This window comes from Chlorocebus sabaeus, chromosome 24 (assembly GCF_047675955.1).
Source record: "Chlorocebus sabaeus isolate Y175 chromosome 24, mChlSab1.0.hap1, whole genome shotgun sequence".
NCBI lineage: Eukaryota > Metazoa > Chordata > Mammalia > Primates > Cercopithecidae > Chlorocebus > Chlorocebus sabaeus.
In genome coordinates, this window is record NC_132927.1 from 81,117,617 (window position 1) to 81,254,636 (window position 137,020).

The following is a 137,020-nucleotide window of genomic DNA, read 5'->3' on the forward strand; positions in this document are numbered from 1 at the left end:
GTCAGAGATCATCTCAGGGCACCCCAGTAGGATGCAAAATAAAATATCAAAAGAGAAAAAAAGATAAAAAGCATTCTGGGTGCTGAACTGATGAAGGAAATGAACCCATGGCCAGCCTGCTACTCAGGTGGACCCCAGGCGGCCCTTCTGGGCCTGCAAGTGGCCGCCTGCTACATACAAGGCTGTCCTGACTGCACGGCGGCGCCAACATCAGGCTGGGAGGATTTCTCTCAGAACGCCCACGCCTGCCTGCCTGTTTCTAGCAGAACTCAAGCTGCCGGTGCCAAGGTCTGCTCTCCCCACATCCCAATCCCCCAGTAAGAGGTAGAGGCAAGCTCTCCGCAGGCCTGCGGTGGCAGGGCCACTCTTGCACTCTGTGCCAGTGACCAGGCATGTGCGGCTCTGCCTGGGTGTGTCACAGTGCCAGCCTGTACCTGCACGACCCTGTTCTCAGGCACCTGGGCACCCGCAGCTGTGGGCCAGCACGTGCGTACGGGCTCCGAGGAAGGACCAACGCCCAGGAGGGGAGGCTCCAGGCAGGCCATGGCTTCCAGGAAGCAGCTCCGGAAGCCGCAGGCAGTGGCTGCAGGTGGTGTGTTTCTGAGGCCAAATTGGTCCTCCCTTCAACGCCAGGGCCAGGAAGCAAGCTCAGAATAGGGCCAGGATGGAGTCTGGGAGCACTGGAGGTGCAGTGTCGAGAGTGAGCCACTGAAGGAAAAGAGGATGGGGCCTCTGTATGTCTCAGAAAATCAGTGCGCAAGGCGGGATGAACCCTGCTGTCCTGGGCACGGTGGGTTCAAGCCTGATGGAAAGTCCCCTCTCAGTGTCCACACTTCCACCCTCCCAGACCTCTGGCCTCGGCCTCCACTCCACACACACACACTCTTAATCAGGGCCCAAAGCCCTCCTCTGCACTCCCTGCCAATCCAAGGACTTCTCCAACCTCTCTCCAACTAAATCACATACACCCCACCTTTTTTTTTTTGAGACGGAGTCTTGCTGTCGCCCAGGCTGGAGTGCAGTGGCACCATCTCGGCTCACTGCAAGCTCCGCCTCCCAAGTTCATGCCATTCTCCTGCCTCAGCCTCCGCCCACCACCTCGCCCGGCTAATTTTTTGTATTTTTAGTAGAGACGGGGTTTCACCATGTTAGCCAGGATGGTCTTGATCTCCTGACCTCATGATCCGCCCGCCTCGGCCTCCCAAAGTGCTGGGATTACAGGCATGAGCCACCGTGTCCAGCCCACCCCACCTTCTTCACCCTGCTCCGGCCTGTGCTGGCCTCTCTGGACCAGGTGTGCAGCTCGGAAGCATGACTGGGCGCAAGGGAGACAGCCCCAGGCAGAAGTGGCCCTGGGGGTGCTGGGCCCCCCTCCCCCATCAAGGCAGGAAAGGTGGACCCCTCACCCACACTCTGCCTCCTGCTCCAGCCTCTGAGTGAGGCTCAGGACTGTGCCTTTCCCCCAGGCAGGTGGACAGGGGAGGGGGCTGCAGATCAAAGCTCACTCCCCAGCGACATTCCCACATTCCTCCATTCACTGGATCAACAAACACACCCACTGGCAAGCACCGCTGCCAGGCGCCAGCTCCCAATGCAGATGAGTCAGCCCCACCCGTGCCCTCTCCCCACCCTCAGGTGGTGCCAGCGCAGGCACCAAGGCTCGGGTCCAGGAGTGCACCAGGAGACCCAAAACCCAGCTTGAGGGAGGGCAGGAAGGCCTCCTGCTCTGGAAGGGGCCCTGGAGCCCCGTGTGGAGGGCTGGCGGCGAGGCTTCCAGGTGCATTCCAAGAACTGCAGAGTGCCTGTCTAGGAGCAGCCGCCGCCCAGGTTGGAGGGTGTCCAGTGAGCGCCTGCCTTGGCTGGCTCCTCAGGCACACCCGGCACTCAGGAGCGCTCATACGGGGCTGTTGCCAGCAGCTGCTCCTGCACTGGGGCTGAGCCAGCAAACTTCCAGGGCTGGGGCTGCTGCGCAGGGCAGGGTCTGCACAGGGAGCAGACGGACTTATCCCCACCAGAGGGGAAGCACACCAGGGTCAAAGGACACGCAGCTGGCCTCAAAGCAGAAACTGCTTCGGGGCTGGGAAGTCATTCAGGAGCACTTCTCTCTCCCCTTGCCCTCACCCTGAGCCCTGGCTGCCATGGCCCACACAGCAGGCCCTCTGGAGAAAGATGTCAGGATTCCGAGTGGAGACACTTTATCCGCATGTTCTGGACCCTCATACAGCCCTTACGGGTACTTACTCTATTTTACAGATGGGGAAACTGAGGCTCCACAGGGTCATATCAGAGCCTGAGGCCGCACAGGGAGTGCTAGCACCGGTTCTCAGGGCAGGGGTTGTGTCTGCTCTGTCACACGTCACACGGGGGCTCCCCCAGGCCTGCCTTCCTCTGCCCTCCCTCTAGCTGCCAGTGATCCCCAAACCCCAGGCCTGGTGCACTGTTTCCTGCAGCTCTGAGGGTCAGACATCAGAAGGGACTTCCAGAGCTGGGGCCTGGCTCTCATCCAACCAGGCTGGCTTTCAGAGCGGACTATGGGCACGCCCCACGCTGGTCAGTGTCGGCGGTGGGGGGATGGGTGCCCTCCCAATCTAGGAGACAGATGAGGCTGGACAGCAGAGGGGTGGCAGAGAAAACCCACCCCATTGCGACACCTCCGCGGCCCTCATGCAGCTGCCTCCACCAACCGGCGAAGAGCGGCTGCCCAAGACCGCCGAGACCCCAACAAGGGTGGAGGGGGTCAGGCAGGGCTGTGGAGAGGAGGCCACATGGGTGGCCTGGTTGATGAGGAGGCTCTCTGTCCCCGAAGCCTGGGAAGAGCCATCTCTGCCGAGGGATCCCCGGACGCGGGGACTCCGGATCCGGCTGGCTGGAACAGGAGTCCCGGGCCGGGGCAGAGGGAGGTGAGCGGCGCCTGGGAAGCCAGTCCCACCGGGAGGATGGGGGTGTAGGTGGACGGGAGGAGGCAGAGGACAGGGACTGGGCGGACAGTGCGGGCTGAGGCGGGGGACGGCAGCTCTTCGCGTCCCACCCCCATCTCCGCCCACCAGGAGCCAAGCCAGCGGCGACCGCGAGAGGGCGGCCAGGGTATTCACGGGTGTGGGGAGACCCCTTAAAGAGCTCTCAGGGGCCGGCCACAGTGGGCGGGGCCACCCCAGCGACCACCCCCTCAGGCCCCGCCCCCGGCCCGCGCTCGCTCCCCACGTGGCCGCTGACGGGCGGGGCGGCACCTCCTCTTCCTCCCGCCCGCCCCTCGCCCGCCCCTCGCCCGCTTGGAGCCACGGTCCGAGCCTTGCGGAGCGCCGCAGTGGGATCCGGCTGCCCGCAGCCCCTGACCCGGCCCCGGACGGAGCGCCGGCAGCACCACCGCCCTCTGGCCGCTGCCTCACCGGGTAAGTCCTTGGCCTCGGGGTCCGCTAGGAGCCTCAGGGGAAACTGAGTCCGGAAGGAGGCGGGTGCGTGCTTGCGTCCAGGAGTGAGGCTCCGAGCTGCGGCGTGTGTGCCCCAGGTGGCGGCGGGCGGTTCCGTGGCGCAGGGCACAGTTCCCGGGCGGGGACCCCAGGGCACCCCTGGCCCCCCCGGCACCAAGCGCCCCGCTCGGGACTGTGGTCCTCCGCGGCGCGGCACCGCCCGAGCGCGCACTGCCCGCAAAGTGGTGAGCCCAGGGTCGGCCGGGCCTACTCCAGGGGCAGGCGGGATTTCTGCGCCTCGCGGCTGCCACATCCTGACCATGAATCAGCCACAGTTGGGAAAATAAACTTCAACTTCGGGTCCGCAGCCCGGGTGGCACCCCGAGGTGCGCGCTGGCCTGCGGCCCCACCCTGACTGCTTGGCTTCCAGCTGCCCACGCGCAGGTGGGCGCACAGGGGGCTCTCCCCCCCATCCCCACCGCTGGCAGGCTTAGGGGAATCAGCCTCCATCACAGTTCTCTGTTCCTTTTGGGTGGGGTAGGAGCCAATCCCTGTGCGCCCCCAGACCCACCCGTCAACCCTCTAACTGGGGAGTCGCCCCAGGAGTGACCTTGACTAAGGAGGGGAAGCGGGGTGACCAGCTGTGTCCCTGACCGTCCCCAGTCACCCCTGGGGAGCACAGGCCTGGGGGTGGACTGCCTGTCTGGGCTTTCTGGGGCTCAAGCTCCCCACCCAGGGCTCCCGCAGCTTAGCTGTGACCACAGCGTTACTGGCCACTCCAGCTGGACACACCAGGAGGCAGAGAGTCAGACCCTGCCGGGGGCAAGGAACCAGGAACCGGGCCAGAGGTCAGGCACGCCCAGAAGGCGCTGGATGTAGGAAATTCCTTTACTGCCAGCCCTGCCCCTCCCTCTGGCACTGGAATGGAGCAGGATACTTGCCCTCTTCGGGCCTCAGTTTCCACATTTGCACTCTGAAGGGTGGGACAGCAGTTCAGGCTGGGACCTGCTCCCTGCCGCCCTGCACAGGGGAAGGTGGGATCCCAGAGCAGCGCTCCAGACCCCAAGGATGCCACCCAGCCAGGGACTTTTGGTGTGTGGGTGCTCAGCCCCCAGTGCAGCAAATAGCAGCACTGGGTTCCAGGCCTGGGGTCTGAGACCTCACACCGCTCCCATCCCTACCAGGGCAGCAGCAATTTTCTGTTCTAAAAGCCCGGTTGGTGCAGTGAGCCCTCCTGCAACCTGAGGGAGCTGACCCCTGCCCAGGCCCCGCCCTCCTTTCCCTGGACTGTCATGGGCCCTACAACCCAGCAAAGGGGGTGTCACTAGTGGGGACAGACCAAGTGGCCAGGTGCGCCTGTAGCCTCCACAGCCAGGGCTCCTGAGCAGCGAAGAGTTAACCTTCAGGTGAGCGCCCACTTTGTGGAGGAGCTGACGGCTGTCAAGCTAATGACACACCGCACTTGTGGGGACGTGGAGGCTCCTACCTGAAATAGACTCTGTGCGCCTTCCATCAAAGTGCAGTTACTTCCCGGGTTGGAAAAGTTATGGGGTTCGTGCAGGCTGCGGGAGGGGTGGGTGGTGACTGGAAAGTAATTCGGTGCTGCCTGTGGGTGTGGGGCAGGACGCAGCTGGCCCAGCTCTGGACCGAGACAGTGAAGTAAGCTCAAGCCTCTGGCTTTTTGCTGGTGCCTGGAGGTCAAATTTCCCCATAGTCAGGAATGAGACCTGACTCCCTGCTGCCAGCCTCCATCTTGCAAACAGCAGGTGTCTGGTAGGTGTGTGGTTCATGGCCCAGTGGACACAAGATGTTGGAGAAGGCACACCCACCTCTGTTTTCAGGATGGTGGATGGGAAGGCCGGGAGGTGGAGACCACACAGGAGCCACTCTCTGGAGGGCAGTCCCCAGGGGCCACAGCAGAGCCAGGCCTAGTGGACAACTGAAGTCAAAGACAAGGAGGCTGCTACCAACTGTGGGAAGGAGAGAGGGCACGGGCGCAGGCTCCCATCGCTGGAGGGAGAGAGGGCACAGGCGCGGGCTCCCATCGCTGGAGGGAGAGAGGGCACGGGCGCAGGCTCCCATCGCTGGAGGGGTGAGGAGGGTCCAACCACCTGGGCCCCTGTTAGAGAGACTTCCACTCCTGTCAGCCTCATCCTAGGAGAGAGTCCTGCCTGGTCTGCCTCTGAGCACCCAGACAGCCTGAGTCCCGAGCTGGGGTGGGGTCTGTTCAGACAGCTGCCCCCCTGCCCAGCACTGGTATACCCTGTCGACCGCCAGGCCAGGAGAGCAGGGCAGACTGGTGGTGCCTGTCCTCTCCTGAGGGTTTGTCCTCTCTCACAGCCTTTTCTAAGCTGTAATTAAATAAGGAACCACAAGGGCTGCTCAGGGTCACCCCTCTAAGGGCTCATGTCAGTCCCCGAGAGCCAGCCCCAAGCCAGGCCTGTTCCCTCACCATTCACACCGGCCTGGGCCGTGTCCATGTGCTTAGTGAGTGGGTGAGGAGGGAAGGAATGAGCCAGCCTGCTGGATCCCACCGCACGGTCTCCCACCCTCATCCCCCCCGGTGAGGCGTGGGTCCTGCAGGAACATTCATTTCACAGATGAGGCAAGGGACAGTCAGTGCCATTTTATACTCAGTGCCATCCATTCTGCCAGGAGGGGCTGATAAAGCCCCTACTGTGTGCATCTGCCTTTGTGCCCAGAGCCTGGAGCCCAGCCCCGCTCAGCACTGTGCCAGGTAGGCACATGGCACTTATTGGGTGTCAGGGTGCATATGGGCTGGTCCCACAGAGTAGCTGGAGGCCGAGGCCCCCCACCCCTTGTTGCTACCACTGGGGTAGGCTCAGGGTCCTGGCACTGCCACTCTGTGAATAGGACAGGCCTGTCCTGGTCAAGTAGCCGTAACCAGGCCTCCAAACTCGGGAGTTGGTAGGGCAGGAATAGGCCCGCCCTCCAGGCAACCACCTATGTCACTCCAGAGCAGCCCATGCAGACAGAGAACTGCCCAAGGGCCAGCCTGGACCCCGGAGCCCTCCTGGCCAGTCAGGGCCTGGGTCACAGCCTGGGTGGTACGACCAGCGTGGTCACAGCCCAGATGGGATGACTAGCGTGATGGCCCTGAGGACAGAATGGCCAAGGGCAAGGGCCAAGGCTGCCTTCCTCTTTCGCCTGCAGCTTTTCCCAGAGGCAGCAGAGGAGGGAGGGAGAGGGGCCAGGAGAGAAGGGCCAGGCTGGGCCACCCCGAGCCTCTGTGCCCTCAGTTCACTCCTGTTCTCACTTCAGAAGGGTGATTGGCCATGGCTGGGGTACCCTCTGTCTCCCTCAGCCCCAACCTCTGTCTGTTGGAAATGGCATGGAGACCCAGAAGGAGCAGATGGGCACCACTGGAGGCCTGGCCGGGCTCCTGGCGGCTGATCAAGGCCTTTGCAGGGTCAGAGGGACATGGGAAGATGCTGCCAAGGCCCCCGGTCCTGGTGCCCTGGGCAGGGACCCCCTGCTCCCGTGCTATGACAGCTCTCTACCACCCCACCCTCTTCTTGTGACCTGGACTCAATCTGAGCACCCCAAGGTCCAAAGTGGGAGAGGTGGGGTGGGGCGGATTGGAGGGCTGCCCTACCGTTACAGGGCTCTGCCCCAAGCCCACCTCACAGTGAAGACTGAGGCCCCCCAGGCAGCCCTTCGTGGGCCAGAACTCAACCAGGAGCCATACCTGGGGCAGAGGGCAGGCTGTCTGCTTCCCATTTTGCAGAGGAGGGCTAATGTCAAAGCCTAGCTTTGAGGCTAACCCAGGGCACAGTTGAGGAGGGAGGGGGAGGGAACCAGTGGCCCACCGAACACACAGCCCTGGGTAACGGCTTCTCTGTATCATCTCCAAGCCCCCATTCAGCTGCTGTAGGCAGAGACCAGCCCCAGCCCCTCGCTCTGCCCAGCCAGTGGCCAGCCGCCCAACACACATGGAGTCCCAGTGGGCATGGCCAGTGGTGCAGGGATTTGTTCGTGCCTGAGCTGTCCTGGCCCTCGCCGGGTCGGGGGTAGACATGGGCAGCTGTGCAAGGAGGGCCAGCATCCCACTGGCCTCCATCTCCCCATCTGTACCTGGGTCCATGCAAGCCCTGGGACATGGCCTCGGTGTGCAGCCTGCCTGCCCTACCCTTTGTGCTGCTGGGTCCCTGCTCCTGCTCCAGGCACAGCTCAGACTGTCACCTGCACCCAGCCTAGGCCGGGAGGAGGACATAGGGTGGGGGTGAGGGAGTAGCCACCTGTCCCCACCTGCCTTTGCTTCCACCTTGTGCACAGACGTGAGTGGCCTGAGAACAGGAGCCCCTTGGGGACACCCAGGACCCCTGCCTATGCTTCCATGTGCAGAGGACCCCCCTGGCTGCCCCTTTCCTGGGCCAGGCCAGGCTGTGGAGATACAGGCAGAGCAGTGAGGGGCTGCCTGCAGGAGCTGGCAGAGCCATGGGCCGGGCCCAGGAGGGGCCTCACAGGCGGTGCTGGCTCAGCCAACCCAGGTCAGAGCTACGGGGCCCTGGAGAACATCCTGGCCATTTTACAGATGAGAAAACTGAATCCAGAATGGACCTGGCTCTCAGGCCCCTGGCACCTTCGTGTCCCAGCAAGCATTGCCAAGCAGCATGTTGTACCCACGCTGAGGATCTTGTTTGCCCTGTTGGGCCTGACAGGCTGCCTGGCACTGGCTGCCTGGAGCAGAGGTCAAGAGACGCTGAGCAGGGGCTGCAAAGACTCATGCAACGTCCCAGCACCATCCCAGCTCCGTTCCAGCCGCCAAACAGGAGGTGTGGGCTGAGCGGGAAGGCGGGTGGTCAGGGCATGCGCTGTGCGTGGTTATGCACTGGCATTACAGGCGGCGTCTCGTTGATCTGTCAGTAAGCTGTGGGGTTGGCATTGACACGCTCATCCGCATTTGAGGACAGGAACCAGGAGATCCTATGGGTCACAGGCCGGTCAGCGGCAGAGCCCAGTCTCACCCAGAATCAGAGCCACCCCCACCCTGGGCCCTGGCAGCAGCCCCTGGCCGTGCTGGGTGCGCAGGCTCAGCCTCTCCCCCACTCTCAATCTGTCTTTGTTCTCCCTGCTCCTGGGAAGGCAGCTGCTAGTGGGGATGTGGGCCGGGGGCAGGGACCATGGAGCCTGGCTTGTGGGCAGGCAGCGGGCAGCTGTCCTGTCCTGGCACAGGCAGGGTGGGGGCTGGACACCCTGGGGCCTAGCGAGGCACACAGCAATCAGGACCTGAACCCTGAAGCTGGGGCCTGGCTCCAACCAGCTGCTGCCCTTCTGCCTCCCAGGTTGAGAGAGGCCTTTTCTGAGGACAGAGGAGGGACCTGGGTGCCTCGGAGGGAGGCATCTCTGAGTGTGTCTGGTCTCGAGGGAGGAAACCCAGGTGGGACATTTCTGGTGATGACCTCCTGGTCTTCATGCTCCTGGCCACCTGCCCCCATTGCCCAGCAGACCCCCTCCAGGGTACGTCTGGGGTCTGCGATAGGCCACCCCTGGGCTCATGCCACCTGCAGGGCCTGATCAGGCCCTGTGCCCTCCCCAGTCCCTAACCACAGATCTGCACACGTCACTCCCAGCCACAGACATAGTAGGTGCTGGCAGGCCCTCAGACAGACTCAGGAAGTACTTCCAGCGCAGCCACTGGTCCCCCCACGCCTCTCCCTGGGCCCCCAGACTCCAGCCCAGACCCCCGAGAATGCCAGAGGTGACCAGGCCCTCAGGGAGCACCCCGTTGGCCCTGCTCTTTGTGCAGTGGAGACACTGTGGCCTGGAGAAGGTGACTGGCGAGCCGCCCACCCACCCCAGCCCTGCACTCCCTCAGTGCAGGTGGAAGCGAGAGCCTGGCTTCCTGGTGTGGGGCCACCGCCCTTCCTGTCCTCCCTTGCCTGGGCTACGCTTGCCGACCCTACTCCCAGTGAGCCCTCCTTCCAGTGAGCTGGGGCATTTCCTGTTTGCTGCATCCCCCCACCCCCCCACCCCCACAGACAGAGCCACCCTCCTCCCTGTGGCTTCCACAGGGCTCTGTTCCTAACCCAGGAAGACGTACCTCCCCCAGGCCTATTGTCTGCCCCAGATCCTGGGGACACAGAGAGCCCAGCTGTAGCCTGGCTCCCGGACCAGTGGTGTCCCCTGGCATTAGTGCTGGCCAGCCCGGACCCCCAGCCACCTCCACCAACACTTGCCAGAGTGCCATGAAGGACCCCTGGCTCCCAGCTCTCTCCCTGGGTGACCCAAGCAGGGGCTGCCACCGCTCTGAGCCCAGCTTCCCTCTGGGAGATGTTGCGCTGTCTTTTGATCATTTTGCTTGCTTTCTTCCTCAGTAGCAAACAACCGTATTCATCCTAGATGCAGCTTTGGTTAGTGATTGGGCAGGTGTCCTGGTGGCATCGCACACACCACGTGATTGAACTCCGTCACCATGTGGCCTGCTTCCCATCTTTGTCTTCTGATCATGACGCTGCTGAGAGCGCCTTTCTACTTACCCACTCCCAGGGGCCTTCTGTCCTGCTGTGGGTCCCCACAGTGGCCCAGGGCGCCCTCTTTGCACAACAAGCAGAGTTCGAGATCTTGGAGGGCTTTGGAGGCAGGAGCCTCACACTGCATCCCGATCCTGGGGGCTGCAGGCAGCATGAGGGCTAGCGTGCTGCTTGGGTGTGAGATGGGCCAGGGGACAGTGAGGACACAACCAGCCCTCACTGAGGCGCCCCATGCCCCTGGACAGGTGGCAACGGGTGGATGCCCATCCTCGCCTGCCTTGAGGCCCCCTGTGTACAGGCCCTCCCTGGGCCTTGCCGGCAGTCGGTGAGCCACCAGGTCAGTGGAGGTCCCTCCAGGGGCCGTTGGCCGGGTGGGGAAGGTGACACATGCCGGAGGCTCAAAGGAGCTGGTAGTCTGAGTGGGAGGGAGGGGAATGGGGGTCATGGTAGGACAGGCTCAGCTCCAGGTGCCTCCACCGCCCTGCAGGGCCTGGGCTGCCTAGAACCCCGGGGTGCTGCCAGGAACGCGTGCAGTTCTGGAGATCCATGGGTTGCCAAGCAGTGGAAAAATTTGGGCTCTTGGAGGAGCTAAAAATACAGTGTGGCAGCCCCTGCCTCCTAGTTCCGGAATCCTCTCCTGCCGTTCTGCCCGCCCACCCCGTGGAAGACAAGTTCCCTCCCTGAGCCCTCACCACCAACGCTGGCTCAGGGCCCAGAAGCTTCCATCCCTGTGCCAGTGCCAGAAGGGCCACACTGCGGCTGCCTGCCCACTCCCAGGCAGTGGCCCCCACAGGCACTCATGTGCCCAGCCGATGCCTGCCCTACCCCCGCCTCTGCTTCAGGATCCCCAGAGCCCCTTGGTCCCAGGCACAGAAGGCAGTACCTGCCTCCCCAGGGCTGTCCGGCTCACGGCTTGGCCTGTTCCTCGTGGGGAGCCTGGACTCAGGCAGACCTCTCCCTTCCCTACCAGTGGGGCCTTCACACGGGAGGGGGCTGTTCCAGGCAGACTCAGAACATGTCACAGTGGGGCCTCCAGGCCCATTGGTGCTGGCTGAGGGCATAGGACCCCCCACACGGTGCTGTGGAAGGCCCTCCTCACCTGGTTCCTGGGAGGCAAGTGAGGGAGCCGAGACCTGGGGGCTTCAGGGGCTGGCTCAGGTCCCTCAGGTACCCAGGATTCAGGCCTGTGTGCCACTCAGGGTCATGGGCCCATGCAGGAGCCCCCAGCTACTCTCCACAGCTCGGGGCTGGGCCTGCCTCAAGAGCCCACACTCCCCGGCTCTGGTTTTCTGTCTGCACCGCAGGGGCTGGGCACATGGCCTCAGGTCTAGTGAGGGCCAGCGATGTCCCTGTCCCACCCACACCACACTCTCAGCTTGACTGCTGACTGCCAGGCGGGGCAGTGGCCCAGCGGCTTCTCGAGAGTCAGTGCAGCTGCCCTAGCGTGTAGGCATTTGGATGGAGGTGCCGGTGTCACCACACCAGGCTGGCCAGGCCCAGGCCCAGAGGGGGACCCTGCCTGCAGGAGCTGGAGTCTGAGGGGAGAGGCATGGCCCTGTCCTCTGGAAGCCCCACGCTAGTGCTGAAGAACCATGGTGACGTCCCACTAGCATGGGTGGGGTGAGCCCCTCAGACCTCAGAGTCTTCGTTTGCAGAAGACCCTGCCCTGTGCGGTTCCATTGGTGCTGGTGGACTGCTGGGGGTGGGGTGAATGGGACACCCCTTCTTGGCATCCTGACCCTTTTGCTGTCTGAGGCATGGGGCCTGGCCTGAGCCATGGGTACTGGGCCCTGCAGAGCCTGGATGGTCCTGCCCTGCCTCAGCCAGAGTTGGTGTGGGCTGTAAAAAAGATTGCGAAGAACGCAAATTCCTGTGCCTGTGGGGAGGTGGCCACGCCCTACAGCCGGGGCTGGGGAGCTCTGAGGACACATTCCTGTGCTGGTGGCCCCGCCAACCCACTTTCCAGATGGACAACAGAGAAGGGCAGCCTGCCCCGGGGCACACAGCTCAGCAATGAGACTCCCGCCCCCTGCCCTTCTCAGTTGGCACTGGCACCTTCCAGGGTATTGTTCCCCGTAGCCCCGTGCCCCTGAGATCAGTCCACTGTGGATTCCTTCTGGAATCCTTGCAGAAGTGGACACCACCCCCCAGTAAAAACAGGCAAGGCTGTTTGTGCAGAGCTCGCTGTAGCAGGGACTCGGCCACTGCCACCCGCGTTTAGCAGATACTCAGGCGGGCGGGGCAGTGGGAAGCCTCATGGTTTTCTCATATGGATATTTCACTCTATACATAGAAAGCTTTTTATAGACAAAGGGAAGGCTCGGGGATGCCCTGAGAGAGGCTGCTGGCTGGAAGTCGGGCTCCTATGAGATGGTACAAAAATCACAGAAGCTGTCAGTTATTAACGAGGTCCCGACCGTTTGGGGCCAGTGGCCAGATTGCGGGTCAGAGTGCTGCATATATGGTCTGGCCGTGGTGTGTTTGCAGGTTCAGCCTCATGCTGAAAAGCAGTTGGAACATTCCCCATCGTAGAGACCAGGGGACCCGGATGAGATCCGGCAGCCTTGGCGGCATCACAGAAGGAGAAAGGCAGCTCTGGTCTCATCCTCCGGGTCCTCAGCTGGAACCCTGTCTGTGCTGGGCCGTAGTCCAGCAAGGCCCTGCTACACTCACTGCCTCCAGACAGCACCCGGTGGGGCACGGTCAACCGGGGCAGCTCAGACACAGAGCTGAGCACCCAGGCACGGGGGTATGGAAAGCTAATGGGCAGGAGAGCCAGTTTCCTCCCACCGTGGCTCCACTGACCAAGGGGGCTCCTCTTGACTGGGGTCTTTCAGGGACTTGCACAGGGCAAGGAGCACTGGGCAGTGCCAAGAGGGGCAGTACTCAGGTCAGGGAGCACCTTCGAGTCCAGGGACACCCTGGGGCCTGGGGCACGGTGGCTCACGGAGGCACTGCTTGTCTCTAAAAGGTCAGGATTTTTTGCGTGGAGGGACCCCTGGGGCCCTTGGCTGGAGAGGACACTCTGGATGCCAGGGGCCGGGCCTGGGAGAGTTCATAACTCCATCCGCTCAGCCTGTGCCAAGAAGACTCCGGCCAATGGAAGCAGGGGAGGAAAGGAGGGTCAGTTCTGGGGCCTCTTTAGGCAGCAGCAGCCAAGGTGGGTGGGAATATGTGCGGAGGCTCGGCTGCCTGGCTCTTCATGGTGGTGGGAGCAACCCCTACTGCTACCAGGAGGGGCGTTGGGGACCCGGGTGGCTCTGGCAGCTCAGCAGTCCGCAGCGATGAGAAGCCAGGGGAGCGTGAGGAGCAGCCCAGGGCAGGGCCCAGAGTGGGTGGGCAGAGGCGGCCGGAAGGTCCTGCGCATCTGGGTGAGTGGATAGCCACTGGGTGACCAAGAGGGCCGGGCCTGGGCAGGCGGCTTAAAATCACAGTGGGCCGGGGGCTCCGGGCTCTCTGCTGTACAGTGCCCAGACCAGGACCCCCTGCCGGGAGGAGGGGCATCCCAAGGACAGCCTCTCAGGATGCTCCTGGCAGCCTGATGCTGGAGGTGCGGAGGAGGAAACTGAGGCCTAGGCAGGATGAGTGACTGGGCCCAGGTCTGCTGGTGAGGGCCCGAGCTGGGGACACGCAGATCAGAGCTCTGGCTTACACTTGTCAGGCTGCCTCCTGGAAGGAACCCGCTGGCCCCCGGGGCAGTTGAACAGGTGGAGGGCTGAGGGGCAGTGCGGGGAGTAGGGGCGGTGCGGGGAGTAGGGGCTGGAAACACCAGGCTTGGTCGCAGGCCAGGCTGGGGAGTGGGCCTGAGACCTCAAGGGCAGGTGCTCCAGGACACTCTCCCAAGGCAAGAGGGGAGGAATGGGGCCTCCAGGGGTGAGGACAGCAGCGGGGCTGGGGCCAGAGCCGCCTGGGGAGGCAGGCGCTTGGGTTCTCAACCCTGCTTGGCTTCTGTGACCTCAAATGCCCCTCAGCCGGGGGTCCCCTGACTTACCAGGCTGCGCAGCACTTGAAGCAAAGCCATGCGGGACCTCCAATCACAGCCCAGCTGTGCCCAGGTGAGGGACTGTGGGCACAGACCCAGCTTCTCTGGGACCCAGCCGCCTCCAGTTCGCCACCTGTTGCAGGAGGTATAAAGTGCCTGCCTTGGAGGTGGTGGGAAGCCAAGGGCCAGGGTGGAGAGTGCTGGGCCAGGGTGGAGGCTCAGAGCGTGTCCCTGCCAGGCCCGGCCCCCGAGCTCCCTCCCCGAGGCTCCACGCAGCCGTTCTCAGACGCTAAATATAAGATCTGAGCCATACATGGTTGCAGGAGGGCCTGGGATGCCCTGACCTTCGAGGCCAGTTCCCAGGGTCTGTAGCTGGGGACAGCGGCTGGGGAGATGTGGTGGTGTGGAGCTGATGTCAGAGGTGCAGCCGCTTGTCCTGCTGTTCTGTTTTGGGGAAAGGCACGGGTTGGGGCTCTTCTGGGCTGGGCCTGTTACTGGGGTGTTCCCAGGGCTGAAGTCAGACCTGTTGCGACTGAATTCTGGTAAAACCCTGAGTGCCAAGGGTCTCCGTCTTCCTGTTGGTGTGAGCCCCCCACCCACACACAGATGGGCAGACTGAGGGCCAGGGGAGACCGGGGAGCCGCCTCTCCTCCCCAGCCATGCTCTTGACGTGGTGGGCAGCCCAGGCAGTGCCTGAGGTTTGGAATCTCCCCGTCCATATTGTCCACTGGGGCGGGGGAAGTGCCCTGGGGTGAGATAAGGGAGCCTCAGATGCGCCGTTTTGTTGCATCATGACCACGGGTAGTGTTCCAGCCGGTGGAGCCTCCCGCTCCCTCCAGTCCTTCCCAAGCTCATCCGGTCCTGTCAAGTCGCAGGGGCCGTGCTGGCCTCGGAATTGCGGTGCAGGTCTGAGCCGGCTCCTCCCCTCCTAGCCCTGAGCCTGGGGGTCCACATGCGTGCAGTGGGGCCCTTCCTGCCTGCCGCCTCAGTTGCCGAAATTCGGTCAGGGATGGGTACAGGGAAGCCTAAGATATAGTGGGGGACACAGAGCTACTCCTAACCCTCAGCATGACACGTGAGCAGGAATTACAGCAGAGAAACTGAGGCTGAGGGAAGTGGCCCATCTACACTGGTGGCCAGGAGGACAGCCCCCATCCCCTCCCCGCTGACAGCTCCCTGCCCTCTGCCCACAGCTCGGCAAGATGTCGGTGAAGGAGGGCGCACAGCGCAAGTGGGCAGCGCTGAAGGAGAAGCTGGGGCCACAGGACTCGGACCCCACAGAGGCCAACCTGGAGAGCGCGGACCCTGAGCTGTGCATCCGGCTGCTGCAGATGCCCTCTGTGGTCAACTACTCCGGCCTGCGCAAGCGCCTGGAGGGCAGCGACGGCAGCTGGATGGTGCAATTCCTGGAGCAGAGCGGCCTGGACCTGCTGCTCGAGGCGCTGGCACGGCTGTCGGGCCGCGGCGTGGCACGCATCTCAGATGCCCTGCTGCAGCTCACCTGCGTTAGCTGTGTGCGCGCCGTCATGAACTCGCGGCAGGGCATCGAGTACATCCTCAGCAACCAGGGCTACGTGCGCCAGCTCTCCCAGGGTGAGCCGCAGTGTGGGAGGGCCGCCCAGGCAGACACTAGGGACCTGGTATGAGGCTTCAGCCTGGGGACCCACCAGGAGGAAGGCAGCCAGACAGGCAAGGAGGGCTTCCTGGAGGAGGACTGGCTTCCTGGGCTCAGGAAAAACATCCACATTCACTCCTAGTCTGAGGCTTCCAGGTCACTCCAGTCCCCGCACTGCTGCACCAGCGGTCCTCCTGTGCCCCCCTGTGTTCTGTGTCTCTGCTCCATCTTTCCTCCCCATCCTGTGCTGGCTCCCACCCTCTGGCCTCTCTGCCCTTGTCCACACCTCGGCGGCAGGAGTCACCTGAGTTAGAGATGCGAATCCACCCGAGTGGCTCCTACATACACCTGCCTGGCTCCAAACCCTTCAGCCTCAGCCTAGACAGAGCCCTTCAGGTCTGGCCCACATCTACTGATGGTGTCACCCTCCACCTCCCAGCGCCTTCCCCAGCGCCTCCCTCCCTGCCCTGTCCCCTACTCCAGCACCCAAGGACCTCGTCCCCAGCAGGCAGGCCTCTTGTCTCTGCCTTTGCTCATGTTTTCTGCCTTTGTGTCCTCCAAGGTCCTGAACTAAGCCCTTAAGCCCCAGCTCCCTTTCCCCTCATCCAGGAAGTCTCCCCAGCCTGTGCCCAAAGTTAGTCCTGGCCCCTTGAGAGAACCCCTTGCTGTGCCGCTCCATGGCTGCTGCCAGGTCCCACCGATGCTTGGGGATGAGCTAGGGTGGGCAGTGATGGGCAGGGCGGGACCCATGGGGGCAGCAGGTACCTGTGCGGGCAAGCAAGCCAGAGGCATCTCGTTTCTGTTGGACCCAGGGGACAGAGGCAGGTGCAGGGCCAGCCACTCTCAGCCTGTCTCCCCAGCCTGAGCCTGGCAGGGCCCCTCTGTGGAGTCTTTTGTGAATTGTTCTCAGCAGGGTCAGATGAGAGACACCCCCAGAACTTTCACAGCTCCAGGGATGGGGTGGGAGGCAGGGGTTCATAGGAATGAGGTTATGTCTGCCGTAAACACAGTAAGTGCTGCATTGGGAGAAAACCTGGGCCCAGAGCCAGTGACAGGATGGGGCGGCTGCCTCCAAGCCCTTCCCTGCAGGGTCTGGCCCTGTGGTCTAGGAGCAGAGTCAGGACACCGAGGAGTGGGCAGCTCGTTGGGTCCCAGCCCTTTGTTCAGCACTGCGGTGGGCCACGGACAAGTGCCCGGCACTCCCTGGCATCTGCCTGCCAGGCCCAGAGCCACAGCCCTGAGCCCAGCTGCACAGGCATAGGAAAGGGTGCATTGGCCCTGCTGAGCCTGCCCACTCCACCCTGGCAGCCCTGGACACATCCAACGTGATGGTGAAGAAGCAGGTGTTTGAGCTGCTGGCCGCCCTGTGCATCTACTCTCCCGAGGGCCACGCACTGACCCTGGACGCCCTGGACCACTACAAGGTGGGCGGCAGGGCCTGGGCCTGGGCACGTGGGGCTCCCTGCCTGGGTGTGCCCTGACCCCGCCCTCCCCGCAGACGGTGTGCAGCCAGCAGTACCGCTTCAGCATTGTCATGAACGAGCTCTCCGGCAGCGACAACGTGCCTTACGTAGTCACCCTGCTCAGCGTGATCAACGCCGTCATCCTGGGCCCCGAGGACCTGCGCACGCGCACCCAGCTGCGGAATGAGTTTATCGGTAAGCACCTGCCCTGGGCTGCATGCCCGCTCCTGCCCGCCTCTTGGCCAGTGCATCCCATGCTGCATCCACCTGGGGAGGTGGAAGCGCCACAAAACCTGCCCCCGGCCCAGGGCCCCAGAGGAAGGCACCATCTCGGGCCTGCCACCACCTGCCCCTTCGATGGACATGGGCCTCAGAACGCCTGGGGGTCAACCCTGGACTGTTTTCAGTCACGAGGCTGGCCAGGCAGTGGAGCGGGACGGGGGCCTGAGACCTGGTTCCCACCCTGCCTGTTCTGGCAGTGAGCCCTGAGTAAGCATCGCTGTGTGTCCAGCGCGACATCTCCCCTCATGTTTCCCCTCTGGAGCCTCAGGTCTCTGGTGTCCTGTGACTGCAGCAGAGCAGGCTGGGTGCTCTGGGTGGCAGAAGTGAACTGGGGACGGTGGGGTGTGGCCTCCAAATTCTCTGACCCTGTCCGTCCCTTCGCAGGGCTGCAGCTGCTGGATGTCCTAGCTCGCCTGCGGTGAGTCCCCACTGTGGCGGTCCTGCCGGCTGCCCCTTACTGCTCCCAGGGCCAGGCCCACCTGCCCTTTGGATCCCAGCCACCTCACCTAAGCAGCATCTCCAGATGGCAGGGAGGTGGCTCCCCCGGAGTAACCCCAGGGGTTCCAGCCAGAAGCCAGGTCTCAGGCTAGAGTCCAGCTCACTGTCCTGGGCAGCTGCCCACAGAAACTAGGGTTGCAGCAGCCATAGAAAGGACAGAATGAGCTCATATCCTTTGCACACCGTGGATGGAGCTAGAGGCCGTGATCCTAAGTGAACCAACCCAGAAACAGAAAATGAAATGCCAGTAAGAGGGACCTACAGGGTGATTCATGTGGATGCAAGATGGAGACAGGGACACGGGCTTCAGGAGCGAGAGTTGAAAAACTACCTACAGGCACGGTGTTCATTGCTACTTGGTGTCAGGCCCACTAGAACAAGGGTCCCCAGCCCCCCAGCTGTGGACCGGTAGATGGCTTGTTGGAACCGGGCCATGCAGCAGAAAAGGAGTGGTGGGCAGGCATTCCCGCCTGAGCTCCGCCTCCCGTCAGATCAGCACCGCATTAAATTCTCACTGCGCACGCACACGAAGGATCCAGGTTCCTCATGACAATCTAATGCCTGATGATCGGGGGTGGAACAGGTTTATCCCTAAACCATTCCCGTCACCCCAGTCTATGGAAAAATTGTCTTCCACAAAAGCAGTCCCTGGTGCCGGAAAGGCTGGGGACCACTGCCCTAGAAGGCTAATCCCTTACGTTACACAGTGTACCATGTGGCAAACATGCACATGTACCCCCTGAGTCTAAAATAAATTTTTTTAAAAAAAGAAACTAGGGTTGCCAGGTACTGTATGGGGCATGAAGTTCATTCAGGTTTCAATACACAACAGACAATGTTTTCGTGTAAATATATCCCACATGTTGCATGGGATATACTTATGCCAAAAGTTATTCGTTGTTTGTCTGAAATTCAAATTGAACAGGTACTCTGTAGTTTCATTTGCTAAATCTTGCAGCCCTGCTGAGAACCCACATAGCTGGGAAGCTCTATCCCAGGCCTCAGTCAGGACTGTACTCAGGGGAGTCAGCTTGGAGGAGCCCAGGGCTAGAACGCCTTGTGTTGAAATGGCCTCAGCAGCCAGGCGCAGTGGCTCACACCTGTATTCCCAGCACTTTGGGAGGCCAAGATGGGCAGATCACCTGAGGTCAGGGGTTCGAGACCAGCCTGGCCAACGTGGTGAAACCCCATCTCTACTAAAAGTACAAAAATTAGCCAGGCGTGGTGGCATGTGCCTATAATCCCAGCTACTTAAGAGGCTGAGGCAGAATCGGTGGATACCAGGAGGTTGCAGTGGGCCGAGATCATACCACTGCACTCCAGCATGGGTGACAGAGTGAGACTCCATCTCAAAAAAAAAAGAAATGGCCTCAGGGAAAGTTTGCCCGCATGAGTGCCTGTGCCCCGCCAGTGTGGGCTGAAGGGGGCCGGCTCTGCCTGCAGAGGGCTCTGCTCATTGACCAGACTGAGATGACTGGCAAGTCCTAGGCCCAGTGAACACTAAGGTCCCTCCTACTCAGGCCAGAGCCCCGCCCCTCCTGTATCCATGCAGCCCTGTGAACCCACCTCAGGTGTGGTCCTCACTGTGGCCACACAGCTCCCAGAGGAGGGCCTTCCCTCCCCCAAGGTCACGGCCCGGTTCCATTGTGTGCCACCTCCCCAGGCCTTAGTGCATGTTACTCGACGGGAGTGGGAATACTCGCCCTTCCCCTTCCCCGGGGCAGCCTGTCACGGCGCAAGGCACTGACCTGGGAGCTGCCACTCTTAGCCCGCCATCCCTGGCTATGTGGGCCACATGTCAGCCACAGCTGGCCACGAGCTGGCTCAGAGTCCTGGGTGGGCTGAGCAGGGCTGGTACACTGGTGCCGACCCGGGCTGCCCCGTCTACGTGTTGGTGGCAGCAGCAGCAGGCTCAGCCCACCTGGCATCTCCCACACAGAGACCTGGAGGATGCCGACCTGCTGATCCAGCTGGAGGCCTTCGAGGAGGCTAAGGCTGAGGACGAGGAGGAGCTGCTGCGAGTCTCTGGTGGGGTCGACATGAGCAGCCACCAGGAGGTCTTTGCCTCCCTGTTCCACAAGGTGGGCTGGGGGCTGGAGGATCGGAGGGCAACCCTCCATTGCAGGCTGTGGCCCTGAGGTCCCGAGGCTGGGCCTGGAACGGTCCTCCCTGCCCTGGTCAGACCCTGCTGTGGCCTGGCCGTGGCGCCAGCTCTGGGGTGAGACTCCAGGGAGCAGCAAGGGGCCAGGGGTTGGAAAGGGAGCTGGTGCCTAGAGTGGGCAGCCTGGGGGCAAAGCCAGGGCCTCAGGACCCAGAAGGACGGGGCTCCAAAGACCAGTGCGGCCCACAGCCGGCTGTACTGTCCTGGGCCTCAGCTACCCAGTCCCCATCAGGTGGGATTCAGAGGCCTCAGGGCCTGGTGAGGGGCTAAGGCTGAATTCCCGTCAAACTCAGGCCCTCCCTTCGTTCCCTGAACCTGGCAGCTCTCATCTGGGGGGCAGTTGTGTCCCCAGGTGGCATCTGGCAACATCTGAAGACATTTTTGGCTGCCATGACTAGGCAGGGGGTACTATTGGCATTGAGTAAGTTGAGACCAGGGGTTCTGTTTAACATCCCATAATGCACAGGACAGTCCCACATGTCACCAGTACCACAGTCGCTGAGGCTCTCATCTCTAGGGATCTGTGGGAATAGAGGGGGTGATGGGGCTGGATGCCCTGGCAGATGGGCCAACAGTTCTCAGTCCACCGGGGAGGGGCCGGCTGCTGACCCGCACCCCACATTCGCCCGTCCAGGTGAGCTGCTCCCCGGTGTCCGCCCAGCTCCTGTCAGTGCTGCAGGGCCTCCTGCACCTGGAGCCCAGCCTCCGCTCCAGCCAGCTGCTCTGGGAGGCCCTGGAGAGCCTGGTGAACCGGGCCGTGCTCCTGGCCAGCGATGGTGAGGGGGTGGGGCAGGGGTGTAGGCACAGCCTGGTGGGCAGACACTGGGGTCTTAGACCACGGGGGAGGGGGCCTGTCCTTGGCCCCAACCCATCGTCTGCCTAGGGGAGGTGGCCACTTTTTCCTGCCTCCTCCTCAAGCCCCCATCCCTCCCTCCCCCGCTCCCTTCTCCCTTGACCCTGGACATCCCCTACTGCAGCCCAGGAATGCACCCTGGAGGAAGTGGTTGAGCGGCTTCTGTCTGTCAAGGGGCGACCCAGACCGAGCCCCCTGGTCAAGGCCCATAAAAGCGTCCAGGCCAACCTAGGCCAGAACCAGAGGGGCAGCTCCCCGCAAAACACTACAACCCCCAAGCCCAGCGTGGAGGGCCAGCAGCCAGCAGCAGCTGCTGCCTGTGAGCCCGTAGACCACACCCAGAGTGACAGCGTCCTGAAAGTTTCGCAGCCGAGAACCCTGGAGCAGCAGGCGTCCCCTCTTCCCCCACTCACCCCCCTGCTCCCTGGTTCTAGTGCTGAGCCCCCTCCCCCTCCTCCCCCACCCCCACCTCCACCCCTGCCAGACCTGGGGGCCACAGTCCCCCCAGCACCTCCTCTATCACCACCCCTGACAAGCTCCTGTGAGTTCCCACCCCCACCACCTCCACCACTCCCGGGCATGGGATGCCCGCCCCTACCCCCACCCCTGCTGCCTGGTATGGGCTGGGGCCCTCCTCCACCCCCACCTCCACTGCTGCCCTGCACCTGCCGCCCCCCTGTGGCGGGAGGCGTGGAGGAGGTCATCGTGTCCCAGGTGGACCACAGCTTGGGCTCCGCCTGGGTCCCCAGACATCGGCGGGTGAACCCACCCACACTGCGCATGAAGAAACTGAACTGGCAGAAGCTGCCATCCAATGTGGCACGTGGTGAGGGTCCCCAGACCCCCAAGAGAAGCTTCCTCTAGGACAGGGGCTGGTCTCTGCTGGGGAGAGGGGCAGGTGGCACATGGAACTTGTGTGCGTGTCCGGCCCGTGCGAGGCCAGGGCAGCCTGGCCCTTGCTCTGGGCTCGGCGCCTGTGGTTGAGGTGGGGACGGGGGAGGAGCAGGGCGGGGGCTACCTCTGAGGACCCCCTTCCACTTGCTCCCGTGAGCCAGTGCCTCTGGGATGCCATGGTGCCCTGGGGCCCGGCTACAGGTCCTCAGGTAGGGAGGTAGGGTGCCTGCTGGTATGCTGGACCTGCTGGGCCCCAGGCAGGTCATCCTTCAGACCCTCTGGGAGGCTCCAATCCCTGCCTGCTAGATCACCAGGCCCCGGGGCTGCAAGAGCCTCACTGGCCATGTGCCCACCCAACAGAGCACAACTCTATGTGGGCGTCCCTGAGCAGCCCCGATGCTGAGACTGTGGAGCCTGACTTCTCCAGCATCGAGCAGCTCTTCTCCTTCCCTGCGGCCAAGCCCAAGGAGCCCACCACAGCAGCCGCACCAGCCAGGAAGGAGCCCAAGGAGGTGAGGACGGGGAGGGGACTCAGACCAGGGCCACCTGCCAGGTCACCCTCCGGTACCAGCCTGTTGGGTGGGGGGTTTTCCAGATCACTTTCCTTGATGCCAAGAAGAGCCTGAACCTCAACATCTTCCTGAAGCAATTTAAGTGGTGAGTGACAGAGGTGGCCCCCATCCCAGGCGACGGAGCCTCACCTCCACCTGAGCCTCCCAACTTGGGCCCAGCAGTGCCCTCTGCAGGCCACCATGGGAAGTGCATACTGCATCCCCTGGGCAGGATAGTGGGCGGTAATAGCCCCATGCTGCCCCAGCTAGGGGCTGTCCAGCCTCCTGGGGAGAGAGCGCTGGGACCTCCCCACAAGGCCACAGACAAGCAGTGGCTAAACCAGGGCGAAGACCTGGGCCCTGACTCTCAGCCCCCTAGTCCTTTCCTGCTTCGGGTGTCCAGCGCTGGCCCAAGGGAGCTGGCTAGACTGACCCACCCTGCATCTCCTGAGCAGGGCCCATGGAGGGATAGTGAGGGTAGGAGTCAGTCTGGGTCCCCTTCACCGCATGACTGTGGGCAGACAACTCGACCGCCCTGTGTCCCACCTGCCCTGGCCACCCCATGACTGCGTGGGGAGACCCTGCCAGGCGGGGTCCCAAAGAGGCTGGGTGGGGTTGACTCATGGTTCACCCGCCCCTGCCCGGTCCTCTCCCTGCTCCAGCTCCAACGAGGAGGTCGCTGCTATGATCCGGGCCGGCGATACCACCAAGTTCGATGTGGAGGTTCTCAAACAGCTCCTTAAGCTCCTTCCGGAGAAGCACGAGGTGAGAGGACCACCCCCACCCCCTGCCCCCAGTTAGTGCCACCAACCAAGGGAGAGGCTGTCCTCGGGGCTCCTCCCAGGAGGGAGACAGAGAAAGGAGGCATCCCAGCCCCACCTCTGCCGTGAACCGTGAGCCACGGGGAGCTGTGATGGGACTGGGGGGGCTGAGCCCAATGGGCAGTCCGGGAGGGTGGGAAGCTGGTGTGGGGGGATCCCACACGCCGTCCTCCTCCTGGCAGATTGAAAACCTGCGGGCATTCACAGAGGAGCGAGCCAAGCTGGCCAATGCCGACCACTTCTACCTCCTCCTGCTGGCCATTCCCTGGTGAGCACAGCCGCCCTCAGACCCCAGGGCCTGGGCCCTAGGTGGGAGGAGAGCAGGAATAGGGAGCAGGGCCCAACCAAGGTGGAGAAGGGGCTGTGCCAATGGCTGCCCCGGGCTCCAGGAGCGATGTTGCAGCTGTCGGGCTTCTAAACATCACTCGAGCCCTGCCCCCAGTCTTTCCCCTCAAAGTGTGAGGCTCGAGGCCTCTGGAGCAATTGGATCCCGCTCTGCGCAGGCCCAGGAGGGTGCCTGTTGGACGGGGCAGGCAGTGGAAACCCCCTCCCTTTGCCCACCACCCAAGCCAGAGCCCTGTGCTGAGTGCCCCTCTGGCAGGGACGGGGGGGAGATTCAGGCCACTGATCCCTGTCCGTACCATCCCCAGCTACCAGCTGCGCATCGAGTGCATGCTGCTGTGTGAGGGCGCGGCCGCCGTGCTGGACATGGTGCGGCCCAAGGCCCAGCTGGTGCTGGCCGCCTGCGAAAGTGAGTGGGGCCAAGTGGGGCACGTGTGCAGGAGGGACAGGCCTCCGAACTAGAGCTGGAGGGCTGCTTGGGGCCCCTGCTAGTGCCAATATCATAATGGCTGCTAAGAGCACCCAAGGGTGCCAGCCTTCACCACTCCAGAAACCACCCTGCTGCCACCACCTTGGTGCACACACCTGCTGGACGCACAGACACATGCATGCCCACCACCACTCTTGGGCACGTGCACTCATGCGCACACTGCCACTCTCGGATACGTGCACACACATGCACACCGCCACTCTCAGGCACGTGCACACACAGAAGCTCACGAGCACAGTCACACATATGCACACAGGACAGACACATACACGCCCCCACACACACACACTCTCACATACATGTACAGACACAAGTGCACACACACGGATACCATCTCTGAAAGGGGATCCTCGGAGACCTGCCACAGCCACTGGGCAGGGAGAGGGACAGGTACGGACCAGTTCACATCTGTCAGGCACACTGTAGGTGTCCACTCCCATCGGTGGAGGGTTTGCAGTCCCCAGGCCCTGTCATGTGTCCCTTATGGTGCTGGGCTGAGCCTGGGGAGGAGCCAGGGAGTACAGGGGCACTGGCACACCCCACCGCCAGGGCATCTGGGGGCTCCGAACCAAGAGCCCTTCTCCAGCCCTGGCTGCCTCTGCAGGCCTGCTCACCAGCCGCCAGCTGCCCGTCTTCTGCCAGCTGATCCTGAGAATTGGGAACTTCCTCAACTACGTAAGTCAGGGGCAGCTCCCCATCCCACCTGGCCTGCCTGGGGCTTGCAAGACTCACTCCCGGGCTCTCCCAGGGCAGCCACACGGGCGATGCTGACGGCTTCAAGATCAGCACGTTGCTGAAGCTCACGGAGACCAAGTCCCAGCAGAACCGTGTGACGCTGCTGCACCACGTGCTGGAGGTGGGCCGAGGCGGCAGGCACCAGCGGGGGCACGATGGCAGGGCTTCAAGCCCCCCGGGCCTGCAGTGTAGAGGTGTAGAGGCCATACCCCCCTGTGCCCACCACTCAGGCCGCCGGTCTCCCTGTCTCAGGACCCCATCTAGAGCCAGCAGCCTCAGTCAGAGCCGTGCCCCCATCCCTCCCAGCACCCCTTCCTTCCTGCAGCACTGGCTCCCCTGAATGAGCCTTGTCCCTCCCCAGGATACCTACCCCTGGTCTGGGGGGACAGTCCCTAGGAAAAGCAGAAACACCACAAAGTCATAGCCAGGCCCAAGGGAAAGATTTGAGGGTCTAGAGTGCTGGGGGTTTTCTGGACCTTAATTGCTAAGGGTTAGAGCTGGGGGGGTGGGAACAGGGGCGTCCCCAGGCGGAGAGTGTGGCCACGGTGGATCTCACTGGACGTGTCCCATTGCAGGAAGCGGAAAAGAGCCATCCGGACCTCCTGCAGCTGCCCCGGGACCTGGAGCAGCCCTCACAAGCGGCAGGGTAGGCAGCGCCTGCCAACCCACACCCCTCAGCCAGGCGGGGGCCTGACTTCCGTCCCCAGCCAGTGAGGTGGCTGCCCGCCAGGACTGAGTCTCACAGCGGCAGCACAGCCCCGGCGCCCTTAGGAGCCCTGCCCAATAGAACGCTTTCCTTCTGGGATAGGACCGTGTCTGCCATGGCCTATCCCCTTCTGACTTCAGCGAGGAAACAGGCCTAGAGGGGGCAAGGGCTGGCCAGGTCAGGGTCACACCAGGGGCAGGTCTAGTGCAGCCCCTTCACAAGTTGAACCTTCACCACAGCCGCGAGCAGGCTCGGGCCTCCCTCATCGTATAGATGAGGAAAAAGAGGCCCAGGAAAGCAGTGTCACCTCCTGGGTCACACAACCCAGGCAGGAGGGCAGCCTGGGCCACCCCACTACACAGTCCGGGCCCCTAGCACAGGGTCCTTCCCGGGCTCCACCTGCCCTGGAAGGTTCTCTGGCCCAGGAGCTGCTCAGTCTTGGGAGAGCTGAGCAGCTAGGCAAGTAGGACAGGCTGACCATTAGGGTCCCCGCTCAGACGCCCACAGGGGGCTGAGGGCTGGCTGGAACAGGCACTCAACCCCAACACTGCACGTGGGGCCTCAGAGTGCAGCCTGCAGTGTGCACAGTGGGACACCAGGGTGTGTGCAGGGGAGGGGCTCCCCTGTCCCAGCAAGGCTGACGTCAGCTGTTGCTGTCTCTGCCTGGCCCTCCTCACCTTTCAGGATCAACCTGGAGATCATCCGCTCAGAGGCCAGCTCCAACCTGAAGAAGCTTCTGGAGACTGAGCGGAAGGTGTCTGCCTCGGTGGCCGAGGTCCAGGAGCAGTACACTGAGCGCCTCCAGGCAAGTGGGCACCTGGGCCTGGGGCTGGCAGGAGAGGCTGCCCTGATCAAGCGAGCCGGGCGAGTGGCTCTGCTGTCTCCTGGCTCCAGGGTGGATCCTGGGGACCGAGGTTCCCCAGGTGTGCACAGTCAGGGTACAGGCCCCTGCTCCTTCTCAGAGACCACTGTCCTCGGGGCCTGTCCCTGTGGCCACCACCCTCCTGCAACCCAGGGCCTAACCCTAGGTGGTGCCCACGCGGGGCTCTCACAGGACCATCACGTGTCCTTACCCCCAGGCCAGCATCTCGGCCTTCCGGGCACTAGACGAGCTGTTTGAGGCCATTGAGCAGAAGCAGCGGGAGCTGGCCGACTACCTGTGTGAGGACGCCCGGCAGCTGTCCCTGGAGGACACGTTCGGCACCATGAAGGCCTTCCGGGACCTCTTCCTCCGCGCCCTGAAGGTGGGGGCAGCCTGGCAGGGCACAGCCTGTCCGGCTAGAGTGGGGTCCTGAGGCCTCTGACCTTCCTCCAGCAGGAAGGGCAGAGGCACCCTTCGTCGGGTGGACACAGCCATGTGGGCCTTGCGCTGCTGAGGCTCAGGGAGGGTGACGCCCAGGCCCACGGAGCCCCTGAGGGGTGCCACGCTGGGGTGACGGGGCCACATCTGCCAGTGCAGGAGAACAAGGACCGGAAGGAGCAGGCAGCGAAGGCAGAGAGGAGGAAGCAGCAGCTGGCGGAGGAGGAGGCGCGGCGGCCTCGGGGAGAGGACGGGAAGCCTGGTGAGGCTGGGCCGGCCGGCTGGGCAGGGACGGGGCAGCTCCAGGATCCTTGCTCCAGCCTCCCCACGACCCCCAGCCCTCTAGGTGGGCTCCAGGGTCCCCATGCGGCTCTCTGAGTGTCCCACACTCCTCAGTCAGGAAGGGGCCCGGGAAGCAGGAGGAGGTGTGTGTCATCGATGCCCTCCTGGCCGACATCAGGAAGGGCTTCCAGCTGCGGAAGACGGCCCGGGGCCGCGGGGACACCGACGGGGGCAGCAAGGTGGCCTCCATGGACCCCCCAAGAGCCACAGAGCCTGGTAAGACCCTCTCCCACAGCCTCCTCATGGTCCCCTTGCCACTGTCCCTACCCTGTGCCTCTAGGAAGCCCTCCTGACTTCACTGGAAAGCCCCCTCATCTCCCTGGACCACCCTGGAGGCCCCTAAGACTAGGGACAGCCGAGGGGGCAGGTGGTGGCCGCTCAGCTCTCATCCCTCATCCCTCCCTCCACTCACTCCAACTCCTCCACTGTAACAACAGGCCCTGCCCCGAGTGCTGAAGCAGTGGCCCAGCCTGCTGGGCTCCTAAGAGATGAGGCCAGGCCCACTGACAGATGCCCCTGGGCTGAGGGTGCTAGAGGTGGCAGGAAAGGCAGGCGGCAAGGCCCTGGTGGGAGGACCCCATTCCTGGGGTGGCTGCCTCAGGGTGCTGGGGATGGTGTGGCCCAGTGTCCCCCGCCCTGCCACAGTGTAGACCGACCAAGGACGCTGAGGCCAGGCCAGGTCCTGCTCTGAGACATCAGAGGAGGCTTCCTGGGGAGGAGGCTTTGCAGGGCGTTCAGGTAGACAGCGGGATGGAGGAGGCTGCGCTTGGGCTGGCTCGGGGGCAGGGTGCCTGCCCTTCACTGGCATGTCCCTCCATACAGTGGCCACCAGTAACTCTGCAGGAGACCCCGTGGGTGGCACACACTGTCCCGCCTCTAAGCCCGACCTTGATGCTACAATGGCCAGCGAGTCCCGGGGCTGGGACCTTGTAGACGCCGTGACCCCCTGCCCTCAGCCCACGCTGGGGCAGTCGGAGGAGGGTGGTCCCCCGCCCCTGGAGAGGCGTTCTTCCTGGTATGAGGATGCCAGCGACGTCCTAACCACCGAGGATGCCCAGTGCCCCCAACCCTTGGAGGGGGCCTGGCCAGTGACTCTGGGAGATGCTCAGGCCCTGAAGCCCCTCAAGTTCTCCAGCAACAAGCCCCCTGCAGCTGGAAGTTCAAGCCAAGATGCCAAGGATCCCACGTCCTTGCTGGGCGTCCTCCAGGCCGAGGCCGACAGCACAAGCGAGGGGCTGGAGGACGCAGTCCACAGCCGTGGTGCCAGACCCCCTGCGGCAGGCCCGGGTGAGGATGGGGATGAGGACGAGGAGGATACAGCCCCAGAGTCCGCGCTGGACACATCCCTGGACAAGTCCTTCTCCGAGGATGCAGTGACCGACTCCTCGGGGTCGGGCACACTCCCCAGGGCCCAGGGCCGGGCCTCAAAGGGGACTGGCAAGCGACGGAAGAAGCGTCCCTCCAGGAGCCAGGAAGGTAACTCAGGGAGGGGCCCTGGGTACCGTCCCATGCCAGGGCGCTGGCACCCAGCCGGTCCCTCCCCTTCCCCACTGGGCACTGCAAGTTCCAGCAGCACCCAGGACAGGTGACTTGGGCGCAGCGCGGGAGAGGAGGCAGCAGTGCATCCACCGGGGGGTGGCTTTCTGGGCTGCCGTGGCCCATGCAACTGTTTCTCCAACCCGCTAATTCCCACCTTCACGCCACCTCCGTTAGGGAGTAAGGGGCAGACACTGGGCACCAGGTCCCAGGCTAGTGGTTGCCATGCAGCTCAGTGGCCAGAGAACCAGGCAGCCCTCCGAGGGTGTTGGCATGGCTGTCCCGGGCCCCCCAGCCCCACCCACTCTGAGTCAGGGTTGCTCCTGTGTGATAAGCCGTTGAGTGCATTTCTTTTATTTGAAAGCAGAGGTTCCCCCTGATTCTGATGATAATAAAACAAAGAAACTGTGTGTGATCCAGTAAGGTATGTACGCAGCTGGCACTCCGTGGGGGCTAACAGCAGCTAAAGGGCAGCGGGGACAGAGCTTGCTGCCCACACCCCTCCGGGACACTAACCTGGCTTCTCTCCAGCCCTCGTGGTGCATCAGTGTGGCCTCGCCTCTCCTGCAGCCCTGGTGGTGGGCTCCTCCCCTTTGTCCCCTCCCTCTCCGCAGGTTACCTGCTCACCTGGTGCCTTCCGCAGGCAAGACACAACCTCTGCGCTGGCTCCAGGCATGCAGGCCTCGGGAGGGCAGGTGGCAGGGCTAGCTGGGCTCCCTTAGTGAGCAGGATCCGGGGCGTGGGCGGGACCTCCTGGCTGGCAGGACAGGCTGAGGTTGCTCCTGTCTGGTGCCCTGGCCCTAACTGCAGTTCCAGTAACCCTGTGGCTTTCCTGCTCTGTCTGTCAGTGGAGGGATATCTTCACTCTGAGTGTGTCAATGGGGTGGGGCCTCCTGGGGCATGTCCCCAGGAAGTCTGTGAGGAGACAGGGACAGTCCCAAGGGCAGATGCTGCCAGGGACAAGCACACTGCAGCCCCCCTCCTGTTGGACAGTATCCTTCTACCCCGAGGCCATGGGTGGGTCTGTGGAGATGCAGATTACCCCCAGCACACAGCGTCTTCTGGGGGGCCCCCAGCCAAGGGACAGTCAGCCAGGTCCATCCACAGGGCTGGAGAGGCCGATGCATCCAGCTAGGCAGACCACCCTGCGCTGGGTGGAGGAGGAGCTAGAGCAGAGAACCAGAAAGTCCAGCCTGGCCGCTCGTGAGCTCTGTGAGCCCAGGTGGTGGCGTCTTCCAGCACCTCCAGCCTTGCTCAGAGCGAGCCCAGTGTCCGTGCATCGCAGATATGCTGACCGCTGGGCCTAGGGCTTAGGCTTAAGACATGTGAGGTCTGCTGGTGCCCATCAGAGGCAAGAGCGGTCATGAGCCCAGAGAAGCTTCTCCAGACAGTTTGTCCTCACTGTGGGGGCACGGCCTTCACCCTGGGGTCCAGCTTTTGCTTCCAGGGTCATCTTCCGAGTGTGGCTCTGGTGTGAAGCACCCACATGTATTTTTTAGAAAGGTGCTGGCATCTCCCTTAGAGGCTGGAACTTGGACTTGCTGTCCCTGAGTGTGAGGAACAGTGGAGCATGCAGGCTTAGGGCAGGCGGCCAAGTCTGACGGTGGTCCAGTGAAAGATGGATATGCCCAGTGCCAGTTCCACACTCCACCCGGTTCCCTCCTGAACCTTCTGCACGTGCTTAGCCTCCACCCACCCCAGCTCCTGCCATACAGGCGGCTGAGGGCAGGAGGAAAGAATCATCCTCTTCTCTCCCCAACTTTTTATTTTTTATTTATTTTTATTTATTTATTTTTTCAAGACAGTCTCATTCTGTTGCCCAGACTGGAGTACAGTGATGTGATCTCAGCTCACTGCACCCTGTACCTTCCAGGTTCAAGTGATTCTCCTGCCTCAGCCCCCTGAGTAACTGGGACCACAGGCACGCGCCACCACGGCTGGCTAATTTTTTATATTTTTAGCAGAGACGGGGTTTCAGCATGTTGGCCAGACTGGTCTCAAACTCCTGACATCAGGTGATCCACCCGCCTCGGCCTCCCAAAGTGCTGGGATTACAGGCATGAGCCACCATGTCTAGCCCCCAACTTTTTATTTAGAAAATCTTCAACACCACAGGAAATTGCATAGAGATCAGAATGAACAACACCTTCTCCCCAAAATTACAACCATTTGCCAAAAATACCAAAACTGTGACCACGTTGCTACATTGCCCCCCTCCAACTGAGCCATTGGAGAGTTTCTTATAAACATCATGGCACTGGACCCCTAAACTCGCCCATAGACACCTGAGAGCATAGCTGTCTTCCCCAGTCCCCCGCAGGCAGGCGTGCTGCAGGGGCGCTTCCTGTCCACGTGCTGCTAACACTCGGTGCCAGTACGGATGTGCCACTTGTCCCAATGATTCTTTTAATAGCTGTTGCTTTGTTGTTTTCGCAAACAAGATTGTATCCAGAATCACACGCTGTGTTTGGTTGTCATATAGCTTCAGTCTCTTGTTCGAGAACATTCCTGCCCCGTTTTGTCTTGTATGATATTGACGTTCTGGAAGACACCTTCACTTTGGGTTTGCCTGATTGCTCCCCCAAGTAGGTCCAGGTTGAGTTTTGGGGCAGGAGTTCTACCCCAAGGGACGCCATGTCCTCCCCAGCTGGGTGGGGATGTTTGTGGCAGTGGCGCTGACCACGGCTACAGAGGTAGTCTCTGAACCTCCACTGCACGAACACCATGCTCTCTAGTTAATAAGCACCTGTGGTGACGTGTGGAACAAATGGCTGCGGCGCGGTTCTGTGTTTGCCACCCCTCCTCCGAGCGTTCCCTTCTCCCCTCCCTTTTTCCATCACGTGAGTTTTGAATGTGCAGTAATCCATCACTGCCATTATCGTGCATTTGATGGGGACCAGCGGGGGCCCTTGACCCACAGCCCCTGAGCGCTTCCCATCTTTGTCACAAGCCTCTGTTCCCAGCTCACCCCAGACTTGCTGATCCCCCCCATCCCTGCCCAGGCCTTGGTCTTGGCCATTTCTCTGGGTTCCCTGAGTGGGGAATGGTGCTGAGATCCCCCTTTGAGTGATCATTTTGGGCAGTTTTTGTTTTTCTTCCTCTGTCTCTTCAGAGTAGTGGTTCTCAAACCCCGCCTGGGCTGTCCCACTGGGGAGCTGGGACACCACCTGGCACTATGGTGGCAATAGGGGTAGCACTCAGACAAGGGCCACCGAGGGCCCCAGGACCAGAGAGTGAAGAGGGTGTTGGGGGCAGGAGGCCTGTGGGGCCATCTCTGGGGCCATCTGGGTGGCAGGAGCTGTTGGGCCAGGGCTGAGCGCCCTCAGCAGCCTGCTGGAGAAAGCGCTGCTGGGGTCCTCGTGTGGGGCTTGGGGCCCGATGTGGAAGCGATGGAGGGCTGCAGGTGGTGGCAGTGGGGATTAAAGAGTAACGACAGAGTGCAGCCTGGGTCTGAGACATGGGGTGGGGGATAGGCCACAGAGACTCCCCATCTCAGCAGAGAGGACACAGGCTCAGGCTGCCACACCTTGCCAAAACCCAGCCTGGCCAGGCCATCCCGGCATCTTCCACCTAGATAAGTTGTGCTGCTCCAGAGAAAGAGCCTGGGGTCAGAGTGGACCTGAGATGCATGGCACAGCCCGCTGGACAGGGTGATGAGGGGTTCAGGGACCTGGGGACCCAGAAGCGGGCACCTGGTATTGTACCCAGCAAAGCTGCTCCTAATAATGTCATTTCTTCTCTCTCCTTACAGGCCTCAGGCCCAGGCCCAAGGCCAAGTGAGAGAGCCCAGGCCACAGGACATGCTGCCATTCTGCCAACAGAGGCTCTTCTGGGGGCCAGGCTGGGACTGGGCCCCGGAAACCGAAAGTCCGTGCCTTACCCAGCCGGGGCCCTCCCGGAGCCTTCTTTGGGTGTTGTGGCTGGGACCCCGACAGGCACCAGTACCCTGCCAGGCCTAGTGCCCTCCTGGACTGCCTGCACGCGCCAGCCTCCTACCTGCTTCCTAAAGGCGACCCTGGCCCACACCCGCATGCACCCGGTGCAGCCTGCCAAGGGCCAGTCGGGGGGGCTGCGTCCTGCCAGTGTCCACCACAGCTCTGCCTGCCCTTCAGCCCAGCAGGGTTTAATCAAAACGCAATGCTTTGCGAGTCTTTACTGCTCGGAGGTGGCTGAGTTGGGGGCCCTGGGCAGGGGTAGGCCGGCAGGCAGTGCCACGGCAGGCCAGGGTCCCCTCCCGTGGGGTCTGGCCCCCATCCCAGCATGTCCAGCCCCTGAAGCTGGAGTGGGGAGCGGCCGCATTTGCTGCCACCACCAGGCCTCTGCCCTACAGCTGAAACTTGGCCATCACATCAACAGAAACCCTCCCAGTGCCAGCTGCCCAGGATGGCGGGCCCTGGGGACAATACAGGTCCACCTGAGGGGCTGCAGGGTGACACCCAGCAGCCTCTGCCCCTTACTGCCCACCCAGCGAGGGCAGCCTGCCCGAGCCTGCCGCCTGCCAGGTGTGTGCCCTGAGGCTGGCAGCTGGACGTGTGGCCAATAAAAAGCAGACCTAGCCCGGTGTGTGACTGTTGCGTTCAGAGGCTGCGGGAGTGGGTGGATGGGGGCTCCCAAAAATGTGGTGAGCGCCGGACAGGCCCCGTGTGAACACTCACTGTTGAGGGGACCCCAGTCCCCCAGGCCAGGGGCTGTCCCTGAAGCCCTCAGGAGGCAGTGAGAAACATCTAGAAGAGGGCAGACCCCGTGGTGAACAGCACCCAACAGTGGTGAAATGGGTACCGCTCTACAGGGGCGTAATTTACAAACCACCAGACTCGCTGGTTATGTGTGTGCTGTGGTGGTGTTTGCTTTCCAGCAGATCAAGGTTGTGCAATGATGCACTTTGAGAATCTCTCCATCACCCCGAGAAGTCCTCTGGCTCCCATCAGTCTGACCCCTTGCCTGCACTCCTCCCCAGTCCTGGCAGTCATTCACCTGCGCTCCGGACGCTCCAGATGTCGTCATGCATGTCCCCTGGCTTCCTTCGACTGTTTTCAGGCTCCATCCTCGCTGCAGGCTGTATGAGGACGTCACTGCATTTCATGGCTGAAGCACATTCCATTGCATGCATGGACCACATTGTGTTTGCTTTTCTGTCCACGGGCATCTGGGTTGCTTCCAGCTTGGGGCTTCTGCGAATCCTGCTGCTGTGAACATTTGCATAGTCCTCGTGTGGATGCGAGTTTTCATTTCTCTGGGGTAGTTTCCTAGTGGAGGAACAACTGGGCAACATGCTAAGTTTATGTTTAACTTTTTAAGAAACTGCCAAACTGTTTTCCAAAGCAGCTGCACCATTTTTCATTCCCATCTGTGCTATTGTTTTTAAGTTAAATAGCTCAACGCCTCCCCCTCCCCACCCCTCACAGATCTGCCAGTAAAACTGGACTATGGAGTATTGGGCGGGATCACCTACAGGGTGACCTGCAGCAACTGAGGCCATCGCCCCGCCTGCCTGGAGAGGTGGGACTGGGGACCCTGTGACAGGAGGAGGAGCTGCCTCTCCGGAGCCTGGTTTTTCTTTTTCCTCTCTGCTCCATGAGAAGTCAGTTTAGTGGGCTACAGCCAGCAAAGGAACCAAAACGGACAGGAGCTCTGGGGGTGCCTTGCATGGTGAGGCTCCGTGGCTGCAGGTGGGTATCTGTGTGTCCTGGGCCACTGTGTGCAATGTTCCCACAGGGAGGTGTGGCCCCCAAAGAGTGAACCCACAGGTGGACACGCCCATGCACCCTCGTTCCTGCCCAAGGTCACATGTCGAGACAGCAGGGCCCAGATGGATGGCCCTAAGTTCGGTGGCTCCTGTGCTGTCCACCACCTGGGGACAGGCCCACTGTGGGGGGTGGGGGGTGGGGGTGTTATAATTCGGGCTGGGCTGTGTGACTGGCAGGGGCCCCAGCTGTTGGGCGTGGGCAGGGCTGTTTTTAGAAAAGCCCCAATTCCCTGCCCCCACCCGGGCCGGTGGCTATTTATAGTCCAGGCCTGGAGAAGTCAGTGAGTCACTAGCGTTTGCCTCTGCAGGGTCAGTCCAAGCCCCCTTAGTGAGGTGGTCTAGTATGTCCCCCAGTCCCCCAAGCCTCTGTCTGACATCTGCTAGCCCAGAGCTCCAAGTGTCCCCAGGAAGGGCTCAGAGCTGGTGGCCCCTGCCAGGCCTTGGGAGCACCCCCTTGTCTGATGGGGCTTTGTGGTTCCTGGTGGGCATTTAAAACTCAGTTTCTGTCATCTGGAAACAAACCTCCTGTGACCCTCTTGGTTTCTGCTGCTGCAGTCTGCCTCTTCCCTACCTGCACAGCTATCTGCTGTGCCCCACATTCCCTCCTTGACACCCCCAGACCCACTGTCCCACCCTTGGGTGCAGCCCCTTCTCAGAAGGCTCCAGGTTCTGCCAAACCTCAGAGCCCTCCAGCCCTGTTCCAGCCCCTTCCCAAGCTGGGGGCAGTAGTCTGCTTAGTGACACCAGCTGTCACCCCCAGGGTGGCACTGTCACCGCCAGGGTGGCACTGGGAAGTTCATGCATGAAGACTGCCTTTCCACCGAGGCCGCACTGACTGCTTGGAACCCACACAGTGGCATTTTCCCCGCGAGGATGCTGAGGGAGAGGAAGTATCAGTGTGCCCAGTGGAAGAAGAGGGGACTGGGGACATGGCTGCAGGGGGTGGGAGGCCAGGCTTTGAACAGCCCCTCTCCCCCAGGCTGGGGCAGGGTCAGGCGCCCAGAGAGGAGGGGTGGGGAGACTGAAGGCAAGGGTGGGCAGTGGTGTCCTTGGCTGCCCCTGAATCGCTAACTCATTGTGAGCGACCTTTGCTGTGACAGGCCCAAGCTCCACTCCTTCCTCATAGGGAGTGTCTCCATGGGCTCCCTGTCACTAGACTTGGAATTGCCCTGAGCCCAAGGAGCCTCGTGGCTCTAGGCTCTTTGGCAACTGAGAGCCCTCAGGGAGGGAACCAAGGGCCCCGCCTCCCTGCTCTGAAGCAAGAGCCTGATTCTCCTTTCTTCCCCCGGGTGCCCCAGGACCCTTCTCCTGGCCACCAGGGCTGGCTTCCTCCAAGCCTCATCCACTTGGGAGGGGTGGGGCGGGATAGGCGAGACAGGACAACCAGCCGGGAACACGGGAGCCTCGCAGACCATCGCCTCCCTCTGTGGCCTGGTCCCTCCACAGGCTGGGACGGGAAGGTCTGGGGTGAGGCCTCTTGGAAACCTGGGCCCCACGTTGGTATGCATCCCTGGGGGTTGCTCCCATGCCAGCCAGGTGACGCTGACAGCATGGGTCCCTTTACCCCAGACTTGGGTGCTGAGGGCCGGAGCTCCATGCTGGAGCCCGCCTGCTCGCTACAGCCAGGCCCGAGCCACAGCGCTCCCAGGCGGGACGCGGGGTCCCTGCCGTGGGGCCGAGGTGCGGGCAGTTGCTGGGACACACGCGCTGCGCGGCTCTTCGCGGCCGCCAGAGGGCGCGCGCGCGCGCCCCGGGGACTCGGGGTTCCGCGCGGGGCAGGTGCGCTCCCCGAGAGTGCGGACCCTCCAGATGGGGTGCAGGACGCAGATCCCCTTTTGCAAACCGCACTCCTTCCCTGGAGGGGACGACCACCTCCGCAGTTGCTGGAACCCCGAAGTCCTGGGCCCGGCAGGGGCCTGGCGGGGTGAGGTCGCGGTGCACAAGCCCTGGTCCCCGACGGCCTAGCGAGAAACTGCCTCCGTTGGCAAAGTCGTGGGGCGCCCCAGGCCATCTGCCGGCCTGGCCGTCGGTCTACGCGCCCCCTCACCTCTAAAGTGCTCGAGACTCAACTGGGCTTCCCGGGCGGCTGCGAAGGGGCGGGGATTTGGCGGCCGGAGGTCAACGGGGCGTCACTGCGCCCGCCCTGGCCCGCCCCCGGCCCGCCCCCTGCCCCGGCCCCGCTCCATTTAATGGCGCGGACGCCGGCGGCGGCGGGCTCCGGGCCGGGCCAGCGCAGCGGAAGAGCCGAGCCAGCATGTCCGGGACCCGAGCCTCCAACGACCGGCCCCCCGGCGCGGGCGGCGTCAAGCGGGGGCGGCTGCAGCAGGAGGCGGCGGCGACCGGCTCCCGCGTGACGGTGGTGCTGGGCGCGCAGTGGGGGGACGAGGGCAAAGGCAAGGTGGTGGACCTGCTGGCCACGGACGCCGACATCATCAGCCGCTGCCAGGTGCGGGCTGGGGCGCCGGGTCCCTCCCCCACCGCCCAGCGAGCCCCCCTCCCCGGACCCAGACGGCCCCTGTCCTCCCATGCCCTGGCCGGTCACTCACCCGCTTGGATGCCTTCCCTCCGGGAGCACCTTTCCCAGGGCCACCCCACCCATGCACGCACACGCACCACTCACACAACCCCCGACCCACACACACCGCCCTCCCTCCACCCACCCCTCCTCTACCATCTGGGCAGCGGGCCAGGGCACAGCTATAAATACAAGTCGCTGAGTTGGGGACACCCGATCCTCAGGGGGTGGCGCATGCCATCGGCGTGACGCTGGACCCTCCATGGGGTAACCGGAGGACCCAGCCCCAGGGTGGTTTGAGGACCCTCGAGACACCCCCCCTTCCTCATTTGCAGTGATCACCTGGGGCCTGTCTGGGTCTGGGACAGGGCTTAGCTGGCTCCCCGCATGGTCGGCAGGTGGTGGAGGGGGTGAAAGCTGCCTGCTGGGTGGGGTTGACCCCGGTGAGTCAGCCAAGGAGAGGCAGAGGTGGAAGGGGGCCAGGCCGTCCTGGGGGGCAGTTGGGGCCGGGCCTGAGGGAGGGTGCTTGGGATGATCCTAGCCAGACATGGGAGAGGGAGGGCCACAGACTTCTGGCCAGGGTGACCTGGTGGCTGGCAGTGCCACCGAGGAGGCCAGACCCGCTTTGTCCCCCAGGGCCCAGGGCGGGGCCTCTGACAGCCCGCGGCTGCTCTCAGCGCCCCCATCTGTTCTGACTGAGCTGGACACTGGGCACTCTCGGCTGCCACCCTGGAGCTGCCTGCCCCATGCCAGGGCAGCCAAGTCTGCTGCCCATGGGCTGACTTACAGCTCCAGGCACAAAGGGGTCTACTTTGGGACGCATGCGTCTGGGGTTTGGAGTCCGCCTGGGGCTGTTGCCAATAATGGAACAAGGGCCCCTGCACAGCCCCTTCTCCGGGTTCTGTGGCCTCCTTCCTGAGCTCCGGAGAGGAGGGCTGGGGCTCGCGACGATCCCTGTCAGAAAAGGGAGTCAGCCCAGCACCCTGCGTGGCTCAGGTCTGTCTGAGCCCATCCTGCCGGAAGGGACTGTGGCTTCCTAGAAAGTTCTTCCTGGAACGGTGGGGGACCTCCCCAACTCGCTCTCCGTCCTAAGCAGCAGGCAAGCTCGTCTCTCGCTCCGGAGATCCCCCAGGTCCTAGAGGTGGTCCTCCGCTCATGCTCCCTCCACGCTGCCTCTGCCCCGCCACCTCGTCCCCGGCCGCCAGGGGGCGTGTCCAGCGCTCTACCGCTCTTCACCCTCCCGGGCGCCCTCAGCGTGGGGCAGCCGCGGCTCCCCACCCTCCTCAGACCTCTGCTCCCATGAGGCCCAGGCCCCTCCCTATGAGCTGCCGGCTCCGGTGGACGCCGTGCACTTCTGCAGGGCGGGCTGGGGCCGCCACAGCTGCTCTACAAGCGTTCATCCCGCTCCACTGCCAGCTGTGGAGGTGGTTCTGGATCTGGGCCCTCCCTGCTGTGCCCCCGCCCTGTCCCCCCACAGCCCCGCTCACTCGCAGCTGCAGACAGGAGCGCGGAGGGCGCAGCAGGCTGGAGCCCATCCCACACTCGGGCCACCAGGCTGCCCCCGCCAGGCCACCCCACAGCCTGGGAGAGCGCCTGGCTCTCCAAGCCGGTGGGAATAAAAGAGGTTTGTCCCTGGAGCCCACAGCTGTCCCCCTCCAGCCTCCTCAAAAGCCAGTGAGGCAGGAGCATCCTGAAGAGCTCCTTCACAGGGGAACGGAGGCTCAAGTGTGGAGGAATGAGAGTCACTGCCATGTTTGGAGCCCCCACAGGTGCCACGTGCCCACCATGATAGCCAGGGGCCTGGCCCTTTGTCCCCACCCGTGAGTGCGGGGACCGAGCTGGATCTCAGCGGGGTGCTGCTCTGCAAAGGGAAGGTCAGGGACCTGTCTTCTTTGGGGCCCCAGCCCCAGGCTCTCTGCAAATGCTCAGTGATCCCCGACCTCACAGTGCCATCTCTCCTCTTAGCGGTGGGGGCTTTCCCCTGCCACCGGGCTCCCAGCATCTCCCCTGTTCTTATGCATACATGTCTGACCACCCATGTCGTCAGAGGCTGGCAGAGTGAGGATCTGGCTGGATCTCCCCAGGGAAGACTGCCTCTTTTCTTACTTGGAGTGTGGATGCCTGAAGCCAGATGAAGGTACCCGACATGGGGGTTTCCAGGCGCACAGAGGCCAAACCTTGCCCTCTCACTCGAGGGGCTGAGCAGAGGACAGAGCAAGGGCGGAGTGGTCCAGGTGGTAAAAGTGCATGCAGTAGGCAGAGCGGGCTGGGCCGCATCTGGGAGACAGGCTGGCTGCCAGGAAGGCTGAAGCTACCAGCCCTGGCAACCAGCCTGCTCTGCTCCCCAGTCCCCGAAGGGTCGCCTGGGCCTGGGGCCACCCTGAGTGTTGGCTATGCTCCTTCCCTGGCTGCCCAAGCCTCTGCACACCCAGGCTCTGGCTCTGCCCTCTGCACCAGCAGAGCCATCACTTCGAGCCCAGCTCCCAAACCCCCTGGTGGTTCCTGGCACTTGGCAAGAGTCGCTGCTTTGCTCACCCTGGACATGGACTTTCCACCCTGCCCAGAGGTGATCTGGGGCTGCCCAAAGCCCCGCACGGCTCGCCTCATTCTTTTCCCATCCTGGTCGTTTGGGGCCTGTGGTCAGAGTGCACCTGGGGGCCCCTGAGAGTGTCCTCACCTCCCACAGTCTCTCGCCTTGAGTCCACCTTTAGGACCTGTTTCCTGGGCAGCCTCCCTTCTCCAGGCTGAGCCTATATTGTGCATCCCCCACCTCGTGCCCACACCCCCACCTTCACACCTGGGCCGTCCTTCCTCCACTCCAGGGTGGCTCTGGGTCTGTTAGGCTGCACTATGCCCCCTGGCCCCACTGTGCCATCTTCCTCCTTGCCTGCTCCCCTGGCTACTCCCGAGCCTCTCTCCCCTCCAGGCTGAGTCTCCTCTGAGCCAGGTCTGCCCTCTCTGCTCTGCGGCCACATCACGTCACCTGCCTCTCTGTGCTGGGGTCCTGTGTTCCCTCTCTCCTCTCTGGGCACGGACACCCCATCCTACTTCCGAGGGGTCCCCAGGCACCTCCGCCTGTGCTTCCTCCCTCATGTCCATGGCGTTTCCTTCCCCTGTGTGCCCCACCTGCACGTCTGGCTCGTACCCCTCAGATGGGCAGCTGAGGACAGGCACAGCTGGGCCTCCCCTACCCCCGTTCCCAGGCTGGCAGTGCCTGGCCTTTACCCCCTAGTTCCTCCTTCCATCTCCAAGCTACTTCCGCTGGATAACTGGGCTCCCTGCCCAGGACCACAAGGCTCTGGTGAGCCCTGGCCTGGTTTAGAATCCCCGTCCTTCTGCCGCAGTGCAGACCTCAGGGCACTGGGCTGTTTATGTCTGGCCATGCCCAATACATGGGCTGAAGGGGCCTGCCCTGGGTCTCCATAGTGCACTCCCAGCCTCCCATGCCCTCCAGCTCTAGCTAGAGCCCATGTCCAGCTGGCGGACAGGGGTGGAAAGCTGTGGCCATGTATGCAGAGGTGTGAGACCACAGGCTGTTCCCACAGTGTCTTCTGTGGTGTGGCAGCGCCAGGTGGGAGCTGGCATCCTGTGCATTGAGGGCCCCTGTGCTGTGGCTGTCGTGGCTCTGGGCGCTCTCTCCAAGGGGCCATCAGGTAACGCTTTGCCTCAGGCTCCAGGGTGCACCAGAGAACTTCTGGGAGTCAGAGGGGCCGCTGCCTTGGCCGGGGAGTGCCTGGGGTTGCTTCCAGAAAGGGGTCTCCCTCCTACCCCACCTCTGCACTGGTGATGGTGCTGGTCACTGGGCCATGGCTCCAGGACAGAGGGTCCCTGCAGTTAAACACAGCCCTGCCTCATTGCGGGAACACCAGTCCCAGGCAGCCGAGGCCTGCATACCTGTCGGTTCTGTCCCAGGCCTCACCCCACTACCAAAAGGGGCAGAGAACAATTCCTTTGGGTTGAAGGAATGAGTGAATGGTGGGAGCCTGCAAGCAGAGCCCAGAAGGGAGTGAAACAGTGTAAATGGCTGAACCCACCGCACCACACTGGTAGTCACAGGTGCGTGCACACTGGGTGCCAGGGCCCCTTGCTCTGTGCCAGGCATAGTTGTCATACAAACTGCCATTGGGTGCCAGTGCCAAGAGGTTGGGCCCCAGGAGCCTCACAGCCTCTGAGAAGCACCGTCGGCCTCCCCCGGCGCTCGCCACTCTGCTCGCTTCACTGTCTGGCGTGAGCTCGCTGACAGCCAGGCCCTGGGCCAGGGCTGGGGATGGACACAGAGGCAGGAGAGCTGGTTGCTCCCATTCCAGGGGCAGAGGTGCAAACAACCACTCCACTGTCCCCTCCTCCCCAAGCCTGCATGAGAGCTTAACCAGGAGGTGGTATAGCGTGGGCCTGGCACAGCTAGGGCTGAGGGGGAAGCGGGTAGAGTGCAGTGGCGTGGGGCATGGCACCGTCGGAGATGCAGTCCGCTAATGCTGTAGGGAGAAGGTTCTGGAGCATGGGAGGTAGCAGGCCTTGTTCCAGGTGCTGTTGCAGGTAGGGCTGACGATGGGAGCTGCATCGCAGGAGGGAAAGGGGCCTCCTTGGGAACACTGGGCCAAGCAGACGCTGTGGCCAGAGGAGTCATCCATGGCATTAAGGGGCCTGTGGACTGCAGGGCAGTGGCCAAGTGGGCCGGGAGTGGAGGGGGCCCTGGCAGGTCAAAGGTCAATGGACAGCCCCCAAGCCAGGCAGACGGCAGGTGGCATCCCAAGGGTTTAGGGACAGGGTGGACAGGAGCAGGACGATGGCTGGAGGGCAAGGCTGGGACACGTGTGGGTGACAAGCTCAGTGCAGGGGCAGGGCATGCACCATCTGGGCAGTGTGGAGGTGAGGAGCAAGGACAAAGCCTGTGTGTGGAGAGGCCTTGCAGGTGTCAGCAGCGTGGCGTCGGCATGGTGGGGAGGAGCGTGGCGCCGGCGTGGTGGGGAGGAGTGTGGTGCTGGCATGGTGGGGAGGAGCTGCGGGGTGGCAACCCAGAGGCAAGGAGGTGGGCAGAGGCCCCCGGAACTGGCCCTGCCCCTCAGCCCAGCCCCAGGTCACAGCACAGCCCTCCCCTGGCTGCCTCCAAGGAGTCCCCAGCTACTCAGTGGCCACTCCACGCCAGCTCAGCCCACACCTCACCTTCCCAGTGCCTGTGGAGGCCCAACCAGGGTGACGCTGGGAGAGGAGAGGGCTTGGAGGAGCCACAGGTCAAATGCAGGAGGCCACACCTGCCTGCCCAGGAGGACTGCAGGGGCCGGGTCCTTAACACCTGGAGGGGAGCGGGTGGGTGCGGTGGCTCACATCTGTAATTCCAGCACTTTGGGAGGCTGAGGCGGGTGGATCACTTGAGGTCAGGAGTTCAAGACCAGCCTGGCCAAGTGAAACCCAGTCTCTACTAAAAATACAAAAATTAGCCGGGCATGGTGGCAGGTGCCTGTAATCCCAGCTACTGGGGAGGATGAGGTAGGAGAACAGCTTGAACCCAGAAGGCAGAGGTTGCCATGAGCCAAGATCAGGCCATTGCACACCAACCTGGGCGACAGAGTGAGACCCTGTCTCCAAGAAAAAAGAAAAAAAATTCCATTGTTGAAGCTGTCCAGGCTGTGTATTTTGTTTTGGCAGCCCTGGCAGACTATAGATAGTTAGATGATACGGAGAGAGATGTAGAGAGATATTTACTTATAAATATAGGTACATATATAAAATGCCTGGAGGGAGCAGCGATGGTGGGAGGACTGAGGAGCGGCCCCGAGATGTGCTGTGGGTGGTCTGAGGGTGCGCACAGCCTCCTGGAGGGGAGGGTCCTGAGTGGGGCAGTGGGGACAGGGCTGGCCACAGGACCGTGCCTTCCCTGGCCCCCAGAGGGGTGAGTTGGCTAGACCCACAGGGACAAAGCAGGGGTCAGAGCTGTGTCTCGTTGCTGAGTGGGCCTTGTCCCCTCTTCCCTCATCCAGTATGGAGACAGCCTCTTTTCCTGAACTCCCTGCCACCAGGGAGGCAGCTGGCAGGGATGTCCCCTAGGGACTTTGAGTGACCAGCCAGACTAGGCAGAGAGTGGTGGGGAAATTCCAGTGTCCTGACCCACAGCTCCACCACAGAGGGGAAGACCCCAGGAGAAACCTGGAGGCAGGTAGAAAGTGCCAGGGGGCCGCCAGGCTCCCTGGGTACCCCTAACTCTGGGCCCCCAGCCTGATCTGAGCCTTTGGGTACAGGTCACTCAAGGCAGGTGTTCTGCACCGTCCATCTTTGTATCTTCTCTCTCACTTGCACCCTTGCCTCACTGTGCTTCTGAGAGTTGGGGGTGTACCTTAATCTACTGTCCCTGACCTGGCAAACAGTGGAAAGGTGGCATGATGTGTCCCTGCAGCTGCTATACCTCTAGGGGCCACCATTCATGCCATGGCTCTGTGACAGCACCCCCCAGAGTTGTGCAGTGTGCAACATGGGTGACCGCCCATGGCAGCTCACAGCATGTGGCTCAGCCCATTGGCCATGCAGAGGGCTCCTTTCCTAGGAGCAGCAGGCCTGGGCTTCCTCTCCACCTGTAGGGGCAGCAGTGGGCATCTTAGGTAAATGCAGGACTCTGCAGCCCCTAGAGGACCCTGAGTGGTGGCTGAAGGATGGACGTGCCCATGGCCTTCCCTGAGCTCAGGTGCCTCAGCTCTGCTTTTAGAGGAGCAGGGCAGCCGAGGGGTGCCTGGCAGAGAGAGGCCTGCCAGCTGGACATGAGGACCCTGGAGCTTGGCCTGAGGGGCTGTGGTGGGAGCCATGCCTAAGCAGAGCTGTCCTGTGGCACACACTCAACCTTGGCTCTTCTGCCCATCACTTATCTCCATGAGGTAGGAAAGACAGAGTGAGTGCGGCTGCCCGGGGGCTCAGCACTGGGGGGATGGTGACAGGACTTAGGGCTCAGGGCCGGGCTGCCTGGGACAAGCAGACCCTGAGAGGCCCCCTGTGGCAAGATCCATAGACCCATCTACTGGGCCAGCAGGGGCCAGGAAAGGAGAGGAGGGAGACCGGTGGGGCTGGAGGCACCGGTGCGTCTGTGCAAGAGGAGGAAGCCCTGTGAGAGGGCAGCAGCCTCCGGACTGCCCTGCACACCATGCTGAGGGGCCTGGCATCCACCTGCAGCCCGAGGCAGCCCCAAGGGAAGGTCCCAGTCCCTCTCCAGGAAGGGCGGGGCTGGCCCTGATGTTTGGTCCCTCCTCAGCAGCCAGCCTCATGGTCAGCCTTGGCTGGTGGCTCCCATGGCAAGGCAGACCCTGGCCTGGACCTGAAGGCTCTGCCTTTGTGCAGAGCCCCGGCCTGACTGTACCAGCTTCCGTTTGTTCCCCTTTGTCCAGCCTTCCTTGGATGCCTTTGCTGTGGAAATCCCAGGCTGAAGCTGGAGAAAGGGCAGGAGGACTTCTTGTCCCCAACCTCTCACGACGTGCCCATGCAGCCTGACATCCTGAGACTTCAACTGTGATGGGGAGGACAGACTGGGGTCTCTCCGGGGCCATCGTCCTGGGCTCCCCAGAACTGGGAAGGCCTGTGGGTCAGCAGGCCCCAGGCTCAGTGTCCTGGGCTGGCTGCTGCTCCCAGGAGTGGCCTGGCACTAGCCCTGGCCCTGGGGTCATTGGACACCCACTGGCCCACGACAAGCCACGCCTGTTCCTAGGAGCCTGTGTTTGCCCCCAACAGAGCCAGGGTGTGCCCAGCGGGGCGTCCCTGGGCCTGCTGACATGGGCTCTGGGCACTCTGCCGTGGCAGGCAGCACTTGCCCTGACTGCCAGGTCATCCCTCGAGGCCTGCCCACCCCAGGCGGGGCTTTGTAGAAGGGATAGGCTTCCCTTATCTCCGTTTCCCTACCTGTCCTCAGAGACCTCACCCCTGACTGCCCCCAAAAGGCAGCAGATGCAATCGTGGGCATGAACCTACTCTGTGACCCCCGCGGAGAGGAATTACCACACCACGTATGTGCCAAGGCAAGGACAGAGTAAGGGTGGGGGTCTCCAGGAGGGTGTGGTGACCCCCAAACCCAGAGTCTGTTCCAGTCACGCCAGGGCCTGTCCCGTCCCGATGGACTGAACCTGCACGCCCAGGGCTGACTCAGGGTCTGCTGAGCGGCACAGGCTGAGAGCCCCGCCCATCTGCCCAGGCTGCGGAAGTGCCCTGACCTTCCACCTCCACCCTGCCTCGGCGCCTGGCAGCGTTAGCTCCCCCAGGGCCTCCAGGTGCCCTCAGATCACCCTCCCTCCTGCCACCAGGCTTCCTGTATCTCTCCACCTCCCAGGATCCCCACCCAGTTCACCCAGCACCGCCCCGCCCAGAGCCACTGTCCTGAACTGGTTTCCTGCAAGGACTGGGCCCAGCCAGGCAGAGCAGGCAGAAGTCGGGGCATGGGGGTGAGGACTCCTGCCCTGGGAAGGAGCTTCAGGGCTCTGAGTGCTGCCTAATCTCCCGATATGTGACGTTAGGTCCCAGGAGGGCGAGCGCCCTGCCTGGCATCTCCGGATCTGCCCTCCCTCTGTCCCCAGGGTTGCCCTGGCACTAGCCGCCAGGGCTCTTTCCATGTAAATCTTGTCCAGATGCATCATGAGGAGCTAGTGCAGAGGGACGGGGCCGCCATCACTGAGGGTCCTGCCTAGGCAGGCAGGAAAGACTATGTGGGACACCCCACTGCCAGGCATGTGAGGGTGGGAGGGGAGCTGAGACCCCTCTGCTGGGCAGAGAGCAGTGCGGTGTGGCTGGGAGGATCCCTCATGGGCAGACAAGTTGAGGGCTTTTCTGCTGGGAGGTGAGGCAGGAAGGTGGGGCTGGATCTGGGCTCTGGAGTCCTGGGGACAGAGTGGGCCCCAAAAGGGCAGTAGTGAAGGAAAGGCCAGACCAGTCTGTGGGGCAGGGTATCTGTGTGTGTCCCCCAACACCCCACTGGGACCCTGCTCACCTTCCAGGTGGAGCTCAAGGAGAGAGGGCAACAGGGAGGGTCCCCCATGCCATCCCGTGGCTGGCTGGAAGTGGAGCTGGAGACCTGGCCTTCTCTCGTGGGGCAGAGAGCTTCTGGGGCTCCCTCCAGGCTCTGCCACACCTGGCCTACACGGGTGTCTTATGGTGGCATGAAGACCAAAAGGTGCTGGAGGGACACCCCTTGCCATTGGTGGGGGCCTCAGGGGCAATGGGCCATCGTGGGGCATCAGAGATGCTGCCTCTTCCTCAGCTGTGAAGTGGGGACTCCTGCCTACATGTAGGGGAGCCCTATGAGCTGTGCCTTGGGGCTGGAGTGTCCCTGCAATCGTCATGCCACCAGCCCACCTGGCCTGCAGGAGCCAAGGGTGGGGGCAGCAGCGGACACCCACTGGACCTGTGCCCTGCTAAGCAGAGCCAAGCAAAAGGCAGGAGGGCTTTGGTTGTTGCCCCACCTGGAGAGGGTCCCTACTTTATCTCCAGCTTCCACTGGCAGAAGAGGCCCTTTGGGAGCCTAAGGCAGTGGCGTCCAGGGCAGTGGCACAGTCTGCTTGTGTCATGTGGCTATCTCCTGGCAGGAGGGGATTGAGTCTGCACATCCTAGTCCCAGGCCCTCTCCCCACCTGCAGCAGGAGTCCCCCCAGAGAGGGGAGCCTGTGGCTGGGTGTTCCCCAGAACAGGGCTGGCTCAGAACAGCTTTTTCCTTTTCATTTTAGGTGGGAGGTGCCTGCTCAAAGGGAAGGGTCCCTGCTAAAGAGGGTGAGGGCAGGTTGGGCTGTGGCGGGAGCTGAATTCAGCTCTGCGGAAGGGTTGGGCCCTCACTCCTGCATGAAAGGAGCGAGCTCCAGAGGGGGCCTGTGGCTGCAGAGACCTGTACCAGGCCACCTGGAGGTGTTGGCACCAGCCTGGGCCAGACCCTTCTAACATAGGCCCCTGACCAAACGGCTGCACTCCTTGCATGGTGCAGGATGCTCACATCCCAGTCCTGCACAGACGCAGCAGAGCTGGCCACCGAACCAGGCAGCCCAAAATCCAACAGCAGTGCCCTGCAGGGACAGAGGAAGCCGTCTGTGGGTCAGTCCGTGTCCGGGGGGTCCTCAGTACCCAAGTGCCTCCAGCTCAGCCAGGTTTCTGTTCCAGGGGGGCAACAACGCCGGCCACACGGTGGTGGTGGATGGGAAGGAGTATGACTTCCACCTACTGCCCAGTGGCATCATCAACACCAAGGCTGTGTCCTTCATTGGTGAGTACCCTGCCCCCACCTGTGTGTGAGCAGGAAAGGGGGTGTCAGCCAGCCCAGGAGCCCCACTCGCAGGGGTACAGGGTACCAGAGCCTGGTGATGGCGGCTCTAGCAGGAGGCTGGGCCCTGGCCTCCACCTGCCCCACCAGGCACTGGTGCATAGAAACCTGCACAGCCCAGGCCTGGGCTGGGAACACAGCTGAGAGGACACCAGGCTGATGGGAGGAGGGCAGAGTCACATCCACTCGCAGGAGCAGGAGTGCCTGATCCCTGATCTCTCGCGTGCACACACTCTGCGAGACCACACGCCCACGTGCCTGTGACTGCATGTGCATACCTGTGAGTGAGCATGTGCTTGTGACAGGCCTGGCTTCTCGCTGCGTGGCGACCAGGCTATGTGGACAAGGCCATGCCCTTCCTGGCCCTGCTGGGCCATATGGCCGTCCTCTTGCCTGGGCTGCTGTGGCCACCTGGCAGCCCTAGTTCCAGCCCCTTCCCAGTCTGTGCTGCAGAGGGACCTCCTTCTATATCACCTGCCCCCTCCTGGGTCCGGACACAGCCCCTCCCTGTGGACCTCACTGCAGCCACAGGTGACCACTCAGTGCTCCAAGAGGCGAGCCACCTCTGCCCCCAGGGTTCCGTGGCTCTCTTTCCCTCCCTCTCTCGGTCAGAAGCCTGCACTGTGCACCCTGGCCTCAGCTCTCAGCCCAAGACCCCCTTGCTCAGAGAAGCTTTTCCTGATCCCAGTGGCCAAGCCAGCCAGGCCCCTTCTTGTACTTTCCCTTCCAGCTCTTTCCAGACTACAGCAAGGCCATCCTTCTGACGTATCTGACCCCTTCTCAGCCTGTCAGGAAGTGGGGGCTCGGGTGCCTCACGTGTGTGTCCAGCAGATGGCATGGGCCTGAGCCCGTTGAATGTGAGCAGTGGGAGGAAGATAGAGCAGAGGTGGCTGCCACAGGGGCCATGTGTGGTCAGGGGCTGAGCTGGAATGACTCACCCAAGACTGTCCCCTTGGGTGCAGACGCAGTCCCTGGCCCTGCCAGCAGTAGAGTTAGGACAGTGTGGGGGTGGTCCCTAGTTCACAGCAGGGAGGCCCTAAGCAGTGAGGTGGCCTGCCCACCATGTCGCGGGAGCCCCTGGCCCTGGCAGACTGGGCAGTAGCGCTGGCTGGCCACTCCCGGTTGTGCTGCAGGAAGCCTTCTCCAGCTGCCAGCCCTGTCCTGCCCAGCCCTGGGCCCCACATGGTGGGAAACAAGGCCAAGGAGGCACCGCTTAGCAAGTGGCAGGACGTGCCAGGGCTCACACAGACACCCTCAGCTTGCGACACTCCGGGCCTCTGCCACATGTTTATTTTAGGATGCCATGGCATTTGGGTGACCTTTTGTGCTCACCGTGGCTTGCGTAGACTCCAGGTCACTCTTGTCTGGACTGAAGTCCTGCCTCCCTCAGCTGAGCCTGTGCCATGGCCAGCCTCAGCGGGAACTGGCAAAGGGAAAGGGGCTCCTTGGAGAGGCAGCAGGGATTCCTGAAGGGCTTCGTCTTCAAGCAAAGGGTTTAGAGCTCAGGGTATATTTGTGTTTGCTTTTGGTTTTGAGACAGGGTCTTGCTGTGTCACTCAGGCTGGAGTGCAATGGCACAGTCCTAGCTCACTGCAGCCTCAACCCACTGGGCCCAAGGGATCCTCCTGCCTCAGTCTCCCAAGTAGCCAGGACTACAGGCTTGTGCCACCACACTCAGCTAGTACATATATGCATTTTTTTTAAAGAAATGGGAATCTTGCTATGTTGCCCAGGCTGGTCTCCAACTCCTGGCCTCAAGTGATCCTCCTGCCTCAGCATCGCAAAATGTTGGGATTATAGGCAAGAGCCGCCATGCCCCACCAGAGTGGTGCATTTGTTACCATCGATGGACCTGCACTGACACATCAGCATCACCCAGCGTCCACAGTCACCTTAGGGTTCACACTTGGTGCTGTACATTCTGCCAGTTTGGACAAATGTATGCTGTGTCTCTGCCACCAGAGTATCATACAGACTTTTTTCACTGTCCTAAAAGCCTCCGAGCTCACCCCGTTCATCTCTCCCTCCTCAACCCTCGGCAGCCACTCAGCCGTCTCTGTAGTTTTGCCTTTTTCAGAATCTTGGAGTTGGAATTGCACAGTATGTTGCCTTTTCAGATTGGCTTCTTCCACTCAGTAATATGCATTTAACTTTCATCTACTTCTTTTCACGGCTTGATAGCTCATTTGTTTTCAGTGTTGAATAACACTCCACTGTCTGGAGGGACCACCGCTGACTTCTCCTTTTGTTTACTGTTGGGCCTCTTGACTGCTGCCGAGTTCCGGCGATTATGAAGAGAGCTTCTAAACGTCCACGTGCAGGTTTCTGCGGGGACATCCATTTTCAGCTCCTTAAATACCAAAGAATGTGATTGTTTTGCAACCATCACCACCAACCACCTCCAGAACTTTCTTATCTTCACACACGGAAATGCTGAAACATCAAACAACTCCCCAGTCTCCCTCTCCCAGCCCCCGGTGCCACCCATTCTACTTTCTATCTCTGAATTTGACTCTTCCAGGGGCCTCATATAAGCGGAATCATCCTGTCTGTGTCCGTTTGTAACTGCCTTATTTCACTCGGCGTCATGTCTTCCAGGCCCCTCCCCGTTGCAGCCTGTGTTGGAATTTCCTTCCTGTTTTCAGGCTGAATACTTTTCCATCATATGCACAGACAATGTTCTGCTTATCCATTCATCTGTCAGTGGACAGCTCTTGGCTACTGTGAATAATGCTGCTGTGAACATAGGTGTGCCCATTTCATGCTGGGTTGTTTTTGTTTGTTTGCTTGCTTGCTTTTTGAGACAGTCTCACTCTGTCATCCAGAGTTCAGGGGCAGGATCTCAGCTCACTGCAACCTCTGCCTCCCAGGTTCAAGTGATTCTCCTGCCTCAGCCTCCCCAGTAGCTGGGATTACAGGAACGCACTACCATGCCCAGATTTTTTTTTGTATTTTTAGTAGAGACGGGGTTTCACCATGTGGGCCAGGCTGGTTTTGAACTCCTGACCTCAAGGGATCCTCCTGCCTCAGCCTCCCAAAGTGCCAGGATTACAGGCATGAGCCACTGTACCCATTCACTTCATGCTGTTCTTAATGTACGTTTTCCAATGTCTGGGACACAACTCTTGTCTCATGCCTCTGTCTCTCATGCAGGCAACGGGGTGGTCATCCACTTGCCGGGCTTGTTTGAGGAAGCAGAGAAGAATGAAAAGAAAGGTAAGTCCAAGCTCCTGCAGACTTGCCCTGTCCCAGACACGGTGCCCTGAGAGGTTGTGTTGGCTGGAGCCTCTCTGAGGGTTTCTCCCGCGGAGGGGACTCGCGGGGGTGGGTTCCCAACACAGTTGGCTCAGCTCATCACTGGCTCTACCTGTGCAGAAAATGAGTGAGCCAGGCAACCCAGAGGCCTCAGACGCTGGCAGCCTCGGCATCACAGGGCCAGGTAGCACCTGCAGACTCAGGTCAGGAAGTCTGGGAAGGAGCCAGGGACCTGGACCAGACACCCAGTGGGAAGTGGGGACTGCTGGGCTAATTATGCCTGCAGGGAAGGATGTGGCTCCTGGGAGCTCTGAGGAGCATCTGGCCAGGCACACAGAGGCCTACAGGCAGTGAGCGAGACCCACCAGCTGGGGGTGTGGGCCAGGCAGACCTAGTGTGGGTAGGGACAGACAGCAGCCTGAGTGGGTCTGGGAGGACGCTGAGCTCCAGTCTCACACTAAGGGCGGGATGGGTGTGAAAAGAGCAAGGAGAATGTGATTCTGGGGACATGGGCACCAGGGGGTACCCAGACTGAGGCCCTGAGGGGGCAGGTCACCTTCAGAGTGGCTGCAGGTAGGGAGGAAGGCCAGGCACTCACACCAGCTCCGGCTCCCCAGCCCGGAGGGGTGAAGGCTGCAGGCATGAGAGTGGGCATCCCGGCGGGGGGTGGAGTGAGGGTCCGGGAGCCTCAGCTGGGGAGCAGGCAACGAGGGGCGGGCCTGCTGCTTGCTGTGCAACAGAGGTGGCCTTGTCAGCCCCCACATGCCTTACCCGGATGGGAGCCGGGCGAGCTAGCCCAGCTTTGGCCTCTCACGTGTGAGCTGCAGTGAACACTGACCCACCTGCGTGCCGTGTCCCCGCAGGCCTGAAGGACTGGGAGAAGAGGCTCATCATTTCTGACAGAGCCCACCTTGGTACGTTTCCCACTGGGGTACAGGGAACAGCCCCTCCTGCCCCCACCATTGCCAGCCGGCCCTGCTCCTCCACGGCCACCAAGATCAGGGAAGTCCCCAAGGCCTTCTTGTTCCACATGGCTCCGTTAGCTTGTACATTATCCTTTTTAAAGAGCTTCAAGGTGGGAGCTGGGTCAGGGATCCCTAGCCCATTTGCAGATGGGGAAACTGAGCCCCAGACACTCATGGTCACACCCCAGTTTGTCCTCTTTGAAATCTCGACCACCCCCTTCCCAGGAGACTCAGGCCAGCAGGAGGTGAGTTCCATGTGTAAGCATCTGTCCTCTGCTTCTCTCCCGTTCCCTGGTGCCCTCACCTGGCCCACCCGACAGTGTTCGATTTTCACCAGGCTGTCGATGGACTTCAGGAAGTGCAGCGCCAGGCACAAGAGGGGAAGAAGTAAGTCTGCCGGGACACTCTCACCCTCAGGGAGTCTTCTGGGCCTGCAAGCTGGTAGACTGTGGGGTGTGTCTGGTCCTGGGCATGAGGAGGGTACCTCAACCCACTCAAAGCCCCTGGAGAATGGCACCTGTCAGAATTCCACAGTGCATCACCCAACCCCTGGACGAGCCAGCCCGTCTCTCTCTGGGGTTGCACACTGTCCTTGCTGGCTGTCACTGCCACGCAGCCCCCACAGGAGTGCATAAGCCCTACCGTAGCCTGTCACACCCACCACCTTTCCTGACTCCACACAGGCCCCAGGGAGGACAAGAGGAACACTAAAAAAGTTTAGTAGAACCTCAGATGTGCCAAGGACACAGGAGTGAAGCAGATGAGTGTCCTGCCTCAGAGAGGTGATCACACACCCACTTACACTCTCACACAGGCAAGGGCACACACTCGTGCTCTCACATACACACCACACGCCCACGCATGCTCGCACAGGTATGCACATGTGCACGCACCGCACAAGCTCACACACCCACGCAAATGCACAAAAGTACACACAGCCACACCTACATACACACATACACGTGCACACACTCCGTGTGCACACATCCACACACAGGCACACACCATACCAGTACATACATCCATGCGAGTGCGTACACCCACACTGCACACACTCACAGCTCAGCCAGACACAGGCGGCAATGGTGAGCACTGGAGTCATGAGCCGGCGGGGGTCATGGCCTCAGTGGGATGCCTGAGCTCCTTGGGGCTCCTGGGTTCTCATGGGCACCCCCTCCTCATCTTTCAGTATAGGCACCACCAAGAAGGGAATCGGACCCACCTACTCTTCCAAAGCTGCCCGGACGGGCCTCCGCATCTGCGACCTCCTGTCAGATTTCGATGAGTTTTCCTCCAGGTACCTGAGTCATCTGCAGTCCCAGGAGAGGATGGGGAGAGGTTGCCAGAAGGGACTGTGGCTAGTGGGGAGGGCCCTGAGGACCAGCGTGGACCGTGACGGGGTGACAATGACTGTCCCTTGTGCAGATTCAAGAACCTGGCCCACCAGCACCAGTCGATGTTCCCCACCCTGGAAATAGACATTGAAGGCCAACTCAAAAGGCTCAAGGTGAAGCCGGGGCCGCAGTGTGGGGGCTGCGAAGTGCCCCTCCAGGGAGGCTGGCTGTCCTACCTGGTGCTCGTTGAACACCCTTGGGGCACACCCGTTATTAGGCATTGTTATGGGCTGGCCAACCTTCTTGGGGACGCAGGACTCCTCTGCCCCAGGTCACAGGCTCACTCTGCTGCTTGGTCCTTCCTTGCAGGGCTTTGCTGAGCGGATCAGACCCATGGTCCGAGATGGTGTTTACTTTATGTATGAGGCACTCCACGGCCCCCCCAAGAAGATCCTGGTGGAGGGTGCCAACGCCGCCCTCCTCGACATTGACTTCGGTATGTCCGGGAGGATGTGCGTGCCAGCGACCTTTCGTGCCTGCCAGGGAAGACCCAGCTGTGGAGAGCTGTGGGAACAGATGGGGGAGGGAGGGGCAGACCCGCTTTCCAAGGCCACAGTGCCATCCATGCCCATGGAAATGATCCTCATGTCCTTAGTGTTCCTATTGTCAGCAAGGGAGGAGAGAGGAGAAAGGGCTGGGCTAGAGATGAAAGAACAGGGTGACAAGGTGACAAGGTCAGGGGTGGGGCCAGGGAGCCTGGCAAGGTGGGTCAGAGCCAGCCCTTCCGACGGTCTGTATAGACATATCCTCTCCTCACCCCCACGGGCGCACCAGCTTACCCTCACCCCCAAGGTGGCCTGGCCACCTCAGGCCATGCTGTGGGCAACTTTCTCCCTCCCCTCACCCCAGACTCTTATGTGAGCCACACAGCCCAGCACACAGCACCCATTCAGCCACTCCCCCAGGACAGGCCAGGCTAGCGACCCCCACGGAGGGGACCCCCCATGGTCTGAACTGCCCGCTGCCCTTTACTGAGAAGGCCTCTTAGGCTGGGTGGAGTAATCTACAGGGGATGACAGGTAGCCCCCTAACCTGCTCTGTCTTGCAGGGACCTACCCCTTTGTGACTTCATCCAACTGCACTGTGGGCGGCGTGTGCACAGGCCTGGGCATTCCCCCGCAGAACATAGGTGACGTGTATGGTGTGGTGAAGGCCTACACCACACGCGTGGGCATCGGGGCCTTCCCCACTGAACAGATCAACGTGAGTCCCCAGGCCCTCAGCACCCCATGGGAGGACAGGGAGGCCTGGCAGCGGTGCCAGGGGTGGGGTGAGCAGTGCCAGGGTGGGGGCTGTGGGGACCCTGCCTGTACCTCTTCCCCATCTCCTACCAGGGCCCTTCCTGCTGTGCAGGCCAGGGTGGGGCTTAGTAAGAGCCACTGGGGTGGGCCTATTCCCACGGCCGCAGCACAGGAGCTCACACAGGGTGTGCACATGGACACATGGACACATGACTTCACTCCCCTCGGAGTGTGAGGCCCACAGGCAAGTGGGGGCGCCTTGCAGCTCCTCAGGACACCCTCATTTGGGGTAGCTGGTGGACTCACCTTGGCTCAGGGAGGACACTAAGCACCTTCCCTCGGCCTTGTCCCCAGGTTAGGGGCGGTCCTCTGTCACAACCAAGCTAGAATTGGGGCTGAAAGCCAGCCCCCACAACCCCACCCAGCTCTCCAGCCTCAGGAAGGTTTCTGGAAGCTGCTGTGGCCCCAGAATCCTCAGGAGGCCCCAGCCTTCCTCTCTCAGCCTCAACCTGTGACCCTTGGTAGGGCAAGGACATGGCCCTTGTGCCTGAGCAGGAGGAAGGGCAGGTGCTGGGGGAGCCAACACAGGGAGGGGCGGACGCTCTCCAGAAAGGCTTGAGAGGGTGCAGGGATAGGTGTTAGGAGATACACACACCCCTGACCCCCAAAGCCAAGCTGCAGGGCCAGGCCCACCTCCCCCAGCTGCCCAAGGCAGGAGGGGAAGATGGCAAGGCTGCCGGTGCCTTCCCCAGCTCACAAAGCCTAGTGGTCTGGTGTGTTCAGGAAGAGTGTTCACCGGCTCACGCGGCACTGTGGGCCAGGCCCTGCCCGTTGTGAGCCTCACTCAGCTGCCGGACAGGCTTACCATGGACATGGGGATGTGGGGGAGCTGGACGTAAGGACTGTCGGCGGAGGCGGGGCAGCCTAAGGGATTCTGAGATCTGCGTGTGGGAAGGGGGAGGTGGGGGAGCAGCAGGGCCAGGCCGCACAAGGCCCCCACCACAGACCACGTGACATCTGCCCTGTTCTCATGTAGGAGATTGGAGACCTGCTGCAGACCCGCGGCCACGAGTGGGGGGTGACCACAGGCAGGAAGAGGCGCTGTGGCTGGCTCGACCTGATGATTCTGAGATATGCTCACATGGTCAATGGATTCACTGCGTAAGCAACCCATGCTGCTGCCATCCCCACTGGGACCGTCCCTGACTCCCGACACCTGCAGAGGCAAGCAGCACTTGACGCAGGGGCTGAGGGCCACCAAGTCTCCTTGGACAAGGTTTCCCACTGATCTCGACCCTTCCACAAAGCACGGCCCAGGGGTTAGCAGTATGGAGGCCTGTGCAGGGTGTGCTGCAGCCAGCCCTGGGAGCACAAACTCCCACCCCAGGGCTGACGCCGTGAAGGATGAGGGCGTTCCGGCACTTGTAAAAGGTTAAAATGCTTCATGTGGAGACTGGAAGTCCCCAGGACGAAAGGATGCACCGTCATCCTGCCAGGAGGACAGAAGCACTGGTGCCGGCCTGTCGAGGCGTCCACTCTGCAGGCCCCTCTGCTCCTCACAGACTGGCCCAGGCTGCCCAGCTGTTCAGGCTCTCTCCCCGGCTGTTCAGGCTGTCTCCCAGGGATCAGAAAGAGGCTTTGCGTGATGGCTGGGCTCACGGCTTCCTCTCCAGCTCAGTCAGACAGGCCAAGGCTGTGAGTCGCACATCTTCCACCAGGGTTGACAGCATCAGCCAAAATTCCTCAAGAATTAACCAGACCCCTCCTGGGTGGGTAGAGCCAACCTGGCAACAGGAAGCAGAGGAACCTAGTAGCTGACGGTGTGGCATCTGGGGTCCCTGACCCTCACTTTCCTTATGTGCAACGCAGGGTTCATGGCGCCAGCCTCACCGTGTGCTAGGGCTCAGGCTGTAGTGTTAGCTTGCCTGCCACTCATCTGCTCTGCAGCCCAGTTCCTAACAGGCCACCACCAAGTACTGGTCCGCAGCCCAGGGACTGGGGACCCCTGCTATAAATAACAGAAGTGAGAGGTGAAAAGCAAATGGAAGAAACCTCAGCATTGCTGACCACTTCGTGGGTTTGCCTGGCCCCTTGGCTTTCCACAGGCTAGCCCTGACGAAGCTGGACATCCTGGACGTACTGGGTGAGATTAAAGTCGGCATCTCGTACAAGCTGAACGGAAAGAGGATTCCCTATTTCCCAGGTATGTGAAGTGGGGCAGCCGTTCTGCCCGTTGGGCCGTTTCATGGGTATTGGAATAGATGGGACCTGTGACTTCTCAGAGAGGGGAGAGTTCCCACATTCACAGGACACAGGGCAAGCAGCTTGTCTCCAGGGACCAGCCTCCATCATGGCTTTCGCCTCTCATGGGTTTCTCCCCACAATGTTCCCCGGGAGGCCTGGCCGGGCAGGGGTGGCTGCAGGCGCCTTCCAGTGCTGTGGGAATGGCAAGGGGGACAGACTACGCGCCTGGGACCCTGGGGGTCCTTCAGCTGCCTTGGGGAAAAGGCCCACCTGCAGGGAGCCACGGGAGGCACACAGGAGTTAGTGGATGCAGTCGGTTCTGGAAAACCTAAAGCTCTATGCAGATGTACAGGATGACTATTTCATCTGAGAAAATATGCTTTGTGGTGAGATTTTTAAGACCTAACTGGGATCTCTGCTCCTGTGTACCCCTTCTTCTGGAAAGCATGAAGGAGATGCCATTTTCCTGGGTTTCACAGTTTCGTGTGTATCTGGACGTGCCCCCTCAACCTCAGTCCAGGGTCACGTTCTGACCCCCACAATGGCTTCCTCCCCGGTGGCCCTGGGTGAGCTGCCCCTGGCTGGTCTCCATTCAGCAGATCTGTGTAGACCACAGAGGGCCACCTGGCCACAGGAGCCGTGTGTGTCCTTGCAGGCAGTGTCCCTGACCCTCCTGACCCTTGACCTTTGAGAGGATGCACTGCTGAGGCCTGCAAGGTCTCCTCATGGTGGTCCAGGGTCCCAGAAGGACATGCAAACACCGCCTGGCTCCAAGGCTCAAACACATTTGCAGCGAGAACCTGTTTTCCAGCATCTTCCATCTGTAAGGGTGGTCGTCTTCTACCATGAGCCACAGAGTCCTGCACAGAGCGGGGGTCCCTGCCCTCTGGGAGCTGATGTTCTTGGGGTGGGAGGATATAGATGCTTCAGGATCCCTTAGTGCTTCAGGATTCTAGAGTCTTAGAATTTCCAAGCCAAGGCTTGGAGTGCCTCAGCTGATGTCACAGTGGAGGTTCTAGCAGAGTGGGTAGCACATATGTGTCATGTCCCTCTGGTCTGGAAGGCATGTAGTCAGTGTCTGAGCCCCACTGCTGTCCCCTGCTCACCACCCAACACTGAGAAAATCAAACTGGGCCACGTGCCCACTTGCTGCCTTCCTCATTGCTGAGTCCCTGAGCAAGGAGGCCCTGGATGGAGGTGGCCATGTCACCAAATATTTGCTTCCCTGGTGATAAGAGAGAGGTCTGTGGGCCCCACTCATCTCCTGTGTGCTTCCCCCAGCTAACCAGGAGATGCTTCAGAAGGTCGAAGTCGAATATGAAACGCTGCCTGGCTGGAAAGCAGACACCACAGGCGCCAGGAGGTGGGAGGACCTGCCCCCGCAGGCCCAGAACTACATCCGCTTTGTGGAGAATCACGTGGGAGTTGCAGGTGGGTGCCCTGCATCCCCAGCCACCCTCCCTGCACCCTGGATGCCCCAAGGGGCCCACATCCCAGCGCAGGGCTTGGTGAGCAATAAGAAAACCAAGTGTGGTCACCAAGTGAATATATTGGATGGCAGGAGGGGAGGAGGACTCAGAGCTGGGGCAGCGCGGCTCCTGTGGCCAGGGTGTGGGTGTGACCTTGCCAGGAGCCCCTGCCTCTCCACATCCAGAACAACAGATGGGTCACATGCCAGCCATATGAGTGTGTCGTATGTTTACTCTCATAGCCCAGGGGTGTTTGCACCTACAGAGAAAGGGTCTGCAGGGAGAGTCACTAAGTAACTAAGGTTGCCATTTCCAAGGGAGAAGGGAAGAGGCTCCTGTTTTCTGCTGTGGGAGGATCAGTCCCCCAACATGTGCAACCTTCTTTTTTTTTTTTTTTTTTTTTTAATTATAGATAGATAGATTTTTTTTTTTTTCTTTTTGAGATCGAGTCTGGCTCTATCACCCAGGCTGGAGTGGAGTGGCACGGTCTTGGCTCACTGCAACCTCCGCTTCCCAGGTTCAAGCGATTCTCATGCCTGTCTCCCGAGTAGCTGGGACTACAGGCGCCCGTCACACACCCAGCTAATTTTTTTTTTTTTTTTTTTAGTAGAGACAGAGTTTTACCATATTAGCCAGGCTGGTCTCGATCTCCTGACCTCATGATCCACCTGCCTCGGCCTCCCAAAGTGCTGGGATTACAGGCGTGAGCCACTGTGCCCGGCTTGCACTACCTTTATAACTTAAAAATTAGAACTGTCTCCATTTGGAGAGAAAATAGCCCTTTTTACCAGATGAACTACACAGAAAGATACGACGCTAAAGAAAACTTTTTCTGAATTTTCTGCCTCCAGTGTATATCATAACAGTCTTTTCTGCTTTTTCAGTCAAATGGGTTGGTGTTGGCAAGTCAAGAGAGTCGATGATCCAGCTGTTTTAGTCGCAGACTGAGCTGATCCCAACAGACCTGGCAGCGAAACAGCAGCAATCACGTTCCTCGGCAGCCACAACCAACACCAAAGCAGGAAAGCCGTTTTCTGTATTTTTCTATTTCTGTTCAACCTGTTGGTTTCTACAATGATTTTAAACATTGGAAAGCCAGCCTTGTGTATATTTTTAAAAATTCTGCTATTTAAAATGAGCCAAAGTGCTCAAAGCAGAGACCTTCTGTGACACATTAGTGTCACATGGTTGCATGTCCAGCTGAAGCAGTGTCATAATAAACATCTCCAATGGCCACTGAATGGGAGCCGTCATTACATGTTTGATTTGACTTTGTCTTTATTGCTTTTAAACACTGAAAGACAACAATTCACTGTGACAGGTGTCTGGATGATGCAGCTTCCTAAGAGCTGCCCATGTTTTTTGGGTCACAAAGCCAAGCCTTGTGTTTACTCAGAAAATTAAATAGAACAAGCCCATATAAGAGACCAAGTGAATTAAATGTGGTTTTTTTGTTTATTTGTTTTGTTTTGTTTTGAGATGCAGTCTTGCTCTGTCGCCCAGGCTGGAGTGCAGTGGCGCAATCTCAGCTCACCACAACCTCTGCCTCCCAGGTTCAAACGATTATCCTCCCTCAGCCTCCCGAGTAGCTGGGATTATAGGCACCCGCCACCACGCCCAGCTAATTTTTGTATTTTTAATAGGGATGGGGTTTCACCATGTTAGCCAGGCTGGTCTCGAACGCCTGACCTCATGATCCGCCCACCTCAGCCTCCCAAAGTGCTGGGATTACAGGCGGGAGCCACCGCACCAGTGTGTTTAATTTTAAAAAAACATATTTAGGCCAGCTGCGGTGGCTCAGAATTCAGAGTAAGTTTAGAAAAACAACTGCCCTTCCAGTATCCTTTCAAAGACGGAATCCTACAGAAAGGCCAGGCTGGTGGGGTTAGACCCTGACTTTTGAGCACTGTGGCTGTCAGCCGGTCTCACTAGCACAGGAAGTTCAGCAGGCTCTACTCACACGGCAGGGGCCCGGGGGCATAGGCTGGGTTATGAGATTACTGTGACTCCAGGGATTCAAGCAACTTTTCTAGACAGTGCCAAGAACAGCCCTCAGTGACCTGAGCGACAGGAAAGCCATGCAACTGCATGGCCCTGCCCCAGGCCACGGGCACTTGCTTCCTCAGGCCTGAGTCCCTCAGCAGCACAGCCACCTTGGGATGGGGTGGGACACACAGGCAGAAGTCAGCCTTTGAGTGCTCCCAGATGCTCTCCTTTCATAACATAGCAAGAGAGACAAAAAGGGAGCCTCGAGGCAGGGGTAAGCTCCTGGGGAGAGGGGGCTGAGGGCTTTCTCCACTGGGCCCTGGTATCTGCACTGGGCTGTCAAAGTCAAGTCATTTAAATAGAAATTTGAGAGCTGCAAAATAGGTTTTCAAACCTCTGTTTTGTAGTAGGTGCTAAATCTTCCACCAGAACACTAATTGTCATCGTTTTCCTCCTTCTCGGGATGGAATCCCGGCAGGCGTTTCACAGGGTAAAAAGACACCAACGCAGAGGGGAAATACTTCTCCCCCAGCACCAATTCAGTCACTTCCACGCAGACCAGAGCCAACAGGCTCTGGCGACTGAGCAGTGGGTTAGTGCAGACAGCCAGGCCAATCATTCGGGTCTCCACTCCCTTCTTTTCAGTAGCAGGTGTTTGGAGGGTCTGAGTGGTTATAGCAAGGGGCTCTCTCCACTTTGTATCAATAACACAGCCCCAGTGTAGATGGGGTCAGAGTGGTCTCTGTTGAATACATGGGTAAAAGACAAATTAGTGATAATTGTAGTGAATTATTATCGTTTTATGATAAGATTTATTCAGAATGGCATCCATTAGGAAGAAAAGTTGGACTTTCTGGTACAGAAGCAGGGCTCAGTCATTCTTTTTTTTTTTTTTTTTTTGAGTCGGAGTCTCGCTCTGTCACCCAGGATGGAGTGCAGTGGCCGGATCTCAGCTCACTGCAAGTTCCGCCTCCTGGGTTTACGCCATTTTCCTGCCTCGGCCTCCTGAGTAGCTGGGACTATAGGCGCTCGCCACCTCGCCTGGCTAGTTTTTTATATTTTTTTAGTAGAGACGGGGTTTCACCGTGTTAGCCAGGATGGTCTCGATCTCCTGACCTCGTGATCCGCCCATCTCGACCTCCCAAAGTGCTGGGATTACAGGCTTGAGCCACCGCGCCCGGCCTGGCTCAGTCATTCTTGACACAGTTTCTAGCTCCTCACCTCCTCCCAGTTCCCCAGGGTGGTCCACCCAGATCTCTGCTTTATACACCTGCTTGCTGGTGACCAGCTCCCTATAGGACGCCTGGATACAACCTACTGGACTCGGCCCCTGAGCCCCACACCCCTCACGGACTGTGCAGACAGGCCACAGTGACCACCACCCAGTCACAGCAAGATACCATGAAGCTGACGCCTGCCGGCTCGAAACCACACCCCACAGGAAATGCGCTTGGGTAACACCCTGGACCCCAATACAGATTTGGTGCACAGGCCGCTGGCTCGCTCCCCATCCTCTGCCTGGCCTGCCTGTTCCCCAAGGCTCCCCCTTCCCGCTGGCCTGTGAGGAACGCTGCCTCCTCTCCCCAGCCCCGTGAGTCACACACCCGCTCTGCAGTTTCATGTGTTCTGCTGCGCTGCCTCCTCCAGCTCTCACCTGACCCTCGCACCCAAACCTCACTCTCCTCCTGGTCAGGACTCTCCCAGAGAGGCCATCATGATAGCAATGAACTGATCACGGCTCAGACAAAAGCCACAGGCTGCCTGCCAAGGCCTAGAAGCAAGCTGCTGGTGACAGGAATGCCAGCACGGCTGGATATGCAGGCCTGAGGCCATCAGCCAGGGTCAGGAGGCATCCCACGAGGGCACACTAACCCCACGCCCACCGGCCCCAGAGCCCCGTCAGGGCAGGGCCAAAGTTTACAGCCACTCTCCAGAAGAAACCTCAAGACCGATTAGAGGAAAATTATGACAATGATTTTGTTTAATGAATTTTCCTTTTTCCTAGCACTTTGGACAGCTACCAGTTTCTTTACAAGCTAAGTATCCATCTGACGCAGGGCAGGTGAGCCCCAAAATTGGGGCTTAACCCTGGAGGGTTCGTGGCTTCGCCCAGGAAGGCATTCAAGGGTGAGCGGGTGGTGGTAGCCAGGTAAGTTTGTTGAAGCAGCAGAGTCCTGCCCAGCAGCCTCTGAGGAACCGGCATACGGCCCGGGGGACAGCCCCGCTCCACAATCTGCCCGAGGTTCTGTATCTGTCCACGATGGTGATGCGACCCTAGGGTAGTTTGAAGTCTGAACACAGGGAAATCTTTAGAAATCCCCACGATCTATGAGATTGAAAAGAATCCTCCTGAGAATTTCATCTATTTCTGGGATAAACCAAATGTGTGTTTAGTCACACGTGACTCCAACTGAGCAACTTTCAAGTCATTTCCCTAAAGCAGAAGGAATTCTCCATTATGCCGGAGAAGTGGCAAGGAAGAGCCGAGAATGCTGGATCCCGCCCCCCACCGCGGGGAACCCCGCGGCAGGAGAAGGAGAAAGGACATCTGACCTGGAGGCTGGTGGGGCTTCGGCCACCCGTGGCCAGGGAGGAGTGCGCTGCCTCCGAGGGGGTGCGGGCAGCTGCGACGCGGGTGTCACGCGGGATGGGTTTGCAGAGTTCCAGGCGTCAGCTCCTCACACGGGAGGCGGCGCCGACCGAGCCGCGAGGAGAACATAGTCCAAGGTGAAGCCCACGCCACAGGGCGCGTCGGTTCTGCACCTGCCGGGCAGGGGAGAGCCGCCTCTGGTGAGCAGAACCCCGGAGAAGGGACGACGCGGGTGCACCGCGCGGCCTGGGGACCCCAAGTCAGACGACCCCGCTGTGCAAGAACATTTTCCACACACCCCCGCCCGGGGGCGCTCGGCAGCCGCACGCGGCCCTCGGAGCGCAGCCCCCACACACCTTTACTTCCGGAAGGCGGGGACCGCCACAGCGAGGAGCTAGACCACCCGAGGCAACAGAGCGAAACCCCGTTCCTACCCAAAACCAAAAAGCGGAGCGCAAAGGCGCGCGCCTGCGGTCCCAGCTACCCGGGAGGCAGAGAAGGGAGGATCGCCTGAGCCCGGAAGGCGGAGGCTGCAGTGAGCCGAGACTACCACTGCACTCCAGTCTGGGTGACACAGCGAGACCCTGTCTCTAAAAGGAAAAAAGAGCTAGGAAAAAGCGGACTGCCCCTTAACTTCGGAGAAGTAAATGAGGAACTATAACCAGTGTCTACTGTTTAGGCATCAAACAAAAGCTGACAGGAATCCCGCCACCGACCCGGCCGTCCCCTGGCCAATCCCGCGCCATTTCTCAAACTAGACCCGCCCCGACGTCGCCCTGACGCATCCCACGCCGATCCTCAAACGAGGCCCGCCCCCGATGCACAAGCTCCGCCCCTTAAACTCACCGCCCTTGCTGCACCGTCCTGACCCTCGGCTTCACCCGCTGGCTCTTCCCGCGCAGCCGAATGCCGCCCCTGACCTGGTTCCCAGCCTACCTCGCTTCGCACTGCATAGGAACCCCGCCCCTAGACTGTCGTCCCGCCTATCCTGAGCCGTATGCGCACAAATCCCTCCCATAGACCCGCCCACCCTGATCCTCAACCTGGCCCCTGGCCTTTCCCGCGCGGTCGAATCCAGTACACCGGCATATGAGTCCCACCCCCGATCTCGTCCTCCGCCTATCCCGCGCCTCTCCGCGCAGGATCCCCGCCCCCCACTTCACCCGCAGCCTATCACGCGCCGCGTCGCTTCCTCGGCCTCAAACCCGCTCACGCCCGCGGATGGGCGCGCGGCTGTGACGTCACTGCGTCGTTGGTAAGGTGCTGGCGGCCGGGGAGCTGCGTAGCTCCCGGCCCCGAGGCAATGCCCAAGCGGGGCTGCCCTTTCGCGGACGCGGCCCCGCTACAACTTAAAGTCCGCGTGGGCCAGAGGGAGGTGAGCCGCGGCGTGTGTGCCGAGCGCTATTCGCAGGAGGTCTTCGGTGAGTGCCGGGCGGGCTGCCGAGGGTCCACTGCGTCGGGGCCTGGAACGGGCCGGGCCTCAGTGTCCCCTCTGAGGCCTGAGCGGGGGGCTCGAGGGCCCTGCTTTCTGGCCGCGGTTACACAAGCTGGCCACGCCCAGGGCTGGAGTCAGTGAGGGGGATGTGAGGACCCCAGCGTTCACCCACCTTGTCCAACAACCTGAAAGAAGAGGGTCGCTGCCCTTAGTCCCCGCGCCCTCTTCCACGATCCCGGTTAGTCGCCGCCCCGCAATGAGCGGCAGCTGCCTGGTGCTTCTTCAGGACTGTCCCGCGCAGGATGCCCTGGGAGAGGTCGGGGAGCGGGGCGTCCTGCATGGAGTTAACCCGAAGAGTGCCCCTCCTGACCCAAGAGGTAGTCATGGAGCGCGCCGCCCTGCCAGGCACTGCGGCTGTCCTGGGAGACCAAAGGCGGGCAAGACAGATGTGTCCCGTCTCCCGGGAGCTCCCCAATCTAGTTGGGGAGACCAGCAGGAGAAGGAATCGCCCCAGGTGATCCGGGCAGGCACAGGTTTGTGCAGTCGCACCTGCAGGGATGGCATGGAAGGGTTCTCGGAAGAACAGAGTCTGAGCCGAATCCTGTGGGGGAGAGTGGGAGTTAGCCAGGCAGAGGCAGGGAAGGAAGAGGCCGAGGCAGAAGCCAGGCAGCAGGAGAGCGAAGTAGGACTCCGTGTGGCTGGAATGTCCAGTTCTGGGTGGGATGTGAGGGCAGTGAGCTCCCAGGCCTTCTCTGGCTTTCTCCCTTGGATTTCAGGCGTATTGGTCTTATTGATCATCACTCTGACTGGGATGATGAATACCCTGGGGCAGGTACAAAGTGGAGCTTACCTTGCCTAGTGGTTGGGACACAAGGTCTGCACCTGTAGAGCAGTTAGAGGATGACCCGGGGGGTGTGATTTGTCTGGTGCCGCTTGTGCCTTGGGGATGAAGGAAAGACGCTCCCTCCCAAGGTTCCTGTGTGCCCTGTCTCCAGTGTGCTAGGGCTGTGCAAGCGAGTGCTATCCCGGGCCATGCGGAGTTAAGAGGAATGATGCCATGGGAACTGTGGCTGGACTGCTAGCGTCTGCCCTCTCAGGACAGTTGAAAAATTCAAACACTGTGCAGGCAAGAAGAGGAAGATGGAAACGGGGCCTGGCTCAGTCTGGCTCTTTACTCGTTACAAAGTAGGTAAATGCAGGACACCTACTTTGAACTGTGTGACAGTTTCCAGATTCCAGGCCACAGCTGTCACCCTGATCTCTTAACCTCGAATTGTCCACAAGGCCTTGAGGACAAGGATTAGCCTCACCGCATGTCTGTCCCATTCCTTTCCCATTATAGATGGGGGGAGGTGTGGGGGGCCAGGAGGAAGAGGTGCAGGGTGTTGTGGGCTGGCATCAGCTACTCCATTTGAGTTACCCACTATTATTGCTGCCCATTTCATGTAAAGCCACATAGAGTTTCTGGGATCTCTGCCTTTACTGTGTTATAATGAGGTGGGGAAAAAAAAAGCGAAAACAAAGCATTTCTGGGTCTGGTCCTGGGCATCTGATTTTTTGAACCTCCCCCGGTGACTGAACTGTGGCCTGATGGAAAATCACTGCTCCCAGGGATGGGTGGGTATTCTAGAACGAGATCTGGAAGGTTCTGGGATGCTTGTCTTGCCAGCAACTCTGTAGCAGGTAAAGGGGTGTGCACTGGCCAGAGGCTGCAGGCCCAGCTCCAAGCTTCTGGCTGCTTCCTTGGCAGTGACAAGCTTTGTGAATTAGTGCTCCACAGCAGAGCTCCCTCTATGCATTCCACAGAGCCTGCTTTCCAGGTGGGAAGTGCTGGGGAAGCAGAAAAGGGAGAAAGGGGAACAAGCTCAGTGAGGCAAGGCCGGCCGTGAGTTGCCGAAAGTGAGCAGAGTGATAGGAGGGGGAACCCTTGCATCAGGCACAGGTGGGGCTGCACGGCCGGAGCCTTCCTGGAGGAGATGACAACTAAGCCAGGTAAGAAAGGGAGGCACGAGCATTCTCAATTTAGAGGCAGAGCAGGACCCAGCTCGCCAGGGCACAACACAGGCTGGGGTCACTGGGTGACAGAGGGCACACAGGAGGACGATGGGGTTCATGTGAGGCTGGAAAGACTAAGTGGCCATGCAGGGGCTTCGTTGGTACACAGTGAAGGATGTGAGAATGATTTGTCTTCCCCCAGAGAAGACCAAGCGACTCCTCTTCCTCGGGGCCCAGGCCTACCTGGACCATGTGTGGGATGAAGGCTGTGCCGTCGTTCACCTGCCAGAGTCCCCAAAGCCTGGCCCTACAGGGGCGCCGAGGGCTGCACGTGGGCAGATGCTGATTGGACCAGATGGCCGCCTGATCAGGAGCCTTGGGCAGGCCTCCGAAGCTGGTGAGTGGCACCAGCAGCCCTTCGTGGCTGTGGCACTGAGAGCAGGTGGTGGCACAGGCATTTTTCTTCATTTGCAAGCTCAGGCTTTTCCTGCCTGGGCAAGCAGGAGTCTGACCTAGAGCTTGGCCTTCTGGCTCAGAAGGCTCCTGTTATCAGGAGGTCTCACATTCAAGACTGGAAGTGATTAAACAGTTTCTAACTACTGGGCCTGAAAAACAGCAGAGACTCCCTGGGTATCCCATCTGCTTTCCACGTGCAGCCCCCTGGGATGGTCCCACATGGCTGGAAACACGCCACTCCCATCCCTGTGCAGTGTGGAGTGTGGGTCTCAGAGCATCACCTGTGTTGCTGGTTAGAAATGCAGTCCCCGACCCTACCTCAAGGCTGGTTGGTGTGTCTGGGAGGAGCTCAGGCACCTCTTGGTTAACCAGTAAGGCAGTGGGCCACACTTTGAGACCCAGATGGGACACATGGAGTTCTGACAAGCAGCAGGGGAAGAGTGATCCTTCCAGCACTGGCCTCCAGGTAGCAGAGGGACCTGGTGAGGGAAGGAGCACTGAACTTGGAGTCACCTGCAGGCATGTCTCACGTTGGATCTCACTAGTGAAACGGGGTCCTGTGCACTGTGCCAGGCTCCTGGGTTGTCAGAAGGACCCAGTGTGGGTGAGGATGGGGTAGGCAGGTCGGAGCCCTCTGCCCTCAGGTATGCATGGAGGCAGGTAGCCCAGCAGTCCCGGAAACTCCCGTCTCCTTGCAGGCTGACAGCATGGCGTTTCTTCCTCACAGACCCATCCGGGATAGTGTCCATCGCCTGCTCCTCATGTGTGCGAGCCGTAGATGGGAAGGCCGTCTGCAGCCAGTGTGAGCGAGCCCTGTGCGGGCGGTGTGTGCGCACCTGCTGGGGCTGTGGCTCCGTGGCCTGTACCCTGTGTGGCCTCGTGGAGTAAGTACTTCAGTCCCTGGAGCTGCTGAGGTCCCGTAGCCCCAGCAAGCCGTGACGGGGGACGGGTGGTTCACCCATATTGGGAAGGGCCCAGAGCTCCCACATGTGTGGCACCTGACGCAGTGCCATCTGGCATTGCCTAATGGGACATGGTGGCAATAGATGCTTGGCCCAACTTTAGTGGTAGTAATCCTCTCTAAGGGAAAGCTGAACCTCACAGATGACCTGCTGTGTATCCAGCTCTGGTCCCTGTCTTCAGCCGCTTCCTGTTCTGGTCTTTGAGCGCCCCCACCTCCTCCTCCTCTGGCCTTTGAGCACCCCCCTCCCGGTCCTCCTCACTGTCTGAGAAGCCCCTGGTTGGTGACACAGGTGCACACTGCAGCTTCGCCACAGTCATGCGTGCTGTTTGGTTGTAGACCCTCTCAGGCAGGAAGTGGAATGTTTGCGTGGTCTCCCATTTGTGGGTGGGTTTGCTGGAGCTGGCTGGATCCCGTCCTTACTCCTAAGGTGGGGAGGGGCGTTCTCACCACAGGGGCTACTCAGCTGGTGGGTGGGAGTGGACAGTGTGGAGCCTGTTTGCCCTGCCCCTTGAGAAAGACGACTTCATCCAGACACATGTGGAACTGGCTCTGTAGACCCAAAGCAAGCTTAGTCCAAACAGTGTCTGAAATTGTCCATCTAAAATAGAAACCACATGTTACATCTCGAGTCCTTTCTCTTGAGCCTTTCTTCAGTCAGGGCAGAGGCCCGACTCATTGGAGATGGCGAGCCCCAGGCAGGGGGTGGGCAGCACCAGGGAGAAGCGCCGCGTGCCTGTGGTCGGCTCCCATGGCTTCAACATGGGCAGGAGTGGGGTAATGCGCCCCATCCAGGTTAGGAATCATCTGCAGGACATCCTGCCCATCCTCTACAGGGCTCTCCAGCTAGCCGCTGGTGGCAGGGAAGGGGCTGTCTTCACGGCTCACCCACAGTCCTATTGGCAAACTCTGCAACACCGGGTGGCAAGCAGTTCTGGCTGCCTTGTTGACTCCATGGTCCTATCGTGTTTGGGGTAGCCATTGCCGGTATTGTTTCCTCGCAACGTCTCTCTTAATCACTTTCTCCCTGTGTTTTGCTGGTTTCTCTCACCTTTACCCTTAGAGCTTTTTTTTTTTCCCTGAGACAGAGTCTTGCTCTGTCATCTAGGCTGGAGTGCAGTGGCGTGATCTTGATTCACTGCAACCTCTGCCTCCTGTGTTCAAGCAATTTTCCTGTCTCAGCCTCCCAAGTAGCTAGGATTACAGGCGTGCACCAGCACGCCCGGCTAATTTTTGTATTCTTAGTAGAGATGGGGTTTCACCATGTTGGCCAGGCTGGTCTCAAACTCTTGACCTCAGGTGATCCTCTGGCCTCGGCCTCCCAAGGTGCTGAGGTTACAGGCGTGAGCCACCATGCCCAGCCCTACCCTTAGTCTTGATACATCAGAAGAAAGCACTGTTTGATGTGCTTCAGTGTAGACCATTGTGGTTCGGTGAATTCTGGCAGGTCATCTGGAGGTTTCTTTGGAGAGCTTCTATCCTACTGGAAACCCAGGTTGGGCCCCATGTGAATTGGTTGGCAGTGGGAATCAGCTAGGGCTGCTGTACCTGAGTTCGCAGACCAGGTGGCTTAGACAGCAGGGAGATACTGCCACACGGCTTTGGAGACCAGAAGTCTGAGAGGAAGGTGCTGGCAGGGCTGGTTCCTTCTGGGGCTGTGATGGGAAACCTGTCCTGACCTCTCCTGGAGTCTGCTGTTATCTTTGGTGTTCCCTGTAGACAGCTGCCCGCTCCCTGTAGCTTCATGTCTTCCTTCTCTGTGTCCTTCTCTTCACATGGTAGTCTTTTTAGGATGCTGGTCGTGTTGCCTTAGGGCCCCTACGTCAGTGCCATCATCTAGACTGATTCTGCCGGCAGTCATCCTGTCTCCAGATAAGGTCATGTCCTGAAGTGTTCTGGGTTAGGACTTTGACGTTTGAATGGTGGGGACTGGTGGACACAATACAGCCCCTGACAGCAGCTTTTCTCTCCCCTCCCTGACGCTGTCGCAGCTGCAGTGACATGTATGAGAAAATGCTGTGCACCAGCTGCGCCATGTTCGAGACCTGAGGCTGGCTCAAGCCGGCTGCCTTCACCGAGAGCCACGCCGTGCATGGCAGCCTTCCCTGGATGAGCGCTCGGTGTTCACACTGAACTGTGGGGTCAGTGGGAAGGCCTTTTACATGTTCTATTTTGTATCCTAATGACAGAATGAATAAACCTCTTTATATTTGCACAAGAGGACTCTTGTCTGTCAGCACTTCTGAGGGTAGAGTTTGTGACCCTCCACCTAGGATGGCCAAAGGAACAGTCAGTGGGCGGGGCCTGCTGCACCTGTTGTCTACCCACCAGCTCCTAGAGACCCCACTTGCATTGTGTGAGGCCCCTCACTCGCCCCCTGCTACAGATGGGAAGTCTCAGCCCAGAGCATGCTCCTCCCCAGCTTGCCCAGCTGGTAATGGGGAGAAAGGACCCAGGTCTGGCTCCAGGGTACACGGCCGGTGTACTAGACCCTCATGGAGAGAGGTGATACTCGCACACCATCCCCAGATGCCACTGTCATGCACACCTGATCCATCACATCTTGGTGTCTAGTTTACTTTTTTGGTGTCTGTGTGGTCAGACCCTGTGTGATTGATAGGCCCCTGCCCTCTGGGAGCTTTACTCTAGCAGGGAGATGGCCGTAGCAGTGCTCCCCCTGCAGTCAGCGTAGCTTGTGTGGGGCCTCGAAGGAAGAGGAGTTGACAGGAGAGGAGGCGGGGTGGCCTGGAGGACAGAAGAGGGCTTGAGTGCTGGTCTCCACACAAGTCCACTGAGGCGGGTCCCAGCCCCTCCAGGGATGAAGGAGCAGTCGAGCCACAGCCCCTCGGAGAAGCTCTGGACTAGAGTAAAGGTTGGTTGGGGCAGAGGGTGGGTGGGATCGTGTGCCGGGGATAGTTGAGAAGAGCCTTCGCTGTCCCTGGGAAGCTGTTGGAGGAGCAGATGATGCTGATTCTTAGAGAAAAGTCAGTGGTGCCCAGGTGGTGGGTTGGAGCCAGGCCCAGAGTGGGATTTGCTGCCCTGGGGCTGAGGATATAGCACTCCCATGTCACGGGTAGAGGGGACCCCCAGAGAGGTGGTCAGCATGGTAAAATTCCAGGGGGCAACTTAGAAGGGGATTGCAGAGGACTGGCTGAGGGCTTCCTGCACCGAGGACGGCCTTGACCGCCTGCCGCAAGCACAGTCAGCCATGTGCTGACTCCTTCCAGGTGTCCACAACAGACTGCCACCCAAGCCCTCATTTCTGTTACTCCTGTCGCTGCCCCGTCGGGCCTGTCGGCTTTTCCCTTCATATCCTCTGGCTGCATCCCTGCCCCACAGGACCACACTGCTCCAGCCAGCCTGCCTCCCTCCCCTGTGGGGTCACTACATAGCGCCCTCCAGGCTCCCTGCTTCTGCCCCGCACGTGGCAGTCTGTCCTTATACAGCAGCCAGATCTGTCACTCCCCTGTTCCAACACTCCAGTGGCTAAACATGTCTTTAAAAGTAAAAGCCTGTGGCCCCACAGCCTCTGGCTTCACCCCTCCTCCCCCGTCCCAAGGCTTGCTCTGCCCCAGCCCGGCCTTCCTGCTGTTCTGAGAATGCTCAGCATGTTTCTCCTGCACGCCCTTCACTCCCTCTGGCTGGCGAGCTCTTCCTCTGGACGGCCATAGGCTCCCCCGGATTCAGCTCAGAGAAGCATCCCAGTGCCCTAATGTGTAGGACAACCCCTCCATCACTCTCCCTCCCACCCTACCTAACTTTACTGGGTGTAATGCATATTTAAGCAAATATGCAAATGTACTTATTTTCTCTACTAACTGAGGTGTCGCTTCCATGAGGGATGGGACTTTGCCTAGAGCAGTACCTGGCATATATGTTTGTAAATATTTCTTGGTCTTCCAGCTGTGGTGGAGCAATAAAACTGGCCCATAGACGACCAGATGTAGATACAGATACAGATCTGTAGACAGCAGACAGCAGCCAGTGCAGGATAGCAGTGCCTGAGAGAGGGAACAAACGCCAGGAGCCCAGGGCAGCTGGAACACTGGAGTAGAAATTGCCTCAGTGTTGTTCCCCACAAGGCTCCTGCTGAGGACTGATGGCTCCTGTGTGTTGGGAAACTGCCTGAGGCTGGGGAAAGAGCCATTGGAAGAAAGCAGGAAGCAAATCACATTCCCAGCACTAAGTGTGGAGAAACATCATTCATGGAGAACAGGGTAGAGAACTCAAAAGGATATTGATGCCATATTCAGGCTAGATTAGCCCTAGACTAGAGACTGCTCTGTGCCTTCCTAACAACTTTAAGTCAAGCCTCAAAAAGACCAAACGGTTGCAAGTACTTTAATAGAATCCAGAACAAAACTCAAAAGTAAGGGGGAAACATTTTGTTTTTTTTAGAACAAACATGAGGCCGGGTGTCAATAACTCATGCCTGTAATCCAAGCACTGTGGGAGGCTGAGGCGGGTGGATCACTTGAGGCTAGGAGTTTGAGAACAGCCTGGCCAACATGGCAAAACCCTATCTCTAAAAATACAAAAATAAGCCAGGCATGGTGGCTTGTGCCTGTAGTCCCAGGTACTCGGGAGGCTGAGGCAGGAGGATCACTTGAACCCAGGAGGTGGAGGTTACAGTAAGCCAAGATCTCACCACTGCACTCTAGCCTGGGCGACAGAGCGAGACTCCGTCTCAAAAAAAAGAAAAAAAAAAAAACCTGCAAAGAAGCAGGAACTACACCACACAATGAGAAGAAAAGTTAGTCTGTAGAAACAGACCCAGAAATGACACCGGGTGGTAGAATAATTCTGTCTACTAAGTAGACAAGGACATCAGAATGGCCATTATTAAGAAGGATAGAGGAAAACAGGAGCATGTTAAGAAAAGGAATGAAAGACATAAAAATGGCCCAAACCATTTCCAGAGACAAAAATACAACGTCTGAGATGGAAAATATACTGATGAGATTAAAACCAAAATAGACATTGCAGAACAAAAGATTAGTGGACTTCAAGCCATAGCAATATAAACGATCCAAAAGGGAACAGAAAAAACATGGGGAAAATGGCAGAGCCCCTCTGAGTTGTGGGACAAGTTCAGGCAGCCCACTGTGCCTATAACTGGAGACCATGGACCAGGGGCATAGCAGGGTGGAGACAACTTTTGGAAAAAAAAATGGTAGGCTGGGCGTGTATTCTTAGTCAGCACTGTGGGAGGCTGATGCTGGCGGATCACCTGAGGTCAGGAGTTGGAGACCAGCCTGGCCAACATGGTGAAATGCCGTCTCTACTAAAAATACAAAAATTAGCCAGGTGTGGTGGCAGTTGCCTATAATCCCAGCTACTTGGGAGGCTAAGACAGGAGAATCACTTGAACCTGGGAGGCAGAGGTTGCAGTGAGCTGAGATCGCGCCACTGCACTCCAGCCTGGTCAGTAAGAGCGAAACTCCATCTCTAGATAAATATAATTAAAATAATGACTGTAAAATTTTCTAATTTGGTGGAAACATAAAGCCACAGATCCAGGAAGCTCAATAAACCCCAATAGAAACATGGAGAAAATTACATGAAGCACATCATGAAATTCCTCCAAACCAGTGAAAAATAAAAATCTTAAAAGCAGCCAGAGAAAAAAGGCACTTTGTGTTTACAGGAACAAAGAATGGCAGCAAGACTTCTCACTAGAAACTGCAAGCAGACAGTGAACAACACCTGTGGGTTGGGCAAATAACTTGAGTAAACTTATTTATTTATTTATTTATTTATTTATTGAGACAGAGTTTCCCTCTTGTTGCCCAGGCTGGAGTGCGGTGGCGCGATCTTGCCTCATCACAACTTCCACCTCCCGGGTTCAAGCAATTCTTCTGCCTCAGCCTCCCGAATAGCTGGGATTTCAGGCATGCGCCACCACACCTAGCTAATTTTGTATTTTTAGTGGAGACGGGGTTTCTCTATGTTGGTCAGGCTGGTCTCAAACTCCCGACCTCATGTGATCTGCCTGCCTCAGCCTCCTAAAGTGCTGAGATTACAGGCATGAGCCACCGTGCCTGGCTTGAATAAACAGTTATCCAAATTTAGTTTTGTAAGAAAAGAATGTCAACCTGGAATTCTATACCCAGTGAAAATATCTTTCAAAAGTGAAGGTGAAATAAAGACTTTTCAGACATACAAAGCTGAAAGAATTACAAAAATTACCAAAAGAAGCTTTTCTGGCAGAAGGAAAATGACACCAGATGGAAAGTGCATATACACAAAGATATGACAAGCACCTGAAATGGTCACTATGTGGGAGGACACCAAAGGCAGGGTTTTTTTCTGATTTTTAAAAGTGCCTGTAGTCCCAGTTACTCAGGAGATTAAGCTGGGAGAATCACTTGATAGGGGTTCAAGGCCAGCCTGGGCAACATGGCAAGACCCTGTCTTTAAATATGTATATATATAATCTATTTAAAAGACAATTGCCTAGGCCAGCTGCAGTGACTCACACCTGTAATCCCAACACTTTGGGAGACTGAGGCAGGCGAATCACCTAAGGTCAGGAGTTCAAGACCAGCCTGGCCAATATGGCAAAAACCCCATCTCTACTAAAAATTCAAAAATTAACCAGGCGTGGTGGCACACACCTATAATCCCAGCTACTGAGGAGGCAGAGGCAGGAGAATCACTTGAACCCAGGAGGCGGAGGTTGCAGTGAGCCGAGATCTCGCCATTGCACTCTAGCCTGGGCAACAGAGCAAGACTGTGTCAATTTAAAAAAAGGCCAGGCATGATGGCTCACGCCTGTAATCCCAACACTTTGGGAGGCTGATGCCGGCAGCTCACCTGAGGTCAGGAGTTTGAGACCAGCCTGACCAACATGGGAAACCCTGTCTGTACTAAAAATATATTAAAAAATAAAAATTAGCTGGGCGTGGTGGTGGGCACCTGTAATCCCAGCGACTCAGGAGGCTGAGGCAGGAGAATCGCTTGAACCTAGGAGGCAGAGGTTGCAGTGAGCCTAGATCGCGCCATTGCACTCCTGCCTGGGTGACAGAACGAGACTGTCTCAAAGAAAAAAAAAAATTAAAATTGTCTCTACAGATGCTCCTCAGCTTACAATGGGTTACATCCAGATAAACCCATCACAAGTTGGAAATATTGTTAAGGAACATACTGAATGTGTATCTCTTTTGTAACATCATAAAGTTGAAAAATTGTAAGTTGAACCGTTGTAAGTCAGGGACCATCTGTACATAGAGAACTCCTAACACGCAACAATTAAAAAAAATTCAAAAATGGGCAAAGGACTTGAGTAAACATTTGTCCAAAGAATATGTAAAAACAGCACACACATGAAAAGGTGCTCAACGTCACTGATTATGAGGGAAATGCAAATCAAAACCACAATGAGATACCACCTCACACCCATCAGGATAGCTATTATTTGAAAACAAACAAGTGTTGGGGAGGATATGGAGAAATTGGAACATTTGTGCAGTGCTGGTGGGAATGTGAAATGGTGCAGCCAGTGCAGAAAACAGCAGGCAGTTCCTCAAAACACTAAACATAAGCCTGGCACAGTGGCTAATCCCTGCAATCCTAGTGGTTTGGAAGGCTGAGACAGGAGGATCACTTGAGCCCAGGAGTTCAAGACCAGCCTGGGCAACATAGTGAGACTCTGTATCAAAAAAATAAAAGGAAAATAAAAACTAAACATAGAATTACTGTTTGATCCAGCAATTCCACTTCTGGGTATAGACACAAAAGAATTGACAGCAGGGATGTGAACAGGTATTTGTACACAAGTTTATAGCAGCATCATCCCCAATAGCTAAAAGATGGAAACAACCCAAATGTTCATTACGGGACAAATGGATAAACAAAATGTGGTCTATACATGCAGTAAAATAGTATTCAGCCTTAAACAGAAATAAAATTCTGACATGCTACATCACAAACGAACCTTAAAGATACTATGGCTGAGTGAAATAAGCCAGACACAAAAAGACAAACACTGCATAATCTCACTTATATGAAATCCCCAGAGGGCTGCGGAGCTACATTCATTCGTTTATTCAAAATATATTTATTCTAAATGCAATGCAGTATCCTGGATTGTATGTGTATACTGGAATAGAAAAAGAACATCAGTGGGAAAACTGGTAAAATCCAAAAAATAAGCCAATAAAGGAGATAAAATGAGACAACCGACAATACTTATTTAATCCAAAAAAGACAATAAAGGGTGAACAAAGAACAAATGGGATGTATAGAAAAAGAGCAAGATAGTATATTTAAGCTCAACCATATCAATAGTTGCATTAAATGTAAATGGTCTAGACACCTTAATTAAAGGGCAACGATTGTTAGATTTTTTTAAAAAATAACAACAAAAAAAACCTACATGCTGTCAGCCCCTTCTGTAGCTCTGTCCCAGACTTGCTAGAAGCAAAAGGATGAAATAATTATCTGTTGTATGATAAATTCAGCCTTTGAGCGGACATTCACTGGAAGTGGCATCTTCTGGGAAGGCAGGCCGAGGCCTTATCCTGACATGCCGCAGTAGCGCTCTCAGCTCCTGGGACCTCATCTACAACACTGAGGCCCCCAGACCCAGGGACCTGCAGAGCCTTCAGTTACCCACACCTGCTGAAACGTGGGAGGTCTAAGTGCTAAAGTCACTTTTAGTATCTTCCTCCCTTCCAGGCCGGCCTTGTGCTGGAAAGAGCATGATGTGCGTATGTGAGAAACAAACTCACCCATCCACACCCAAAGAATGGACTCAGAGACCCGGAGAACAGCCAAAGTGAGACTTTCAATGATGGTCTTGCAAGATTGGGTGTCTAATGGGCTGGCACACCCAGCACAGTTTCAACAAGCAATTTAACCCCTAGTGCGCAGGTCCCGCCCCCGGTTCCTCATAGGCTAAGTACTATGGGGTCACAACCTTCCTGGACGTCACCTATTGGTTGTTGGGTAGGGGCTTTAGGTGTTTTCTTTAGGGTTGTCTTGTTGCATTTTGTTGCAATGCATTGCAATTCTAGTTAACTCAGGGGCTCTTCAGATATTTGACTTATGACCTAAGTAGCTGGGCAGGCTGGTAAGAACAGACCAAGCGAGCTATTTTGGAGGCTAGTAAGCTTTCATTTTAGACTAAACTTTGGTTTAGGTGAGGGCAACTAAGGGGCAGGGGATGGGGGTGACAAACAGGCATTGGCTATCCAAGCAGGGGCCTAGTATATCCTGTTGCTGCTGTCGTTTGCAGACCTAAGCTGATTTAAGGCACTTTGTCTTGGAAATGGACACTTTATGCATTATTTCCTTCGGGGTACCTCCAACACAGGAAGGAGAGCTTCCTCTTGGTTGGCATATTCCTGTTATAACCTCTTCAGACAGCCCTCGCTGTTCGGCAGGCCCTGGTGAGGCTTCAGGGTCCTGCCCGTCTCCACCTGCTCTGGCCTTGCTGGCCAGGACTGGACTGCCCCTTGCAGGGGCACCTGCACCTCCTGGAGTTTCCTCTCTGAGATGTGCATCTCCGTGCACATCTCACCCCTCATTGACACCCTCCACCCCACCCCTGGGATGCTGCCTCCTGCTGTAGATGGTTCTGTCTGGGGCAGCTAGGAGGGTCAGGAAATTCTCAGAGGGTCTCCATTTCTGCGTTCATTTTGTTAGGTCCTCAGCCACTTGTAACGGGGACATAACACAGGGTCATGTCTGTACTAATGCCAATGACTTTGAAGCCTCTCTCTGGACTGTAGAACTATCCCTAAGGAGCCAGGTGTGGTGGCTCACACCTTGTAATCCCAGTGCTTTGGGAGGCCAAGGCAGGAGGATCACTTGAGGCCAGGAGTTCAAGACTGGCCTGAGCAACATAGCAAGACCCTATCTCTACCACAAAAAAGGTAAGAACTGGCCCTGAGGCAGGCCTACGTTGTCAGAGGGGGCCCTGCTGGGAGAAGCAGCTCATGCGCCTCAGCCTAGCTGTCTGGGAGACGCTGCCTCTGCCTGACAATTTCCATCCCTTGGTTACTTTCAGTAATGCTTTGCTCAAAATTTGAGGATATTGGAAAGGCATTGCTGTATTTTTTGGTTTCTAAGAGTCACATTATTGATAGATCTGAAATCCAGATGCCTCTTACCCTCGGAGCATCATTTACTGTGTCATGTTTTGTGTATTTCCTGAAAAGCAGTGTCAGTTTTGCAGCCTGTTAGAACTGAAGCAATAAGGGATCACCCAGAGGAGAGCTTTGGGCTGCTCCAGATGTGGCTGTTCTTGGCTCCCACAGACCCAGCAGAACATCCTCCCCAGCCTGTGCTCCCTGAGAGGCACCCCCTCCAGTAGAAGTGAGGGCAGCCACGCACCCCTGGGAATGCATTAGAGAGGGGCCAACTGCCATCGCTAGGGGCCTGACTCTGCAACTGTCCACACCTACAGGGAGTCCATCTGACAGAGGAGGAAGCTGAGGCTCCAGGGCCCCTGGCTCCCACCCCTTCTGCGGGTCACTCGACTGCCCGGAGCCTGGTGGCCAACCTGCTGTGTCAGTTGCTCGGCAGCGGACTCCTCTCCTGGCTCAGGGAGCGGTTCAGGCAGGCGTCCACCAGGTGGCAGCACCGGCACATTCTGCAGGCTGTTCGGGCTGAGCTCCATGCAGTAGTGCTCTGTGGGTAACCTGGGCCCCAGCCTATTGCCTCCCAACCCCTGCAGCCCCCATCCTGCTCTGTCCGGCTTCCAACAGGCCACTCTCAGGCCTCCCAGCCTTTCTTCCACCGCGGCCCAGGCCATGACCTTGGCCTCAGCTCTGGGCCCTGCCCTGTCTGTCCTTCCTGGTGGTCAGGGTCTGGTTTACTGCCCTACCCAGGGGAACAGCAGCTGTGGCTGGGGGGCAGATGGCCACGTGGTCCAATGGTCTTCAAGGCTGGGTGACGCTGGGTAGGGTCAAAGGAAGAAAAGGTGGATCCCAATCGGGCAGGGCCAGCCAGGGCCTCCCATCTCCCCTCAGGCCAGGCCTCTGGAGATGGGGGAGGAACACCTTCCACAGGAGGCTGCCCCTGGGCACAGACCTGCAGACTCCTGCCTCAGCCCACCACACAGCCTGTCCCCAAACCTGCTGGAGTGGCGGTGCCCACCAGGAGCTGGGGAGGACCAGCTGCTCTGAGGATGCTGGTTCCCTCCTGGGACCCCCTACTTCCTCCCAAGGTCCCCCTCCTTCCCTGGCCACCCACTCCTCCACCCAGCAAAGTGAGTCAAAAACTTGAAAAGCAACTTTTATTGAAGAATTTGGAGGGAAAGTTTCGTATTATAATAGTAAAAATACTAAAGTTTAATGTTGTAAAAAAACGCCGTGGTGCAGCAGCAGCGGCAGCATCTGGCCAGGAGGGCGTGGAGGGGCCCAGGGACGGCCACCCCCACAGCGAGTCAGGGAGGGCCTGGGGCGACAGCGGAAAGGTTAAGCATCAAAAAGGTCAAGTGCTACCGTGGAGAGAGCATCTGAGGGGGAGGCTCCCGGTGGGACAGTCACCAAGAACCATGACACAGAAGGGGAGGCGGAGGACTTTCCTGTCACAAAGATTTCTTAAAACCCCCCAAATGCATTTGAACAACATAATACACAATAACAAATTTAAACCTTCTCCTCTGTCCCACTGGGTAAACCCTGGCCCATCCCCCATCCCTGGTCCCATCCCAGGGGCCCAGCCTCTGATGATGTCCTCAGAGACACAGCCTTAGTGCTGGGGGCTGCTGTGTGCCTGCCACCCCCAGGAGAGGGTGCCGGCCAGCATGCCATAGTGAGGTTGCATCTGGTGCCACAAGGTTGAACTGAGGCCCAGGGCCCCAGAGAGATGAAAGACAGCTGGTGACAGCCCAGGGCGGCTGGGTGACAGAGGGGACGCAGTGGCAGGACCTGCCCGGCCCCCCAACGCCATATTGCGCATAGCTGCAGAAGTCCTTAACATTTCCCTACGTGAATCAGATTGTTCTGAGGGCTGAGGCCACGTCCGGAGAACAAACTGGATGAAATAAATTAAAACCCGCAGGACAATTTTCTCCCCTACCCCGCTGTGGGGGAGGGTGCTGCCCACAGCACCAAAACGTCTTTCCATCTGCGCTCGGAGGACGGCGTGGCTTCTCTCAAATGCACCCAAGAAATAAAAACCATTAAATACAGATCATGGCACGAGGCCGCCTCTCCATCCCTCCAAGCTGTTGTCCAGCGCAGTCCACTGCCAGCTCAGGCCGTGCCGCTGGCCGAGTAGGAGAACTGGGGAAAGTGGGGCCTGCGCTCGCTGTCCACGCACTCCATGCTGTCGTCTGTGGGTGTAGACAGCTCAGATCCGGGCGCCCCACCTCCCTGCCACCTCCACCCACCCACAGCTCCAGTAAGGAGGCAACCTCTTAAAACGCAGCCAGCACGCTGTCATGCCGCCAGGAAACTGAGGCAGGACCCCACAGACTGACACAGGGACCTGGGCCTTCAGAGCACTGCCTCCCACCCTCATCACTGGCACTCTCCAAAGGGAACCTTTTTAAATATTTAGATTTTAAAACATCTGAAACCAAAAAGGCTGAACACTGCAGGCCTCTGAGGGTGGAGAGAAAAGGGATTGGGCGGGGGCAGGCACAGTGGCCCCTCACCTTGGTCAGGTGGTGTGATGGTGATCATCTGGGCTGTGAACTCCTCATCAAAATACCTGGTGTCGGTCTCCGATGTGACCTGGGGCTTGAAGGGTGGGCTGAGCTGCAGAGGTGGGCAGACGGACAGTCACGAGCTTCGCTCCCTACTCCCAGCACACCCAGACCCTCAAAGCACCTGGATCTCTAAGGGGTCTCGAGGCAGCACTGATGTCAGAGAGCGGCAAGCCACCAGCCTCCCACGGAGGCAGCTCCGGGAGGGAGGGACATGAGGGGCGCAGGAGCACGGAGACACCCTCATCAGCTGAGCCGCGAAGCTGCCCTCCCAGAGCCCAGCAGGCGACAGGAGGTAGCACAGCCCAGCTCTGAGACCCTCCCTGCTACCAGTAGGTGATGACTTTATTTTTGCTTTTTCTTTCTTGTTTTATTTTTATTAGTCTTCTTGTAAATTGGGAAAGAGGGAGACTGTGGAACAGGGTGCACAGGATGAGCCCACCCTGCCTCTATGGCTCAGGGAGTACAGGACCGCAGCCTGCTGGCATCTGGCTGCAGAGAGGACTCTCGATGACCCAGGATCAAGGGTGACTATAAGGCAATGTGCACATGTGAGGAGCTGCCAGAGAGCCCCTCAGGTCCCACAGTCAAGGACCCCCTCAAGCACTGCCCCACCCAAGTCTGGCCTGGGCACCAGCACTGTCCATCGTCAATTAGCAAGGTCTCTGGTCAAGGCTGGGCAGAGGCTGAGCGCTGCCCAGGCCCCCCACACCCTTGAAGGGCAGGGCAGGGCTGGAGGGTGGCAGGCTTCAGGGCAGGAACTGGGACCAGGGCCAGGGCACTCTGTGTTAATGGGAGGACAGGTGCCCAGCTGGGTCCCAGGGCTGCCCAGCCTGACCAGCTGCACATGGCCTAGGACAGGCATTCAGGGGAGGGGCAGGCTGGGAACTGGGCAGAAGCACACCTGGTAACAGGGCACCCAGCACCTCAGAGTGCAGAATTCTGAAACTAGCCGGCAGACCCCATCAGCCAGGGTGACGGCCAGGGCTCCTGAAAGATGAGCACCCAGGATGGCGACTCACGTAGACAGAGCTGCCTCCCTCCAGGGCGGACTCCCCCATGTGCCAGGAAAGTAGGTGCTGTCCCGTCCCTGCACAGCCAGAAAGTAGGGCTGGGCTCTCCTTGCAGCATAAAGGACTGAGATCAGACAACAGGAGGAACTGGTAGAGAGCAAGGGGCAGCACCCCTGGTCCACCGCCAGCCAGCCTTCACTGCACAGCATCAGGGAAGGGACCCGCAAGGTTGGCACTCAGAGTGTGACACATCTCTGAGGGGAGGAGGAAATGAGGAGGACCAGGCCAGTTTCCTGGAGGAAGCCCACAGTGCCAGAGCTGCTGAGCAGCAGGCACTGAGGTTGGTGCAGCAAGGCCCTCCTTGTACCAGGACTGCAGCAGGCTCCCGAGGTGAGGGCGAGTGTGTGGGAAATCCAGCGAGCGTGCCACGTGCATGCGTGAGTGTGGATATGCGGGAAGCAGCCGCACCTTCTTCTCATACACGTGCTGCCACACGATGCCGGCAAAGAAGCGATGCTGCATGATCTCCTTGGCATCCTCAGAGCCCCCGCCAAGCCTGCGGGTAGCAAACAAGGCCACGGTGTCGGTACTGCCACCGCCCAGGCCCCAGGCTCAGACCCCTTCCTCCTGCGATGTAGGGCCCGCCGGACAGGACGTTCTGGGGCCAGGGAGGGCAGCCGGTGGTGCAGCGTCCCTGAGCAGCTGTGGGGAGCAAAGCACCCCAGGGCTCACGGCAGGCAGGGGCTTCCTGAGTTGGGGGTGTGGGGGCTGCAGGGTTGGGGACGGAGGCCCAACTGACCCTGCCCTACCCAGCCACTCTGCCTGTGCCTGAGGCTTTGGGGATCAGCCCTGGCCAAGGACATCAAGCTCTGGCTATCAGTGTAGTCTGGGAGGTGCCAGGACTGCCTGGCACAGGGGCAGGTGCAGCCCAGGGGTGAGGGGATGGAGGTGGAGCCTGCAGCCGGGATGGGTGGCCCTCACCTCTGCTTGGGGTCCTTTTTGAGCAGCCCTGAGAGCAAGGACTTGGCCTCAGGACCAAGCGTGCGCGGGAAGCGGATCTCCTCCATGAGGATGAGCTCAAAAAGCTTCTCGTGGTCCTGATTGTAGAAGGGCAGGCGGCCGCACATCATCTCATACATGACCACGCCCAGCCCCCACCAGTCCACCGCACGGCCGTAGTCATTGTCCTCCAGCACCTGCACGGGCGGCAGATGGGCAGGACTCGGCATCAGGGGGTGTCCGGGGGAGGTGTCGTGACGTGCTTGGGGCACAGAGAGGACACAGCTTTGCGTGTGCTCGGGACGTGGGGACACAGCGGCGCGTCTGCACACAGGTGGGGCGCACACCTCAGGGGCCAGGTACTCAGGTGTGCCGCAAAAGGTCTTCATGGTGGCACCGTCCTTGATCCCCTCCTTGCACAGCCCGAAGTCTGTGATCTTAATGTGCCCGTCCTTGTCCAGCATGAGGTTCTCCAGCTAGGGGAAAGGTGGTCTCAGGTCAGTGCCGCCAGGCTCCCAGGGCCCTGCCCCCACCCCGAGTGCCCGCCGGCGCACCTTGAGGTCCCGGTACACCACATTCTTCTCCGAGTGCAGGTAGTCCAGGGCTGACACGATCTCGGCACCATAGAAGCGGGCCCGGTCCTCAGAGAACACACGCTCCCGGGACAGGTGGAAGAAGAGCTGTGGGAAGTGCGACCTGAGGCACAGCCGTGGCCGGGGCCTCCGCCCCCAAGGGCTGGAGGGTTGGGGTTTCTCAGGCAGGGGCTCAGGGCATTGGGCACAGGGAAGGGACCAGCCCCCAGAGGGCACGGGGGCCTGGAAAGTCTCAGAAGCCCTAACTCAGCAGGAACAAGTCACCCCACAACAGGCAGCTGCCTGGGCAGGCGTCACACCACCCACCCAGCAGGGAGCACCGTCTGCTGCTGTGGAGAGTAGCCGAGGTTCTGGGAAGGACCAGCCCCACTATGGGCGGCCCAGCTGCCAGGGCTGGGTCCACAGGCCGTGAGGCCCATCCCCCGCAGCCCCAGCCCCTACCTCGCCCCCATTGGCGTACTCCATGACGAAGCAGAGGCGGTCGTGGGTCTGGAAGGAGTACTTCAGGGCCTGCAAGGAAGCAGAGCTAGAACTGCAGCCCCACGGGCAGGACAGCAGCCCCGCACCACGCTGCCCGATACTATGCTACTTGATACCATGCCGCCCGATACCATGCCACCCGTAGCCCCACGCCACGCTACCTCACACCACATTGTCCCACACCACGCTGCCCCGCACCACGCTGCCCCACGCCACGCTGCCCCGCACCACGCTGCCCCGCGCCACGCTGCCCCACGCCATGCTGCCCCGCGCCACGCTGCCCCGCGCCACGCTGCCCAACGCCACGCTGCCCCGCACCACGCTGCCCCACGCCACGCTGCCCTGCACCACACACCCCCACATCACACTGCCTCATGCCACACTCCCCCACACCACGCCACCATCGGGCTGGGCCCTGGCAGCCCCTGAGGCACCAAGGAGTGTTTGAAAGGTGAGCAAAGTGGCCTGGGCTCAGGTCTCCAGGGTGGGTTGGGACCTCAACAGGGGGCAGTGCTCCCAGCACCAGAGCCCTGGCAAGGGAGGATGCACCCTCCCAGGCAGAGCCACCTTCCTGCCTTCCACCACAGGCGGCTGTGCTTTTAAAGCAAAGGCCCTTCTGCAGGAGAATCATCCCCAAACACAGTGACCTGGAACTAACCACGTGGCTGGAGCCTGGCCCCCTTCACAGTAAATACCTCCTGGGTCGAGTCCCCAGAACGGGCTCCCCAGGGCAGAGCCCAGGCCTCAACAGAAGCCTGGCAGGCAGGGCTGCAGGGCATGGGGAGCTGGGGCCTCCTGGAGCCTCGGCAGAGTGCAAACACGACCAGGGCCACCTGCCCCACCTGCCCGCACACAGGAGCGGCGAGCACAGCCCCCAGCCCACATCGGGCACCTCCACAGCCTGACCCTCCAGGGCAGGCCTGTCACCAGCAGCAGAATCCGCGGTGCGTAAAGTCCTCACGTGCCCAAGAAAACAGAACATCGTTCCCTAGAGACAGCCCCAGGAGTCGCTACCTGACCCCAGCCCTTCAGCCCCATCTGGGCTCCCACTCACCGTGAGGAAGGGGTGCCTGGAGTTCTGCAGAACACGGTTCTCGGTGAGTGTGTGGGCCACCTCGTCCTGTAAGGCAGGGCTGGGTGAGCTGCCACCCCACATCCTCGTCTCCACCCTGCCCCACCGCCCCGGCCCCACCTTGGCCACGATGACCTCCTTCTTGAGGATCTTCATGGCGTAGTAGCGGCCCGTTGCCTTCTCCTTCACCAGGATCACCTTCCCGAAAGTGCCCTTGCCCAGCAGCTTCAGGTACTCAAACTCGTTCATGGTCTGTGGGCAGGCACCAGGGTCAGCGGGTGGCACTGCCCACAGTGCCCAGCTGGTCGGCATGTGTCGGGTGGCATGGGGGCCCCAGAGTCACCCTCGGCAGACTTGGAGGCGGAGCCAGGAGAGGCGACCGCTTCACACCTGGTGGCCTGCGGGGCTCAGCGGGGAGTCCGGACTTACAGGGAACACACGGTGCAGCCCTAGCTTAGAGCATGGGGTTCGGGGAAGGGTGGGGTAACATTGCCCAAGCCCAGCAGGGCTCAGCGGCCCCACTATTTCTCTGACATAGGGAAGAGGACCCACCTGGGAAGCAGCTGCGCCCCACATGGAAAACCGGCCTAGGTGGGGATGCCGTGGAGTGCTGAGTGTCTCCTGGGTCGAGCTGGGACCCCATGACCCACCCAGCTCTCCACAGCCCAAGGTAGCCCCAGGCACAGGCAGAAATGGGGACAGGCCTCACCACACGGTGCTTGGGTTTGGCCAGGGACACCTCCATCTCTTCAGCCCCTGAGTTGTCGCTGGGTGAGCCCGACCGGAAGTCCATCATCTCCTCCTCGTGCTTCTTGAGGCCATCGGCCACTGTCTGGATGGCGGTTGTCCACTCCTCCCTGCAGGAGGTCAGGTGAGGCTGTAGCCCTGCACCTCACCCCATGAGGTCAGGAGCTCCACCCCACGGCTTACACCCACCCTCCAGCCTCACAGGCGGGGTCCCCAGAGACAGCCCTGAGGAGGCCACCCCTTGACCTGGGCTGGCTACACACACTCAGGGTCAGAAAGCCCTTCTGGACCTGGGGGACACGCAGGCTTAGCCCCCAAGCAGGGTTCAAGCCCCCAGCAGGGCTCTGTCCCCACAGCCAAACTCCAACCCCCAGCAGGACCCAGGTCCACAGCAGGATTCTGCTCCCCAGCAGGACTCCGCCCCCCAGGCTTGCTCTATCGCCCAGGCTGGAGTGCACTGGTACAATCTCAGCTCACTGCAGCCTCCGCCTCTCGGGTTCAAGCGATTCTTGTGCCTCAGCCTCCCAAGTAGCTGGGATTACAGGTGTGCACCACCACACCCAGCTAAGTTTTATATTTTTAGTAGAGGCGGGGGTTTCACCATGTTGGCCAGGCTGGTCTCGAACTCCTGGTCTCAAGTGATCTGCCCATCTCAGCCTCCCAAAGTGCCAAGATTATAGATGTCGGCCACTGTGCCCGGTCCCTAGACAGTTTTTATCTCCAGCCTCAGTTTACCCACCCAACCCCACAGGACTGGGCCAGTTTCCAAACCGGGCTCTGAGGAGGGCCTGGGATCACTGGGGAGTAAGGATGGCTATGGGCAGAGGCGCCCAGCACCCGCCATCCCCATGTCCCTCCTACGCGCTGGGGCTACCCAAGTGCCCAGCCTGGCAGCCCACGTACCGCTCCTCGGGAGTCTCCACGTGGAAGGTGCGCTCGATGACAGTGGTCCACTGCAGGCAGCGGATGATGAAGGTGTTGGGCCGGGGCCGCTCCGTCTTCATCAGCTGGCACTCTGCGGGCAAGCAGAGCCTCCGTCTGCATGCATCCCCCTGCCCCTCCCAGGGCCCTCACCACGGTCCCCACCGCACCAGCCAGCTCCCCTTGCATACCCCCCACAAGTCCCGGGAAGCCCGTCTCCTCCTCTCTCCAAGCCTCAGCTTCTCGCCTCATAGAGTGGGGCTGGGACCCCCGTTCCAGCTTAGACACTCTACTCCAGGTGGAGGCAGCCCCAAAGGGCATCTGGCCCAGGGTCAGATCAACCCCCCGGCATCATCCCCTCCTACAGTCCTTCCTTCAGTCACTGAGCCCCACCGTGCGCCAGGCCTCAGAGGATGAGGGATATGGAGACCCACAGAGGGGGTGGCATGAGGCGGACACCCCAGAAAGCAGCTTGTCCCACCTAGTGTAGAAATGTCCTGCTATTTTCCCAACCTCACCCTGAGTACCTGGGAAATACAGACACCTGGGGGCATGCCACACCCAGGGCACACCACACCCGGCGCAGTCACACCCGGGGCACACCACACCCAGAGCACAGCCACACCCGGGGCACAGCCACACCTGGGGCACAGCCACACCTGGGGCACACCACACCCAGAGCACAGCCACACCCGGGGCACAGCCACACCTGGGGCACAGCCACACCTGGCGCAGTCACACCCGGGACACACCACACCCGGGGCACAGTCACACCCGGGGCACAACCACACCCGGGGCACACCACACCCGGGGCACAGTCACACCCGGGGCACAGTCACACCCGGGGCACACCACATCCGGGGCACAGCCACACCCAGGGCACACCACACCCGGGGCACAGCCACACCCGGGGCACAGCCATACCCGGTGCAGTCACACCTGGGGCACACACCCACATCTGGGGCACACCCACATCTGCGGCACAGCCACACCCGGGGCACAGCCACACCCGGGGCACACAGCCACACCTGGGGCACAGAGTCACACCCGGGGCACACCTACACCTAGAGCACACCCACACCCGGGCACACCCATAAGTGGGGCACAGCCACACCCAGAACACAGTCACACCCGGGGTACACAGTCACACCCGGGGCACACCCACACCTGGGGCACACAGTCACCCCCGGGGCACACCCACACCCGGGGCACACCCACACCTGGGGCACACCCACACCTGGGGCACACCCACACCCGGGGCACACAGCCACACCCGGGGCACACCCACACCCGGGGCACAACCCCACACCCGGGGCACACCCACACCCAGGGCACACCCACACCCGGGGCACACCCATACCTGGGGCACACAGCCACACCCGGGGCACACCCACACCCGGGGCACACAGTCACACCTGGGGCACACCCACACCCAGGGCACACCCACACCTGGGGCACACCCACACCCGGGGCACACAGCCACACCCGGGGCACACCCACACCCGGGGCACACAGCCACACCTGGGGCACACCCACACCCGGGGCACACCCACACATGGGGCACACAGCCACACCCGGGGCACACTCACACCCAGTGCACACCCACACCCGGGGCACACCCACACCTGGGGCACACCCACACCTGGAGCACACCCACACCCAGGGCACACCCATATGTGGAGCACACCCACACCCAGGGCACACCCATATGTGGGGCACAGCCACACCCAGAACACAGTCACACCTGGGGCACACAGTCACACCAGGGGTACACCCACACTCGGGGCACAGCCACATCTGGTGCACAGCCACACCTGGGGCACAGCCACACCCGGGGCACACCCACACCTGGGGCACAGCCACACCTGGGGCACACACACACCTGGAGCACACAAACACCTGGGGAACACATACCTGGGGCACAGCCACTCCTACTGCACGTACACCCTGAGGGCTGTGGGAACGTGCGGGGCCCTGAGAGGTGTGAGTGAGTGCAGTGTGTAGCCGCTGGGGCTCCTTGGCAGGCTCTGGCCCAGCCTGTGCAAAGCAGGAGGGGGCTGAGGGGCCAGTGGGGGGCCTCTGACATTCCAGCATCGAGGCCCTGGCAACCACAAGGGGGCCTGGCCAGGCATCGAGGGAGCTGTCTTCCAGGCCTGGGGACCAGGAGGGGGCTCGGGACCAGCCTGGTGGGGAGGGTGGCCTGTGTCAACACAGGCCAGAGAAGTGGAAACCAGTGTGAAGCCCTGGCACACCCACCTCCCACTTGCTCCTGGATGGTCTGATCTGCCCCAATATGCAATCCCCAGGGCCAGGGTCTCGAGCCCACTGCCCCGGAACCCTTCCCCAGAGAAAAGCTCCCGGCCCCTGCCCAGCTCTGCTCCTTGGCCAGGCACTCCAGACCACCCACCTATGGCCTCATCTGAAGGCCCCAGCCTTGCCGGCTGCTCAGGCAACACCCCAGCTGGTACCCACCCGTGTGCGTCCCCAGAGAGCTCCCCTCTTCCTTCCTTCCTGATGCCTCGGCCTGGCGAGCACACCCACAGCACCCGTCCCCAGCAAGGCCCTGTCCCAGGTGCCACCCGGCACACAGCGAGTATCCAGCCTCTCCCTGATCCCTGAAGCCCCCAGCCCCAACCAAGGAGACACTGGGGAGGGCGTGGGGCAAGTTACGCAGCCCTGCCACATACAGATGGCCCACAACTGGCTCCTACTTAGCTACTCAATCACACCTTTGGCTGCCACGGGCAGAGCTGGGCTCCAGGACAGGGACACAGAAAATGGGGACCATGTTGGGAGGCCCACGTGCCCCCAGCCTCCCACCTAGCAGGGCGCCTGGGTCTCCATGCCAGGGTTCCCGTCTAACATGGGTAGGGTCGCACCTGCCCCCGCTACAGGTAGGGAATAAAGCCATAGCAGGGAGTGTCATGTCTCTCATCTCTGTGGGATGCTCCGGCCAAGGTCCCCCACTGGCCCTTCTGCACCCGCCCCTTCATGGGCAAGGAGGCTTCCACCCTGCAGCCTCACAGAGGGAAGCAAAGGTTCTGCCATGGGGTTTGGGGACCGAGCGCCTGTGCGGGGAGAGGCATGAGCTCTTCCTCGAGTGATGGAGGCTTCAGAGCTAGAGACCCAGGTGGGCTCTATCTGCCCCGCTTGGAGGAGGGGCCCCCGGGTCAGCTGTCCACCCTGAGGCTAGGCTCTGCTACCATTTGTCTGGACCCTCCAGCCTCCAGAGCATGGGCACCAGGGAACTGCTCCACAGTCAGCCAGCATTGGGACTCGGCCCAGAGACCCCCGCCTAGCCAGCCTCAGGACTCAGCTCAGAGACCCTGCCCAGCCAGCCTTGGCCTCAGGACTCGGCCCAGAGACCCCCGCCTAGCCAGCCTCAGCCTTAGGACTCAGCCTGGAGACTCCCACCCAGTCAGCCTCGGCTTTGGGACTCAGCCTGGAGACCCCTGCCCAGCCAGCCTCAGGACTCAGCCCAGAGACCCCCACCCAACCAGTGCTTGTTGCTTGCTGGCCCAGGACATGGAGGCTCCAGGGCACCCCCATCGGGGGGCCTGGTGAGCAAAGAGGGCTCCAGCCAACCCCAAATCCCGAAAGGCTGAAGGGACACTTACGTGCCACAGAGAAGTTGTTGAGGGGGGCCTCACGTTGGTCCACATCCTGCGGCCGCTCCTTATAGCCAATGAAAGTGCCATCATTCTTGAGGAGGAAGTAGCGTGGTCGCCAGGTCTTGATGTACTCCCCTACAGACGTGCAGGTGGTGAGGGCCATGCACACTCTACCCGTCAGACCCTCACCAGGCAGCCAGGTAGCAACTGGGTATGCCAGGACAGATGTGCCTGGGACGCCTGAGTCCCGGGGGGCAGGCGCAGTGGGGAAGCTGTTTCTTAGGGCAAGCGACAGAAACGGCCCTGGGTCAGTGGGAAGGCAGACTCGCCCCACCACAGCGCCCCTCTCAGAAGAGCCACCCCTATCTGTGTCTGAAAACGGGCTGGGCCAGCTGGACGCAGGGGATGGAGTACCATTGACAGGAGGCTGGGAAGAGGTCTGGGCCAATCTACACAGCCTTCCTGGAAGAGGCAGCACCAAACCAGCCAGTCCCCAGCAGGCACCAGCAGCAGCTCGGGCACCAGCTATGGCCACAGGGGCTGCAGGGCTGAGAGCATTCCCCAATCAACCAGGGTTGGCCAGGTGGCGACAGTAGCTGACAGTCGCATGTGTGGGCTGTCCAGCATGGCCGCCCCCCTACCCCTGCTACCCACCAAGAGGATGGAGCATGGCGTCAGCAGTGAGAGATCAGCATCACTCAGACTGAGGGCTGGGCTTGCGGGACAGGACTCCCTGTCTAGGGGCCTGGAGCACAGTCCTGGGGACTGCCAGTGAAGCCAGACACGGAGGTGGCCCAGCCAGCTGGGCAGGGGCCCCGGGGCACAGAGGCTGTTAAGTCCCCAGGCTGAGACCCACACTCAGGCCCTGCCGTCATCGGCCCTGCTGTGTCCCACCCATGGGTCACTCAGGTCCACGGGAATGTTTTCCCTCAAGTTTTGCAGCATCAGCCATACGCAGGCGTTCACACTTCAGAATCAGAGCAGCTGTCCTCAGTGATAGCCCAGCAACTACCATTTTTCATACTGACACTCGGAAAAAAATGTTCCACTTACATTTTGCCGAGCAAGGAGTTTGAACAACAGGGAACTTACTAATTAGGCAACTGCTTCATCTGAGGGGCCACTGGGCAAGGGTTGGGGAGGGGGCCAGGGTAAGGGGTTGGGGTCCCTGAGCTCTGGGGCCTGGGTTTTCCTGCCACACTGAGCCCCTGACCGGGACACCTGCAGGGATGTGGGGGGGGGACAAGCAATTGTCCCATCACCAGACCACCCACCACCTGGTCCTGCTGGGTCTGCATGGTGAGCCCAGACGCGTCCAGCCCTCCCTGGTGCACAGGGAAGTCCCAGCAGGGCAGCAGCCCCAGGGGAGCTCAGAGGACACGAGGCGTGGGCATCCCAGCGGGCAAGGCATTCTACTTTCCAGGGAGCCACGGGCGAGCTCTTTCAGAGGTGAGTCACCAAGGCTCGACAAATGGCCACCCCCCGGCCAGGTGACCTCTCCCTCCTGCCCCAGTCCCAGCTGCCCGATGCCCTTCCCACCAGCACCATGGGGTGTGGTCTCCACAGGACCAGCCCTCACTCTGCCCAAGCCAGGGCTGCTGGGGGGATGCTGGTAGGGGTGGGGACACTCCACCCAGCTGAGCCTGAGAGTGGGAAGAGGCTGTTGTCCGGTCTGGGGTGGACCAGGGAGGGGCAGCCACAGCCCACTCACAGCTGCCTGACACCCCTGGAGGATGGCCAACACCCAGGTGCCCATCTGGGGAAGAGGGTCTAGGGCCCAGAATCTGCCCCAGGCCCAAGAGCACTCATCAGGGGACCCCACCCACTCCACTGAGCCCTCCATGCCCCTGCCAGTGGGCTGCCGGGAAGGCGTGGTCCTGCTACCCTTGGGTGCCGGCTCCTGTCCCTGGCCTGGGATCTCACACGCACACCCCCGAGTGTGCACAGAGACGCACATACGTGCCACGCAGCTCCACCTCACCTCCCAGGTCCCCTCCCCCAGCCACAGGACCCCTGCAGGTGCCGCAGGCAGGCAGGGACTCTCAGTGAGAGCAGAGCAGTCTCGGGGGCTGCATACAGCCCACTCCACCCGTCCCCCATCCTAGGCCACCCTGCCGCTCGCGCCCACCCGATGCGTGCCAGTCTGGAGCTGTCGGCCCCTGATGGAGTGCCTCCCATCCTGCCAGCTGCCACTCCCCAGGACGCTAACTGAGCGGGAAGACTGATGAGTGCCCAGGCCCAGCACCCCTGAAACCCATCTTGATCCACCAACGGCTGCCAGCCCCCACCGTGCCCAGCATGGCCCCGTGCTGCCCCCGTGCACGCAGCCCCCGTGTCCAACCCAGTCTTGGCCCTGTCCCTGCTGCCACAAGCTAAGCCCCAGGTTCTGGGAGCTGGATCTGGGGGGTTCTGGGAGCTGGATCTGGGAGTGCGGGAGGGGCAAGCCCAGGGGCGGCACTTACCAGGCGTAGGGGGTGAAGAGGGTAGGTGCCCAGACCCGAGCACTCCTGGGGAGTCCTGGGGTGGGCAGAGGCCCAACTGGGCCCTGGGCTTTCAGTGCCTTCCGCTCGCCTGGCCCCACAGACCCAGGGAATGGACAGGGATCAGGGCTGGCCCAGGCGGGCCTGGGAGACAGGTGTGAGCGAGGGAGCCTCACTTGGCCTTTGTCTTCGGAAGCCCGGCCCAGCACACAGACCCCTCCAGGGGAGGAGCAGGATCCCCAGGGACCGGGATAAGGGGTCCAGAGACACACAGTTCTTTTTCTTCATCTCCCGCCTACAGGGTCAGCCAGGCGATCAGTTGGGGCGGTGCCAGCTGCGGCCGAGGCCGGGGCTCGCATCTTAACGAGTCCAGCTCAGACAGGACGCTGGGTGGACGGCCAGCCCCAGCAACAGATGCCCCAGGGCCCCACTACTCCCTGCTCCAGGACTGCGGTGACACAGGACGGGGCAGGTGGAGGAGACAGCCACCCGGGGCCCAGCATCACTGTCCTCATGGCCACGGGACACCTGCAGGCTGGCACCTGCCTCCTCCGGGTCCCTCAGGAGGGTGGGAGCACAGACACATCAGTCAGGGCCGCCCCACAGACCCCCCACACGAAAAGACCGGCCCATGTGGACTCTTCTCCTTCGCTGTCCTGAGGGTCCCCAGGGGAATTGGAACCTGTCATCCAGGCCTTTCTTGAGTTCCCCACCCTGTTGTGGTCCTCAGATGGCCCCCACTCGAGGAAGGAGTAGAATCCACTTGGAGACGCGTAGAGACAGCTGGCGTCCCCCCCACCCCACCCCACTTAGCCCCTAACCCCACCCCACTCCACTCCACCCACCTACCTGCCCGCACAGTTGAGGGCACCAAACACAGAGTGGGCACAGACCCCCAGGTTGCCACGCCAGGCCCTCACTCCAGATGGGTACAGACAGGAAACAAATGGGGAGCCCAGGGCACGCCCCACCCCACAGAACAGAAACCCACACACAGCCAAAGCCATCTCCTGCCAGCAGCCACTCCCAAGGGCAGCGGAGACCGCCCGGCATTCAGGCCCAGTCCCTCACGGGCCTCCTCAATCCCGAACTCTCACACCCCCATTCTTGGCTCGAGAACCCTCAAGTCCCCAGCCACTGCACGTGCTTCAGACGTGGGACCTGGAGCAGGCAGGGTCCCAGCGCAGCCCCGGCCTGGGCCTCAGGATCTAGCAGCAAAGAGGGCTCCGTGCCCCTTCAGGAATGTCAGCAAGTCCGGAAGGGGGACCCCACACCACTGCCAGAAGACCTGAGTGCGGGCCGAGTGGAGGACGGCTCGGGACTGGTCCCACCCTCCTGCCCCATGGCTGGTCCCCACGGCAGCGGGCAAGCAGCTGCTCCAGTCCCACCCTCTAGGGTTCTCTCAAGGCCAGCCCTGGGCCGGTGAGAGCCGCCCTGACCCTTAACCCTATGGCACTGCACCTATCCAAGACCGGGTCCTGTGAAGCCACAAGGGAAGGGGCTCCTGTGCCCGATGAAACCCATAACCCTCCCCGCCAGCCAGCACGTCCATGGCCAGGGCTCTAGGCATGGGAGGTGGCTGCCCTTGGTGGGGGGTAGGCAGTTGGCCAGACGCCTGTGCCCTGCCCAGAGGAACAGAGGAGCCCAGGCTACCCTGACTCCTCCTGCACCTCCTAGGCCCCACACCCCCCAGCCCCGGCCCCTTTGGCATCCCCATATCCCTGGTGGCTCTCCAGCAGGAGTGACCTTCCATCCCCAACCCTGCTCATCCCCAGGAAGGGGCTAGAGCACCCCCGAGGAAAGGGGGTTCCTTCCCAGAAGTCCTCCTGGGCCAAATACCAGGGTTCTGAGAGGAAGCTGCTCTTGCCTGGCCTCCCCCAACCCACACCACCACCACGAGGGCCGTGTGGACAGTCACAGGCAGCACACCCTCTCCACGCCTCGCACACGCATCCCAGGCCACACTGTGGGTCAGGGCCCCCAAGGCAGCACCCACAAAGACATGGGGACCAGGACCCACGTGCCACAGGCAGGAGTGGGTGGGCTCCTGAGGGCCAGCTGGCGGGTGGTCCATGTCCCAGGACTGACACACGTCCTCCTGAGCCACCAGGTGTGTCAGCCCCTCTAGGCCACCACGTCCTCAGCTCCATGAACATTTTCTCAAAGTCCCCAGTTCTCAGGAAACTGCTGGATAAACACTTCGCAGAGACGGTGGTGGCAGCGGCTGGCAGGGTGCCAGGCGGCACCGAGCTGCTTCTCCACAGTGAAGTGAGCCCAGCAGGCCCTGGGAGCGGGCGCCAGCTGACAGCGGCCACCGCGGTCCCCACTGACGACACATCCATCGCCCGGACAGCTGCCGGGGGCCCATTTACCTTCTCCAGCACATTGAGCAGACGGCCCCGCTGACGGCAGCCCATGAGGGGCCCGCAACCCACCCTCCCTGCCTACCAGGCCTCTGCCCGGGCCTGAGGGTCCACATCCCTTTACCAGCAGCCCTCGAACCCCATAAACAACCAGGCTGGGGTGGGGGCAGGGGATGGGCCACACAACAGAGGCCAGCTGACCCCACTGTGGGTGAAATACATCCACTGCTCCTCCTGGCACAAGCCCTTCTGAGGGGGCACAAGTGGCCACTCTGCACGAGGAGAGGTGTCTGTTCCCGCCAGGCAGAGGGCTGGCGCTCCACCTGCCTGGGCCTCTCCCAGCTCAGGACCCATTCTGCTCTCCCAGAAATCCCACCTGGCAGGCAGGGCGGGCAAGGTTCATCATGCCCATCAGCTCCCTGGGGAAACTGAGACGTAGGGGAGGTGACCCTGAAGGTCACAGAGACGCAGATCACGACCAGAGACCCCAGGTCCTGCCGCTCAGGCAGCGTTTGTAACTTGACACAAACTGCAAATTCTTCACCGCCTTCTGCTCCACCACTGAGCAGGCCTCAGCCTGACACACACACACCGGGAGGAACGTGGGTGCGGGCAGGGGGCACCACCATGACCCCGTCCACCTTGCTGAGGCACAGCTGGAGGCGCTGGGGCCCCTCTTCCTGCTGCTCCAGGGCAGCGCCTGACTCTCAGCTTTCCATTCCCCTGGGGCTCTACTGGGGTGGGGCCTCCTCCTGGTGCTGCCCCTGACGGACACCTGAGCCTGGATGTCCTCCCCCACAGGCACTGCCCGTCAGCCACCCTCGGGCTGGCAAAGGCACCCCACCTGCCGCACACCCATCCATCACAGAACCCAGCAGGGGCACATCCCAAGACCCTGTGGATCTGGCCCTGGCCCTGTCCCCACCTCACTTTTGGTCTCCCCCAAGCAAGCCCCACCCATGCCACGGCCCACCCTGCCCACTCAGGACCCTGCAGTGTCACGGCCCACCCTGCCCACTCAGGACCCTGCGGTGCCACGGCCCACCCTGCCCACTCAGGACCCTGCGGTGCCACGGCCCACCCTGCCCACTCAGGACCCTGCGGTGTCACGGCCCACCCTGCCCACTCAGGACCCTGCGGTGTCACGGCCCACCCTGCCCACTCAGGACCCTGCGGTGTCACGGCCCACCCTGCCCACTCAGGACCCTGCAGATGACGCTGTAGCCCCTCCTGGCACCTCCTGCTCTGCCCCCGCCCACTCTCCCCGTAACGGGCAGCAGGCTTTGCCAGATGCCCTCCACCCAGTGGGTTCCCAGGGCCCTCACCCTCACTCCCTGCGTGGGAGGAAGCAGGGAATGGGGACGGCACACAGTGCCTGCTGCGAGGGAGGGCTGGCCAGAGTGTCCCATGTGTAGACACTGCCCTCGGGAAAGGAAGTGGGCACAGGCCCCTTCCGGGGCTCGGTCGGGGGCACACAGCCATGCCCACAGCCCCTCCCTCCTCCCGTCTCGGGCAGGGCCCCTGGCGGGTGAAGGGCTCCAGTGCTGACCTCTCAATCCCTGACATCCCAGGAAAAGTGCCCTGCATTGCTGGGGGGAACTGGAACCAAGTGGTAGGGACCTCCTCCTCCACACCAACCACGGGAAGCACCTCCCAGAGAGGGGCCTTCACCTCCCACCACCGGCCTCCACCTCCCACCACCAGCCTCCCACCTCCCCACCACCGGCCTCCACCTCCCACCACCGGCCTCCACCTCCCACCACCGGCCTCCCACCTCCCACCACGGGCCTCCCACCTCCCCACCACCGGCCTCCCACCTCCCCACCACCGGCCTCCACCTCCCACCACCGGCCTCCCACCTCCCCACCACCGACCTCCCACCTCCCACCACCAGCCTCCCACCTCCCACCACCGGCCTCCACCTTCCACCACCGGCCTCCACCTCCCACCACCGGCCCGCTCGTTCCGGCCTCCACCTCCCACCACCGGCCTCCACCTCCCACCACCGGCCTCCACCTCCCCACCACCGGCCTGCTCTTGTTTCTGCCCTAACTTGGAGCCACACCTGGGGCAAGAGGGCCCCCAGAGCATGGCCGGCTGAGGAGGGTGCTCCTTCTGATCCCCTGGCCTGCTGGGATACTGCAGCCCTGACCCCCGTGGCCTCACCCCCACACCCCACCAAGCTTGTGCAGCTCAGCATCTCCGCGCCCTACCTGGCTGCTGTGCCCTGGCCACAGTCTGTGGGGAAGCCAGCCAGTCCGTGGCCAGCCGAAGGGCCCCTCTGCGTTCTCTGGGCCCCGGGAGCAGCCGCCTCCCCGCCAGGCCTGCCCAGGGGGTGTCTCCACGCCTGAGCTGGACAACCAGATGAAGGCCTGGGCACATGGGCCCGCCAGGTTACAAGGTATGGGTGGGGTCTTCGGTCACTGCCTAGGGGGTGTGTGAGCCCAAACACAGCACCCCAAGGGTCCCACCCCAAAGCACCCAACACTGGTGGTAGAGTCAACAATGAACTCCCAACCCCCTCAATTTCAATGTCTCTGAAATCCAAACCTATCATTTCTTAAGGTTCAAGGAAAACACACCTGAAGGCGGCATGCATGACAGGGAAGGGAACTCCCACTGGGGATGGTGAAGTGAGGGGCCTAGGGTTCGCCCAACAGCCCCATCCTGGCCTAGAGCCGCAGGGCCCTCTGCCAACCTGCCCGGGGCTCCAGCGTTGGGCTGGGGGAACCTTCTCCTGAGGCAATGGGACTGGGAACAGTGGTCCAAGCAGGCAGAAGCAGCAGGCATCTGCCCACCCAGGGTGGCCTGAGGAGCAGGCCCAGAGCCACAGCCGCCAGGCTCAGCTATGGCAGGGCTCGAGGGCAGGGTGCTGGCCCTAAGCCGGACCAGGTGTGCCCAGGCAGAGGGGACGCCAGCAGGGGCCGCGCCAGTTCCCTCCGCTCAGCCTCCCGCAGGACTTCTAGGAACCCGGCCTGATGTAACCCAGCCAGGCCTCTCCTGAGAGTGGAAGGTATGCAGGGGTCTGGGCGCCAGCGCAGGAACTATTCCACATACATTCTGTCCCCTCTCCTGGGCCTCAGTTTCCCTTCCCGGAGTCCAGGCCCCCACAGGGCATCCCTGTCCAGAGAGGGCCAGCAACCAAGAAACAGACGGGAAGAAGAGCTGCCCATCAGAAGCCACAAGTCGTGGGGTTGAGGTCCAGGGCTGGGGCCAGCAGTGACCCCTCACCCCCACTCAAGGCCACCTCGGCTTCCTCTTTTGTTGTTTTTGAAGTGAGAACTCAACAAACTCCCAAAACAGGAACCTCCCCAATGCCGGCGGCCTCCACCACAACCGTGCCATGACCTCCACCAGCCTGTGCCTCCTGTCCCTCACCCGGGTGGGCCCAGGGCTGTCGGGACCCCCACTCTCTGCCCAGCCCTCCCATCAGGAGCCAGCACACTTGCCTCCCAATCTTTGTCCCTGGCCCGCCCACAGGGGCCGTTCTGGACCCTCAGTGCTCCCCCAGGGGAGGCGGAGCTTGGCACTAACCAGCCCAGGGCCCGCGGGACTCAGACTGAAGCCCCCCAGACGCAGGCTGGGGTTGACCCTCACCTGACAGCCTGGGAAACTGAGGCCCGGGAGGCACAAACAGCCTTGGCCTGGAGCTCACAAGGTTCCCAAAGGCTGAAGGGAGAGTCTGCGGGCTCCCTCCCTCAGGGTCCTGCTGGGCCCCTCATCCTGGCATGGTAATGAGCAGCCTCCATTTGCACACACACAATGAGCCCAGCGGGGCCCTCCACGGCAGCTGCTCTCCGGAGTGGGCTCAGAGCCCCCCACAGACCTCTCTTCTCATGGGTGTTTACTCAGCAAAGTCAAGGCCTCCTCCAGGATGAAGGGGAGTGGGCTGTACCCACTGAGGTCCCCCACCTCATACAGAGACCCCAGGACCAGCTGGATGGCTGGGCAGCAGCTGGGGTGCAGAGAGGGTCTGTGTCACTCACCAATGTGAAGTCACACACTGGGGTGGAACCACTCTCCCTGCCTCAGGGCCCCTGCAGGGACAGCCAGTGGCAGAACCTCAAGGCGGGGAGAGGGGGTGGGAAGGAGGCCCAGCCTGGACACCTGCTTGGGGTCACAGAGCAGCCTCTGTACTCCCCACTGGGGCGCCTGGGGCTAACTAACTCAGCAGCAGTGGTGAGGGCGCTGCCCTGAGGCCTGGACTGGGGGTCTGTGCCAAGCATGGGCCCGGGGTGGGGCACGGCAAGGACTCAGATGTCCGGAGACTGGACCCTCCGTGAGCTGCATGGACACATGGTCCCATGTCACCCGGGCCCGGCCAGGCACCCAGATCCGCGGCTTGGACACGCCGCCATGCGCACTCAGGAGCATCTGCCGCGTAGACCCACGAATCACAGGCAGCTTCCCTCAAGCCACGCCCACTTGGCCTTGGCCTGCTGGGTTACAGCCTGCAGAAGGCAGCCAGGCCTGCGGCTCTTCCCTGGGCTCCCTCTCAGTGACCAGCCTGAGGGAGTCCAGGAGGTGCCCCTGTGGCTGGCACCCACTCCTGGCCTAGGCCCAGCCCTTTCTCAAGAGCCCAGAGCCCCTCATCCTGGGTCCCAGCATCCCGGCCACCTGCCTTGGCCCTCTATTGACCCACTTGGTCCGGCCAAGTGGACGGGGGGACGCTCAGGAAGACAACCGCAAGTGGACAAGGACAGGCCCCCAGGCCGGGAGCTGCACCCGGGCAGCTCTCCATGGAGCTGGGCTGCAGCCAGGCTGGTGCATGGCCCCAGGAGCACTGGCGCAAGCGGGCAAGGTGAGCAAGCCATTGGGGAAAAGTACCTCAAAAGAGCCACACAGCCTCTGGCCAAAGCCTGGCACGGAGCTATCAAAGGAAGGAAAACTGCAGGCTGGAAGCTGAGTTCAGCCAGACCTGCACCCTGGCCCAGGGATGATTTTTTAAAATTGTCAACCTTCAAAAATCCGGAGACTTCACACAACAGAACAAATCTTTGAAAACGCAAACATCTGAGCAACACTGAGCCCACCAGGTCACCAATGGCCAGAGCTGAGCTGTGGCTGCTTATCCAGTGAGACAGCTGAAACAGTAGGGGACATCTGGCCCCCTGTCCCTATAGGTCCCACCAGCCTCCTCGCTAGCTCCTGCCCTTAACAGCCTGAGCTCACCCTCTAGGAACCATCTTCCTGTCAAGATGCGCAGACCCAGAAGCCTTGCCTGGGTCCAGCCACAGGTCCACACAGGCCTGTAGCCAGAGCTCCTGTGTCCCCATGCCAGGTCCCTTCTATCTCTGAAGCTCCTCTGACCCACAGCACACATCAGAACAACAGAAAGCAGGCTGGGTCACTTCCCAGAGACGACGCCCACCTCCAAAGGGGCAGGAGAAGGAGCCTTGGCCTGGCAGACACTGCCACCCTGCCCCTCACACACAGGGCACACCCATCCCCTTTCATCTCGATGACCACATCACCCCTGAAGGCACCATCACGGGATGTGTGGCCAGCCCAAGTAGCCTTGGTGGGACTGTCACCAGGGGGTTCAGCTGAGAACCAAAGTGCCCCAGGCCATGGCCGTGGGGAGTCCTGGCAAAGGGGAGAGGTGTGGGCCAGCCTCCAGGACAGCACCCTAACCTGCAGGAGCAAGGAATGGCAGGGAGTGGCACAGGGCGTCTGCAAGGGGCTGCGGCCGGGCCTGGAGGACAGTCACTGCATCCCTCCCCAGCCAGGCCTGAGCACTGTGAAGCAGGGGTGTGAAGCAGGGGTGTGAAGCAGGGGTGTGAAGCAGGGGTGTGAAGCAGGGGTGTGAAGCAGGGTGGGGTCAGCCCAGCACAGCCCTGCTGGGGACAGGGAGACAGCTGGTACCTCCAACCAGTGCTATGGGTAGGGCTGGCCCAGCCAGCAGGGTGGCAGAGCACATCTGCAACACACAGGGGACCGGGGGACGGGAGTGGGGAAATGCGGCAGGCCCTGGAGAAGAGGCTTTCCTCCGCAAGCAGGGACCAGCTGTGCGGGTGGACGCCCACCTGCTCTCGGCAACAAGAGGGGCTATGCCTGCCAAGGGCATATGTCATACCCATGCCACCTCCCATCCTCAGCGCCCACTGCACTGGGGATGGAGGAGGAAGAGCCAGGGGTAGAGGTACAGGACCCTGTCTCCTGGCCTAAGCCTAGGGGTCAGGGGACAGAGCCCGGAGGCTGCTGAGGCTGGCTGGACCCCAACTCAGGGCCCCCCATAAGCCATTCTCCACTCCACCAGGTCTCTCTCCCACTACTGCTCCCTAGTGTAGATGGGGAAACTGAGGCCCAAGGAGCTCAATGAACTTGCCCTTGGAAAGGGACATGGTGATGGAGTGGCTAACCAGGGTTCAAACTCAGCTCTCTGGACACCCCACTGGGCCTGATGCCCCGCCCCTGCCAGGCCCCTCCTGAAGGCACGACAGCAGCAGCAAGCTGAAAATCACCGTGGCCTCGGAGGAGCACTCCCGCCTGGGCCCAGCTGGCTGATGGGCACCCCAGTAACCGGGGCCTGGGCCCCTGGGCAGTCAAGGCCCTGACGTCTCCTGGGTCAACCCTAAATCCAACAGTCTATCAATGAACAAACATTTGCCAAGGATTAAGAAGCAGCGGCCCCAGGCAGCAGACTGTGTGTGGCACAGAGAGGAACCGGGCCAGGGTTGGCGGTGGGGGGGGGGGTTCCCTGACACCAAAGAGGGCTGGGAGATGAGGTAACAGAGCACCTCCAGGCACAGGTGGCAGGACTCCTGGGGAACAAGCAGGGGACAGCACACGGGAGGGGATGGAGAAGGCAGGCTGGAGCAGGAGGCCTTCGGGGGAAGCCGCGCCAGAAGCTCCCCATGGACTACAGGCCTCTGCAGCCTCCTTGTCTTCATCTCGAGACCCCACGTGACATCACTGGTAGCTGCCAACTCGAATGCTCCAAACACACAGCCAACCACACCCCTGATCCCCCAGCATCTCATCTTGGGCACTCCTTCACCCCAACCCCAGGCTCCTGCGGCTCCTCAGGTCTGCTCTTCTGTGAGCTCCTATACATCCCACAATGCCCCATCTTGTGACACCCACTTTTGCCACACCTCCCTGTCTGCTCCAGCTGTGTCTGGGGTCTCCCCACTACCAGATGTGAAACCCATCTGCTAAAGGGTATACGTAAAGTGGGGAGCTGCTGGCATGAGATCACTAGAACTTAGCAGGGAACAAGTCTGGAAAAAGAAGTCAGGAGAGGGCAGACAGATCCCGCCTGGGGCAGCAGAGAGTGACTCGGCCAGAGGACCTGAACCTGAATAGGAAGCCCACCCCAGCAGGACAGAGGAGCAAAACAGCCACGCAGCCTCCACTGCACCCCCCGAGCAATGGAGGGTGGGCAAGGCAGAAGGGCCTGCACAGGGTTGGAAGGGGTGGGGCTATGTCCCCAGCTTCCATCCCACCAGCTCCTGGCCAGGCCTCTTGGGGAGCACCCCCTCCATAGGCTGCAAGGCCAAATGAGTGAGGAGGGGGACTCAGGGGCTGGGGGGCCTGGGATCAGCCAGCTCTGTAGCTCCAAGGCAAACATGCCCTGCGCCCAGGCGGTACGGATTCCCCCCACCCCCAAAGCTCAGGCCTGAAGCAGGCACCACGCCAAGCCAAGCAGCCCTGCCCTGCCCTCAGGAGCCCTTGGGCAGTGCCCCGGGCCGCCAGCGTGCCAGACCCTGGAACAGCCCAGTGTCCTCGCCGCCTTCCAGGAAAGCCAGGAGAGAGGCTGGCAGCAGCTCCCCCGCCTGCCAGGGCCTGCACCAGGAAGCCACTCAGATGGCCGGCCCTGCACGGGGCTTCATCCTCCTGGCCTCCCCGAGGCCGTGCCCTCCATGCCATGGGAAGACATGGGGCCCCGGACACTCACCCTAGGCCAGCCCAGGATTCCCAGGGGAGGCAGTCCCTCCCACCCAGCAGGCCTGGGCACAGGCACTCACAGACCCTGGAGCCACCCCCATCCCTCCCTCCCCAGGCCCAGCCCGGGCAGCGGGTACCAACCTCGTTTGTGCAGCCAGCCCTCCTTCACAATAGCCACGTCGCTCATGGTGCCCGAGGCTTCCACGATGCTCCCGCACTCCTCTCAGGCTGGCGCTCCCCGAGCCCAGCTGGCCTGGCCACAGCCTCTGGGAGAAGCGAAGGAAGCTGAGTGTGAGGCCATGCCCGGCTAAGGGAAGCTCCTCGCCCAGGGTGAGTCAGAGACCCACTGCACGTGCCTGGGGGCTCCACCTGCACCTGCCTTCCCAGGTGGGCTGCCATCCCTCTAGGCTCTCTGACCCCCAACTGCCGGCCTGCCTTACCTCCCCCCAAAACACTCACGGCTGCCAAGTGTAAAATCCATGTAATTGAACACAGTTCCCTGGACCTGGGCCTCTCCTCATTCTAGGCTGAGTCCCCAGCCCCTGCCACCACCCTCCCTCAACAGCCTGGCCCTGCGAGCTGCTGCCTTGCTCACCTCCCCATTCCCACCTCCCTGAGCCTTTGGACAAATCATCCCCATCCCCAAAAGGCCTTCCCAGCCTGCCTAACCTGATGCACCAGCTGACAGGCTGCCTCCTCCAGGCAGTCCCTTTGAGACTTCTTTGACCCAGGCTGGCTCGGCCTTCCCTAAGCCCCTGGTGACAGATGGCCCCGTTTGCTCTCCCTGTCCATGGTGTTCCTACCCATGGATCCTGGGACAGGGAACAGGGCTCCTCCCTGCTCCCCAGACTAGGAAAGCAAAGAAATTCAAACATGAAGAAGACTGGACCAGGATGCAGGCCACTGGCGCAAACGGCAGCCCAGAGCCCTCCAGGGCGAGCCCAAAAACCTCCTGGGAGAAACCCCAGGCCCCTCCTAAACCACAGCGCCCCTGCCGGTCTGAATCTGGTTCATTCATTTGGCCAACGTGTACCAGGCGTCTCTGGCTTTGCCAGGCCCAGTGCTGGGCGCTGGAGACAAAGAGAGGTTCAGACAAGTCGGTCAGTGAGAAGCACCCAGTCCAGGGTGGTTACAGACCCATAATTACAGCAGTCGGGAGGCAGCAAGTAAGTGGGGGAGCACTGGACAGGCCCCTACCCTGCAATGGCCCACCAGCCAGCCCTCACCTGAGCACACTTTATCCATTGACTCTGCATGGCTTCCTCATTTCCCCTCTGGTAGATGAACTCCTAGGCATCCCTCAAAACCCAGTTCCCACATCACCAACTCCTGGCATCCCGAGAAAGAGCACTTGGCATGCTCTTCCTGTAAGCAGTACTCTGCTACCCTTCCAGATGGGCCTTCCTGAGGGGAGGAGGGTCCTCTCTGGGACCTCCAGGCCAGGCAAAGACACCTGATGACCTCTGTGGAATGGACCCCAACATGGGTCTTTCCACAGTCAGCCAAGATGCTCTCCTGCCAGGCAACCTTTCTGGCCTCCTGAGGCCTGGGCTGGACACCCACAGAGGGGTGCTTTGCACTGACTGTCTTAAGCTACATTTAGAATGGCAGGAAGGCCCACTGCCTCGTGTCTAATGCCAGGTCAGGGAAGACCACACCTTGCTCAAAGAGGGAAATGCCCCAAGTACTCAGCAGGATGGAAAGCAGGCCAGACCCGAGGAGGGCAGGGCTCCCAGTCGCGCACGCCTCAGGCACAGGGGGCTCTGACGACAGAGTGGGCGTGGCCTGGAGGCAGAGGGCTGGACTCAAAGACCACCCGGGCCTGCGCCCCTCCAAGGCCTGCTGCTGACAGAGTCAGACAGCTGTCCAGAGCCATGTGTAAAAATACATCTGTGCACACACAGGGTGGTGTACGTCTGCACAGAAACGTATACACCAGGCCAGTACAGGGCTGCCTGTGGAGGCGGAGGGACCCCAACTTCCCACAGCCTCCGTACCTGCCACCTGCCTTTACCATAAGCACATATTCTTGCTACTATTATTATTTAAGTCACAACTTAAAAAAAAAAAATACTCTGTGTTTCGAAAGGGCTCCTCCATCTGCCTCCAGAACCCTGGTGTATGAGAAGTCTATACAGCTCTGGGGAGAGGGAACCGGGCCTCCACAATGCACTCCGCCCTTTGCTTGGACGAGGGACTCAAAGCAGTCAAGAAGTGGCCACCTGGAGCAAGGCCAAGAGACCCAGGAGTGAATGTGGGGCGGCCTCTGGCTACAGAGCAGGGGCCCAAGCCAACCCCGCTTACCACAGCAGCACTCAGGGGCCGTCCCGACAGGACCAAGGCTCGCTAGCGCCCCAGGATACTCAATCTAAGGGGCAAGCCCCAGGTGCCCTCCAAGCCTCGGCCTCTGGGACGGGCGGGCAGGACCTCCAGGGCCCACCCAAGACAGGAAGCAGTTCCGGGGCCCAGGAGGGTCAGTCTTTTGTGGCTAGCCTGGGTACCCCGCCACCACGTACAACTTTTTGTCCGTGGGAAATGAAGTCTCCTTCCGGGGCTCTCCCACAAACTTGAAGGCCGGCCGCGGCGAGCCTTTCTCCTAACCCCGGGGCACCTCCGCCGGCTGTCTTGCTGGCCCAACGCCCGGGGAGCCCCACGGCCCCCAGGGGCACCCCAAGCCCTAGCCCCAGGCCCGGCAGCGCCCCTTCTCCCGGGCCCCGGCCTCGCCGGGTGGAGCGGCCTCCCCAAGGTCATGAAGGAGGCTGGGGCCGGCAGCCTGCACCCCCGGCTCCCGGCGTGGGGCCGCCCTCCCTTGGCCGGGCCCGCGCGCCCCGCGCCCTCCCCGCCCAGGCCCGCTCGGCCACTTCCTGCTCCCGCTCCTCCATTCTGGCGGCGCCGCGGCTCGCGCCCCGGCCCGACCGGCCGGGAACAAAGCGGCCCGGCCCGCGGGGAGGAAATCCGGGCCCGGGCGGCCGCGGCGGGCGGGGACTCACCGGGCCGCCGCGTCCGAGCGCGAGCGCGGGCCTAGCCGGGCCGCGGCCTCCGGCGCCCGCCGCTCCGCATCCCCGCGGGCCGGCGCTGGGCGGGGCCGGGCTGGAGGCCGCGGCGGGCAGGGGCGCTGCTCGGGGCCGGGCCTCGCGTGCTGCTGCCGCTCGGTGCCCGGTGCCCGGCGCTCGGTGTTTGGCCGCCTGCTCCCGTCCTTCGGGCCGCGCTGGCTGCGCTGGGCCGGCCGCCTGCCGCGCTCGGTCCTGCCGCCGCCGCCGGCCCGCCCTCTCCCCGCCCCGCGCCCGCCCCGCGCCCGGAGCCGCCCGCCCACATCCGCCTCCGCCGCCCGGGGCGTCCCCACCGCGCGGCCGCCCGGGCCCGCGGCGAGGGCGGAGCGCGCCCGGGAAGCGCGCGGCCGGGCTAAGGGGCGGCCCCCGGCTGCCTGGGGCCTGGGCTGGGCCGCTAACGGAGCCCGGCCACCAGCCAGCTCGTCCCGGGGCCACGCCTTCTCTGGCCTCAGTTTCCCCATCTGTAAAGTGACCCGGCGCTTCTGGACTCGCTCTGCCCTGACCCTACTAGACCAGGCCCGAGACCGGTCGGGGACGAATCCCGGACTTCTGCCTCCACTGCGCGGGGCGGGGGTGGGTTAGGTTGACTTTCAGGCCGTGCCCCACGTATGCACTGCCCCACTCTGGGGGGCGTGGAGGGGACGGCCAAGAGTGTCCTAAAAGGCCGAATCCCAGGACCTTGTGCCTCTGGGGGAAGTGCGGGAGGATGCCAGGACGGGAGGTCAGTTGGAGATGTGCCTCCAAGGAGCGGGAAGGCTCCCAGGGGACTCAACCATTCACCTAGGTACCGGCAGCTACACTCACAAAAGGGAGACTTTGCTGGGGAGTGGGAGAAGAGGGGCACACCTTGCCTGGGTCCCACCTTGAGCTGGGAGCAGACACCAGACAGAGGAGGAGCGGTGTCTAGGGTGGGCTGTGACAGCTGAGAGCCCAGGACCCTCCCTGCTGGGTGGACTTGGTCAGCCCCGACACCCAGTCCGAAGTCCACTGGGAGGCAGATGGCCCCAGTATGGAGTGAGTGAATGGGACACAGACCCCCTTCTCCTGCACACTCACAGGACGATGCAGGTGACTGCCACCCTGACCCCTTCCTAGCCAGAAGTTCCTCCAACAACTGCCCCTCCCCCATTCCAGAGGCCCACAGTTGATAATAACCCTTTTGTGAAAGAGGGACCCTTGTGAGTTAACCTTCCTGAGGCTGCTAAGTATTGGGGTGGGGGGAGCATTTTTATTTTCAGCCTGAGTGACTTCAGCTGGCAGCAGGGGAGGGGGTGGGAGGAGATGTAGACAGAGGCAGCAGGTTCGGCCCAGCGCTCAGGACAGTCTGCAGCCAAAACTGGGGCTTCATCCCTGCCTCTTGGGGCTGACCAAGAGGACTCTCTCCTGCTGCATGGGGGCACTGGCTCCTCAGGCAGGGGACTCCCCATTCCTGCTTCTCCCCTGAGCACCTCTGCTCCCTCCCAGCTCAGACTTTGTAACCCCAGAAAGGGCCCGACCTCCAGGCCAAGTCAGAGGCCCAGTGGTCTGTGCCACCTGGGTGGGATACCTGACCCAAGGGTTGCCCCCAGAGCCCGGGTGTCTGGTGTCTTGTCTCTCACCCAGCAAACCTGCACCATGGGCCACCTGGGGCTCCCTCTGGGACTGTCCCACCTGCCCATTGCTCCCCCTGGAAGAGTTCCTGGTATCCGCCCACCATCCTGGGCTCTGCCATGCAAGGATAGAGGAAGGAATTCAGGGAGGAAGCAGAGGATGAGAGAGCCATGAGAGAAGGCCAGCAAGTAGCCGATGCTGGGGGGTGTGGGAGGGAGCAGGGCACCCTCTCATGGAAGAGGCAGTGACACGGCGGGCTGTTCTTGAAGTGGTCGGACCTCCTGCTTATTTTGCACTGGCTGTCTCCGAGAAGGCCTCCCACTCTTCCCAGCCTGGTGCCCTGGCATCCGCTGGTGCCTGCAACCCGCTGTGGGCCCCACACTCCAGTCCTGTCTTCACCTTGGCATGAACTGCCCTCCCCCAAGACGGGGATCTCCCAGTGGGCAGGGCCAGCTCCCTCTCCTCTGGCCTCCCAAAGGGAAAGCAGAGTCCTCTCTTCGAGAATACCCCCTCCCACCCCAGACAGAATGGCCAGGAGAGAACCCAGTCCCATGGCTGCTGCTGGGACTGCTGAGGAGCTCTGTGGCCAGATGTTTCCAACTAAAACTGCTGCACCAGGGGAGGGCCCGCCAGCTGCCTCCTCCCAGAGCTCAGGGGCCTCCTGCCCTGTCACCTTCTGCAGCTGCTGGCCGGGGGCAGGACTCCAGGGCCCTGGGCTGTGTAGGTCCCGGCAGCAGCTGCAGGGCGGGGCCCCAGGGCAGCTCACAGGCCAGATGGCTGCCTATGTCTGGAGAGGGTCTGCCTGAACCACCACCGCCGTGACAGTGGCAGTGTGACAGTGTCCTGTCATTCTACACTTGAGACTCAGCCAGTCACAGGGGCTCTGAGGACTGCAGGCTGGCCAGGATCCCAGTACCAACTCTGGGCGCTCTCTGCCTGGGACAGCCTCCCTTCCCTGATCAGCGTGGGGCAGGAGGGACCTGAACCCAGACATCCCGACCTGAGAGGCACAAGGAGTTTCTCTCCCACTGTCCACTCCCCCTCCTCTAACCCATTCCTAGCTGGGCCCACCTTCCAGGTCCTACCCTAGGCTCCCGAAGACAGCATCCTGACCCTCCTTGTGTACCACAACCCCCATTAAGTGTACAGGCTCTCTCTGTCCCGCCAGCCAGGCAGGGCAGGCTAGGCTGTTTGCTGCCAGCCTGGAGTGGGGAGCTATCAGCCTGTTGCCCAGAGCCCCAGGGTGGCAGGCCACCCCTACTTGCTCTGAAGGCTCAGCGGCTGGGGGTGTGGGCAGGCAGGGCTGAACTGCTGCCACAGAGGAGTCAGGATTGGGGATGGTGGGACCATTGGTTATCACTCACAGAAGCAACTCTCATGCATTCACTCAACAAACATTTACTGAACACCCACTTGCATCCTGCCAACTTTTAAGCACCAAGTGAACAAAACAGCCCCTTCCCTTTTGGAAGGAGATGGGATATCCCACAATCACAGGACACCAAGAATGGGCTGGAGAGGAGGGTATGCAGCCCAAGGGATTGGGAGGGAGTTTAGCTAAGGTGGGCAGGAACGGCCACCCTGACTAAGGAGTGGACTTTGAGCAGAGACAGGAATGAAGAGAAGCCAGTGAAGGGTTATTTGGGGAAGAACATTCCAGAACCTGAGAGCTTGCTGAGTGCCAGGCCCTCTAGTTAATTTTCACAAAGACCCCAGGATGCACTCTGATTCCCATTTTGCAGATGAGGGTTATTGAGGTTCAAAGAGGTTAAAGGTTTGGTCGTGCTCAAGATTGGGAGGGGCCAGGGCAGGGCTCTGATCTAGGCAGGGCAGGAAGGGAGCAGTCACATCTGGGTTCACCCTTAGCTTACTTGAATTCAGCTATTCCTGCTGGTGGCCGGGGCAAGGCAGATGATTATTTAAATGGGTGGAGGGAGGGGAGTTGGCCTTCCTCAGGAAGGGGTCCTCAGGGTGGGTGGCCAGCAGCGATGGGAGCCAGGCCTCTGCTGTCCCTAAGCTGGTCTCAGTGGCTGTAAGTGCAGTGTCATTCCAGGGGTCCAAGCTGCAGTTGCCAGGTTTAGGAAATAAAGATGCAGGCCATCCGGTGAAACAAGGAATGATATTTTAGTATAACAACGAGGCCTTCCTTCCCAGACTTCAGATCCCACTGTGGGCTCCACTCCTCCTGCACACATATACCTGGCTGGGTCCTGTCCTTTGTGATCCAGCCCCTCTTCCAGCACCACCCCCACCCCACTGCAGGGCCTTGGCCAGGGTGACTCCTCCACTACATCCTCCATTTCCCGGACTCCAAGGCAGAGCAGAATGAAACTGGCTGAATTCAAATCCTGGTTCAGTGACTTACTGCCTAATATATGGCCCTGGGTATCTTACCTAACGTCTCTCATCAAAAAGGTATAAAAAATAAGAGCATCTAGTTAATGGGACTGTTGTGAAGATGATCGGGTGGTCTAGAGTACCTTGAAACCTGCTCAGTCAAGGGCAGCCCAGGTTGCACCCCTGGGAAAAGGCTCCACCTGCCGGGGAGAGACCCTAGCCCCGACAAACACACTCTACTTCTCTGGCGATTTCTCTGTCCCAGAAGCAGGCGTCCCCCTCACATCTTCTCAACGCTTCTTTGTCCTGAACACTTTCCCCCACTCCTCCCTACCCCCACTCCCATGCCAGCCCCTGTCCGGAGTCTCCTCCTCTTTGAACACTCTCCTGTCTACCCTGGGCTCTGGGGGGCTTCCGACTCCCTCTGTTATGGCGTTTGTCCCCACCATGCCACGATGTCTGCTGGGAGGTGCCCGTTTTCCGTGCCTCTCTGCGCTGGGTCCCCCATAGACGCTGGGCTGGGGTCTGTGGAGAGGGTGGAAGTCCCCGTTCTGGACTCCAGGATCGAGATCCTGCTTGAATGTTTGGAAGAGGGTCCCAGCTGAATTAAATTCAAAAAGAGGCTTTCAAGGAAGAAGGAGGTGTCATCTTTGCAAAATTAACGACCCCCAATCCACGCACCCCCTACCCCATCCCAAGGCCGGCGCCCTGAGAGGTGGCAGGAGGCCGGGGTCCCGGGTTTACCCTTGGGTGACTGCCCAACGCGGGCTGGGATAGAAGCGGACCCTCGGAAGGGTTCCCTTTGCAGACTGGCGCAGTGAGGACCCCATGCCTGGAAAGGTTGGGAGGTGGGGGACCCAGGCCAACGCGCCAAGTATCGCGAGAGACCCCCAGCCCCCGCGCAGTGCCCTAAACCCCCCTCTCACCCCAGCGCCCCTGCTGGCTGCGCGCGGGGCCCGGCCGGGAAGGGGGGGCGAGAGTGACCTCAGCGGTTCCGCCGCTCCGGGAAGTAGCTCGGCCCGCCCCCTCCGGCCCCCGCCCCGAGTTTCGCTCTCTCCGGGGCGGGGCGATTGGCGGGCGGCGCTGGGCCAGCCAAGTTGGAGCGCGCCCCGCCCGGCGCCCTCGCCGTCCCCGCGCCCTCCCCGCCGGGGCGCGCTGCCCGCAGCTCCACGAGCGCCAGGGCCCCACTGGGGAGGGCGCGCGGCGCGGGCGGCGACCGGAGAGGAGCACGGGGCGGCGGAGGTGAGCGCGGGGGGCGGGCTCCCGGCTCTGCCCGCCCCGCCCGCCGGCCCGCTCCCCGCGGCCGCGCTGCCATAAATGGGGCCGCCGGCGGCGGCATCTGGTGGGCCGGGCGGCAGCTGGAGGCGGCGCGGAGGCGTGGGGCGGGCGGTGGCGCAGCCACCGGGGCGTCGGGGACGCTGCGAACGAGTGGCCGCCCGGGAGTGAAGTTCAGGAGCGCCCGGCGGGGACGCGCGCAGGTTTGCGCGGCTCTGGCCCCTGCGCCAGAGTCCCGGGACCCGCCCCCGCGGCGGAGTGGCTACTGTTTACTTTCGATCGAGTTTTTCCTGCTCGGGGCAGGTGCCCGCGGCGGCTCCGGACGGGCGGTTGTGCGCGTCATTCCCGCGCCGCTCTTTCCGCGCTGCCTGCAGCTGGGAAGGGCGCTTCGCGGGCGTCTCCAGGCGCGCTGACGGGCGTCCCGTTTGTGCCCAGGTGATGACGGCGGCGGCATGGAGTTTCCTGAGCACGGCGGACGGCTGCTGGGCCGCCTGAGGCAGCAGCGCGAGCTGGGCTTCCTATGCGACTGCACCGTGCTGGTGGGCGACGCGCGCTTCCCAGCCCACCGTGCAGTGCTGGCCGCGTGCAGCGTCTACTTCCATCTCTTCTACAGGGACCGGCCCGCGGGCAGTCGCGACACGGTGCGGCTCAATTGCGACATCGTCACGGCGCCCGCCTTCGGCCGCCTCCTGGACTTCATGTACGAGGGCCGCCTGGACCTGCGCAGCCTGCCTGTCGAGGACGTCCTGGCGGCCGCAAGCTACCTGCACATGTATGACATCGTCAAGGTCTGCAAGGGCAGGCTCCAGGAGAAGGACCGAAGTCTGGACCCAGGGAACCCTGCCCCTGGGGCAGAACCTGGTCAGCCACCGTGCCCTTGGCCTGTCTGGACCGCGGACCTCTGCCCAGCTGCCCGAAAGGCCAAGCTCCCCCCGGTTGGGGTCAAGGCTGCCCTCCCTCCTCGAGCATCTGGGCCTCCTCCCTGCCAGGACCCAGAAGAGTCAGACCAGGCCCTGGACCTGTCGCTGAAGCCTGGCCCAAGGCAGGAGCGGGTCCACCCACCGTGCATCCTCCAGACACCCCTCTGCAGCCAGGTGCAACCAGGGGCCCAGCCACTGGTGAAGGATGAGCGGGACTCACTGTCCGAACAGGAGGAGAGCAGCAGCTCTAGGAGCACCCACAGCCCCCCGAAGCCACCTCCTGTTCCTGCAGCCAAGGGCCTGGTGGTGGGCTTGCAGCCGCTGCCTGTCAACAGAGAGGGCAGCCGGGAGCTGGAGCTGGATGTAGGACGATTGGCGAGTGAGGACGAGGTGGGGCCTGGTGGGCCCCTCTGCATCTGCCCGTTGTGCAGCAAGCTGTTTCCCAGCTCCCACGTGCTGCAGCTGCACCTCAGCGCCCACTTCCGTGAGCGAGACAGCACCCGGGCCCGGCTCTCCCCTGAGGGCGCGGCACCCACCTGCCCGCTCTGCGGGAAGACCTTCTCGTGCACATACACACTGAAGAGGCATGAACGGACACACTCGGGTGAGAAGCCGTATACGTGTGTGCAGTGTGGCAAAAGTTTTCAGTACTCCCACAACCTGAGCCGGCACACCGTGGTGCACACTCGAGAGAAGCCGCATGCCTGCCGGTGGTGTGACCGCCGGTTCACGCAGTCTGGGGACCTCTACCGCCATGTCCGCAAGTTTCACTGTGGCCTCGTCAAGTCCCTTCTGGTGTGATGCATCCCTGTGGGTCCTGAGGGTGGAGTGGAAGGGAAGGGATGGGCCCTCCCAGGTGGGACACTGCATGGGGTGTGAAGCCTGGCCAGGTGGAGGTCCCTGCTCAGGCCGGATGGCTCCACCCGCCTGGCAGTGAGAATGCTGCTGCTTCCTGGAACTTGGCCTCAGACTTGGTGACTTGGGCAGCCTTCCTCCCACCTTGCCTCTCCTTTCCCCTCACTCCCCAACTCATTCCGGCCCCCCAGGCTGTGCCCTGCCTAGGCTGTGACACTATCTTCCTCTCCCGTCCCCTCCAGCGAAGTTCTGAGGGGTGTCCAGCCAGCACCTGGCTCTGCCCCAGTTTCTCCGTGTGAGATGGCGCATCATCTCCTGGCCCGGGCCTTTCCTGACAACCTCTCTGGCAGGCCTGGGGAGGCCTTCATGAGCCTGGCCCCACGCTAGGTGAATTAGTCACATGTCAGAAAAGTTGTTGGTGTGCATCCCGATGGGGCGCTGGGAGGGAACAGGACACTCCTGGGGAGTGGCAGCAGGAACCCCTGCCAGGAAGGCCTGGGGCACAGTGAGTGCCAGCAGGGGCCATCTGGGCACAGCTGGTGTCTTGGGGTGGGGGGGGGGGTGCAGCCCCAGTAGGGATCCTAAGGCAGCAGAAGTAGAGCCAGCTAGAAGCTGAGTGGCTGTGGTGTCATTGGGGATGTGGGTCCATGAGAGAGTGCAATTATGACCACACTGTAACTTTGGGCAGAGAAAGTGGGAATTTGGAACTGGATTCTCTTCAGACCCAGCAAGAGCCTCCCGAGGCGGCCAGATGTCTGCTGGTGGCTGCCCAGCCTCATGCTTCTCTGTCTGAGTGCAGGTCTAGGACGCCTCTGGGCATCCCCCAGGGTGGGGCTTGGGCCACTGAGCTCTGTACTGCTGCTGGGCCACCGTGGGCCTTACCTTGAAGGTCACTCTGCCTGCTAGAGGGGCTCCCTGGAGCTGTGGGCATTTCCATGCACTGACTGAGCAGAGGCAAAGGTTGCTCTGTCCGCCAAGGGCAGGGTTTGCGGGCCTTCCTTTCCCCACGGCGAGGCATGGGTGAAAGTGGCCATGGCATCAGGGGTAGGGGCAGGCGAGGAGTGGGAGTCGCAGCACCCTGGCCTCCATCCACAGCCTTAGACTGACACTCCTTGCACATGAATAGAATATGAAGACCACGACCCCCGCACATGTCGTTGGTTCAGGTCGCCCTGCTTTGCCTGCCTAATTAAGCAAATCTTGTTGCCAGAACCTCACTGGCCTCTGGGGGTCAGCAGGTGCAGAGCCACCTGGACACCTGGAGACCACCTGGGATGTTTCCTCTGTGGCTGGAAATGGCCTTGACAGCAGAGTCCAGCCAAGTCTACATTATTTTCTCTTCTCCTGACAACACTGGATGTCATATTTATTAACCTGGTCTGGAGTGAAAGACCGTCCCTAGTGCATCTCCCACATGCCCAGGGCTCCTGGTGTGCTGGGTGCCAGCCTGGGAGCCCAGTGCTTCTAGGTGATGCCCCCGGGGCTCAGAGGCCCTGGATGGCTTTGGCCTCAAGACAGCTGGGGGAGGGGCCCTGCTTCTGATTGTCCTGGGCCCTAGCCCCTACCTCTGCAAGGGCTCGGTGTGATGTGTTCCATAATCGGGGGTGTGTGTGTGTGTGTGTGTGTGTGTGTGTCCATGCGTCTAGCACATGGCAAGGCCCAAGCCAACCCAGCACGCCGCAGATGGGCAGCTACACTGTCGCCCAAGCACGGAGATGTGGCCGTGGCACTGGTTCCCCCAGTGGTTTCCATGGGGGAACTTCCCTTTGCTGGGGTGGGCAGCCTGCCCTGAGCTATCAACACTGGATTTGTTGTCTTCCGCACAGCTACTGTGAAGATAATGTAAGGAGAAGTGGTCAGTTTTAATTTTATAAGTGACACAGTTGTGTTGAAATATATACATGTACATATATTTAAGACACTAATTGTGTGGGAGAGTTTGGTAGAGGCCTGTGCAGACACAAGGCAAGCAGAGTCAGGAGGGTGGGGGTCTCCTGGGCCAGGTCAGCACCTGTGGATGCTCTGACCCCGGGGGTTGGGGACAGCTCCGGACTAACCCCAGCAGACAATTGTTGGTGCACAGTGTCTAGGAGGCGTGGGAATGGGTGCTGTCTTCCTCTTTTCACATCATGGCGACAGTAATAAAGCCCACCTCCAGTGGAAACAGCAGTGACTATTCCTGGGGACGGGTGGGGATAGGTGTCCCAGATGCCACCACGTGCTCATGCTGGTGGATGGGGGAGGCTGGGACAGGGCTGAGGTGGCACCCCCTCTTTCCCCAGGTTTGTCCCCAGCTGCCAGTGTTTGGGGGAGGGGAGTCCAGGGAGGCAGATCTGTCAGGGAGGTACAGAACGCAGGCCAGCTTGGGCACAGGAGGCCACAGTGGTTTCTTGCCCTGGGGAAGGAGGCTGGCCCCTGGAGGAAACCTGCGAACCTGGGGATGCCGAGGCCCTCCCCACTACCCTACGCCCTTGGGCCTCTGGCGGGTGGGAGAAGAAATTTCTAGAGCCCTGTGCCAGGCTGGGCTGGGCTCTGGGCTGATGAGGCTGGGGTGGGCAGTTCCACGCCGCCTCCGTCCTGCTGCCTCCAGAGGCCTTGCAGGGGGTCATTAGCCCTGAGCCCTCCCTGAGGGGAGCACGGCCTTCCTTTCCAGGCCGGATGGGGCAGGGCCTCCACATGTGCTGTCAGCGTCAACACAGTGCCCTCTTGGCTTGAGAAGAGCCGGGGTAAGCCCCAGGCCCAGGACAGGGTGGGGATGATGCTGGCCCGAGGGTCCTCAAAGTCAGGCTGAGCTGGTGTGCAAGGGCCTGCCCCTCTTCCCAGTCCTGACCCCAAATATAGGTCCTTCCTCCTGGGAGGTCGTGCTGGCTCCTCCCCTACCCACCCCCACACCCACCCTGCCTCCTGCTGAGCCTGGACCAGTGCCCTGTCCTGCAGGGAGGCCCTCTCATGTTCCCCGTTGGGCTCATGACTCAGCCCAGGCCTTCTCAACCCAGAGGAGGAGGCTGTTGCTATGCCAACCATGCAGGAAAGGAGGATGGTCTGCTGTCCCCTAGGGTGCATGGGGCTTCCTGGGGCCCCTCCAGCCTGCCCAGCTCTGCCACACTGTGCTTACACTCAGCTGACTGCTAGAGCTGTCACCGAAGCTTTCAGTCCCACTCCTGGCCAGGTTGGGCCTTCTGGCACCCTCCTTGGAGGCCATCCAGCCGGCTTCCTTGGCTGGATGGTAAACTGAGGCACATGGAAGGGACCAGTACTGGTCCACGGTCCCAGAGCCAGTTGGTGGCAAATCCAGGACTTCCTTCCACCAACTCCAGGAACCTTAAGCTGTTTACCCACAGTGCTGAGCACAGGGCACCAACGCTGTCAGAGGCACGTGGCAGGTTGGGGCAGCAAGGACAAGGCCAGAGGGAAGGAGAGGGTCAGACTCTGTGGAGGAGGTATCCCAGGAGGCTCCCCAGGAAGGGTGACGTCTCAGGAGCCTGCGAGTGGACAACACGGACACAGGCACCAGGCTAGGGGCCGGCACCCCACAAAGGCCCAGTCATGTCAGCCCAGGTGCGTGGATACCACCCTGGGGAGGCTGCCTTGCAAGTGGGAAGCAGGTGAGTCGGCAGCCTTGGCCCCTCCCGCCCCCTCCCCAGCTCCTGCCCACTCCCACACACACCTGGTCTTACCTCTTTCTAGTGTTCCTAAATGGTGCTGAGTTCTTCCCGGTGTGGGAGGCTCCACTCTACAGACACGCCTGGGGAGTATGGTAACAAACAAACCCAGTGCAGACATGGCTCCAATCCTGGCCATCCCAGCTCTCAGGGGTGAACTCCAAAACCCCAGAAGCTCTGCCCTGGTCTTCTATGACTTCTTTCATCCCCACCTCAGTCCCATCTTTCTTCAGTGAACACATCCCGCACTGTCATCATGGTCATCATCACCATCACCCTACCCCATGGAACCGCAACTGTCACCTCCACCATTACCTTTACCTCCACCATCAATATCATCTTCACCACCATCACCACTTCCATCACCGTCACCTCCACTTTTACCTCCACCATCACCTCTACCTCCACTACCACCATCACCACCTCCTCCACATCCACCATTGCCTCCACCTCCACCATCACTTCCACCTCTACCACCATTACCTCCACCATCACCTCCACCTCTACCATCACTTCCAACCACCATCACCTCCACCTTCACTATCACCATCACTACCTCCTCCACCTCCACCACCATCACCTCCACCTCTACCATCACCTTCACATCCACCATCACCTCCACCTCCAGCACCATTACCTACACCTCTACCATCACTTCCACCTCCACCACCTCCTCTATCACCATCATTACCTCCTCCACCTGCATCATTGCCTCCACCTCCAGCACCATTACTTCCAACATCACCTCCACATCCACCATCACCTCCACCTCTACCATCACCCTCACATCCACCATCACCTCCACCTCCATCACCATCACTACCTTCTCTGCCTCCACCATCGCCTCCACCTCCAGCACCATTTCCTCCACCTCTATCATCACCCTCACATCCACCATCACCTCCACCACCTCCTCCACCATCACTACCTCCCCCACCTCCACCATTGCCTCCACCTCCTGCACCATTACCTCCACCTCTACCACTATTACCTCCACCATCACCTCCACCTCTACCATCACCTTCACATCCATCATTACCTCCACCATCACCATCACTACCCCCTCCACCTGCATCATCGCCTCCACCTCCAGCACCATTACCTTCACCTCTACCATCATTACCTCCACCATCACCTCCACCTCCACCATCACCTCCACCTCCATCATCTCCACCATCAGCATCACTACCTCCCCCACCTTCATCATCACCTCCACCTCCAGCACCATTACCTCCAACATCGCCTCCACCTCCACATCCACCATCACCTCCACCTCTACCATCACCCTCACATCCAGCTACCATCACCCTCACATCCACCATCACCTCCACCTCCATTACCATCACTACCTCCTCTACCTCCACCATCGCCTCCACCTCCAGCACCATTTCCTTCACATCCACCATCGCCTTCACCTCTACCATCACCCTCACATCCACCATCACCTCCACCACCTCCTCCCTCACCATCACTACCTCCCCCACCTGCATCATCGCCTCCAACTCCAGTACCATTACCTCCAACATCGCCTCCACCTCCACATCCACCATCACCTCCACCTCTACCATCACCCTCACATCCACCATCCCTCCACCTCCATCACCATCACTACCTCCTCTACCTCCACCATCGCCTCCACCTCCAGCACCATTTCCTCCACCTCTACCATCACCCTCACATCCACTATCACCCTGAGATCCACCTCCACCATTGCCTCCACCTCCAGCACCATTATCTCCACCTCTACCACTATTACCTCCACCATCACCTCCACCTCTACCATCACCCTTACATCCACCATCACCTCCACCATCTCCATCACTACCTCCTCTACCTCCACCATCGCCTCCACTTCCATCACCATTTCCTCCACCATCACCTCCACCTCTGCTATCACCCTCACATCTGCCATCACCTCCATCACTACCTCCCCCACCTCTATCATCGCCTCCACCTCCAGCACCATTACCTCCACCTCCACCACCATTACCTCCACCATCATCACCTTCACCTCTGTCATCACCCCCAATTCTACCATCTCCTCCACCTATACCATCACTTTCACATCCACCATCACCTCCACCTCCTCCATCACTATCACCTCCACCTCCCCTACCACCATTGCTATCTCCTCCACCTCCACCATCACCTCCACTTCCATCTTCGCCTCCACCTCCAGCACCATTACCTCCACCTCCACCACCATTACCTCCACCATCATCACCTCCACCTCTGCCATCACCCCCAATTCTACCATCACCTCCACCTATACCATCACCTTCACATCCACCATCACCTCCACCTCCTCCATCACTTCTACTTCCACTACCTCCTCCATCACTTCCACCCCCACCATAGCCTCCACCTCTATCACCATCATCTCCACCATCATCTCCACCTCCACTTCCACCATCACCTCCACCTCCAGCACCATTGCCTCCACTTCCATCACCATTACCTCCACCATCATCACCTTCATCTCTGCCTCCATCTTCACCATCACCATCACCTCCACCTTCACCACCACCACCACCACCTTTATGGAAGATCCCTACAGAAATTGAGCCAGCTCTAGGTCGGCTTCCAAGCTGAGGAAGTAGAGCCTGATTATGTTTTAGCTGAGAAGTGGTTGGAGAAAGGGGTGATGTCTGCCCTCCTCATGCAGTGGAGCTTCAATATCTGCACTTCCCTTTTCTGTAGCCTTCAAGTTCCAGGATTTTGATTTTTATTTTTTGAGACAGGGTCTTACGTCGCCCAGGCTGGTCTTGAACTCCTGGACTCAAGTGACCGTCCCCACTCAGCCTCCTGAGTAACTAAGATTCTAGGCCTGAGCCATGAAGCCTGGCTAGTTCCAGGGCATTTTCTCAGTTTCCCTGCACCTCCTCCCTCTCGCTGCTACCCTTCCATATACACAAGAAGGAAAGTCTGCATCTCTGTGAAAGTAGGTCTGTACCCCTCTGCATACACACCCACTGGCACCTCTGAACACACAGCATAGAAGGAAGGCTGCCCCTGCAAGTCCCAGGACTTCCATGGCACACAGGCCACCAGTGCCTGTCCCGTCAGCCACCTGTCCTGTGCTTGTAACCATGTCACTTCCTTTCTTCAGCCTCAGTGTTCTCGCCTGTGAAATGGGAACGGCAGACAACTGTTGATAGGGGAATAGGGTAACATCCACACTGAGTATTGGCAGTGTTGCTGCTGACAAATGTAACACCTACCTGCCTCTCTCTGGGGCCATTGCCAGGTCAGAAGGGAACCAAGGGTGAGGAGACTTTGACAACAAGGCCGCACAGAGCACCCCCAGGCTCCCCAGGACAAGGTCGCACAGAGCACCCCCAGACTCCCCGGGACAATAAGGCCGTACAGAGCACCCCCAGACTCCCCGGGATAACAAGGCCACACAGAGCACCCCCAGACTCCCCGGGATAACAAGGCCACACAGAGCACCCCCAGACTCCCCGGGATAACAAGGCCGCACAGAGCACCCCCAGACTCCCCGGGATAACAAGGCCGCACACAGCACCCCCAGATTCCCCGGGACAAGGTCGCACGGAGCACCCCCAGACTCCCCAGGATAACAAAGCCATACAGAGCGTCCCCAGGCTCCCCGGGGTGCCAGGTGTGCTTGGGCATTGCTGGTTTGTGGACCTTTGCAATTGGGCCCTGGCCTGGCTCTGTTCCCCTGCTCTGGCCAGCCTCTTGCTCCCCTCCCTATCCCGCTTTCCCTCCACACCCCTTCACCTCCAGCTGTTGCAGAGGATGGTGGGGTACACCACAGCAGTGAGGAGTCCAGGGACAGCAGCCTGGAGGGCTGGGCCGCTCCCGACACAGGCTGGCAGCAGCAGAAAATGCTGCCTCTGGAGCCTGTGCCAGAGGCTGTGGCTGAGGCGGAGAGGGTGGCCATTCAGAAAGGTCCCAGGCCATGGAGGACTGTCCCCTGCCAGGCAGGGATGATTGAGTACCGAGGTTGCTGCTGGCCCAGTTGTAGCCCTGGTATCAGAGGTGACAGTGGATCTGGGGGAGGGCCTGGGACTCATCTCCCTCTGTGGAACTCTCCTGGTTTTGTTTTCACTAATTTTAGCAGGAGTCTGAAGTCAAAACACGCACCCCCCCCTTTTTTTTTTCTGAGACAGAGTCTCGCTCTGTCGCCCAGGCTGGAGTGCAGTGGTGCAAGCTCGGCTCACTGCAAGCTCCGCCTCCTGGGTTCACACCATTCTCCTGCCTCAGCTTCCCAAGTAGCTAGGACTACAGGCGCCCGCTACTACGCCCAGCTAAGTTTTTTGTATTTTTAGTAGAGACGGGGTTTCACCGTGTTAGCCAGGATGATCTCAATCTCCTGACCTCGTGATCCACCTGCCTCGGCCTCCCAAAGTGCTGGGATTACAGGTGTGAGCCACCACGCCCAGCCCAAGACATACCTTTCTTTGCCTTCTGAAGCAGATGCTGGGGTATGTTTTTTGTTTCTTTATTGGCTGTAGTAGTTGGCTCTGGCTGTCGCAATAAGGGGTACCACAGACAGGGTGACTTGAACAACAGACACTTATTATCTCGCAGGTCTCACGGTATCTGCGGGGTGCTTCCTCCTGAGCCCTGTCTCCTCAGCTTGCAAAGGGCAGTCTTCTCCCTGCAGCGTCACATGGTCTTCCCTCTGTGTGTGTCCTAATCTCTTCTTTTTTTTTTTTTTTTTTTTTTTTGAGACGGAGTTTCGCTCTTGTTGCCCAGGCTGGAGTGCAATGGCGCACTCTCAGCTCACCGCAACCTCCACCTCCCGGGGTTGAGCGATTCTCCTGCCTCAGCCTCCCAAGTAGCTGGGATTACAGGTAAGCATCACCACGCCCGGCTAATTTTGTATTTTTAGTAGTGATGGGGTTTCTCCACGTTGGTCAGGCTGGTCTCGAACTTCTGGCCTCAGGTGATCCACCCTCCTCAGCCTCCCAGAGTGCTGGGATTGCAGGCGTGAGCCACCATGCCCAGCCCTAATCTCCTCTTCTTATAAGGATACAAGTCCTATTGGATTAAGGCCCACCCTAATGACCTCATTTTACCTTCATCACCTCTTTAAAGGCTCTATCTCCAAATACAGGTACATTCTGAGGGACTGGGGGTTAGGACCTCAATGTACAAATTTGGTTGGGGACAAAATTCAGTCCATAACCCTTGATGTTTCAGAAGAACGTGGAGGCCCAGATCCCATCCTGGCTCTGCCAGTCCTGGGCCAGCCACTGCGGTTTTCTCATCAGTACAATTTGTTGATGTTTCCATTTTGTCCCACAACATCCCAGGTACACTCATGGACACTTGGGTACAGTCAGGCAGTACAGCCTCACCCTCAAGAAAACCCAGGTGACTCCATTGCCCAGGCCCTCCCAGTAGCACCCTTCCCTGGCTCCTCACCCCACCCCTGCATCCCCAGAGCAGACCGGGGTGTGGGACAGTCAAGGTCCCCTTTGTGTTTGTTCTCCTGAACACTCAGCTGCTCCCGCTGCTGTCCCACACACTGCTCCCCTGAAGAAATCCGTCTGCACCACCAACAGGTCAGGAAGGAAGGTGTGGGCATCCCTGACCCCTTCCCGCATACCCAGGCCCAGCTGTTCAGAGGCTCACACCCTCCTCCTCCTCTCTGCAGGACTCTTGACCCAACCCCGTCTCCCCCATATTTGCTCAAAGCTGCAGCTTTGGGCACCCCATCTCCTTCATCTCCCATCCCACCCCCGCCCCCCACTCTTGGGTCTGTGGTCTTTCCCAGGTCATCTCCAACAGCCATGGCTCCACTGGAATCTGAGCTTCAGGCATCCTCACTCATGACGCAAGCTCCTATTTTCCTGTTTACCTAATCAAGCAGGTGATTTCTCTATATAGTAATTCCTTCGTTTCGTGGTTTTCCATTTCTTGACCTTGCCACCTTCGCGAGTCTCTCTCCTTCCCTCTCCTGCCTGCCTCTCAACTCAGTGCCTTGGCCATCATTAGATTGACCCCCAGCCCCTGCCTTGAGCCGTCCCCTCCTTTTCTATCAAAATACTTCCCAAGACCCAACCTGGATGAACCCACACATTCCCTTCACTGCACAGGTCACAGAAAAGGAAGGGCAAGCATTTCCACACCATCCATAATAAATATAATTTTAACAAGTAAACTCGCCCCACAGGGAGCAATGGTGGAGCAGCCTGGGCAGACTGACCCCCCATGGATAACAAAGATAGATTCTGAACAAAAATAGGCACGTTAAAAAAAACCTCCTGGAAGGCACTGGAGAGCGGGTGAGGACAGGCGGAAGCTGGAGAAGAGGCTGCCCTTGAAAACAAACTGCGGCGGGTGAGGTCTCTGTGTTTGTGGCAGCAGATCTGATAGACTTTGCACAAAGGAAGTTACACAAATGGCTAATAAACACATGAAAAAGTGCTTAACATCATTAGTCACAGGGAAATGCAACTCAAAACCCACTGAGAGACTGGGCGCAGTGGCTCACTCCTGTAATCCCAACACTTTGGGAGGCCGAGGTGGATAGACCACCTGTGGTCATGAGTTTGAGACCAGCCTAACCAACACCATCTCTACTAAAAATACAAAAATTAGCCAGGCGTGGTGGCATGCACCTGTAATCCCAGCTACTCAGGAGGCTGAGGCAGAAGAATTGCTTGAACCTGGGAGGAGGAGGTTGCAGTGAGCTGGGATCATGCCACAGCACTCCAACCTGAATGACAGAGCAAGACACTGTCTCAAAAACAACAAAAACACAAAACAAAACAAAAAACCCACACCAAGGCCAGTCGTGGTGGCTCATGCCTGTAATCTCAACATTTTGGGAGGCCCAGGTGGGAGGATTGCTTGAACCCAGGAGTTCAAGACCAGCCTGGCCAACATAGTGAGACTCTGTCTCTACAAAAAGCAAAAAATTAGCTGGGTGCAGTGGTGCATACCGGTAGTCCCAGCTACTCGGGAGGCTGAAGTGAGAAGACTGCTTGAGCCTGGGGGATCAAGGCTGCAGTGAGTCATGATTGTGCCATTGCACTGCAGCCTGGGTGACAGAGAGAGACCCTGTCACAAAACAAAAGACAAAAAAGTTCCACAACAAGATATCGCTACACACCGGCTCTGAAGACTGACAACCCCAAGCACTGTTAACATGTTAACATGCACCTGCCACTTTACCTGAAGATTCTATCCCCAGGTGTCATCCAGAAAAGAAGTGAAAGGTGTGACCACAAAGGATGTGTCCTCTAATGCTCATAGGAGCTTCCTCCAACCCCCATGCCCACCCACGGGAGAACGGACAGACCAACTGCAGAATATTCATACAATGGGATCTTATGCGTGGATGAAAGAGAGGAGCTGGCGGCGCACCCGATGTTGATGAAGCTCCCTGAGCTGAGGGAAAGAAGCTTGCTGCAAGAGTGCCCACTAGTGAATCCTCGCAAAGGCAAAACTCATCTATGGCGGAAAAAGAGGAGACCAGCAGCTGCCTCAGGGTAAGATCACGAGCAGGGACTGGGAGGGAGGGACACAAAGGAACTTCTAGGGTAATGGACACGCTTAGATTTTTATTGGGCGGGGGGCTATACAGGTGCAGCCATTTTCAGAATTTATAGTTAAGATTCGTGCATTTTGGCCAGGCGTGGCCATGCCTGTAATCCCAGCACTTTGGGAAGCCGAGGTGGGCAGATCACCTGAGGTCAGGAGTTTGAGACCAGCCTGGCCAACATGGCGAAATCCCGTCTCCACTAAAAGTACAAAAATTAGCTGGACATGGTGGCATATGCCTGTAATCCCAGCTACTTGGGAGGCTGAGGCAGGAGAATCACTTGAACCTGGGAGGCGGAGGTTGCAGTGAGCAGAGATCGTGCCATTGCACTCCAGCCTGGATGAGAGTGACATTCCATCTCAAAAAAAAGGAAAAAGAGGCCAGGCACGGTGGCTCACACCTGTAACTCCAGCACTTTGAGAGGCCAAGGCGGGTGGATCACAAGGTCAGGAGTACAAGACCAGCCTGACCAAGATCGTGAAACTCCATCTCTACTAAAAATACAAAAATTAGTAGGCCAGACATGATGGCTCACGCCTGTAATCCCAGCACTTTGGGAGGCCGAGGTGGGCAGATCATAAGGTCAGGAGATTGAGACCATCCTGGCTAACATGGTGAAACCCCGTCTCTACTAAAAATACAAAAAAAATTAGCCTGGTGTGGTGGCGGCACCTGTAGTCCCAGCTACTCGGGATGCTAAGGCAGGAGAATGGTGTGAACCCAGGAGGCAGAGCTTGCAGTGAGCTGAGATCGCGCGACTGTACTCCAGTCCGGGCAACAGAGCGAGACTCTGTCTCAAAACAAAACAAAACAAAAACAAACAACAACAAAAAACTTTCCTTAATAAAATGTTTATAGGAAAAAATATAAAGATACTATTTGGTATCAGACTGGCAAAGATAAACACTTTGTGTCTTAGTTCATGGTGCTGTTACAAAATACCAGACTGGGTGGCTTAAACAACAGAAATGTGTCTCTCAGTTCAGAAGGATGGCATGTTGGCCGGGCGCGGTGGCTCACGCCTGTAATCCCAGCACTTTGGGAGGCCGAGGCGGGCGGATCACAAAGTCAGGAGATCGAGACCATCCTGGCCAACACGGTGAAACCCCGTCTCTACTAAAAATACAAAAATTAGCCGGGCGTGGTGGCGGGTGCCTGTAGTCCCAGCTACTTGGGAGGCTGAGGCAGGAGAATGGCGTGAACCCAGGAGGCGGAGCTTGCAGTGAGCCGAGATCACGCCACTGCACTCCAGCCTGGGCGACAGAGCGAGACTCCGTCTCAAAAAAAAAAAAAAAAAAAAAGGATGGCATGTCCAAGATAGGGGTGCCAGCGGCTTTGGTGTCTGGTGGGGACAGCCTTCTTGTTGTGCCCTCACATTGCAAAGAGAGCAAGCTCCAGTCTCCTCCTCTTCCCATAAGAACATCAGTCACTCACCCTCATGACCTCACCTGAACCCAATGACCTCCCAAAGGTCCTGTTTCCAAATATCATCGCATTGGATGGTAAGATTTCCTGTGAATTTTGGGGGGATGCGAACATGCAGTCCATAACTTTGAATCATACACTACTGGGGGAGCTATGGGACAACAGCACCCTCTACTACATTACTGATAAGGTATAAATGGGCAGACGCCTAATTCAGATGGCAATTTGATCACTGCTGTCCACATTATAATTACATAAGTGTTTTGACCCAGCAGTTCTGGAAATTCTATCCTATAAACTTGCACATAAGCAATACGACCTTGGTATAAGGGTATTTGTGAGAGTATTGTTCAGTACAGCAAAGCACTGGAAAAGGCTGAATGTCCAGGGGACCAGCTAATAAATCATGGTCCATCCATTGAGCAGACTGCTATAGTCACGAAAACGAAGGCACTCTCTTGCAGCCTGTGGGAGGTCATTAGGTTTAGATGGGGTCCTGAGTATAAAAGAGTATGAAGAATAGGGAGTATGATTGCACCCTCTCCTCCCGTGATGTAAAGGGAAATTGGATGCACCTGAACACAGTATGCGTTTTCACATGTATGAAATATTTCTGGACAGATCAAAAGAAGTTTGGTTGTCTGTGGGGAGGGAACGCGGTGGCTGGAAAACGACAGAGGGTAACTTTCAAACTTTTGAACCATGTTACCAATCACTAATTATCAATTCAATGGAATAGATTAAAATAAAATTCAAAACTTATTCCTTTATCCCTTATCTCCTTCCACTTTTCTCTCCTTTCCAGTAAGAGTTCTCACATGACTGGCCACTTCAGTGTACTTTCTTTCTCTTTCCTTTTTTCCTAAGTATTGTTTTAATCTTTATCCTTTGTTATTAAAAAAAAAAAAAAAAAAACACATTGAGACTCCCTGTGGCCTGTCTCCCTGCCTACCCTGTACCTCCATCCCCACTCCCTTTCCCCTGCCTTCAAGGAACCACTATTAGTTTCTTGTGTGTTCTCCAATGTTTCTTTTCGCAACTATGGGCAAATATTTTCCCCCATTACCACCCCAAAAGCAGCATACCATGTATGTTGTCTGCACCTTGCTTTTTTCACTTAAAAATAAACTGTAGGCCGGGGCAGTGGCTCACACCTGTAATCCCAGCACTTTGGGAGGCCAAGGCAGGCAGATCACCTGAGGTCAGGAGTTCCAGACCAGACTGGCCAACATGACAAAATCCCATCTCTATTAAACATACAAAAATTAGCCGGGCATGGCGCTTGTAGTCCCAGCTACTGGGGAGGCCGTGGGAGGATAATCACTTGAAGCCAGGAGGCGGAGGTTGCAGTGAGCAGAGGCCACGCCATTGGACTCCAGCCTGGGCGACAGGGCAACAAGATATTGTAGAGATCTTTCCATATCATATAGGAACTTTTTTTTTGAGATGGAGTCTCATTCTGTCACCCAGGCTGGAGTGCAGTGGCACCGTGTAGGCTTACCACAACCTCCGTCTCCTGGGTTCGAGTAATTCTCTTGCCTCAGCCTCCTGAGTAGCTGGGATTACCGGCGCCCAACACCGCGCCGGCTGATTTTTATATTTTTAGTAGAGACGGGATTTCACCATGTTGGTCAGGCTGGTCTCGAACTCCTGACCTCAAGTGATCCACCCACCTTGGCCTCCCAAAGTGCTGGGATTATAGGCGTGAGCCACTGCACCTGGCCGAGCAACGTCACTTACTACCCCTGCTGACTTGGGAGCAAATCTCACATATAAATTCCTCCACGTGTGGAGGCGTTTCCCTTCCCTTGCTGTGTCTGCATTCGTCAGCAGCCGTGCTAAGCGACTGGACCACATGGAGCATCACAACGTGTTATTTTTATTATTTTATTTTATTTTATATTTTATTTTATTTTTTATTTGATTTTATATTTTATATTTTATTTTATTTTTTATATTTTATTTTATATTTTGTTTTATTTTATTTATTTTATATTATTTTATTTTATTTTTTATTTTATATATTATACATTATATTTTATTTTATATTATATTTTATTTTTTAATTTAATTTAATTTAATTATTTTATTTTATTTTATTTATTTTATTTTATTTTAATGTTTTTTGAGACAGAGGCTCGCTCCTCCCGTCCACTTGCCGGCGCTCCTCGGGTTTCTGGCCACGGCTCTCCTCCGGGAGCGGCGGCGCTGTAGGAAGCGTGGTCCTCTCCCTCTGCGGTCACAGCCATCTCTCGCAGATGCCGCTGGACTGACGCCGCCCGCCGGGAGCCCTCCTTGAATCCCGCCCGCGCAACTCCCACGCCACAGCCCTGGGCCGTCCCTGCTCCCGCGCGGCCCGGGTCGCCTCCCTCCTACCTCGCCTCCCCAAGGCCCCAGCGCGCCGGGGCTTCCCTGTCCCGGGCGCCTGCTCGTGGCGGCGGGCGGGCTCCTTGCCCAGCTCTTCAGGGTCAGCGCTGGCTCCTGGGCCTCCCCTCCTTCCTATCGCGGCCTACTCCTCCCACCCGCCTTCTCCGAGCTGATGCCAAGGCCGGACCCACGCGACAAAGGCCTGATGCCGAACGTGACCCGTCCGCGGAATAGACCGACGCGCCCCCTGACCGCCAGACTCAGGGTACCCGGAGGGCGGGAGTGGAGGGCGCGCCTGCGCACCCCTTCCCGGCGCTCGCCAGTCACGTGGGGCCGCGAGTGGCGCCGCTCCCGGAAACGCCCCTCCGGAAACGCGAGCGGCGGAGCGGGGTTCCGCCTGGGCCGGGCCCTAGAGCCGGCGCCGCGCAGCAGTTGTTGCGTGCCGACTTCCGTGTCGTCGCTCTCCCCTCCCAAAAGCGCGGCCGCGAGGACCGGTGCCGCCGGCGATTTCCCCGCCTTTGTGTCGCGGGGCTGCCCGCTGCGCGTTACTTGGTGTGATACGCGCGCTCGGCGGTGATCCCGAGCCCCACGCGAACCTCCCTGCGTCCCTGCTAGTGCCTGGCGCCGTCACTGACGCTGCTGAGGTGTGAACACGGAGCCGGCCCAGAGGGACTGTTCTCCCGGACGCCAAGGCCACCCAGCGCGGCCGCAGGGCCGGGCAGAGGGGACCTGTAGGGAGCCACGGGCCGCATCCCTCCCGGAGGTCTGGGAGCTTCTTGAGGCCTCCCGCCCTCTTTTGAGCCCCGCCGCTGCCTTGTGGCGCTTCTCGTCCATCCCTGCGGGTGACCATCGAGCGCGTTCCCCAGGCCTTGCCCACTTCTTGGTTACGGGCCGGGGGGTGCTCCTGCCCGACCCTCGGCATTGCCCAAGGGAGTCTGCCCTTCCCTCTGTGCTCTGCCAGGCCTCTGTGGAGAAGAGCCGTCCACCTGCCTGACTGGGCCAGCTTTGGGGAAGACCCTTCTTGGTTTTGTCTGCTGGCTGGACTGACCCTGGCCCTCAGCCCAGGTGAGGCGACCAGTGGCATGATGCCCAGGTGGAACATGGATTTCTCTCCAGGATGGCAGAAGAATGGTTTAGAGGCAGCAGTGGGATGGGGGAGAATCCTGACCCCGTCTCAAAAGGTCAAGATATGCCAGGTCTGGGGGAAAAATATCACTACTCTAGAGGGCTGAGAGCTTGGTTTGGTGCAAATCTGGGAATCCCTCAACACTTTAATTTCTTTAATCCTGCTAACAGTTAACAACTTCCTACAGGCTGACACCTCAGGAATAAACTCCTTCACCTGTGTTCCCTTTCTGTGTCCTCTATTCTTTCCTCCAATCCTTAATTTTTTTTTTTTTTTTAGATGGAGTCTCGCTCTGTTGCCCAGGCTGGAGTGCGGTGGCATGATCCTGGCTCACTGCAACCTCTGCCTCCTGGGCTCAAGCGATTCTCCTGCCTCCACCTCTGGAGTAGCTGGGATTACAGGCGTCTACCACCACGCCTGGCTAATTTTTGTAATTTTAGTAGAGACAGGGTTTCACCATGTTGGCCAGGCTGGTCTTGAACTCCTAACCTCAAGTGATCCACCCACCTCGGCCTCCCAAAGTGCTGGGATCAGAGGCTTTTTTTTCCTTTTGAGATGGGGTTTAACTCTGTCGCCCAGGCTGGAGTGCGGTGGCGTGATCTCGGCTCACTGCAACCTCTACCTCCTGAGTTCCAGTGATTCTCATGTCTCAGCTTCCCAAGTAGCTGGGACTACAAGCACGTGCCACCACACCAGCTAATTTTTGTATTTTTAGTAGAGTTGGAATTTCGCCATGTTGGCCAAACTGGTCTGGAACTCCTGGCCTCAAGTGATCTGCCCACCTCAGTCTCCCAAAGGGGATTACAGGCATGAGCTACCACACTGGCTTCCTCCAATCCTTTCTAAAAACCATGTCACTCATTTGCTTAAAATCTAGGCCAGGTGTGGTGACTCACGTGTATAATCTAAGCATTTTAGGAGGCTGAGGCAGGAGGATCGCTTGAGCTCAGGAGTGGGAGACCAGCCAGGGTGGGCAACATAGTGAGCCCCCATCTCTAAAAAATAAATAAATAAACCTTTGTTAACTATAGGATGGATACATACACGGATAATGTATCAGTTAGAAGCACTTTTGGCTTCACAGGAGAAACTCCAAGTGTGATTTGAACCAATAGGGATTTATTTTTCTCCCATAACAGGAATCCTGGAGGTAGATGTGACTGGCATTACTTCAGCAGCCCAGTGGTGTCAGGGCCAGCAATTGCAGGGCCAGGCTTTGCAATTCTGTGACTTTCCCTCATGGTCACAAAAGGATTGCCACAACTCCAGACAGCACACCATGTTCTGGCTGTAAGAACAGGGAAATGATAGTTACAGAGATGTTTATCTCTTTATCATGAAAGCAAAATTCTCAGAGGCTCCCCAGTAGGCTTCTACGTACATCTCACTGGCCAGAAGCAAGTCACGTGTCCAGTGCTGCTGTGAAGCTTAGAGAAGTTGGCACTAAGCGTTCCCAGTGTTTGTAGTGAACGGGAGTTGGGGAGGCAAGCGTGGACTTAACTGTGGTGGTGGACATCTGTCATTGGGACTGCCCAACATCTTTTGAATATCTTTTTTCCGTTTTGATAGTTCTCTCAAGGGGAGTCCTGTCATTCCCACTTAGAACTCAGGATTTCATTGGTCTGCCCCCCTTTGCCACTAGGGGAGATAAGGCAGAGGCTGCCATGCTGGGACACCCATGGGCTAGCTGGTGGGGCAACCGTTTTGCTAAATTTGGTCCCGGCAAACCAAGCAGTGTATTTCGGGAGTTCACACTGGTTGTGTCAGCTTCCTGCCACGGCAATTCTGGGGCTGGTGGGGGCAGCTGACCCCTTACTCAGACCTTACTCAGTTCTGTCAGGGAATCTTGGCATTGTGCCCAGAAAGTTAGCCTCATCTGTCAGCCATCCTACAGCTCTTCAGAAATCCACTTCTACTTAAACTATCCAGACTGGGTTTGATTGTTTGCACTTGTTGTGAATCGAATTGTGTCCCCAGAAAAGCTATGGTGAAGTCCTAAGCCCCAGTAACTGTGAGTATGACCTTACTTAGGAATGTAATTGATTACAGATATATTCAAGTTAAGATGAGGTCATATGGGTGAGCCCTAATCCAATATGGCCGCTGGCCTTATAAGAAGAAGGAAATTTGGACACAGATATATGAGGAAGGCCATGTGCATTAGAGTTCTCCAGATACACAGAGCCAATACATTTATGAGAGATTTACTATAGGAATTGGCTCACATGATTATGGAGGCTGAGCAGTGCCATGATCTGTCTGTCGCCTGCACGCTGGAGAAGCAAGACAGCCATGGTGCCATTAGTCTGAATCCAAGGCCCAAGGGCAGGAGAAGATGGCCGTCCCAGCTCAAACAGAAGCAAATTCTTCTTCCACCTGTTTGTCTTTTTCAGGCCCTCAGATTGGATGGTGCTCACCCACACTGGTGAGGGTGGGTCGTCTTTACTCAGTCTACTAGACTAATTCAAGTGCCAACTTCCAGAAATGCCCTCACAGACGCACCGAGAAATCACATTTACCAGCTATCTGGGCATCCCCTTGCCCAGTCAAGTTGCCATAAAATTAGCCATCGACCATGTGACAACTGAGGCAGAGCTCGAAGTGCTGCAGCTTCAAGCCAAGGAAAGCAGGACTGCGGGCCCGCACCAGAAGCTAGGAGAGCAGCGAGGGAGGGTCCTCCCCTCAGCCTTCAGAGAGCGCAGCTGTGTGGCACCTTGCCGTCCAGCCTCCGAAGCTGTGTGAATACATGTCTGCCATTTGTAGCACCCAATTTGTGGTCCTTTGTTATGGCAGTGGAACCCCAGGGCAGCCCCCGACCACAGTTCTCTGGGCAAGTGGGAGGGAGGGGGGCAGACAAGCAACTGGATCCCACAGGTGGGTTTTGCTTGGTGATGAGGCTCCCACATTCCAAAGAGAGATCCAACCAAGGGCTCAGGCTGCTACCCCTGGGCTTTCAAGGAAGTGACCAGCTACACAGCTTGGCCCAGCGCGGTGGCTCACGCCTATTATCCCAGGACTTTGGGAGGCCCAGGCCGGCAGATCATGATGTCAGGAGTTCGAGACCAGCCTGACCAACATGGTGAAACCCCGTCTCTACTAAAAATACAAAAATTAGCCAGGCATGGGGGCGGGCAACTGTAGTCCCAGCTACTCGGGAGGCTGAGGCAGGAGAATGGCATGAACCCGGGGAGGCGGAGCTTGCAGTGAGCCAAGGTCGCACCACTGCACTCTAGCTTGGGTGACAGAGCAAGACACCATCTCAAAAAAAAAAAAAAAAAATTCAGCCTGGTGTGGTGGCACATGCCTGTAATCCCAGCTACTTGAGAGGCTGAGGCAGGAGAATCACTTAAACCCAGGAGGCAGAGGTTACAGTGAGCCAAGATGGCACCCCTGTATTCCAGCCTGGGTGACTGAGGGAGACTCTATAAGCTACACAGCTCTAGCAGCCTCATGTCACACCCTCCCCTGTCCTGCCTACAGGAAGGGAGGCAATTCAGAGCCCACAGCCTGACAGGCAAAATGCAGTGATTCCCACCCCTGTCACCGCTGAAGCAGTGAGGGTGTGCATTTGACATACTTGCAGGTGAGGACTCCAGCATCTCACCCCCTAGCTGGGAGCCGGCCAAGCTACGTTCCCTGCAGACAGCCCTGCTGTCCACCTGGGAGCAGAGCGATCCTCGGGGAACTGGGCTCATCGTCCCCAAAGGTGGGCTGTCCAGTTGAACGTGGAGACGATGCCCACCACCCTGTGTATTTCTGAACTTGGGAGCCCGTGAGAGCAGCAGGCACCAAAACTAGTAAGGAGGCAGGCAGGGTGGCAGGCCTGGGGCGAGAATGCCCTGGGTGGAGCCTGCAGAAACTGGAGCTCCCTCCTTCTAACTCATTCAGAGGTGCAGGCAGTGAGTAGAACAGGGGCCGAGGTGCCCAAAAACCAGCCATGTGGGGCCGTGAGCCTGGTGAGGTTTGAGAGTCAGGGCCCCTCAGCTTCATGTCCTTTCTCAGGGCCCTGGGAGGGACCCCAGAAATGTACTTGCAGAGTCATGTGACTTAGATAATTTATATATCTTAAATAAATAAATATCTCTCTACATATCATCTATCCATCTACAGTCTGCCAGGGCTGCCAAAACAAAATTCTACAGCCTGGGACGCTTAAACAGTTGAATTTTTTTTTTTTTTTTTTTTTTAGATAGGGTCTTACTCTGTTGCCCAGGCTGGAATGCAGTGGTGTGATCTCGGCTCACTGCAGCCTCTGCCTCCTGGGTTCAAGTGATTCTCCAACCTCACCCTCCCCAGTCGCTGGGACTACAGGTGCCGGCCAATATGATTAGCTAGTTTTTGTGTTTTTTGATAGAGACAGGGTTTCACTATGTTGGTCAGGCCGGTCTTGAACTCCTGACCTCAAGTGATCCGCCTGCCTCGGCCTCCCAAAGTGCTGAGATTATAGGCGTGAGCCACCACGGCTGGCCGACAATGGAACTGTATTTCTCACAGTTCTGGCGGCCAGAAGTCTGAAAAGGGGTGTCAGCAGGCTTGGGTTCTCCAGAGGCCCCCTCCTTGGCTTATAGACACCGCCTTCTCCATGTGTCTTCACGTGGTCTTCCCTGTGTGTGTCCTGATCTCTTATGAGGGCACCTGTCAGATGGGATTAGGGACCTCGCGCTCTGGTGACCTTATTTAAGCTTAATTGCTTCTGTAAAGACCCCATCTTGAAATACAGTCACGTTTTGAGGGATAGGGGTTAGGACTTCAACATATGACTTGGTGGGGGCAGGGACACAATTTCGCCAAAAGTAAAGAAATGAAACATATTTCTATACGTATTTCTATATTAAAATATGCACTGCGTGTGTGTGTGTATCCTTGTACCTTAAAGAGGAGCTTTAAAAATGTGCCTATTGGGCCCTGCAAACCTTCGTGTACCTCTGCCTGGATCCCAGCAGAGCGAGAACCCCATGGGCGCTGCAGGGCAGGTTTGGCGGCAGAGGAAGCGCCTGAGCAGGGAGGGGTGGCGAGCAAGGCCCCAGCAGCCTCCTGCCTTTCAGTCTCCTGCCAGCAGCTCCCACTGGCCACTTCCCGCAGGAACTGGCGGGAAGAGGGTGATGTCCCAGGCAGAGCACAGTGCTGGGCGCCAACGGAGGACCACGGCACAGCCCACATTTGCACTCTGCACCTGTCCTCGGTGATTGTCCTTCACTAACAGAATTTCTCACCCCGAACAGGGAAGAAACTATAGTGGCACTTCCCACAGAAATCGGAACTGTGTTGTGAGCCACTACTAATCCCTCCTTAGAGGTAGCAGGGAAGGAGAGGATCAAAGGAAATGGTAAATTAACCTGCAGTATGCTGCGCTGTGTGTGGGAATAGAAGCTCCTGCTGCGGCTGGCTCACTCCTCATCCCTGCACCACGGGGGCTCTCCCGGAGGTGTGTCAGAACCCCAGCCTGACGACCAAGCTCTGTCCACTGCCCACCACAAAGAGCCACCACTTGAGCCTAGATGTGTGCACGCAGTGGCAGCGTACACCCAGGAGGGAGACCCCAGGAAGAGGCTTGCCATCTAGGAAGCGGGCTCAGGCCTGTGTGGGCAGCAACCTAGAGGGAAGGGGTTAGGTGCTGAGGGGCCATGTCCCTTGAGCTGGAGGAGGCCAGAGAGAGCCACCGCTTCTGCGAAGTAAGTAATCCATTCACAGGGCCTGGGGATTAGGATATGGCCCTCTTTGGGGGCCATCATTTAGCTACCACAGGATGCAAGAAGAAACACCACCCCTGTGACTTTGATGTCTTTAATGGTGATGTTAATTTCAGTTCCCCCAGGGATCTACAGCATGGGCCTCAGGACAGAGCTCCTGGGTCAGGGCAGTGCCGGCCCGCACTGCAGGAGCAGGTCAGGGGCCTGCATTGGTGAGAACGGCTCCTGCATTCGTGTGCTAGGGCTGCTGTAAGGAGGTGCCACTGACGGGGAATGAATGCAGCAGCGTGTGGTCCCACAGTTCTGGAGGCTCCAGCTGTCCACAGGGCTGGTTCCTTCTGAGGCGGTGGTGGGGAATCTGGCCTCTCCTCCACTCTCCAGGGGTTTGCTGGCTATCTTTGCTGTTCCTTGGCTGCTGGAGGCAGCGGCCCGATCTCTGCCCGAATCTTCACGTGGCGTTCTCCCTGTGAGCTGTGTCCAAATTCCCCGTCTTTATAAGGACACAGTCACACAGGATCAGGGGCCCACACTCCCGGGATGACTCATTCTAACTTAATGAATCACATCTGCGAAGACCCTATTTCCAAACAAGGTCACATTCCAAGGTCCTGGGGGTTAGGCCTTCAGCATATGAATTTGAGGGGACACAATTCAACACATAACAGCTCTGTCTCCCCACGCAGCCGATGTGCTCCTCCCTCTGCCACGCTTAGGCTGGGGTCTCTACGAGGCGCTTTGACCCGAGTCCTCACTCAGGCCAGCTCTGAGCCTCACATCTCTGTCTGTGGGAGCTGCCCTAGTTTTCCACTGACCTTTATTAGGTGACGTGGGAATATTAAGCAGTGCCCCAGAATCCCTGGGTTTTGACACAGTGCTTCCTCCCCACCTGAGGCAGCATTCCCACCTTCCTGCAGGGATTTCTCCGAGGAGATTCCTCTGCAGAGATCTGTGGCCAGCGCAGCTCCCTTCTCCAGCGGTCAGCTGGGCAGCAAGCAGCCCCACATGGCCAGAGGGCGTCTCTGCTCCTGTGTCTGGGCAGCTGACCGACGTTCCCCAGAGGACCGGGAGCCAGGACTGCCACTCCTGTGACCCCACCTTACCAGAGTGGGAAAGAAAAATTCCTCAGTAGCTGATTGCTGTCACGGCCACTCTGTGTAAGGACTGCAGAGGCGTGGCAAGGCCGTGACTGGCATCCGTCCACAGAAGGCCTCTCACAGGCATGGCTACCTCCACTTCAGCATTCTGGCGGTGAGGAAACGGCCATCTAGGTCGGTCCCAGGTTAGAAGCCTGTTCTGCCCCCCACCGGCCCGCATCTCAGTGTTAAGGGGTGCAGTCTCCCTGCTGGAGCCATTCCACCAGTCTGTCAGACCACCTGCTTCTGGGTAAAGGGTGTGGAGTGAGACCAGTGGAATTGGACACAAGCTTATCGCTGGTTTTCCTCTGAAACAAGGCCCTGGATTACAAATGTCATTTGTGGAATCCCAAGGCAGTGAAGGAGGCCAAGGTTAGATGTTGGCAAGAGGACTCTGCGAGGACCCATCCGTGCATGGACTGGCTCTTGACAGAAGGCACACCATGTGCTCTGCCTGCTTCCTGGAGGCTGGCTGCCCTCCCCACAGCGGGTGGTGCCAGATCGGGGCTCAGACACCGTCCTTGCCGTTGGAAAGATGGGCGCCCAGCTGTCCATGCTGCTGGAAGGGTCTGATGGGGGTGAACAGGCCACGGAGCCGGTGCGGCCACCATGCCTGTGACCTCGGCCACTTTGTTCAAAGCACTGCAGAGGCATGGCAAGGCCATGACGTATCTGTCCACCGAAGGCCTCCTTGGTTTTGAGCCCCTCCTCTGAAGGGAATGCTTCCAGCACTTTCGTGGATTACAAATGTCTTCAGCCCCTGCCCTTTCAAGCAGTTCCTTAGCTCCCCTCCCCAGTCCACAGAGCCATCTCCACCTGTGAGCGAGGCCTAATCAACGTAAGTCTGTCCTCCAGGCCCTCCCTTCCCTCCAGGTGAGGTGCTGCTGGATGTCTGACCCCCGCTGAGATGGCCGCTCCCTGTTTTCCAGGCCGTCTGTGCAGGGGTTATGGCACCAGTTCACCACACAGGCACCCGCAGGTGAACGAGTTCAGTGTCTGCTTTCTCTTCCATGAGTGAGTCGGGTGCAGCCCTGCGAGGCCAGGGGCGTACACAGAGGCACGAGGAACACCGGAACGGCAAGCATCTGCTCCAGCGAATCCCGGCGCCTCCCAGCCCTGCTCGGCCTGGTCTCATACATGCTGTCTTTATTTCATGACAGGAAGGCAGCCGTGTGTGTGTAATTTTATGTTTGTGTGTTGAACATCGCCAGGTTCATGGCGGGCTGCTCATGGAGTCCCGTGGTGTTCTCCGATCAGCTCTTCAGGGCCGGGTAACCAAGCCAGGAGGGTTCTCAGCGGAGAACAGTTTTTGGCAGATGACAGCATGAGCTCATTCACTGTTTCTTGGGAATCTCCTAAGAGGGCTCACCAAAGGCCCATACAGAGTCCACATCTCTTTCTTTCTTTTTTTTGGCGGGGGCGGGGACGGTGTTTCACTGTCACCAGGCTGGAGCGCAGTGGTGCAATCTCTCGGCTCACTGCAACCTCCACCTCCCAGTTTCAAGCCAATTCTCCTGCCTCAACCTCCCGAGTAGTTGGGATTACAGCCGCCCGCCACCACGCCCAGCTAATTTTTTGTATTTTTAGTAGAGATGGGGTTTCACCATGTTATCCAGGCTGGTCTCAAACTCCTGACCTTGTGACCTGGCCGCCTCGGACTCCCGAAGTGCTGGGATTACAGATGTGAGCCACGGTCTTTTTTTTTTTTTTTTCTTAAGACAGGGTCTCACTCTGTCACCCAGGCTGGAGCGTGAATACAGCTCGCTGCAGCCTCTGGATCCTCCCACCTTGGTCGTTTTCCTCTTGTGAAGACCCTTGTAATGACACTGGGCTCAAATGAGTCATCCAGGATCCTCTCTTCATTTCAAGGACTTTAATCACACCTGAACACCGCTTCTGCCAAGTAAGTAATCCATTCACAGGGCCTGGGGATTAGGATATGGCCCTCTTTGGGGGCCATCATTTAGCTACCACAGGATGCAAGAAGAAACACCACCCCTGTGACTTTGATGTCTTTAATGGTGATGTTAATTTCAGTTCCCCCAGGGATCTATTTCTTTAGCAAAATGTAGAATTTTGGCGAAGTTGGGGTGCAGTTTCAGGGTGTTCTGCTTGGCCTTTCCTACCTTATTAACTCTCATTCCATCAGTCACGGTGCCAATATGGAAGCTATGCCAGTGCCAAGTGTCTCCCGTCAATACATTTGGAAGCTGGGGAAATAACCACAGGACAAGCCCACAGACC

At 59.6% G+C, this 137,020-nt stretch overlaps 5 protein-coding genes and 2 long non-coding RNA genes across 17 annotated transcripts; 4 read left to right on the forward strand and 3 right to left on the reverse strand.

Annotated features, from left to right (window-relative positions):
• Positions 1–3,237: 3,237 nt before the first annotated feature.
• On the forward strand, positions 3,238–33,028 carry INF2 (inverted formin 2). Of its 4 annotated transcripts, none has more exons than XM_007987990.3 (23): positions 3,238–3,389; positions 15,077–15,476; positions 16,807–16,922; positions 16,997–17,156; positions 17,628–17,661; positions 19,681–19,822; positions 20,537–20,678; positions 20,880–21,581; positions 22,010–22,161; positions 22,245–22,306; positions 22,863–22,965; positions 23,204–23,289; positions 23,672–23,772; positions 24,458–24,528; positions 24,602–24,709; positions 25,164–25,234; positions 25,979–26,099; positions 26,374–26,538; positions 26,754–26,856; positions 26,991–27,152; positions 27,759–28,412; positions 28,840–28,896; positions 32,224–33,028. In XM_007987990.3, the coding sequence occupies exons 2-22, from the start codon at positions 15,086–15,088 to the stop codon at positions 28,893–28,895; spliced, it is 3,702 nt and encodes a 1,233-aa protein (XP_007986181.2). In that variant the 5' UTR covers positions 3,238–3,389; positions 15,077–15,085; the 3' UTR covers position 28,896; positions 32,224–33,028. The 4 variants fall into 4 exon arrangements, with proteins under 4 accessions (XP_007986181.2, XP_072867471.1, XP_072867473.1 ...); XM_073011370.1 differs by having other exon boundaries at positions 25,979–26,093; positions 26,368–26,538; XM_073011372.1 differs by lacking the exon at positions 28,840–28,896.
• Positions 33,029–36,385: 3,357 nt separating this feature from the next.
• On the forward strand, positions 36,386–58,812 carry ADSS1 (adenylosuccinate synthase 1). 2 transcript variants are annotated; one of them, XM_007987992.3, is made up of 13 exons: positions 36,386–36,664; positions 46,844–46,946; positions 50,157–50,219; positions 51,122–51,172; positions 51,544–51,610; positions 52,413–52,520; positions 52,649–52,730; positions 52,927–53,053; positions 53,666–53,820; positions 54,895–55,019; positions 55,964–56,061; positions 57,384–57,533; positions 58,456–58,812. In XM_007987992.3, the coding sequence occupies exons 1-13, from the start codon at positions 36,473–36,475 to the stop codon at positions 58,506–58,508; spliced, it is 1,374 nt and encodes a 457-aa protein (XP_007986183.2). In that variant the 5' UTR covers positions 36,386–36,472; the 3' UTR covers positions 58,509–58,812. The 2 variants fall into 2 exon arrangements, with proteins under 2 accessions (XP_007986183.2, XP_007986184.3); XM_007987993.3 differs by lacking the exon at positions 36,386–36,664 and adding an exon at positions 41,705–42,040.
• A 2,697-nt stretch (positions 58,813–61,509) lies between these two features.
• LOC119619095 (uncharacterized) lies at positions 61,510–63,291 on the reverse strand. Of its 4 annotated transcripts, none has more exons than XR_005235543.2 (2): positions 62,994–63,291; positions 61,510–62,320 (listed from the first exon to the last, which is right to left on the reverse strand). It is a non-coding gene; the product is annotated as an uncharacterized lncRNA (long non-coding RNA). The 4 variants fall into 4 exon arrangements; XR_012091104.1 differs by lacking the exon at positions 62,994–63,291 and adding an exon at positions 62,864–62,960; XR_012091103.1 differs by lacking the exon at positions 62,994–63,291 and adding an exon at positions 62,582–62,851.
• A 78-nt stretch (positions 63,292–63,369) lies between these two features.
• SIVA1 (SIVA1 apoptosis inducing factor) lies at positions 63,370–69,209 on the forward strand. 2 transcript variants are annotated; one of them, XM_007987994.3, is made up of 4 exons: positions 63,372–63,568; positions 65,780–65,974; positions 66,761–66,917; positions 68,986–69,209. In XM_007987994.3, exons 1-4 carry the CDS (start codon positions 63,451–63,453, stop codon positions 69,041–69,043), a joined length of 528 nt encoding a protein of 175 aa, XP_007986185.1. In that variant the 5' UTR covers positions 63,372–63,450; the 3' UTR covers positions 69,044–69,209. The 2 variants fall into 2 exon arrangements, with proteins under 2 accessions (XP_007986186.1, XP_007986185.1); XM_007987995.3 differs by lacking the exon at positions 65,780–65,974 and having other exon boundaries at positions 63,370–63,568.
• A 9,013-nt stretch (positions 69,210–78,222) lies between these two features.
• AKT1 (AKT serine/threonine kinase 1) lies at positions 78,223–105,081 on the reverse strand. 3 transcript variants are annotated; one of them, XM_007987999.3, is made up of 15 exons: positions 104,815–105,078; positions 101,966–102,090; positions 89,098–89,226; positions 85,463–85,574; positions 84,522–84,669; positions 83,933–84,064; positions 83,795–83,860; positions 82,702–82,770; positions 82,222–82,347; positions 82,015–82,143; positions 81,650–81,864; positions 81,137–81,224; positions 80,678–80,745; positions 79,605–79,707; positions 78,223–79,280 (listed from the first exon to the last, which is right to left on the reverse strand). In XM_007987999.3, exons 2-14 carry the CDS (start codon positions 102,009–102,011, stop codon positions 79,629–79,631), a joined length of 1,407 nt encoding a protein of 468 aa, XP_007986190.1. In that variant the 5' UTR covers positions 102,012–102,090; positions 104,815–105,078; the 3' UTR covers positions 78,223–79,280; positions 79,605–79,628. The 3 variants fall into 3 exon arrangements, with proteins under 3 accessions (XP_007986190.1, XP_007986188.1, XP_007986189.1); XM_007987997.3 differs by lacking the exon at positions 80,678–80,745 and having other exon boundaries at positions 104,815–105,081; XM_007987998.3 differs by lacking the exons at positions 80,678–80,745; positions 104,815–105,078 and adding an exon at positions 102,494–102,971.
• A 2,671-nt stretch (positions 105,082–107,752) lies between these two features.
• LOC140710145 (uncharacterized) lies at positions 107,753–109,815 on the reverse strand. Its single transcript, XR_012091105.1, has 3 exons — positions 109,728–109,815; positions 109,248–109,402; positions 107,753–108,526 (listed from the first exon to the last, which is right to left on the reverse strand). It is a non-coding gene; the product is annotated as an uncharacterized lncRNA (long non-coding RNA).
• Positions 109,816–109,895: 80 nt separating this feature from the next.
• Positions 109,896–113,139, forward strand: ZBTB42 (zinc finger and BTB domain containing 42). The gene is made up of 2 exons (XM_007988002.3): positions 109,896–110,043; positions 110,512–113,139. Exon 2 carries the CDS (start codon positions 110,529–110,531, stop codon positions 111,795–111,797), a length of 1,269 nt encoding a protein of 422 aa, XP_007986193.1. The 5' UTR covers positions 109,896–110,043; positions 110,512–110,528; the 3' UTR covers positions 111,798–113,139.
• The last annotated feature ends 23,881 nt before the right edge of the window (positions 113,140–137,020 follow it).

What these genes read in the sequence shown, in the direction of transcription:
- AKT1 (XM_007987997.3), bottom strand. Translation starts at nt 102,011, where the DNA reads ATGAGCGACGTGGCTATTGTGAAGGAGGGCTGGCTGCACAAACGAG. An exon ending in GGGCTGGCTGCACAAACGAG is followed by an intron (nt 89,227 to 101,965) that starts GTTGGTACCCGC and finishes GCACGTCTGTAG; the next exon opens with GGGAGTACATCAAGACCTGG. An exon ending in CCAAACCCAAGCACCGTGTG is followed by an intron (nt 84,065 to 84,521) that starts GTGAGGCCTGTC and finishes GCCTGCCCACAG; the next exon opens with ACCATGAACGAGTTTGAGTA.
- ADSS1 (XM_007987993.3), top strand. Translation starts at nt 41,720, where the DNA reads ATGGTGGGGAGGAGCTGCGGGGTGGCAACCCAGAGGCAAGGAGGTGGG. An exon ending in CAGGCACAAGAGGGGAAGAA is followed by an intron (nt 51,611 to 52,412) that starts GTAAGTCTGCCG and finishes CTCATCTTTCAG; the next exon opens with TATAGGCACCACCAAGAAGG. An exon ending in GAATCACGTGGGAGTTGCAG is followed by an intron (nt 57,534 to 58,455) that starts GTGGGTGCCCTG and finishes CTGCTTTTTCAG; the next exon opens with TCAAATGGGTTGGTGTTGGC.
- SIVA1 (XM_007987994.3), top strand. Translation starts at nt 63,451, where the DNA reads ATGCCCAAGCGGGGCTGCCCTTTCGCGGACGCGGCCCCGCTACAACTT. An exon ending in TGGGCAGGCCTCCGAAGCTG is followed by an intron (nt 65,975 to 66,760) that starts GTGAGTGGCACC and finishes TCTTCCTCACAG; the next exon opens with ACCCATCCGGGATAGTGTCC. An exon ending in ACCCTGTGTGGCCTCGTGGA is followed by an intron (nt 66,918 to 68,985) that starts GTAAGTACTTCA and finishes ACGCTGTCGCAG; the next exon opens with CTGCAGTGACATGTATGAGA.
- ZBTB42 (XM_007988002.3), top strand. Translation starts at nt 110,529, where the DNA reads ATGGAGTTTCCTGAGCACGGCGGACGGCTGCTGGGCCGCCTGAGGCAG.
- INF2 (XM_007987990.3), top strand. Translation starts at nt 15,086, where the DNA reads ATGTCGGTGAAGGAGGGCGCACAGCGCAAGTGGGCAGCGCTGAAGGAG. An exon ending in CGTGCGCCAGCTCTCCCAGG is followed by an intron (nt 15,477 to 16,806) that starts GTGAGCCGCAGT and finishes CCACCCTGGCAG; the next exon opens with CCCTGGACACATCCAACGTG. An exon ending in CGTGCTCCTGGCCAGCGATG is followed by an intron (nt 20,679 to 20,879) that starts GTGAGGGGGTGG and finishes CCCCTACTGCAG; the next exon opens with CCCAGGAATGCACCCTGGAG.